General features: G+C 37.8%; 2 protein-coding genes and 1 long non-coding RNA gene across 12 annotated transcripts; 1 reads left to right on the forward strand and 2 right to left on the reverse strand.

Moving 5' to 3' along the window:
* Positions 1–23,509: 23,509 nt before the first annotated feature.
* Positions 23,510–28,132, reverse strand: LOC127472215 (uncharacterized). Its single transcript, XM_051790107.1, has 2 exons — positions 27,693–28,132; positions 23,510–24,028 (listed from the first exon to the last, which is right to left on the reverse strand). Exons 1-2 carry the CDS (start codon positions 27,960–27,962, stop codon positions 23,663–23,665), a joined length of 636 nt encoding a protein of 211 aa, XP_051646067.1. The 5' UTR covers positions 27,963–28,132; the 3' UTR covers positions 23,510–23,662.
* A 30,553-nt stretch (positions 28,133–58,685) lies between these two features.
* GABRG1 (gamma-aminobutyric acid type A receptor subunit gamma1) lies at positions 58,686–121,447 on the reverse strand. Of its 10 annotated transcripts, XM_051790048.1 has the most exons (11): positions 96,770–96,879; positions 95,823–95,895; positions 94,450–94,517; positions 88,487–88,565; positions 87,666–87,841; positions 80,969–81,189; positions 78,108–78,190; positions 76,735–76,872; positions 76,463–76,615; positions 73,167–73,378; positions 58,686–68,251 (listed from the first exon to the last, which is right to left on the reverse strand). In XM_051790048.1, exons 5-11 carry the CDS (start codon positions 87,675–87,677, stop codon positions 67,973–67,975), a joined length of 1,098 nt encoding a protein of 365 aa, XP_051646008.1. In that variant the 5' UTR covers positions 87,678–87,841; positions 88,487–88,565; positions 94,450–94,517; positions 95,823–95,895; positions 96,770–96,879; the 3' UTR covers positions 58,686–67,972. The 10 variants fall into 10 exon arrangements, 9 of the variants coding, with proteins under 9 accessions (XP_051646008.1, XP_051646007.1, XP_051646004.1 ...); XM_051790047.1 differs by lacking the exon at positions 96,770–96,879 and having other exon boundaries at positions 95,823–96,442; XR_007904901.1 differs by lacking the exons at positions 87,666–87,841; positions 88,487–88,565; positions 95,823–95,895; positions 96,770–96,879 and adding exons at positions 68,827–68,943; positions 102,279–102,427; positions 121,219–121,447 and having other exon boundaries at positions 68,152–68,251.
* Positions 121,448–127,014: 5,567 nt separating this feature from the next.
* Positions 127,015–138,840, forward strand: LOC127472237 (uncharacterized). The gene is made up of 3 exons (XR_007904930.1): positions 127,015–127,101; positions 136,621–136,699; positions 138,762–138,840. It is a non-coding gene; the product is annotated as an uncharacterized LOC127472237 (long non-coding RNA).
* Positions 138,841–143,699: the final 4,859 nt, after the last annotated feature.

Below are 143,699 nucleotides of genomic sequence, written 5' to 3' on the forward strand. Positions count from 1 at the left end.
TTCCTTTTTTCCTCTAAAATTTCAAACTTGCCATACAGTTAACATAATTAATATGGAATAATTCAATGAGTCAACGAAAAAAAACATAAAAACCAAATAAAAAACAAAACAAGGTATTTAATGATCTGAGCCCATGAGACTGACCTATAACTCTAAGATTGCTTAAAGTTCTGACATACCAAAGGTCACGAGTTGTCAGGCATATTGAATAATACAATACATCTATAACTATGGAGACTCATTCCTTGGGAGACTTTCCAAGGCTGTAGAAAAAGATTGCATATCAAATAAAAATATACCACCACTTTTAATCTTCAAATAACTCAATTAGATAATTCAAAGACAGTTTTGTCCTTGCCTCCAATAATGTAGAAATGTGAAACAGAAAACAGATACTTTAGACTAAGAGGAAAAAAATCAGCCCCCCCCGAAACAATCCACTAGCCACACTGTTTCCCTTCTTCTAGAGAGGATGAGGGAGATAAGAAAAAAATGCTATGAGACAGATGTTAGTTATGGAGATAAATACACCACTGGAAAATTTTCAAATTCTTGAAATGATGTAAAGAACCCATATAGAACAGATTCTCAGTCTTCTGGGAAAAGTAAATGAGCTTTAGAAAATTTTGACATTTTTTTAGTTTTTTCAGTGAATCATTGTCTAGCTTCCGTAGGACATATGGCAACACTGTCCATGAATCTCATTACTATGTTATTGAGCCTGTTAAAAAAAAAATTAAATTGCCTTGGTTCTGCCCTGGATGTCAGAATTCTGAGACAGTACTGGAGAAGATTCTATCTTGCACAACTAAAATCATTTAACAAAATATACTGCTACTGGCAGTTATGGTCTTGTGCAGAGCAATTCCCCATGTAGCAAATATAGTATGATGATCATCTGACACTTTCAGTGTCAAGCATAGGGTCAAATAGCACTAGTAACTGTTGAGCCACAATACAGCTTTTAATCAAAAAGAAGTATTGATGGTAATAGTGATTTGTGGAGAAATCTCTTCCCTTCTCTTATTTGTTAAGAAAAGAGTTACTTTAGGAACATGCCATTCTCCACCAGAAACTACCACTGTGCTTAGCTGGAAGCTTTTTCTTACAAAACTTTTCAAAAATTTCTTTCTAATTAAGTTAGGGATATGAAAATACTAATGAAGATATTAAAAAAATAAATAAATAAAAGGTGAAATTAAACAAACCTGAGAAGTATGTATATGGATAAAATTACCTGAAAATTTGTTACACTACTGAGATACTCAAATTTCTGCTAGCTCTGGGCTTGCCTACCTGCACAAAAGACAGCTGAACATGGAAATCATCCATTTATGTGTTTGTACCTGTATCAGACTGTAGACTGTACACAAATCTTCATTATCTGCTTCACACTTGCTCCCACTGTGATGCTTTCTTCCTGTTGAAACCGAGCCTCTTGTATGGACTGCTAAATAGAATTTGGAGCAGAGATTCAACCTGACCTTCGTTCATCTGAGGGAAGGGCCTTAATCAATAAAAAATGCCATTGATTTATTCATCTTCAGTATTTCCCCTGAGAAGTATTTGTGCATGGCAAGTTAACTATACAGCCTCATCTGAAATATCGCTCTTCGTACTTGAAATTAAGGATTGCTGACTGCTTATGAATCAACAACCCCAGAAATGCCATGTTCTCTGTATAGCTTTTAATCCAGTACAAATGCTTATTGAATCTGACATCTTCGATGGAAAAATGGTAATTTTAGTGAGACTTTCACCAAAAACTAGGCCTGTTGCATGCATCTCAAGCCTTTTCTTCTATAACTTAGTGGGCTGTCGCAGAGTCCAGAAAAGTCAAAGTGTTAATAGTATCTCAGTTTCTCATTGTTATGGGACATAAGATCAGATTTTTTTCTCTTTACATTTGCAAATATCTCTTTTTAGTTGTGTATCTTGAAACAGCACTTAGCCTATTGGTGGAGAAAACAATTTCAAATTATTAAGAAATTAATTTCCTATGATTATTACTGTCTTAAGACATAAAGTATTAAAAATATTTCCAACACACACTAGTCCAAGACTATAAGTAATTATTAAAAGTGTATTACTATAAATAATAATATTACTTCTTATTAATGGTTGATTACTTTAAAAATAGCGACATAGTCATTGTATTAAGCAAAGTTGTGTTAAAAATAAATGGCTTGAAATTTGGCAAAATGTCATTAGTTGCAAATGAGGTGAGCAAGCTGTTTTATCCACAAATCAATGCCAAAGGAGAATGACTTTGCTTCTAGCTAATTGTGAAACTAATGATCTGCTTAAGACAGCAAAGTACATTGTATATAAGTTAAAATTTTCTCTTGAAAACTGAATCTTCTGTTACACCATAACTTTTCTCAGTCATCAGAAGACTTTCAAAATTCCAGAAAATATTTCATTTCTGCTAGCACTGAATGAATCATCAGTCAGGCTAGCACTTTGTAATTAAAGAACATTAAAATGCTTTCCAGGTATTAGAAATTACTTTGAACATCAAGTGAGTCTAAGTAAAATTTTGTAAATTTTTTTAAAGGAATGATGAATATGAAGGATGGTAACTTTCAGGTTCTGAAGGCAAGTATTTTTTGTGCCGTAATTTCATAATTCTGATAATCCAATCTTTCTCGGTATGAAATTTATGACAAGAACGCATTCAAAACATGAAAAAAATTACAGCTCAGAAATGAAGAAACATACTGTGGTCATAAATACATCACCTAAAACAAATTGTGATAAAGTGGAAAAAATCAGAAGAGATCTCTTTCATGGGTATATAATAGCTCTCAGATATCTGACTTGCTATCTCAATCTAAGGAAACAAAATCACTTTAATCAAATTCAGCCACAATCTTTGACAAAAAAAAAAAAAACAAAACAAAAAACCTCCTTTAATCTGGAGCATGATTAGTACAAACTTGGAAAGTAGGGACTATTTTCTTTGTCTTTATGTATTAAAAAAATAAATCAGACTAGCAGGATGGAAGCACACTTGTGTTTGATAGAGGTGGAATGGCTCTTATCAAACTGTTGGCATCATTAACCTAGCACCTACGTGAGTTTTTGCTGCCAGGGTAAGACAAAAGAGACATAGGAAGAGATAGAGTAAGAAAGGGATGGTTATGAGATGCCACTGGGGGAAGAGGAAAACTTGAGAATTCCTGAAAACACAAACTCTTCCAAACAAATTCTTTTGTCTGTTGTGAATGCTTCACCTTTTTCAAGTATGAAGCTTATCATTCAGTGGTTCAACTAAAATGTTAGTGCTGCACAGCATTGTGAGAACACTTCAGATGATTAGGAAAGGTGCATCTGGCAGCTGTTGAGAAATATTCATTAAAAGTGAGGCAGAAAAGCACAACCCAAAAGTATTCCACTGCATTTAAAGTATATTCATCATTTAACTGAATTAACTGAACAATTATTACATATGAACTGTGCAGGTAAAACAAAGAATGCTGGCATCATAAATAGTGGTAGAGAAAAGTACAAAGGACAGGGCAATATTCCCGTAGTGATAAACAGGGTTCAGTCATGCTGAATGCAGTTTTCTCAGATGCAGACAAAACTACACATAAACAGTATGAAATTATGAGTATGTGCTGAAAAAATGTCAAAAGCATATGCTTTTAACACATCATTAAATGCTTTTGAAAGAAGAAATATAACTGGGATTACTGAGCAACAACAGCGAAGTGATTTTCACTTCTCCTTATGTAATGAAAAGACCAACACAAGCATAATGAGTAGCAATAGGGGTTCACACTACACAAAAACAGTACTGAGAAATCACAAAGGGTGCAGAAAAGTATTCAAAGGCTAGAGAAAATGACATCCTGAGGGAGACATAAAGAATTCAATCACTACAGTTTATGCAAAAGAAAGTAATGACAGTGGTTTCACAATGTCCTAGAGAGAAAATCTCTGTTAAGGCAATTGTTGAGCTATAAGAGAAAAGACAGGCACAACCCAATTTCTGGAGGCTAAAACCAGAAAAATTCATTATGAAAACACACACATAATACTGATTAATGAGTGGGAAAACAATTATCAGAGGAAGTGATAGATTTTTTTTTTTTATCTTTTGTTTTTTTCCTTTTAAGACTGACTTTCTAGAAGTTAAATGGTAGCCAAATCAGTTAATGGGCACAGGAAAGGGACAGTCAGAAATCAACTGCATAACTATTTCCTGATCCTTCCAGATTTAAGCATTTTAAGTGCCTTATTGCATCTCAGATTGGGGGGATTAGCAGAGCATGCTTAGAGGGTATTCACTAGATCTTTGAGAGAGTGTGATAGGGGGGTTAATTTGTGCCAAGAATAGACAAAGAGTCTTTCTTCCATTCGTATGTCAAATGTCATCAAGCTGTAATGCTCTTGTGTCTGACAAGAAGATCAGATCCACTTTGAAAATAATGACAGTTTGGGGAAAATTGTTCTGCTTAGAGTGGTGACCACTGCTTTAGATGCAGAAGTCTCCACATGACTTGACAATAGAGGGAGAAGCCCATTTCTTACTGACCTGTACTTTACATCATTGCAACAAAAGCCAAAGTTGTACCTGCATACCTGTGCTGTAGAGTTAGCCCAGACTGGAATATCCTTTAGTTTGTACAAAGGCATGGAACGCACAAATTATAGGAAGTGTATATTCTTCTGAGTAATGTGTCTATCTGACATGACCCATCTCCAGATTCTTGTCCCTCAGGATATCTAGCATACAAGCAGCTAGAGGATATTTAAGGAAAACAGTTGCTTTAATTATGAAAGCCTTTTCCTTCATCCATCTTAGCAAAGCAGTTTTAATATGCTGTCAAGTGCTTGTTAAGTGCCTCTCAATGTCAAATGACCACAGATATTTGTTGTTACAACCTCTAATCACATAGCTGCAGTTTTTTCATACAGATTGAAGATAACGAAGTTGTGTCTCTGTTGCTCTCCATGTGGTTTATCAAACTGATAATTGTCATCCATCTTGGGCTTACTTAGGATATAAGAAATTCTGGGTCTGTTTCTCAAGCTAAGCTTCAATTGAGAACAGATGTGTGAATAGTGGTTTTGCCACCATTTTTCTTCATATTATCTGTAAACATAGCTGCAGCCATTTATTCTGTCAGAAAGAACAGAATACATAAAGGTCTCAAAAACATTTTGTTTACTGATCATGCTACTGATTGTACACTATAGCACTATATGGAAGGACATTTTCAAAGGAAGAAAAAAGAAACTTTCATAGCAGAATTAGTGATAGAAGGCATCTACCCTTGTGTTGGACTTCATGGGATGGAAACATTGATTGTTGACAAGCATTATAACAGTACCTAACACAAGATGTTAAAAAAGAAGCATTTTAACCGTTTCTACATATTTTATAACTGATTTAATTGACTATGCAATTTGAGACATGAATGACATTTTAGCCGACAAAGTTCACGATAAATTCAGCTCCTGGCAATGCAATTATCCCCTGTAATTCCTCCCTCTGTATGATTCCAAGCAGCAAGATTTCTGTTTTTACAGATGAAATAGGTAACTGTCTCTTGAAATAGGTAACTTGTCTATGATACCTATGTTTCTTTCTATCTGTTTATTTCTGTCTGTTACAACCCACCCCTGAAGGTGCAGGTAACTCAGGTTCTTGTTAATAGATCCTTTAGGGTGGATTAGTGTGAAATGACACTGAATGATCAGTGTTTGTGATATGTGTATATATATATATGTGTGTGTGTGTAGGGTTTATTTTAGAAGAATTTGGTTGCAATAGGAAGCAGGTATGTAGCCATTTTTGTTATTATCTATAGGAATATAACAATAAACAGCATAAAAATAACACTTAAAAATGTATAAGGAAAAGAAAGAAAGAGAAAGAACAGATAAGAATAGAAAGATGTTACCACCCATGGATCCAGTAATGAGACTTGATAGTTGCAATTTTGATGTCCATTTGTTGAAGTGATGGTCACAGTCTTGATCCACCAGGGGCAAGGGAAGCCCACGAATCACAAGTTCAATGGGTTAATATTTTTTTTGGTCCAAGTGGCAACACCCAGATTCCTCTCTTGGAGGGGGAGTTTTACGCTGTGTGTTGTAACACAGTGGATCTGTCTCAACACTGTGGGTCATGTGCAGTCCTTTGGTGGAAGGCCCCAGAAATGAGTCCGGGGGCACTTTGGGAGTCTTTGGTAGTTTATGACACCTGCTAAGACATGTCAGTTGCCTCTCACATCAGTGTAATTGAGCCAATTTTACCCCATCAGAAGGGATGAATACCTTCAGGCCTACGTGTGAATGTCCCAATATCTCCCCCAGGGAGGATTTTTAAAAGTGAGCCAGTTATACTTTATCAGAAGGGATGAATAATGTGAACATCTGGATACCTTCCCTGCAAATGGGCAGTTTTGTCATGATAAAAAGCACTGTCCCACCTTCCAGGATCTGCTTCCTATCGGCCTCTTCCTTCTCTGACCCTTATCTCCTCGACCACTTGCTAAACAAAAGCTGATTTGTGTGGTTGTCCTCTGGTGCTCAGGTCCTCTTGCCTGGGCTGTTACCTTGCACATCATCAGCAAAGTACCCATTGCTTTTGAAAATGTCTGATTGTTTGAGCCTTTAACCATTAACATTTCAATCTCTCACATGGAAAAGTAATGATTGAACTTGGTATAGTAAGAGTGGAACACTCCTTCCAGTACTGAAGAGTGTATATAGTAAACATACACTGAAGTGACTATATTTTACAAACAATCCAAAGAGGAAAGGTGAAAGTTGCATATTACCTGCCAGAGTTTTTCAACAAAACAACATGCGAAATGTCTGCCATAATCAGTGAAAAATATGTTAACTTGAATTTCAACAGAGAGTTTTAAATCAAAATTTGCATTTTTGGAAGAAAATTAAGCATAGGTTTGTAAATGCTTGTCTGCATGGAACAGTTAGTGTAACATAATTACACCACAGCAATTTCTTCGTGCTAACTCCATGCCTTGAATACGTCACTGTGAGGAGGGACCCTGTGCTGAGTCCCACTATTTAAAGTTATCTCCTTTCTTTAAGTTTAGAGGAGCTTTGTGAGGTTAACCTCGCTAGGTTAAAGCTAGCCTTTGTGAGTTCAGTCCACAAGTGCTTGAGTGATGTAATTTAGTAGCTGAGGAGAAAGAAAGTGGTGCTATAAATTATTTCCCACCTTTTCTGCGGATTAACTGGTCTGTGGACACAAACTGTAAGTCATCTGGGTATCTTTGAAATTTATACTCACATTTTTATCTTCACAGAACAACCACTTCCTTGTCATAATCAGACAAAACAATCAAAGTCTTGACCATGGTAGAGGAAGCAGCAGTTACTCAAAATCAATATGTAGAAATACTCAAAGGTAGAAAATCTCCATTGGAGCAGATTACTGTCTAAGAAACCCCTGCAGGTTTCTGGTTGATCTCTAGTCCTAGCCACAGGGTAGTTATCAGAAAAAGACACCTGTAGTTCATGACAAGTATATACACAGTATTTTGTCAGACATTTTTAATGGTTGACTGAACTTAATGTGGAACTTGTACTAAGAAAGAAGGACTGGCTGTGGATGTGAAGGTTTGAAAGGTCACGGAGAACTGCAGAGATGCCTAAGAACTGGAGGAAAGCCAATGTCACTCCAGACTTCAAAAAGGGCAGAAAGGAGGACCCAGGGAACTATAAGCCAGTCCACCTCATCTCAATCCCTGGAAAGAGGATGGAACAACTCATTCTGGATGTCATTGAGCATGTGGAGGAAAAGAAGGTTAACAGGAGTAGTCAGCGTGAATTCACCAAGGGGAAATCATGTTCGACCTCTTTTATAGCCTGGAATGACTTCCTGGGTAGATGAGAAGAGAGTAGTGAGTGTTTACCACGACTTTAGCAAGGCTTTTTGTGCCGTATCCCATAGACAAGCTTAGGAAGTGCAGGCTGAATGGGTGGACAGTGAGGTGGATTGAGAACTGGCTGAATGGCAGGTCTCAAAGGGTTGCATTCAGCCATGCACTGTCTAGTTGGAGGCCTGTAACTAGTGGTGTACCCCAGGGGTCAGTACTGCCAGGTGAAGATGTCAATTTGGATTTTTTATTCTCCAAATGTGTGCAGAAGGTTTGACAAATTTTGTCAGAACATTTCAAAGTTTGTGCAATGAGTTTTGACTAGAGATCTCCACATCTTATTTGAGTTACTATTTATGTTTAGGAATATTTATTAGAAAGAAAATATATGTGTAATCAGATGGATTAACAAAATCAATAAACTCCAGAATTTCATTCTTAACAGTGTTTTAACATTGCTTTCCAAGCTAAGGAAACTGAATCCAATTCTAATTCATTATATATAAGACTGCTGATCTAAATACAGAATTTTCTTTGAAGAGGGCTGGGATACTTTGAATTACAGAGCTGCTATTCAGGCTAATTTATACATCACAGATTTTTAATGTGATAACTCTTAAGTGTACTAGCCATGTAAGGCTAGTACAAGGTAAATCTTTCCATGAAATCTGTAAAGGGATAAAGGAGAGAGAAGGTAGAAAATATGGTGACCCACCCACCACAGTTGTTTTTGTCAGGTGCTTTAATTCTGTCAAACTTATAGATCGAGGTCTGAGGTTTAGAAAACTTCATAAGCTTAGAGATATCCCTGCTGACTTCTGAATTAACACGTGTAAGATAAAAGCAAATTCAATGCTTAAATCATTACCATAGCAACATTATTAAAGATGCCTATAATGGAAAATGCAGGGGGAGAAGCAAGTTCCCATAAAGCTGCTGTGTCAGCCAGAATGATTGACACGTTATGCACTTTGTCTTTCTCCTTACACGTACCTGCTTTATCCTGGAAGGCATTCTGGATTGCAAGAGAACTGGAAACAAGGTATTACTTGTAATCAGTCCAGAATCCTTAGTAAGAAAAAAGAACAGTGAGATTTTTTCCTTTAAACGCTTTTTTTTTTTTTCATTTGGTGCTGTGCATCTTCAGGAAGGGAGAAGTAGTCATTCAGGCCTTACATAAAATAAATATAAAGTGCTTCCTATTCCCAGAAGTAATAAATGCTCATTCTGAACCAATTTATTGAAGTCAGCCTGAAATTAATAGCTTCCTCTTAATGCCAAAATCTTCATTTCTGAAGTCAACTCCACATCCTCAAGAAGAGATCTTTGTGCTGTAACGAGATGTTGATCTGCATGCTCTTATTTGAAATGACATTGCTACTAAATGTGTCCAAATTTTCAGAATTTCAAATCACATCCAAAGACGAATATTTTACTTGTTGCTTTCAGTTAATGTCCTGGTTTCACCTGGGTTAGAGTTAATTTTGGTACAGGGCTGTGTTTTGGATTGAGTATAAGAATAATGTTGATAACACACTGATCTTTTGGTTAATGTTGATAACACACTGATCTTTTGGTTGTTGCTAAGCAGTGCTTACTTTAAGTCAAGAACATTCCACTTTCCCATGCTCTGCCAGTGAGCAAGTGCACAAGAGGCTGTGAGGAAGCATGGACAGGACAGCTCACCTGAACTGACCAGAGAGATGTTCCATACCACTGAATGCGCAGTACCTAAAGTGGGGAGGATGGCTAGGAACTACTGATCCCTGCTTGGGGATGGACTAGACATTGATCAGTGGATGGTGAGTGACTGTACTGTTCATTGCTTGTCTTCCTTAGATTTTATTTACCTCTTTTTTGTTGTTGTTGTCTCCCTTTTCGTTAAATTTGTTGTTGTTATTTTTATTTTAATTTATTTTATCTCAAGTATTAAGCTGTTCTTATCTCAATCTATGAGTTGTACCTTCTTTCTGATTCTGCTCCCCATCCCACCTGGGAAGTGGAATGTGGTGAGCAGCTGTGTGGTGTTTAGTTGCCAGCTGGGGGTTACACCACAACAGATAAACAGACATAAAACACAGAAGGGTTCTAATCCTTTCTAGGTTTCCATGAATGAGAGACACTAGCAAGGATGAATCGTAGCAGGAAGGGTAATCCTCATCATTAGATAGCAAGAGTCTGTCTAACTGAAATTTGCAGTGAAAAATGAATCATGCCTTATGTTCTGAAATGCTGTGAAGCTTTAAAAGGAAAAAAGCACACTTCTTTCAGCGTACTACCCAGGCTGCTTATGTGACCTAGCAGGCTGTCTCAGGGTCAGAGAGCATTCTGAAAAGAAAATTTGTCTTTTAAACATTCAAAGACTGCATATGGAAGAGGTGGGGGGAAAGTATCACGTGGTTATAGGAAATAGAGATTTTTGGTTCTTCAATAATAATTAATGGACAATTTCCCTCACTGTTCTTTTTTCGGTGATGTCCTAAGCAGATATATCTCAGAAAATGCCATATTTTAGCCTTACACATTTGATTTTAAAGTGCTCCTCATTACTAATAAACCAAAAGAATTGTATGACATTCAGTTCACAGTCCTATAATTTACCTGAAGTACTAAATTATTAATAATTGCTCCTCAACTGTAATTAGGAATTTAGGAGAGCTGTTGGATTAGCATTTCTAGCCTAATGGCCTATTTTTCTCCTTCCTTTCAGAAGTGCAAGTGTCTCTGTAGGTAGATAATGAAGTACATAGTAACTTGGCAACCTAATAGGGATACAGAGGCAATATTTTCACGGCTTCTTTTTTCCTGGTCCTGGAAAGGCACCTGAAGGTCCTCATTGACAGCAAGTTGAATACGAGTCAGCAGTGCCCTGGCAGCCAGGAGGGCCAACTGTGTCCTGGGGGCATCAGGCAAAGCATCACCAGCCAGTCGAGGGAGGGGATTGTCCTGCTCTGCGCTGCACTGGTGAGGCCTCACCTGGAATATTGTGTGCAGTTTTGGGCACCACAATATAGGAAAGATATTAAGCTGTTAGAGAGCATCCAAAGGAGGGCAATGAAGATGGTGAAGGGCCTGGAGGGGAAGCTGTTTGAGGAGTGGCTGAGGTCACTTGATTGTTCAGCCTGGAGAAGAGGAGACTGAGGGAAGACCTCATTGCACTCTACAACTTCCTTGTGAGGGGAAGAGGAGGGACAGGCGTTGATCTCTTCTGTGGTGACCAGTGACAGGACCTAAGGGAACTTCATGAAGCTATGTCACAAGAGGTTTAGGCTGGATATTAGAAAAAGGTTCTACACCTAGAGTGTGGTTGGCCACTGGAACAGGCTCCCCAGGAAAGTGGTCACAGCACCAAGCCGGTCAAAGTTCAAGAAACATTTGGACAACATTCTCAGGCATGTGGTGTGACTCTTGGGGCTGTCCTGTGCAGGGATAAGAGTTGGACTTTTATGATCCTTGTGGGTCCCTTCCAACTCAGAGTATTCTATGACTCTAATATTTTTTATAGTTTTCTAATCCCAAAAAGACTTCTTGCAACAGGATTAACCTCTTTAAATAGAAATGTCTGTCCTGGATCCAAAGGTCCCTGTGCTTAACATTTCTTACCCTCCATGGTGGTCAAGAACAGATGCTGAGGAAAAATACTAGGACAGACCAAGTGGGCAACAATGATTTCCCAGAATACTCTCCCAGCCTCCGATATTTTACAGCTCAAGGACTTACTCCGCGAAAAGTTATATGCTTGAATTTAATAGTCTTTGTGGATTTCATTGATTTGCATAATGGCTTTTTGAACTCACGGAAACTTTTAACAATCACAGTGTGTCATGTTATGGAGCTTCATAGCTCAAATATCTATCACAGATAGATGCAATTCCTTTATTTCCTTTTGCATAAGTCTATCAATAGTTTCATCTGGCTCCTTGCTCTTTTACCAGAAGAAATAGTGAGCTGCATCTTTTCTAAGATATGTACATTTTTAGAGGTTATTACCTTGTTTCCTCCACTATTTCTTTTCTAAGCAAGGAGTCCTAGTTTTCCCATCTATTCATTCTAAAAAAATATTTCATATATTTGATCACGACCTGAACTTCTTCTAGCTTTATCATAGTCTTTTTGAGAAGGGAGGAATGTGGGAGAGGCAGATGTTCAGAACAATGCACATCATGCAAGATACAGGAGTTCTTTGGATCTGAAGAGCAGGATAAAATATTTCACTTAAATTAATACCAAGATTTCACTTCAGATTACCAGCCTAGCGGGTTTTAAATTTCCAACTAATTCCCCTGCCAGCAATGAAATCTAAATTCTGTTTGCTTATTTCAGTAGAGCACTATGGCAATTAAGTCCTCCCACATGCTTCTTCACATATGTAGAGTATATAATCAATACCACTTGGTGTCTTTAGTAATACCTCCCTGAGGTTTGTGCTACCCACTGCTCAGCCAAGAAGAAGGAATAATTGTTACAGATTTTTGCAAGTTAATGGTAGTGGTATAAATGCACTGAAACCAAAAGTGACCTGATAAGATAATTTACATTTAAAGGAAATACTAACTTCTTATAGGGAAAATAAAGCTTTTATTCAGAATCTAAAGGCTTTCAGATTATCTCAGCTTTATTTAATTTTGTCAAGTCTATGTGGCCCCAATTATCAGAAGCATTTTCTGCTTAATTTAACTTGTTTTTGTCACTCAGTTCTATCAGTTTAAAAATGTCAAGTCCTGAACTGGCTTGTTCCTAACAATGAACTGTTTGCTTATACTTTATGAAAAAAAAAAATAAATAAAGGTGATAAAGTATGTTTTCTCTGATGTGTTACCATTCTGTCCCAAATCCTAAGAGGCCAGAAGCCAGACTTTACACACTGACTCACTGCCATTCCTAATGATATGCCAGGTCTACAAATTATTATCTTCCTCAGATCGGTCAGCAGTCACGTATGACAGCTGCCAAGCTCAACAAAATAATCTTTCCTTTCTCTCAAAAATATGTCCAAAATCAAGCCAGATGAGACTATAGCCCAAAACTACTCCTAGTTTTAAGCACAGCTCTTCTAGTATCCTATTGAAATGGTTGCTTTCGATTGTTACCCATGGTGGCAGATAGTGTTCACAGTCAGTCCTATCCTGATGAGGACAGCTCCTGGTGGTTTTGGGGGCATTATTTTCTTCTTGTTTTGTTTGGTTTTTCAATGTGAATATAACAAAAGTTAGAAAAAAATGAATTCTGCTGTTCCATATTCATTGTGTCACAATGCTTTTTAGCTCAGTTTCCCCAATTACAATATAAAAATAGTTTCCCCTGACTGTAAACCCTGTAAACACATAAAAGGATGTGTGGGTCGCCATACAGCCATATAGTTGAAAATGCACTCATGGTAGCATTGAGCGGGATAAGTGGCAACCCTTTTAAGGAACTTAATCTTTATGATGACTTATCCCTACTGTAAAATTAAATATAATGTATTATGTTTTAATATTAATGTTACTTATAATAGTGTGACACACCAAAGGAAGATATTTGAATAAAAACAACTTTGCTATTAGTTTGAATTATTATTTAAAAATACCATTGTACAGAATCATAAAGCTACACAGTGAGACCTTACTGCATAATTTATGTTTTTCAGCCAGATTTAGGTTGTGGACAGAAACAATTAAAAGTCTAAAGAAGAAAAGATGTTTTAAAAAGAAATTCTCTAACTCTGGGCAATCGGTTTCCATTAGGCTCAGTAAGTGAAAGAATCCTCTTTTCACCTTGCAGAGTCCTCCAATCATTGTTACTCAAACCCTGAGGCAGACTCTGATGTATAATTGAAGAAGAGAAGCCACTGGTCAAAAGCATTTCCATGGGAAGAGCATGTTTTCCATCCAAACTATTTTTTTTTCAAGAAAAGATAATTCCATTCAACAAATTCAAGTAACAATAGGAAAATTTTCTTTTATATGACTTTTATTACACCCTTTACTGGTTTTGTCAAAAATTGAAAAATGAGAAAGTTATTTTATTACAGATTTTGTCTAAGATTAACAATTTGATCATTACCCAATGTGTAAATAACACCAAAAGATGAATTAGTGTGCAATTTACCAACCTTAGTTAGCACAAACAAAAACTTTAGAGCTCAGACTTTGACACTCAAATTTAAAAATGAAATTACAGTTTGCAGCTCTGGATGTTTCCCTCCAGAATGAACAAACTAACCAGAATAACTATTTTCTTTCAATCTTATCAGTGCTCTTAGCACATGAGCAACTCTGACACCAACACCTAGGAACAATACCCTGTTCAAGATGTCACTCTTTATACAGCCCAAAATTTTTTTTCAGTGTAGTTACCGACACCAATGTTTTAACTGATAGTCTCTGTTAGGAGCATCATAACAACAAAATTTCTGTGTGGTATTACTTTCCTGTGTGCTAATGTCCAGTCATGCATTTGTGCTATTGGGTAGGAAGTCCTGGAATCCTGAAGGGTACCAGGATCCTTCAGGATCACCAGTATCCTTCCTGTCCCAGGAAGAATTGTCCACTTTTGCATAGGGTTCCCAACAACAATCAAATAATGACAACTTCAGTGGCAATCTCCATTCCAGGTTTCTTCTATAACTTTGCTTTACTCAGTGTAAAGTTGCATCTGAATTCTGTTACACATCAGGTACTCATGAGAGAAATGGGTTCTTGAGGTAAAATAATTACTACTTGTTTTGTTGGTTTTGGCTGGGACAGTTAATTTCCTTCATAGTAGCTGGTATGGGGATGTGTTTCAGATGTGTGATCAAAAGAGTGTTGATAACACACTGATGTTTTAGCTCTTGCAGAGTAGTGCCTGAACGACATCAGGGCTTTTATGCTGCCCCACCACAAGAGTAGTTTGGAGTGCACAAACTGGGAAGAAACACAAGCCGGGGCAGCTGGCCCCAGATGACCAAACCTCACACTGCATGAGCTGTGCTCCACATTTAAATCTGGGGGAAAGGAGCAGTTGGGAGTTATGCTTGCACAAGCAGCTTTTGCTTGTCTATCAGACTGCCTTTATGTCAATCCACAGGTTTTCTCACTTTTACACTTCTCATTCTCTTCCCCGTTGCACTGGGGCAAGCATCTGTGGAGGGCTGAGCTACCCACTGTGGTTAACCTGCAACACCTATTGTGGAAAATTATCAGCTCTGTCCTTCAAGAAGGAAATCTATTTTAAAAGCCAGTTTTTCCAGTCAATTCTGACATTGTGTATAGAGTTGCAGAGACTTTCAAAGTCACCAGTGAAATTCTACAGTCTACTCAGGGGGAAGCGCGTTTCAGGTAATCAGCTCCCTATTCAGAAACAGGTGAAAGAAGATGACTTTGAAGTATTCCCTACAACATTCTTTAGAGAATAAGACCCAAAGATTGTCATTGCTGTAAACTTTTAGAGTTAGGAAAATTATTGGAGGCAAAACAACTCCAGTGTTTTAGATTAGCTCTATAGTCTCCAAATTACAGCAGAACACAGCACCTGCTTTTTCCTAAATGAGAACATAAAAACTGAGAATTTTTTCCAGTCTTTTCAGATAATACATTAAGCTCAAGTTTATTTAAAATACATCAGGAAAAGAAAATGAAGCACAGAAAGATAGTTGGGATAGAAGAGTAGTGTATCTACCAAATCACCCTAGAATAAAGTGAACTAATAGAGTTAAGAAGCCATAAACTCACCTCATTTAGTCCAGAAGAGTCATGTTGGGAGAGAAGACTGGCTGGCTGAATGTTTCATAGATGTGCACGCTGAAGGTTACACCTTTTACCATCTCACCCTCTCAGATTTAGGGAAAGATGTAGAGAAATGGAATAATGATCATAAGTAAGACAAAGTCATAACAGTATGATCAGTAGTGTTGCTGCATTATATAAGTGTTCAATAGCACCTCTAATATCTATTAGAGATTTGCAGATGTCAGAGATTACACAATAAGATTTTTCACCTTTTGCAACTCTTTTGACAGGCAACACATTAGTAAATGAATATTCAGGTAAAACTATTTGTCCATCAATGAGTAAAATTATGTGATATGTCATGAATTGTGCAAAAATGTAGATGTATTATGAGAAAAAGTCCATGAAGTCCTCCTAAAATGCTTTAACTGCCCAAATGGTGACTGCGTAATTGCTGCAAGATAAATTCACCAAGTCATCCTTCAACTATCTAATAGAAGAGATAATGCACTGTACTAGGGGTTAATCTGTCTAACATCCACCTTTCTGTGGCATCTTTAAGCCTTGAGAATAAATGATAAAAGTCAAAGTAAAAAGTTCTCAAAGTAGTTTTTTTATCTAAGAAAACAAACTAAAAAAACTCAATTGCAAATAATAAAAAGAGTAAAGATTAAAAAAAAAAAATTAAAAAAATTTAAAAACACGCCTTTGCTCCATTTTTACATTCTTTGAGAATTAGAAAAAATATTAATCAGAGAAGGATAAGCAGAAAGTCCTCTGTAACAGAATGAGATACATACCTTGTAGGACAACTAAAGTTTACAAGTCCTAACAGCCCTAATAGTGGCTTTGTCCTGGCAAAGCTTGCCATTTAGGCTGGAAATAATCTTACTATTCCCTTTAGAGCTGCATGGATTATTAATATCCTGTCAAAGTATCAAGCCTGAAGGGACAGTGAGGAAAGAGCGTAGTTTTTGCACTGTATATGACTAAGCCAAGTCAGAGCTAAGGTTTTATATTCTGCAATATGAAGAAAAGTCTAAGTCCTATGTTCTGCAAACTGGCAAAGCTCAAAACCTCTCTGAAACTATCTGATCCTAATTAAACATAGATGTGATTAGGAATCTCTTTCTGTGGATCAGATATCGTAAATCAGGTTAAATTTGGATGTGCCTGTTCTAGGAAGTTGGTAAAACAATACCTGCAGTTTTGCCATCTTACCACAGTTTAGCTTTTATTCAATGCTTGCTCTTTTTGTTACTAGTGTTGGTCTTAGACATTATGAATTAGTCCTCTGTTGTCAAAAGTATCAGATCCCATCTAGATTTCAATTATTCTTTCAGTAAATAACTTTTTCTTTCATTAAATTAACCTCCTCAATCTTTTAATCTATCATAATAACAAAAATAATCACTGAGATAGGAAAGCGGTATAACTATCATAAAATTATTATAATGACCCACATCAAGGTCTTTTCAGATTCTTGTGAAAGGGGGTTTTTATGAGATACGTTATATGTTCATGTCTACATGTATTGAACAAATTAGAAGGAAAGCAAAATGAACTCTGAAGTCACTGAAGGAATCACTGACATACTACCAGAGCAAAGTAGATTGCTCTAAGAAAGCGGGTAAACTTTGTTCTTGAAAGAACAGTCATTAAGAACCAGGCTTCATTTTCCTTGGGGCCATTTCCAAGTGTGGCTAACCAACAATTATGATTATTTTTTTTAAAATAATGGGTAACTATTCTATTATTGGAGTAAAATTAAGTTACTTTTTTTTTCCTAAGAGCTTATTATTTTATTATTCATAGGTAGAGAACAGTCCAGAGTGGCTATCTCTGCACACCACATCCTGATGAATGAGCAAGATATTCAGCCACCAGTGTTTAATTTTCTGCTGCTGCAGCAAGTATCAATCAGAAGCAAACCAGGTTAGTATGTCAGACAGCACACTGGAGGAGACTGTATCACCTCTTCCTTATCTTTCAGTGGAACAGAGGTTTTGATCATTCATTGCCAGCACTGACAACAACCTCTCAGTTCTTCAGATTTCCACCCACCTCTCCCCAAAAATACTTTTAAGTTTACACAAGCAATTATGGAGTCAGCATGGGATTCATTTCTTCACATAAAGAGATGTAAGAAGCTGTTACACCTACTATACTGTATACTTCTGAGACAGACATTGTACTGAAGTCTATCCACAGCTGAGAAAGTTTCAAAACAGACATTTTGCTTACCTAAGTAAAGATATCTTACAAAAAAAAAAAAAAAGTCAAAACATCACAAACTAAAGCAAACAAATCACCAACCAAAAAAAAACTAAATAAATTTTGAGGTTTTGCAGCATGCTGAGCGCATAACTGTCATGACACTAATAATGTGCTCAGGGTCATGGTTTAGTGATGGACCAGGCAGTGTGAGGTCAATGGTTGGACTCGATGTTAGAGGTCTTTCCAACCTTAACGATTTTATGATTCTATGATCAAACACGTAATTTTGCTTGACAGTTTCTGGCAAGGAGGAGGAATTGTAAAGGAGGAAATGCAAAATGAGGAAGCTAAAGATAATGAGATAGCAAGACACCTGTCAGCTATCTAAAGGCTGCTGAAACAGATGACAGTGAGTAGTTTAGGGTAGTGTGGGAAAGACATGCAAAACAGTATTTCTCTAGCTACATAAAACTGAGATGGTAAAGTGTTGAGAAGGTAGTCAACACAGGCCTGAGAAGGCTTGATAGATTAGATCAACCATAAATATGAAAGATTGCAATGTGAGATTTCTCATTTAATTTCACCCTGATAGTGAACCAAATCATTAAAACAGTTGGTGTGGACTGATCTTTAATGGGTTTAAGTACTTGTTAAAACTTTTGTATACATGGTCTTCCCTGAATTTCAAAATGTTTCTAGAGGAGCAAAGTAATTCATCTTAATATTAGAAAATGTTTTAAAATTAAAGGGAAACAAAGCATCTATTCCACACTAATTTAATTGCTCAGGAATTTAAATAACCTAGCAATCAATCTAAACTATCATTTTCTCAGGAATTACTGCAAACAAAAAGAACTGGAATAGCATCTTTCCCAGAAATCTGAGAAGATCTTTAATGTTAAAATAAGATTTTTATTCAAGAATCCTTTTGTTTTTCCGGCACATATTTTTCTTTTCACAGAGATTGGAATCTGAAAGCTCATACGGGAGTCTTTTAAATGATGCAAATAGCCTTCAATGATACTTAGAGGGTCAAAAAAAGACAAAAAGCATTTAAAGAAAAAAAAACATTTTTTTTAGATTAAAAGGTATATAAATATTTAGCAGGTCCTGGTAATAGAATGGAAGCAAGATAGTGCCACTCCAGAGCAAACAGTATTGTCCTCCTTGGACCTCTATCTGTCACAAAAAAAATGTAATCAAGCTACAGTGAGAAGAACCTACAGTTAATGTAAGTATATCTCACATGCATTATAGTCTCATAGAATATCCTGAGTTGGAAGAGATACACAAGGATCATCAAAAGCCAGCTCCTGACCCTGAGCAGTATAGCCCCAAGAATCACACCATATGCCTGAGTATATTGTCCAAATGTTTCTGGCAGGTGTGGTACTGAGATTAGCTTCTCTGTTGAGTCTGTTCCAGTGTCCAGCTGGACCAGCTTCACCTTCTGGATGAAGAACCTTTCCTTGATATCTTAACTAAACACCCCAACAGATCTTCACACCACTTCCTCGGGTTCTGTCACCGGTCACCACAGAGAAGAGATCAGTGCCTGCCCCTCCCCTTCCTCTCAGGAGGATGTTGAAGACTGCAATGAGGACAATCACCTCCTTTGACCTGTTGGCGATGCCCCCAGGACATGATTGGCCCTCCTGGCTGCCAGGGCACTAATGATTCATGTTCAACTTGCTGTCAACCAGGACCCCCAGGTCCCTTTCCACAGTGCTGCTCTCCAGCATCTTGTTCCCTAGTTTAGACACACAACTAGGATTGCCTTGTCCCAGTTACAGAATCCTGCACTTGACCTTATTAAACTTCACACAACTGATGAATTTCTAGACTTCTAATTTGTCGAGGGCCTCACTGCCCTTGAAGGAGTCAATAGCTCCTCCCAGTTTAGTATCATTGATAAATTTACTTAGTATACCTGTGGGTCCTGCATCCAACTAATTTATGAGGATGTTGAAGAGCACTGGACCTAAAATGGAGCCCTGCAGAACTGCTCTAATGGCCAGTCATGAGGCTGATGAAACTCCATGAGTTCTTCATTAATTTAAGGGCAATATACATTCTCATGACAAGGTATTTAGGGTGAAAAAGCTGATGAAGTTAGTCTCCAATAAGGAAACATATGTCTTAAAAAAGAAGATGTTCAATTTTATCAGCAAGCCATGTTGTAGTATCTCAGAACTAGGAAGTGCCCAAGAATATGTTAAATGTAAAGGAAGTTCAAGAGCTCAGTTAGTAGAAAAGCTTCCAGCTGATATTTCTGAATTTCCACGTACAGTGTTGCTTACAGAGGGCAAACTCTACTGCATTGAATATATGTCAGACTGTGGCAGTCCTTGGCCATACTTCTGTGTCCCAGGAGTATCTCTTTTATTGTCTGGAACTTCTTTTTTTCAGCTCCAGACTTTGCGTGTGTAGCCCTGGATTCTGAAGAGGGAATTACTCAAAAGACATTTAACAACTGAAATCCCAGCCAGGAAGACAAACACTGCTGAAGCCTCACCTAAATCAGATTCTGTGTACTGAAAGGCTACCTCCTCATCATGAATGTTTGAGTTAATGGGAGGCATTCTTGTATTACCAAACACCATCTTAAAGTTACAGAAATAGCAAACTGTCATTTCCCAAACTGCAGACTACTCCTGAAATTCACAAGGTATTTCAGAATTGGAGCTGGTTGGATGGTAAAACTGCTACATCAAAAGCCCACTGCTCTGAAACTCACCGTGGAATCTTTTATTTTTCATAGGATTCAAAGAAAGAAAATGGATTTCTGGAGGGGAAAAGTCCTACTTTGTATGAGGCAATGAAGTGTAAATTAATCAAGCATGCCTACAAAAATTTCAATTGCACATATATTAGGAAAATAATGACTCCTCCACACAAGTCTATGTGCAAGTAAGCCTCTAATGTAGACATAAATCTCCTGTCATCCATCTCTAGTTCACCACAAACACTGTTTAGTTTTCTCTATTCCAATTCCATTCTACACACAACTAGAATGAAAAATGTAACAGAAGCCCCAATTTATGAAGTTAAAACATTAAATTTGTACCTATTCATTTGATGAGATATTTAGAATTTCAAATTAGCACTCAGTTACTTAACAGGGCATTTGAATGGCAATTTTATATAGGTAAATTGAAAAGCAGGACCATAAAAATGTTGGTATTTCTTCTTCAACTTCATTTCAAGCCTTTGTCTATTTGTGCTTATAAATGTATTGTAACACTGCTTCAGACAATACAGACAAATGCCTCTTCACTGAAGTTAGTGGAATGCGTCCATTTCCCACCAGCTGCAGATCTGGCCCATAATTCACTGATTTGCTGAAATATTCTAAACAATGAAATGAATAAATGAAATTTATATGCTTATGCCTAAAACTAGATTTTGGACATTCGGCAAGACTAGATCTCATGCCAAGCCATCTGCAATTCGCAGGAATTCAGCCCCTGCACATCCCTCTTCCAAAATATAAACTGGACTATTTGCCACTTTGCCTCTTAAACTTGTGGTGGTGCATTCCTCCTACCTTCGAGCCTGTTCTATGATCTCAGCCTTGACTGAATAAGATGATTATTAAACTGCCCTTTACTGTACCAGTTGGGTGATGAAGTATCTCTGACCACACCAGCTGGTCTTACATGATACAGGTGGGAACACTGACTGTAACAGGAACATCAGCTGTCCAACCAAGGTGGAAAACGAAGGATAATTAGCCACGCCCTAGCAGCCTTGCAACATTGCCTGCCTGAATCATAGCCCAAGTGGAACAGCACCATTGTTGCTGGAGTTTTGGAAATTATTTCCAAATGGCTTGGAAACTACAGTAGCTACCAACTTGGATTATGGCCTGGATGGAAACTTACTGAAGCCAGTCATCTTATGACCCTATGAAGAGCAGTCCTAGGTAAGGCCCTTTGAGCTCTCCTGGGAAAGTGGGCTGCACCAGCAACTCCCTATGAATGGGATACCTCTCAGAGCTCTGGACCCTCAAGTTACCATATTCTAAAGATTGTTGCTGACGATGAGGCCTAGGTGGATAAAACGCGCACACACACACACACTCTTAAAGGTGCAACCCAATGGCTGTTGAGAAATGTTGAGGGATTTGGTGTATTTCACTGAACACAAGGGAAAATTTTGATAGGTATCTTTACACACATAGATATAGATGTATACATCATTTTGCCTGTGTGTATGGCAATTTATTATGGTATGAAGGTTATTATGAATATATAATTAAGTCAGTTATAATTGTAGCAAATTCTATTGAATAACTTTATGTTAAATTAATCATTGCTTAAGTGCTGCTAAACCCATTTGCTCCCTTGCATTTTTATCCATATCCTTTGCACCCTTACCCTCTTGCATCACCAGTGTCGCAGGTGGGAGTGGAAAGCTTAGACAAAGTTATAAAAGAAGCTCTCCCATTGAGTCACAAGGTGCAGAAAGGACTCCCCTGCTTTCTAAACTCCCTCTCAGAAAAGGGTCCAGGTGCGTCTGAATCCTATCTGACTCAAATTGTGTCAACAGTTTAAATTTAAGGAATTAGGCGTAATTAAATCACTTTGTCTCACAGGTTTTAATGATGGCAAGTAGGATATATTTATATAAAATAAATTATTTATTATGATAAATGAAAAGACAAGTGAACAGACAAAAGATGTTAATCAGAGTTATTTATTACACAGTGTAAAAGCTAAAAACCTACTAGTAGAGTATAATACAACATTAAGTAGTATAGTGCACTGTATAAAATCAATTCTATTAAAGCAATTGCATCAAAGCTAGCAAAAGAAAAAAATATTAAGTAGAGATACAGAGAGATACCATACGAGATAGCAGGCAGATTTCTCTTTCTCTTGCACCCTGGGGAGTAACCATGAAGAGACATCCCTGCTTCATGGCAGAAGCTCTACACTTCAAGTATGTGGAAGAATCTACCATATGAAAGTCAGATACGGCTTTTATAGTTACAAAGTGATGGACTGGTAGTCATAGTTTTACAGGCCAGTAAGCAGCTTATCTGTGAAATCCCGTGTCAAAAAGCAGGATGTGTGTTTGAAGGTTGGTGAACTAGGCTGGAGCCAGCTGTAGCTCGCCACAGATAACTTGCATGATAGCTTGCATTGTATGCATTCTCTGATTGGATTCTAGGCCTTATTGGGGTAGGCCATCCTGCCAAAACCAGTCTCCATGTAAATCTTTCTAAACTGATTTTAATCTGATTTTCTTATGTATACTTCATCTATGCAGTAAGTAATAGAGTCAGCCTTGCCACTGAACCCTACTGAAGTGCACCTTTAGTTGTGATCCTTAAGTGGTCTAACCACTTATTCACAGCACAGCTTCTCCATAGCTAAATTGGAATGCACAAAAATTAAGCTTGCCTTCAGACACAGCAATAGTTTATCCAAGTAGAAAGTAACGGGTGCATGTTATCTTAATGTTAGAACAGTAAACGTAGGCTTAAAAATAATTGTCAGCTACTTCCCCCAGCAGTGGGAATGTTTGTCCAGGTATCAATTAGTAGAAGAGACTTAAATTTTTTAAAACTAAGAGAAAATCCTTTTTTCCTTCAGTATTTCTACTTCTCAAAAGGAAAAGTAAAAATAAAAATATTTACTTTCCCATAACTTCCTCTTCACTGTAGTTAAAACCATGAATTTGGTTGTCAATTATACAATGTGAGTGTATTACTTTTAAACATAAAAAGCTATAAATAAATTCCATGAGTGTTAAACATAGTGAATTTTTAATGAAGCATGAGAAACACACCAGAAAGCTTAGTTCTTAGGTGACGAAGAAGAGCAGGTTCTTTGCACTGAATGCTGTGGAAGGGCAAGTTGCCAAGCTGATAACAGGGTAGGCTCACTCTCTTTGGCTTCGCTTTTGCTGCCTTCTTGGCTTGGATTTTGCTGCCCTCTTGGTCTTTCTGTTTCTACCGACGTTGATGGATCTCACATAATCTGTCTTCTGGGAAGTGCCACAAAATGTCTCCAGGAGGAACCATAAAATGTCCTGCAAGTTCTGGACAGGGGGTTCATTTTGCTCAGTGTATGTCATTAAGATGCAGTTGTCGTTCACCTTTTCACAAGTCAAAACATAACTTTCCTCATCTGAACTGCTGTCCTCCAGGGCATTAGTTTTCATTTGAACATGCCATGTACTGTGGCTGGGATCCACTTCTGATGAGGTGCCAGGCAAGATCCGCTTTTTTGGAGAGATCTTCAGATACTTTGTAAGTGAAAACAAATGAATTTAAGTTAATTAAGTCTGAGGTCTTAATAAAGAACAGGTTCATCCCAGTATTCTGGTGGTAATGACCCAGGAGAAGAGCACTTACCTGTCCTAGCAAAATTTATTGTCAGTTCTCAAAATATAGTCATGTTTACAGTTCTAATAAAAAGGTAATATTAGCATCCATTTCTAAGAGGGTGGAAAACAGTCTGGTAAGTATTGGTAACAGAAGTTATATTCCCCACCTCAGTTATTTTCACCTAAAAGATGTCAGGTTGATCACTATCTCATGGTTATTCTACCTACTCTAATTAATACTGTGCTAGCATCTGAAAATCCAATCCACAACTGGTTTCTGCCATATCTGGTTTTGCCCATACAAAAAACCATAAAGATCAGAAAGAGCTCTTGCAGTCTCTGCAATTCTCTGGTTAATATTTAGATAGTGTATACCAGCAAAAAAACAAACTATTCCCACTTACATAATAACAAGCTATTTTCCCCTTCTTTCTTTTATCTATAGAGTTCTGTGCAACAGAAACACGGAGAAGTGAGATTACTTTGCAAAGTTACCACCTACTGTTGCAGATTAATTTTCTCCTATTCATTTTCATAATGTACTCAGCAGTTTTAAATGGACCAGAAACAGTATTTCTGTTGTTTGTCTAAGGGACTTATATTACCACTAATGGTTTGAAGAGTGAAAAGATTTAACTTCATCATTATTTTTCACAATGCATTGTTATAGAAAACAGCGGTACCTAAAAATGATATCTGTTCAAAGTTTACACACTGCAAGACCTTTGAGAAAAGACAGCTTTATTATGCACATGGAGTGCAACTACCATCTCTGGAACCAAGTATGAAATAGTGGCTTCCTGCAATAAGTTATGTTCTGTGTTAGTATGTTCTGAATCAGTAGATAGATGCTATAGAGAAAATGAAATAAAAATAAAAATATACATCTATGTTAAATAGACAGAAGCACATTTTACAGGTTTCTCAGTAGAAGAAGAAGCCTAATACTTTCTCATTCTGGTGAAAATTTGGTTTATTGACAGTACTATTAGATAGCTTTGCAATAAATATTTTGTGCTAGGATTTCCTCATTGTGTTTGTTTTGGGTAAAATGCTTTGATATCATTGGAAAGGACACACAAGGATCATTGAGTCCAGTTCTTGGCCCTGCACTGGACCATCCCCAAGAGTCACACCATGTACCTGAGAGTATCATTCAAATGCTTCTTGAACTCTCCTAGGCTTTGTGCTGTGACCACTTCCCCGGGGAGCCTGTTCCAACACCCAACCACACTCTGGGTGAAAAACCTTTCTCTAATATCCAACCTAAACCTTTCCTGACACAACTTCAGGCCATTCCCTCGGGTCCTGTCACTGGTCACTACAGACAAGAGATCAGTGCCTGCCCCTCTTCTTTCCCTCACGAGGAAGTTATAACTACATTGAGGTCTCCCCTCTTCTCCAGAGTGGTCCTCTCTTCTCCAGACCAAGTGACCTAAACCACTCCTCATACAGCTTCCCTTAAAGACCCTGTACCATCTTTATTGCCCTCCTTTGGACACTCTCTAAGAGGTTAATATCTTTCTTACATTGTGGTGCCCAAAACTGCACACAATATTCTAGGGGACCCCACCCCAGTGCAGAGTAGAACAAGACAAACCCCTCCCTCAACTACCTGGTGATGCTTTGCCTGATGCCTCCCAGGACAAGGTTGGCCCTCCTGGCTGCCAGGGCACTGCTGACTCATATTCAACTCGACATCGACCAGGACCCCCAAGTCCCTTTCTGCAACATTGTTTTCCAGCATTTCATTCCCCAGTCTGGAAATGCATCTGGAGTTGCAGAGGCAAAGAAAGCATTAAATGCCTCTGCCTTATCTCTGTCCCTGTTTGTGAGGTGATCATCCTCATTCTGTAATGGGCTGATGATATTTCTATAGGGCTTATTGCCATTAATATGTTTGAAAAACCTCTTTTTACTGTCCCCTACATTTCCGGTCAACTTCAACTCCAGCTGAGCTTTGGCCACATGAATTTTCTCCCTACAGTGACAAGCAGCATCTCTGACTTCTCCCCATGTTACTTGACCTTGCTTCCACTGGGCATACACCTTCCTTTTTTGCCTTATTTCCAAGGGAAAGATCCCTGTTCAGTCAAGCCAGCCTTCTGCTTCATCTGCTTGACTCCTGACTCTTAAGAATTGCCTGCTACTGCGCCCTTAGGAGGTGATATTTAAAAAGTGACCAGCACTGATTGACCCCAGCACCTGCAGTATACATATATGTATGTACACACATGCATATGTATGTGCACATATATATTTGCAGATTTGCATTCTTTCCCTGATCTGTAACTCTGAGCAAGAAGGGTCCAGATTAAAAGATGATATAACCTCTGAAGCCCGGTAGATGAAGTCCAAGTGAATTTATACCAGAAAGAACTGCAGACTTTTAAGTTTTCACTAAACATAAACAGTACCATTTTTTGGTGATAATCATAATGTTGACAATACAAATATCACCACTTTTTTTTTTGGTCAGAAATTAGTAATATATAAAGAATAACTAAAATAAAAGGAATTAAAATAGAGCAGATTTATGGAAGGATTATTAGAAGTGGCAAATAAACATCTATTTTGTAAGTAGTAAAAAAAAAATTAAATTCTAGAGCTGAATAGACTAGCCTGTCATCTAAAAAAGCCGTGTTTCAGGGTATATATACAAATACATGATATATATGTCTAAGTGTACGTATATATACATGTAAAACATACATGAGATTAGCACAGAACATTTTCATCCATTACAAATCCTTTAAACATACAAACCAACTCTACCTTGTCAGTCTTACCTTCATATTCAGAAATTTAAATACAAATTTCACTATTCAAATTATTTTATGTAATGCATTGGCAAGCCCTGAACTCCTTTTTGGAACAGAATTAAGTTGCAGCTTGCAAACAAAATAATATTATAATTTTCAAAATTATTTCCTTTCTGAATTTCACCAAAGGGAGAAATACTGATGAGAAAATCACCCATTTCTATAAAGTTATGCATAGTTTTCAAGTTAACACCATCTCGACACCTGTAAATACCTCAGATCTTCTATTTACAGAGTCATAAAATTAAAAAAAAAAAAAAGAATATTTTGCATCACTAAAATAAAAAACAATAAAAATAGCAAAACAATAGAGAGTAACATGAAAGGACTTTTAAGTGAGAATTCATGTTGCCCATAAGTTTGGGGGTTTTTACCATCCTTTGACATTTTCAGGTTCAAAAAACTATAAAACATATATTACATAACTTAAAATTTATTAATGTCTTTCAAGAGGTATATCTGAAATCTTCCAACTCACTTTCTTCTCAAAGCTGATGAACTATTTGCAAAGGTTTGATCTATAATCAATATATGACATTTTTAAGTACTTCTAGAACTCAGCTTATAAGCATTACAAAAAACTTCCACTCCTTTCAGTAGAGCTATCCCTTTGTTTGTCCTACTTATCAAGATGAATTAAAAGTAGAGTTAAACTCTACTTGAAATTGACCATGGAACAACAACAAAACAAAAATTGATAATTATGATGGTGAAGATGAAATGGTAATAATAACAGTAATAATAAAAATCCTGGTACCCACCACATTGGAATCAGAAACGATCTCCTTGGCCAGCTTGACTAGTAAATCAGCTGTATCAAATTCAGTACCTTCTTGAGTTGCATTTGGGTCGGTGACTACATTATAGATGTAATATTCAGTCTTTCCTGATTTATTGCACTTCCTGACTATCTTTGTTCCCCCACGAGCAGGTCTTGTGTCAAAAAGCAGGACACAGAACACAGCAATCAAGCCAAAAATGAGTATCATTACAGGCAACAGGGCAATCATAGAAGACAGGAAAGTGGTCATGATTGGAAGTGCCCTTATATAGTGACAGGAAAATGATCCCCTTCAGAGAGCTCTGCATATGTGTGCTGGCATTCTGGTGGCAGACGTTTCTTAAGCCACAGGCAGGAGTTTCTGCTTGAGCATGTAGGAAGATCTACTATGTCATAATTGGTGACATAGGGACAGCAAAAAAACCTTGCATATCAACCATGTTCTTGGGAAGTTCCCAGCTCTTACACGTCATAGAATCATAGAACCATAGAATGGCTGGAGCTGGAAGGTATCTTAAAGATATTCTAGTTCCAATCTCTCTGTCATGGCTAAACAGTCCCAGCTCTCTCAGCCTCTCCTCCTAGGTCCCTAATGACATCAGCCATACTACAAAGACATAAACCTTAAAATTTCACACCACACAAAGCAAATGAGCCAGTTTAGCTACCTTATTGCCATTTAGCATAAATTGGAAATATAGCAAATTTAGCTTTCTTTTGAAGAAATGCCGAGTTCATCAAAACGGTATTGTCTCATTTTTAATATATAGTAGTCTTGTTTTAATACAGTCAGTAGAAAACAATAGAAAAAGTATATACTAATATTACCATTTAATCTGTAATACTGCACCAAGACTCCACATAAATATTTATGAAGCTCTTATTTGCTATTTCACAGAGTCACGGAATCACAGAATATGCTGAGTTGGAAGGGATTCACAAGGATCATCGAGTCCAACACCCGGCCCTGCACTGGACCATCTCCAAGAGTCACACCATGTCCCTGAGGGTATCCTCCAACTCCTCTTGAACTCCAACAGGTTTGCTGCTGTGACCACTTCCCTGAGGACTCTGTTCCAGTGGCCAACCACTCTCTGAAAAATCTTTTCCTAATATCCAACCTAAACCTCTCTTGACAGGTTCATGATGCTACCTTGGATTCTGTCACTGGTCACCACAGAGAAGAGATCAGTGCCTGCCCCTCCTCTTCTCCTCACAAGGAAGTTGTAGACTGTCCTTTTCTCCAGGCTGAACAGACCAAGTGACCTCAACCACTCCTTATATGGCTTCCCCTCAAGACCATGCACCATCTTTATTGCCTTCCTTTGGACACTCGAATAGCTTAATATCTTTCTTATATTGTGGTGCCCAAAACTGCACACAATATTCAACGTGAGGCCACACCAGTGCAGAGCAGAGCAGGACAATCCCCTCTCTCGATCAGCTGGCAATGCTTTTCCTGACATGGTTCCCGTCCTGCTTTTCCCCAGGACAAGGTTGGTCTTGCTGGCTGCCAGGGCACTGATGATTCATATTCAACTTGCCATCAGCCAGGACCCCCAGGTCCCTTTCTGCAGGGCTGCTTTCCAGCACCTCATTCCCCAGTCTGGACGTGCATCCAGGGTTGCCCCATCCCAGGGGCAGAATCAGGTACTTTCCCTTGTTAAACTTCATATGGTTGGTGATTACTCAGTCCTCTAATTTGTGAAGGTTTCTCTACAGGGCCTCCCTGCCTTTGAAGGACTCAACAGCTCCTCCTGGTTTTGTGTCATCTGCAAACTTGCTTAGTATCCCCTCCAGTCCTGCATTCAAGTCATTTATGAAGATGTTGAACAGCACAGGGCCTAAAGTGGAGCACTGTAGAACCACATGAATTTTCTCCCTACAGTGGCAAGCAGCATCTCTGACTTCTCCCCATGTTACTTGACCTTGCTTCCACTGGGCATACACCTTCCTTTTTTGCCTTATTTCCAAGAGAAAGATCCCTGTTCAGTCAAGCCAGCCTTCTGCTTCATCTGCTTGACTCCTGACTCTTAAGAATTGCCTGCTACTGCGCCCTTAGGAGGTGATATTTAAAAAGTGACCAGCACTGATGGACCTCAGCACCTGCAAAACCATTTTTCCAGGGGACCTTACTTACTAATTCCCTGAGCAGCCTGGAGTTGGCTCTCCTTATTTCCAGAGTTGAAGTTTTGCTGGCAACAGGCATTTTAAACTCGATCACTCTGTGATTGCTGTGGCCAAGACAGCTGCCAATCTTCACTCACAAGAACCACTCTGTTGACAAGCAGCATATATCTTTGTTGAGAGTATTTTACTAACTAATTTAGCAACAAGAAAACTATATCAGTTTTGTAGATACAATATCATATTCCTTTGGTTGTGTGCTTGAAAACAGTAAACATACCTCATTAATATTCATTTTACTGAGTATACTTGCCAAGAGAGCATCTGTGAAAAAATGAAGTTTAAAACAGTTTTCAGCTAAAGATTTGAGCTTATATATAATTATTTTCATACTCTGAGTATGAAATGTGTAGTCTTGGTTTGGACAGTTTTGTTTGTTTGCTTTTAATTGCCAGCTGATCTTTCTGGGTACAGACAAGGACTCTTGAGGCACCATAGTAAATGGGACTGGCACTGACTCAAGCACGCTGAGCCCAAGGTTTGTATTCAATTTAGAAAGACCTAGCTCTTTTCAAGAAATCAGAAGACTCATTTTGAGAACTTCTGCATTCAAAATCCCACATCTAAAAACCAGCTTTTGGCATATGCCTGAGGCTTTAAGAGGGCATGCTACTTTGCCTAGCACAAAGTAGAAAATTCAAGACTCATGTTTTTAGGGGGCATTCTAGCAGTAGAAGAAAAGAGTCAAAATCAACCTTAGAAACATATAGGTCTTATCTGTAGAAGACCTTTAACAGTTTTATGACATCCTGAGAGTCCAGATGCCTAAGCATAATGTAAAGAGTATAGAAACTTGACAGAAAACAAACCCTCTTGCTCTCCAGCTGGTTCCCAGAGATCAGAAGGGCTGGGTGCAGGTACCTAATTAGAAATAATGCAGCACTGTATACTCTAGTCACATTTAATAAGATCTCAGATGCACAAATAGTGTAGATTACACTCTAAGTCTGGTCTCGTTCACAAATAGCACAGTTCACTGTTTAAACACAATAAGTCTGGTTGAGTTCAATAGGAACTTCCACAAACATAGATTCACAAACTGTGCGGTTCACTGTAGCAACAGATTATAGATTCTTTTAGATAGCCAGTGGTAAAAAGTTCACTAGATCTGCAAAATATAAGTCTATAGTGCTATGTACAAGTGTTCCCGGGTATACTAAGGAGCAGTTTATTTTATATCTTTGGCAGTTACCCAATAAATTCACATTTTCTAGGGAAAAACTGAACCTTTAATTTTATTGGGTTTTCTTTGCCTTCTCATAAAGTTATAAAAGGATTAGGAGAAGGTTTTTTTCTGGTAAATTAACACCCACATATCCCAGTTTTACAGAGCATCATTAACCAGATCTCACCAGAACACAGTAAAAACTGAAACAAAGTGCATCTATACTAGCATTTTAGAAAATCTGAGGACTGCACTTTTGAATTAAACCTCATGCTTACCACCACCTGCTGCACTTTTGTTGGCACTGTGGAGTGTCCTAGAAGTGCCCTCACTATGTTTCTTCTGTATAAAACTAAACTGGAAAATAGAGTTCAAGTGTATATCAGACAAGAGTTATTTTTCATCACCTCCAAGATGATTATAACATGGCTGACAGGTCCTCAGGGCCAACTGTTTCTCTGTGCAGACCACTTCTATTAACCTGCACTACGTGCTAGTGGAGACATAGCCTTTTCTCCTATATGTATTAGTTTATCCTCAGGTGAAATCTTTTATCTGCATAATTCCCTTGAACTGAACCGGCACCTATTCCACCTGATCCTAAGAACTACAGCTGCTATTAAAGCACTTGCCAGAGCCAAGAAAAAGTGTATCTGATACTATGGTAGCTTGTAAAAAATCTGTATACAAAGTTTCCACTGGCATGGATGCTTGGCTAGATGGTTTTTGCAACTGTTTGTATGTTTTAATAGTTATAAATTTAGGTAAAGATGCATAAAAAATATTTGCAAGTTGAATTCCTGTCTTCTGCTTGTAGGTACAAACCTATTCTCTTCCGCTACAGCATTTCTTTTACAGTGTTCTAGACAATACATAATCATAGTCTAACAAAATTCAAATACTGCATCTACCATGATTAAATTAATTATTGCAATCAGCTTGTGTGATTTGCCTTTCTGGGGACAGCTACTTTCTAGCAAATCAGTTAGGTAATATTACCATGCCTTGTTTTTCCCTTCTTAATGACTAGGAAAAGACAGTATATGTTTTTACATTGAGTAACTCCTGTCATGATCGTTTGTGAGAAAAATATTCTACCTTGGAAGTAAAAACTACGCTATATTTGTGAAGATTAGCTCTAACACAAAGAATCTGAATGAAACACTTTAATCTTAGGTTTGAAATTCCCACTGTAGAGGTTCATAAGGGAAAGGTTGTTTTGTATTCACAGGCCTCAGATCTTTCAATAAGAGAAGAACATTTCTCAAGTATTATGAAGAAAAAGTTGCATTTGCCTTTATAAAGAGGTATTGCTTTATGTGTGATTTCTATTCTTTTCAAGACAACATCACTTAAAGACATCTTGTGAATGCATAATATTTAAATATATATATCCATAGATTTGTAAAGGGAGAGGATAAGGATGAAAAAGTGGTTTATATTTTATATGTAATGACAATCCATGTTCTTACTACAATAACCTGAACAATACAGTTTGGTGTCTCCGCAGGTACCAAACAGCAAGAATTCAGAAATTCTTGGTTTCTCCCTATAGAAGGATAAAAAGAAGTCCAATTTATTATTTGCAAGTGTCTCTCTTTTATAAGCCTCAAAGTGAGGGCAGCAGAAAATAATTCCTCCATGGCCCATTTTCGTGCTGCATAAAAAATGAATCCCACTTCTGTTTCCCTTTTAAAAAAATAACATGCTTCAAACAATTACTACACTGCTCAAAAGTCAAGTATGTCTAAACACAACTGTGACTTTGATACTCTGGAATACGGATGCCCACTCCTTAGAAGTTCAAATCTGTTTACTCCCAGCTTCAGATTTCTGTAGATTTTCAATGGCCAGGTGTCGTAGTTTAGGAATTCTCCAATTTAGTACTACCACCAAAACCTCATTGCAACTCTCTTCCCCTTCCCTTCCTGTTGGCAAAGACCATGGGTTGAGATAAGAACAATTTGTTGGAAATAGCAATGAGATAAGAAAACAAACAGTAATAGCAACAATATTAATAACCGAAGGTACAAGACAAAGAAATTATTTACATGGAAAGGCTGTGACCATAAACATATACCAATCATCTCTCTGCTGCCACATTTTCTCCAACAGACGGAGCACCCTTCTCCTCAAAAGGAAGAGAGATTACCTTTCCCCTGCCCCTTGAAATGACATGAGATGGTATTGAATAACATCAGGATCCTGGCCATGACTCCTCCTGGCTAGTGTAAAAATTAATCCTGTCCTGACTGAAACTAGGATACCAGGACATCACTCCAGTTCTTTTCCTTACTTTGTGATCCAAACAACGTCATAGAAATAACCCCAGAGAAATGCTATTCAAAACCTCATGATAAAAGACAATTAACATAGTCTTGAGTCAGCTTCTCAATAGTAAGAAACATACAAAAGGTTAGAACATCTTCTCCATACCTGTGTTGTCCCAGAAATGACCATAATTTACTCATTGCAGAATATTCTACTTGTCTTAATGAGATGCCACTTTATTCCTGAAAAGGCCATGAAAAAGGATGTTGAAATGTCATCCCTCATAAACTCCAGGCAGTGAAACGGAAATGGAGTATGAGTTTTAAGAAAGTCACTTTTCCTGATTATTATTATATCTATCTCCATTTAAATGACTTGTGTGTTGGAAAATTATTGTTACTATACTAAATGTGTCATGTTCTTTCCACAAACCACATAATGTAGTTCAATATAATAAAATAGTTTAAATCTACCTAGTTTAATTGTCCCTGCTTGTATTACATAACTGTTGGTGTGTAATCAATGAGATATGCTCACTTAACAAAGGCGAATTATTTCACTTGAGGTTCTTCTGGACTTATCAAGCTGAACTACACCTTTAGCTTTATGACCTGTATTTAAAGGTGCAATATTTAAGTCTAAAACAGTAAGAACTTTTTAAAAATGGCTCTTTACCCTTAATAAAATGCATAAAAATAAAAATTTGTCTCAATTTATCACTTACAGCACTTAACGACAAGAATCTGGATTAGCCTTCCTTCACAAATGCCATCTGCTTCTATAGTGCATTATACAGAAAGTCAGTTTCACTTGCACAGGGTCCCTTCTGACCTTTTCATAGTGTAGTGGTTTGGACCTTGTTTTCCCCCAGAGGCTAAGAAAAAGTGGTAGACCCCAAGGGGTGGAAACCCCTGGAAGTTTTGTCCAATGGGCGCTTCTGCAAAATGTAAACATTCCACAAGCTGACCGGAAGAGAAGAGTTGTAGTTTGGTGGTTGTTGTAGGAGTGGTGGCCATGTTGTAGAGCCATGAGGAAAGGGGCTCGGAGCCCCTTGGGCCTCTGGGGCCCCACAGCCCATGGCTGGGGGGGGCACCGCACAGACTTGGAACAGTGTTAGACTGGGCTAAGTGTTTGTGGTTAAGCTCGGAGATGTTTTCTCCACCCTGGGCAGCGGCCAGAGTATCAGCAGCCGGCACTGACCGGAGAAATGGTGGCACAGAGCCAGAAGAGATAAGACGAAGCAGCAAAGGCATTACAGCCAAGCAGGAGGGAACTCCTGGAAAGAGAGAGAGAAAGAGAGAGAGAGAGAGAGAGAGAGAGAGAGAGAGAGACGGCAGCAGAGCTACAGAGTTTTGGGGGTAAGAACTGAACCAGAACCCCCCCAAACTCCTTTGAGACCCCTCTTGGAGAGGAGGGACATGGACTCCTATTAAGGAGAGGAGTTTTAGACATGCAGCACTGGAGAGAGAGGAGCTGAGAAGCTCAGAGCGTCCTGGGAAGCTGGACCAGGACAGAGCAGAATGCAGAGGGGGTGACCTTGGCTCCCCCCTCACACTGCTGCCAAGGTGGCAGCCTGAGGCAGAGCACAGGAGCTCTGTAAAGGGGAATTTGAGTCCCCTGGAGACACCAGACCATCACGAAGACCCCCTGCATCTCATGATATGACCGTGGTGGAACGACCTTTGTCTGGGGTGACGTAGTCCATGGAGGAAGACCCCTTTGTCTGCGTCAAGGGGTCGAGGGAGCTTGGATACCTCCCTCGTGAGTGCTGGCAGAAATCCAGCTATCAGCTGCTGCACGCATGTGAAGAGGGCAGATGACTGCTGCTGTAGAAGATACTTCTGCTTAGAGACTGGAAGGGATCTGTCCTTTTTTCCCTCCTGGACTTTTATTTGGAGGGAAGAAGAGATCTGATCCATTGTAAATACTATATGTCACGGTAGAGATAGTTGTGATCGTATGTATAATATGTTATAGTATTTATTTGTACAGTCATTGTAATATATTCCCTTTCCTCCATTTGGAGTCTGGTGTGTTTTTGTCTGGAAAAACCCATCGCACATTAGGTTGAGATGGGGAAGGGGGCTAGGACTAGGGAATTAGGATTTTGGGTTATCTCAAACCATGACACATAGATACAAGACCAACCATATTTACGCTTATATTTATCATAATTTTTGATGTAACTGAATGAAAATTGCCAATAGCTTTTTTATCAGTCAAGTCACAATATTAACAACAATAAAACATGATATTCCTAAATCAAGGGGAAACCCAGGAGAACTACAAGAAACTCGAAAAAAGTGAGATTATGCTGCACGACCTACAAGTACTTTAAAATTCCATTTACTACCTACAAACTACTTTAGACACACCTTTTCTCTTTGAATTTATGGCATAGAGAGTGACTTAATGCAAACTGAGTCACAGACTAATGTTTCAGACACCTCCCAAAACTTACATAGGTCTTGGCATGACCCTGACTATGTGGCTGCTAGTAAGTTAACTTCAATCAGGTTAATATTTATAGAGAAAACTTTAATTAGGCATTTCTTGCAATGGGCACCATGTAATTGTCATGACTATATGCTTCTGACAGATAAAACCTCCATTCTGAATTGTTGATCTGAACACTTTCAGACTCTCTTCAGTACTAGCTGTGTAGTTCAAGACTCAGCAATTCAGTCCATCTCACAACAACCAGTGAAGAATGAATTGGATATTGCCCCCACTTTGGGAGAAACCCTCAAGGTCATACAGTTCCTTAAAATGATCATCTCACTTCATGAGGATCAACACAGCCAAGTCAGATATGGCAATGCACTTTCTGAGCCCTTTCTAATAAAGAATGGTGTGAAACAAGGTTGCATTCTTGCTCCAACCATTTTCACAGTCTTTTTCAGCATGATGCTCCAAAGGGCCACAGCAGACCTCGATCGGGACGGTATCTACATTCAATATCGTACTGATTGAAGCCTATTCAACCTAAGGTGACTGAAGGCCCACACCAAGATCTTAAACCATCTTGTCCAGGAGCTGCTTTATGCTGATGACGCCGTCCTTGTGGCCCACACAGAAGCAACTTTGCAGCGTTAAACATCCTGCTTTGTAGACGCTGTTGAGCTCTTTGGGTTGGAAATCAGCTTAAAGAAGACAGAATTTCTCCATCAACCTGCACCTCAGGAAGTCTTCCATCATCCCCATATCACCACTGGCCAATCAAAGCTCAAATCAGTCCAGCAGTTTAATTACCTAGGCAGCCTCATCTCCTTGGATGGTAAGATTGACGGAGAGATAGACAACAGGTTAGCAAAGGCATATAGTGCTTTTGGAAAACTTCACAAAAGAGTATGGTGTAATAAACACTTGAAGAAAAGTACCAAGATCAGTGTTTACAGAGCCATAGTGCTGTCTACTCTTTTATATGGTTCCAAATCATGGGTCGTCTAGTACCGCCACCTGTACCTCTTAGAGCGCTTCCATCAACGCTGTCTCTGCACAATCCTAAACATCCACTGGTCAGATTATGTGACCAATACATCTGTTCTAGAACAAGCAGCAGTCACAAGTATTGAGGCCATGTTGCTGAGAACACAGTTGCGTTGGGCAGGGCATGTCTCAAGGATGAAGGAGCACCGCCTCCCTAAGATCTTGCTTTATGGTGAACTTGCCACCGGCTGCCGCAAGAGAGGAGCCCTGAAGAGAAGATACAAGGACTCCCTGAAACAACATTTCAGCCTTGACCATATTGATCACCATAACTGGTCTACTCTGGCCTCCAATTGGGAGGCCTGGAGACACACCATCTATAACGCTGCTGCTTCCTTTGAGAATGTACGCAGGATCACTCTCGAGGAGAAAAGACAATGCAGAAAGAACCGTGCCTTGCAGAATATACCACCTAAGAAGTCTTTCTGCTGTGCCTTTTGCAATCGGACATGCCTATCTCATATTGACCTTATTAGCCACCAGCTTGCTTGTAACAAATGTGGGTAGCGCCCTTCCCAAATCTTCATTCACAAAGCCTAGCCATGATGATGATGATGACCTTCTGCCGAGCAGCCTAATTATTCATAAATAAACATTGCAACACTGCTGAGGGTAAGAGATGAATACTGTGTTTTATTGGTACCAAGGCTTATCGACTCAAATAGATCATGATGATAACATTTGTTTCAATGAACTGGGGCTGCCAAGGCAAAGTAGAGGACCATTTGTGTCATAAAGCTATAGTCCCAACAATTTAGATAATCAGAACAGACTAACGTAAGATGACACAAAATGCCTTGACTGCAATGATTCATTTGCAATTTCGCAAACAGAAATACATACACAGTTGCGTAGGTATAATTGGAGTTGGTTAGTTAACTTTTTTGCAGAATAATTACAATTACACATGCAGTTGTGACTTGCTACTATGTCGTAAGGGAAGACTACTACAGTTATTGCCTAACTGACTATATGTTTATAGTGTCATCTGACAGATGGAAATTGAAAGTCGAATAAACTTCTCACTCCACAGATGTACTTTTGCTCCAAATGAAGAACTACATAGAATCATAGAATCTATGTTTAATAAAGTAATTTTTTAATCAATTATTAAAGACACTTCTCTTTGTTTCATATTATATATAAGTACATATGTGCAGAGGCATTTATGAAGCTATCTCTGTATAACTATTTATAATTATGAAATTGAAGATGTGTGTGAGTGTACCATACAAGCACACATTCCCATACTCTTAAAAACAGAGGGGTTTAAATGCTGAGAGCTTGTAAATCTTGGGATATGAACTTTCTATAATAAAAACAGCAGTTACAATCTCTAAAACTCAGTAGAATTACAACTGATATCCTCTCAGTATGACATGATTGCTCTAACAAAGGCCATAGGGCAACTATAGTGGCAAACATGGAATTCTAGACAAAAAAATGCTACAAATTATAGATATTAGGAAAATTTTAATGAAAATTACACACAAATAATCAACAGGTGTGTACAGGGTCTAACAATAAGCAAGTTTGGGCATATCTATCAATTATAGACACTTTAACTTGGTTGGTTTCTAGCAAACTATCACGATTAACAAGAAATATATTTAAAATCTTTATTACATTTAAAACAGGGGAAAAAAAAGATGAATCATGTATAACTTTTACCATTATCTCTTCAGAACTTTTTCCTCTTGTTTTTAGGGATATTTTTGTGGACAACACTGAAGAAAGTAATAATCACTCTCGTTCAAGGAAAAATCTTGTTCAAACTCAACATCAGTGTATCCCGATGAGCAAGAAATCAAGCAAATGGAGCAGGAGACTTGCATGGATGAACGACGAGCTTCTAGAAAATCTAAAATGAAAGAAAGAAAATCATGGAATATGGAAAAAGGGACAGGCCATGATGGTATGGCAGGATGGGCCAATGTGTGGATGTTATCTACCTTGACTTCAGCAAGGCTTTTGACACTGTCTCTCCTAACATCCTCATAAGCAAGCTCAGAAAATGTGGGCTAGATGAACGGAGAGTGAGGTGGGTCAAGAACTGGCTGAATGGCAGAGCTCAGAGGGTTGTGATCAATGGAGTACAATCCAGTTGGTTGCCTATAGTCCTTGATGTTCCCCAGAGATCAATACTGGGTCCAGTCTTATTCAGTTTGTTTATCAACAACATGGATGAAGGGATAGAATGCACCCTCAGCAAGTTTGTTGATGATATGAAATTGGGGGGAGTGGCTGATAGGCTGCAGAATTGGGCCAAGAGAAACCTAATGAAGTTCATCAAAGGCAAGGGTCCTGCACCTGGGAAGGAATAACCCCAAGTACCAATACAGTTTGGGGTTTGACCTACTAGAGAGCAGTTCTGTACAGAAGGATCTGGGAGTCTTGGTGAATGATAAGCGTGCTCTTGCAGCCCAGAGGGATGTGCACATGGATGTGCATTGGGAAGAGTGTGTCCAGCAAGTCGAGGGAGGTGGTCCTGCCCCCCAGCCATAGTGAAGCCACATCTGGAGTATTGTGTTCAATTCTTGTCTACACAGTTCAAGAAAGACAAGAAGCTATGGGAGAGGGTCCAGCAGAGGGCACAAAGATGGTTAGGGGTCTGGAGCATCTCTTATGAAGAGAGACTGTGGGTGCAGGGCCTGTTTAGTCTAGAGAAGAGAAGAGTGAGAGGGGATCTCATCAATACCTACAAATATCTCAAAGGCAGGTGTCGAGAGGATGGTGCCAGATTCTTTTTGGTGATGCCCAGTGACAGGACAAGGAGCAGTGGCTGTAAACTAAAACACAAGAATTTTCACCTCAACATGAGGAAGAACTTTTTTACATTGAGGGTGGCAGAGCACTGGAACAGGCGGCCCAGTGAGGTCATGGATTCTCCTTCTCTGGACAAATTCAAAACCCAAATGGACCCGTTCCTTGTAACCAGCTCTAGGAGAACCTGCCTTGGCAGAGTAGTTGGACCAGATGATTTCCAGAGGTCTCACCCAACCCTAATGATTCAGCGATTCTGTTATTCTGTGTAGTTAGTGGTTTAAAGAATTATGAGAGTATATTTTCATATTTTCCTGAAGATAAAAAAAAAAAAAAAAGACAAAAATATTCAAGACGGGAGAGAAAAGAACAGCAGAGACAGAAAACATAGTGTCTCTTTCTGGTGTACAGACTAGCTAATAACAACTCTGTAGGATAATGAGATATCAGATATTTTGTATGTTCTTATGCCTTTCAGAGGACTTAACAAAATGCATTATTTTCATTAATCTTTAACTGCAGACAAAAATTTCTTGCTATTTTTATTTCTAGCTTCTGAAAAAGTAGTTTCTATCTTTTTTTCATAGCTTGATCACTTTTCTAAACTTCAAATAATTGCTTCTTCTGATTTTATGAAATTCCAAGTTTCTTTTCAGTGACTTTTCAGAAAGTAATGTATTTGCAAAGATTATGCACACGAAAATGGTGATTTTTAAGTAATCTTGACAGACCTGCAAACCAAATGATGTTTGCCTATTTCCAACTTTGTTTTGATCACAAAACTCACCTGGATCTAAAGATATGTATGGCATCTGCAACTGTCTATTTCCTCCACAAAGAGCCTTCCTTTACCATTTCCTTTCTGTTCTATCACCTCTGAGAAGAGTCCATCTAATTGCAAATAGACTAGATTTGATATTGGCCTTTTTGCCTGACAAAATGTTTTGTCAATAGATGAGAAATACAGGAAGTCTTGTGGAAAAATAGTCTAGGTCTTCTGTTTCTGAGAATATTCATTTCAGTGCTCTGCACTAGAATTTTGTAAGCAGACCGGACTTCAGACACAGCTTATTGTTGCAGTCCAACCAGTAGCATGTATAAACAGCATGTATAAACAGCTGAGTGTTGCTTTCCTGATAAGAACAAGGAGAACTGAGCATTACTCTAGTATTTGCTGAGGGAAGGCTTAGTACTGATGAAGAATCCAAGCAGAAAAAAAACTAGGGCATGAATTCACAACAAATCCAAACTCACCTGGGTTCAGCTTTAGCCAGTTGTTGTTCATCCATGAGTTGACCTTTTATGTGCTCTAGGCCATTTTGCTAGCAGGTGTGGAGTCACACATGATGCAGGATAAGATGTGCCACCCAGCCTGTGCAATCTGCTCATCTCAGCTAGTGTCTGTATATAAATTTTGAAAAGGAACAGAGAAAACCAACACCAATTTCACATCTGGGAGGCTACACAATGGAAGTACAGTACCTGGTCACTGTACTTCCTATGCAGAACCTGAACAATATACCTTTTTCCCCCTCCACCCCAAGCCACAGCACTTTCTTTATGCAATACATCATGGGTAATAGTACTCTGAAATGATACCGAAGATTAAAATTTAGTTAATAAAAGCTATCAGTGCAGAAGTAAGCAAACAAAAGGAAAAGAACTGATTGTGCAGAAAGCACAACCGTGTGACTTGAATTTTAAAAAATTTTACTTTTATTAATTATATTAGCTTTTGGACTTTCCCCACCACTATCTCAAAACATCAACATGTACACTGTAAAATAGCAGTTTGCAGTGTTCATAATCATTTTGAAAAGTTCCTAATATTTTTTTGTTCAACACATTAAATCATCTTGAACATTCAAAGGGATGGAGCACCTCTCCTATGAAGTCAGGCTGAGATACCTGAGGTTGTTCAGATGGAGAAGAGAAGGTTCCAGGGAGAGCTCACTACAGACTGCCAGTGCTTAAAGGGGGCTTAAGAAAAAGAGGGACAGTGACTTTTACATGGGTAGATAATGATAGGACAACAGATTTAAACTAAAAGATAAGAGATTTAGATTAGATGTTGGGAAGAATTTATTTTCTCAGAGGTAAAATATCTTTTTTCATTAATATTGTTGCTGTTACTGTTTGTTTTCTTATCTTATTACTGTTTTCAGCAAACTGTTCTTATTTCAACCTATGATATTTACCTTTTGCACCTCCAACTGTAGTGAGGGAGGAAGCAGTGCATGGTTTTAGCAGGACTACTAAATTGCAGAATACCATTCCTAAACCACGACACATTCTATGATCACTGTTGAATTCAAGTTGCTGCCTGCCGATGCCTGTTGTGGTGACAAGCCTGTCCTGAAGACTCATCAGGGTAACCTCTATCTCTCTGTTCTCAACATTTTCTTATTTACACCTATCACAACAGTTTGCCAGTGCAGCTGGGGAGCTTCTTCCACCAAAGGGTCCACTTTCTAAAATGCTATTAATAACACCTAAGGAGAGCTTTCAGTTTCACTGTTCTTGCAGTAATATGGATAGAGATTTAAAAGCATCCTACCTACAGGTATTTCTGAAGAAAGTGATTTTACTCTACTGCTCACTCAGCTGCCCAGTAACCACTACTTGTGGAACACACATAAAGTGACAGGTACAAAGCTGTGCTGCTCTGTTTCTGCTGATCATCTTGCTAAGCATCTGAATTCTGCAGTAGAATAAGATTGGGCAGCAGAATAAGAGCTGATTCAATTTTACAGTGTGAGTACCATAGCATAATCGTTGCCACATACCCAATGCATTTTACTCATTCTGAGCAGCGCTGAAAAGCTTTTTTTTTTCTTAGTGCCAAGATGTTAAATCATGTAATTTCAACTATGATGAATTATTAGAGTTTATTACTAAGTCTACCACTTGCTCTTTGCAAATGCTATGGAGAAAAAAAATAAAGTACTGAACTCAGAAACATTTGCAGACAAAGCATTTGCCTTTCTAAAAAGTAAAGGCTCTGTTCTTGTTTTAAAGTAAATTTAGAACACACATTTTTATGGTAGATAGTAAAAATCACAAATTCTTCTTACAGTTTTATTTCTTTCTTCTACAGCTGCCAACGAAGCATACAAAATTTTACAGAATTTCTTGTTCTTTCTTTCCCTCTCCCTCTTGCCACTTCATTACATGTATGCAAACTACAGGGGACAGGTATTAAATAGGTACTAATATAAAGGCACTTACCAAAGAGAACTCAAAGCTATAGTGTAGAAAGTCCTATACCTCTCTGATGAAGACATTGCAAATAGAAGTGCTGATAGTCACAGGAAGGAATGACAAATCACATTATTCACTACAGGACAGAGTCAGCTGGCCAAATTCCCAATCAGCTTTGAACAGTCCTGTCCCCCATCATCAGATTCAGTGAAGAGATGATATTTACTGCCCACATACTGCATTTAATACTATCTGTGGTCAAAGTGTTGATCATTTTACCAGAGGTCTGAAATACTGACTCTATTGGTGAAAAAATGCTTTCACGTGTGACACAAAATTTGCATAAAGCTTGAGTTTCTTTGCAGGAAACACTGGTCTAGTAAACAGAAAAAGGAAAAAAACCACAACCCCCCCATGCCCCACCTTGAATGCACAGTAGTCTACTTCCTTTAATATGAACTTTAATAGTTTTAAATTTAAAACTTTTCTCTATTTTTTTCAAATTTTCTAATTAATAGGGTGTTTTTCAAGTTTTTATTAGCACTTTACCACTGACTATTCCTACTATGAACTGTTCACAATAATTTCTCAGAATATGTGAAATCAAAGTCCGAGTTTTAACTACAGTTTCTTCTTTAATGTTAATTAATTATTTTCTACTGTCATTTGCCAAATAAACATCTTTTTTTCTCTTTCAGTCAGGTTTTAGTTTGAGTTAACGTCTAAGAAGGCATTTTTTGTATTTGCATCACTGTTAAACATCCCTATTTTCCATTCTTTTTCATGGCACCTAGTTGACATAAGAGGAAATTTACTGCTTTAAGACCACTGGGAGTATTATATCATTGTCATTCTAGCATTTATCACCTTCTGATCATTATTTTTAATCACTGAAAACAAGCAAGAACACAGAAATATGCATTTAAATGGCATCTCATCTTTTTTCTATCAGTTGCCTTTATCCGTATGCTGGTATATAGACAACTATAAAAAAAGTCTCTGTGGAAGCAATTGGTTTTTGCAGCTCAGTTGCAACAAAGCTGTTTCTGCATAATCAGAGAGAAAGAGTAGTTTTGCCCTTCTAAACTCTTACAGGCAAAGGGAATTTACAGTTGAGGGGAATTAAATACAGTTTTTCTTATCTCAGTCAGAAACTCTCTTCTAAACTGTCTGACTGAGCTTCACCATTCCAACAAGTTTCAGGTAACTATACTCAAAATGAAAGATCGGTTATGGCAGCTGCAGTTTGAAGATTTGCTTTGCAGTCCCAAGTCTACAATCAAGTGGGTACTATGGGGAGCAGCAGAGATAACTGAAAAGCAAACATGTCAAGAACAGACTAGGTTTCAAGACCAATATGCTGACCTGGGTCAAGGCACTTTAAATGGGCTGAAGAGAACACTTTTTTCACTGCTTTTCAGTCCTTCCTTTATTCTTGCTATCTTTAATCCCTAGGACTCTCAAATCAATCTAAATTAAACCTTTTGAAAAGTAAATACAGTTTTAGGACTTTCCAGTATCATCAAGTCTTCCCTGACACTCCTTTCCTAAGTAGGAGTGGCCAGTATTATCTGATGGCACTTCATAAACAGGTCAGTGCAACAGAACCAGAGATGAAAAAAAAGAGTCACCTTTCTTCTATGATGAAATACTATGGTCCTCTGACATCCTGGTTTTCAAAAATATATCTGGGAACAAAATTGGTGGAGCTACATACATATGTCATCAGTCTAAAAATAGATTTTGTACTGAGAGAAATTAAGTCTTGGTGATTTCAGACAGCTTCAAGATTAAGATACAATTTGAGGTCGCAATTTTGGATTTCAGCACTAAATGCATGAATCCTACTTTAGCAATCTTAATCCTTTGCAATGTCTGGTCCCTGACCCTATAAGCCTTGCCAAGACCTGGCAAAGTTGTGCCAGTGAGAGACTGTCCTTTTTGCCACCTTTCTAATCAAAAGAGTAAATAATTTTTGTTAAAGAAACTCTGTCTTAGTCTGCCAGACAAATAGTCAGCAGAATGCAAATGGAGATGGAGACAGAAAATAAATGTGTCTGGGGAAGAAAAAGGAGACATAAGAGAGAAACAGAAAAGTAGGGATTCATATTAATATTGGAATCCTATGTTGCTAAGTTCAGCTGTAGAAATAACACTCAGACTTACTGTGATCAGGTCATTTGAATGAGGCTGACGAAGACTTATTGGTCATATGATGATCAGAGATGCTGATAGTAGCAGCTAGAAAGGCAAAACTCACTACCTTCAGCTCACCCATCTCTGTAGCATTGTCAGCTAAAGGTATACAAGAAGTAGAAAGCCTAATATTTATTCCTCAGTTTATCACAAGTCTGAATATATGTAGGTTTAGTTCTTGCTTATCTGACATAATGCTAAATACAGAGCTCTAAATGGGCAGATTTAGTCCATCTTTAAACTGTTGCTGAATATTAACATTTGTCTATTGAGCTAAGCTGGATCTTTGTTTCCTAGGACAGCTCACCAAACTTACACATGTTTCTGAGCATCGAAGTATGTTTTTACCACTGAGTACCATAGGCTGCTACACAGCACTGCATTTGAGTCCCTACAGCTCATGCCAAAGCTTCTTAAATATTTTTCCGAGAGTAAACACAGGGGCAGATAAAAAAAAGGAGACCTGCTCATTATAAAGCCAGCTGGAATATGGCAAGCTTCCCTAGAAAGAAAGGAAAAAGGCATTGGAGGAAAAAATAAAGATTTTCACCTTCTATTAGATTGTTGAGATTAATGAAAAGTAGAATAAGAAAGTCTGGCTAGAGATCAACTGGGAGTTCAGTGGATAGCATTTTTGAGTTTGATCTGATTTACAGTTGAGAAAAAGGTATAGCAAACTACAAAAAAAAATGGTACTGGTTTGAGACCTTTTTTTATAACTGCAGTTGTAGGGGGGGTCTAGGAAATAACCATTTTGCATGCATGCAAAAAGCTCTCAGGCAGATTTAATCAACTTGAGCACCTCAGGAAGTAGCTCTGGGCCCTGGTTGAGTTGATGAGACCACTTATCTTTCTGAAATGGTGTATTTCAGTCTTTATAGACCAAAATCCATTCAAACCTCCTGCAGCAGCTGTGCTAAACCTCAAGGGCTTTTTCTTTGCCATTTAGAGTTTCTAAGTTGTCTACTCTACCTACATAGTTTAGCATTCCTCTAGATCATAATGCTGCTTAATGTAATACAATGTGATGCAAATGTCAGCTGGAATCACTGCTAAAAACAAATGACACTTTTTGGGGCAACCTAGGAATTCGAAAGGGTAAATAAATATTCTGCTGTCAGCATGTCTCTGCATCAGGCTGATCAACAGTCTGGCCTTTCCCCACTGGTGTACTCTGAACAGCAACAATTTTGCATGTACATTTTAATAATACTAGCAAACATTATCGAGGGGGCTAGGACTTTGAAATGGTAAATATTCGGCCTCATGAAAGACATTATCCTTGGATAAAACAAGAGGAGTACCATGCATCTACAGGGACAAATGAAAACAATGTGGTCTGAAAAACTATTTAGGTGATATAAATCATATTCTTCTTGACAAAGGAAAATTTAGTTAGATACTGGGCTCCATTGCAATGTTTGGTTAGAAGTAGCTTTACATTAATGTCTCTTTTTAACATTACTCAACCAGTTAGAATGATCTAATAGTATGAAAAACATATATAAATTGGACGCAGGAATGTAGATTACTGACTGTCAGAAATTACCTCTAAACTCTGAGGTTTACTTGCAGAATTTGTAATTCATCACTGATTTAAATAAATGGTTTAAATCACCAGGACTCAGTGAAGATGAGCTATATTGTGATTAACAACTATGTTTTTAGGCTGGAACTTTCATTTATTGAGATGAATGACTGAATTTTAACCTCCTGTTATAAGGAATGTATGGTTTCTACATGCATCCTTGGATCCCAGAGGACTTCAAAACAGAGAATGGTCTTTTCAGTAGTCATGACTCTTTCATAGTATAAAATAAAATGTGTCAAAACCCTTTCACAAAGTTTACCTCTCAAAGTAATTTTCAAGCATGGCTAAGAATCTGTGAAAGATTGCCCGCTGGCAAGAGCACACGGTTCAATAGACCCATCACAGGACACAGCTGAACCCATAAGACAAGCTGGTGGCATCTCTGTGAAAACGTATTTTCAAAAGGGCAAAGGAGGGTACAAAAGAGTGAGACACAGCAGTGGTAACACCAAGACCAGAAGAGAAGAAGGTGCTCTGTGATGAAGCAGATACTCCTGAAGAACTGCAGCTCTTGGAGAGGGCAGAGGACAAATGCGAGGAGGAAAGAGAAGCGGAGAGGAACCACTGTGTCCTGATGTAAACACCCACTCCCTACCCTCCTGCACCACCTGATGGGGTGGTAAAGGACTCTGGAGCGATGGAGTGACGTTGAGCCTGGGAAAAGGGAAACGAAAGACGTTGGTTTGATGTTTGGCATTGTGTTTCCTCCTACCCAAATTAGTAATTCAATATTTATTCTAATTTGCAATAAGTTAATTTTCCCCAGGTCTAGTCTGTTTCACTTGTGATGGTAACTGGAAAGGGATCTTCACCCATGAGGTTTTTCACCCCTTTTCTTCCAATTTTCTCTCCCCTCCACTGGCTGAGGAGGAGACAGTGGCCAAGACTAACTCAGCACAAACACAAATATTTTTTCCAGAGGCAGTAGAAACAGAGGTGAGCATTTTACCTGTCATCAAAGAATAATCAGATATTTCAGCACAACAAAAGAAAAACATTTCAAAGGGGCTTACTAGCATTTCCACTATACAGGTAAAAGAAATATCATGTCAGGAAGACTGTTCTGCAGATCAAAATCAAAGTCTGGCCATGCTGCAGTGACAAGAGCCAATGTTTTCCAAAACTATATCCTCACAGCTTGATTCACTTGTGTAAATGTTACAATGCCTAAATTTCTGTGTTTTGTTTTGTTTCTTTGCTTCAGTCTCATAAAAACTCCTGACATAAATATGGGAGCAATCTGCTAATATCAGATGTCTCCATAATAAGATTGAAGCAACTATCTTAAGTTCCAGTTTCTAGATTTACAGCATGTTCTTCTTTCTACCTCAGAAAGTGCAAGATTGTTATTCTAGTACAGCCCAAAGAAAAGCTAGTACACTTATCAAATTCCCTCTGGATGGCACTCTGGTTTAGAAACTTCTTTTGCTGACCAGAGGGTAATTCAGTAAAAGTGTGACTCAGCCATCCTGTCTACTAAGTAAAGGCAGTTCCAAATAGCTGTAACCTACTTGACAAACAGGTCATCTATTTTGGAATAAAAAAAAATAATTATTAAGAAGGAATTTTCAGTAGCATTTCTTATACTATCTTTCCAAAGAGAAGCCTCAAAACCAGTTGAGATTCTTTCCCTTCAGGTCTCTGTTTAATGAACTTCTTTACTTTCCCAAAGGCTTAAACAATCAGAAAAAATCTTTAATATGATCAAGACTCAAACCAGCTTGGTAATATCCAGCAGGACTGTACATGAAATTAGTCAAACCCCACAGTTTCAATTGCAAAGGAAGGCTTCCTTAATAATTTGATTCAATTTCCATATTTTCATTTGTCAGTTTACTTTGTGAACTGCAGAATTAAAAAAAAAAATCATCAAGAGCCTACAAAGCAATTCCATTTAAGTTCAAAGTGAACTGTAAGGTCCAAAACAGTTCTCCCTGACTCCATTATTCCTCATCTTCTGTTCAAGCCACAGTTTTAACTCAGCCGATGGTTTCATTCAGGTCACGCAGAATGGTTTTTGCTTTCTAATTAATTCTACAGATGTTCCTGCACCAGACTTAGGGTAAATCAGTGTCTGGAAGTGCAGTAATTCTGGATGAGCTTAGTTCTTGATGGAGGCACAAGGCATTTCTGAGCAGCCAACAGTATATATCCTCCAAGGCTTTGCTGTTTGGAGGCAAGACATGGAGGACAGTATTGTCAGTATTTAAAGCTGATTCAACTAAATCCCTTCCAACTTATACTTGTTGTAACTTCTACAATATGATCCACGAAGACGGATCCCTTGGCTCTCAATTTTTGAAAACATTTGTGAAAAACTCTGTTGAGAAACCCATATTTCATGTAGAAATGTCACTAAAGACATTAACACAACTTTTATCATTTATCTACACAGCAGTAGGAGTTGTCAGGCTTTAAGAACTTCCTAGTAAGGAGAAATCCCTGATAAATCTTTGATTTGTCCATTTCACATCTACCTCAGCCCTAAAAGAGGTATAAGAAGATACACACACAGAGCAATGCAGGAATAGTTGTATTTCTAGGCCAAACACCATTACTTACTCCAGCCAGCAGCTCTGCCTCAAGAAGGAATTATTAGCAAAGACAAATCACTTACGCAGTTACTCATGACAGAAGCTACTAAAAATTGAAACAATTAATCACAGAATCATGGAATCATTAAGGTTAGGAAAGACCTACAAGATCATCAGGCCCAACCTTTGATCAAACACCACGATGTCAACGAAACTATAGCACTAAGTACCACATCCATTCATTCCTTGAACACTTCCAGGGATGGTACCTCCACCATTTCCCTGGGCAGCCCGTTTGAATGCCTAACCACTCTTTCAGTGAAGAAATTCTTCCTGATGTCCAATCTGAACCTTCCCTTATGCAGCTTGAAGCCATTTCTTCTTGTTCTGTCATCTGCCTCCTAAAAGAGACCTCACTACAGCCTCCTTTCAGGTAGTTGTGAAGAGTGATAAGATCCCCTCTGAGATGCAGAATGCCCTGTCAAAAATATGTTGTATGTTGAGAAGAAGAGGTTTCTGGACTATGGGCAGAATGATGTGATAACCTCTTCCATATAATGAAGTAAGTTTATAGGTTACTACAAGTCATCAAAAAATGAAGGGCATTCAGTCCGGTTTAAAAATAACAATTTCATATTCATAGTAAGTTGGTATTGAATCATTGACAAGCAAAGTTAAAGTTAAAATACTGAAATTATGGCTCTGAACAAGAAAATTTTTCCTACAGAACAGGATGAAAAATGGTTTAAAGAAAGGCAGCTGTAAGAGACACAAACCAGCAAGTTGGAACTCCATGTAGACTCCTGACAGTTGTTTCTTTCATTTCAGTAGCATTCAAAACTAAAAATTAAAGAGCATATGGTTACTAACAAGATTGCTAACAAGCTTTGGACATTCTATAAGAAAACCTACTGTTGAGGAATACATTCAGTGCAGGTAGCTTAGTGTGCAGCTGTAGTGCCAGCTGCAGGATGAGCTCTGGGTGGTGAAAGGCCATGAATTGCCAATCCTCTGCACATAAAAGGGCACTGGGACCTGTGGTGCTGAGCAGACCAGATGAATGGACACTGAGAGACACGGCAGGAGCTGAGGACTCAACTGGAAGACCACAGACTTTCACACACATAGATTTTGAGGGTATAAAAGCCCAGGGATTCCTTTGCTCAGGGTTACTCCTTGGGGACACCAGCTAGAGCTGTTCCTGTGTTACTGTGACATGAATAAATTGCTTTAAGGATCAGGAGGTCTGAGATTCTGCTATAGGACACCTGGGGTCGAACTGGTAAGGAAACCTTGTCTGACTGTGTGAGTGTGGTATGTGTAGGAAGTCCAGTGGGGCACTCAAGCTGCCTGCTGCAGCAGGACTCTCATTCTTAGCAGTTAAAGTCTCTGATGGTGCAATTGTGACTGCTACAGTGTCTCCTGAATGGTCAGACAGAGAAGTTTCCTTAACACTTACTAGAGTCAAAGTATTGTCTTTTTTCCTTGAGGTTGACCACAGATATGAATATAGTATTTACAAAATCACAGAATCATAGATTCATAGAATCATTAAGGTTGGAAAAGACCTTTAAGATCAAGTCCAACCCTCAATCCAACATCACCACCATGTTCACCATTAAACCATGTCCTCAAGTGCCACATCTACATGTCTTTTAAATACCCCCGGGAATGGTGACTCAATCTCTTCCCTAGACAGCTTGTTCCAATGTTTAACAAACCGCTCCATGAAGAAATTTTTCCTAATATCCTATCTAAACCTCCCCTGGTGCAACTTGAGGCCATTTCCTCTTGTCATCTCACTTGGTACTTGTGAGAAGAGACCAACCTTGTTACAACATCCTTTCAGGTAGTCACAGAGAGTGATAAGATTCCCTCTGAGCCTTCTTTTCTCCAGACTAAACAACCCCAGCTCTCTCACCCGCTTCTCAAAAGACTTGTGCTCCAACCCCTTCATCAGCTCTGCTGCCTCTCTCTGGACATGTTCCAGTACCTCAATGTCTTTTTGGTACTGAGGGACCCAGAAGTGAACACAGAATTTGAGTTGCTGCCTCACCAGTGCCAAGTACAGGAGAAGAATGACTTCCCTAATCCTGCTGCCCACACTATTCCTGATACGGGCCAGGATGCCATTGGCCTTCTTGGCCACCTGGGCATGCTGCTGGCACATGTTCAGCCCAGCTGTCGACCAGCACCCACAGGTCCTTTTCCACCAGGCAGTTTTCCAGCTACTCTGCCCCCAGCCTGTAGCACTGTATGAGGTTGTTGTAAACCAAGTGCAGGACCAGGCACTTGGCCTTCTTGAATCTCATGCAATTGGCCTCAGTCCATCAATCCAGCCCATCCAGATCCCTCTGTAGAGCCCTGGTGAACACCACTGGTGACCCACCACCAACAGGATTTGACTTCATTCACACAGCTCTGGGTGGTGCATCTTTTGGGGATGCCCTGAAAGGTATAATGTCTTCCACTGACATTTAAAGTTTCATTTGTCTCCTGTGCTGCTTGGATCCTTCTGCTTTCTATTGCTTCTTCTTTCTGGGGAAATGCCCCTATAGAAGGAAACTGTGAAGATGTTATTCTTGGAAAGCTTTATCTGTGCAGAAAAATGAAGCAAGGAGGAACCCTCAGCTTCAATTTCCCAGTAAAAGTGTCTCCAGGTAAAACATTGCCTTCATACAACCTTTCCCAAGGGGAAAATGGCTATTAGAATGGATTACCACACAGACAACTGTAATTTCCCTGCTGGATTATAAATCATGAACTAGTCGTTTATTTTCAGCCTAAATTATCAACTAATTATTATTTCTTAGGCAAGCAATAATTCCTTTCACGAGGAAAAGCCTTCAAAGGGAATATTTTTAATTGAGAGCGCAAAAAGTTTAGAAATACAAAGCAAATCTCAGCTTGGTGCAAGCTTTCTCCCTTCTCTATGCAGGCCAGAGCCTCAAGGGTTTGGAAAGGCCTTGAACACAGAGATTTTCATTTACTCTTCTGCTGCAATACATTTAAAATGTACAGTTGCAAACTTGTCTAATTCGTATTTTGTGGACAGCACTCTGAAAGTGAAATGGTGGCAGGCAAGATAAAATGGAAAGACAGAGAAACAGCAGTGCTAGTAAAACTGAGGGAAACTCATGAGTGAAAACACAACTTGCCCTGGAGAAAGGTAAAATATTTGATTTTAAGTTCGCAGATACCATGGGCCAGGAGATATTCTGTGGAATTAATTCTGCAAATGAAATTGCTTTGGTATTTTTCACAAAGCAAGAAGAATGTAGATATTTTCCCAGATATTCATTTATAGTTCCATTCTAAAATACTGCACCAACTAGCCCTGAAAAGAAGCCAATTTGGACTGTGTGATTGGTGTGGGAGAGGAAAGATAATAGTCTCCTTCCTCCCTGTGAGCCACTAGCCTCTAAGCAGACAGCACCACTGCCTTTCTCACAGAAGGCAGGAGACTGGAGCAATAATGGGAAGTCTGCCTGTTGGGTGTTAAAGTTTCCTGTTTCCCGGCTGTGTCAAGCAGAAATGTTAGAAAGACTCACATTAAGTAGAGCAGTTATCACTGTGGCTGTGTATGCAACATGGGGCAGATGTTCCTGCAGTACACCAGCAGCCTTGGGCTGGATCTCTGGAGGGCTGCCAGGTTGATGGTCCACCTAAGCCTCCTGCCCACAAAAATCACTGGATGAGCAGCAGAGTTTATTTGGGTCCTGTCCGAGTCTCCCTTGCCTGTCTGATCACAGAACTGGATGCAACCACACTCAGCTCTGGGAATGAAGTAGTAGAATAGGTGTACCAAGAAATCATGACACTCAGGAAAGTACATCTCAGCAGAGCATGGCATAACCAGCTTCATGATGCCATGGAGTCCTGAGGAGTCCACATCACTTCCTCTAACCCCTCCAAAATTTACTTCTAACTCATCTGTCCTTCATCGTTATGCTTTGTGAAGCAAGGATCAAAGGAAATTATGCAGCTGCCTTTTTAGTTTGTTACAAAACAAGAATTCCAGGATTTTAATTTGATTTTAATGGTAGGCCATAATTTCTTGGGCCAGTCCTACCTGTTTGTCTATCTTTGAACTTTATTCGTGTGCCTGAAATGTTGAGCTGTTTATCTACCTGGCTGATAACTCAAAATACCATGCAAGCAACACTGTATATGTTGATAAGGTTTTTTGAGTATTACTTCAGCTGTTGCACTGAGTTTCCCCAAGGGGAAAGTGGTGGTAGGGAATGGCAGAGGGGACAAAAAATAACAAAATTGTGTAATGTAAGTGAGATATGGGAAGCAATGGTATCACCAAATGCTAGACCCTACTGGCATAATGGACTGAAAGTAAGAAAAACATTTACAAAGTCAAAATAAAAACCAATGGAGGAAAACGCCGACTAAAAATAATGTGAAAACATTGCAAGCTTTTGCTAAATTTTAACTAAGAATCAGAAATTGAATTGTAGAAGGCGCCCCTCATCTTTCAGATGTTGCATTTTAGCCATATAGGTTATTGTACAATAGTGGACCGGCATTCACTTGCACTTCTTTTAAACTCATTAATTATTTATGCCTTCTAGTTGTTTAACTAGATAGCTGTTAACATTGATAGTTGTTCAGAAAAAGGGAACTGTTTCAATTGACAATCTGTGCTAGTTCAATACAGTGGTATAAAATATCATTCTCTAAACAGTGCTTGTAACAGAATAAACATGTCTCTAGTCTCTAGTGCAGAGTTCATGGGAAAATATGCATTCAATACTAGGAAACCTATCTTCTAATCTAAAGAAGGTAGCTAAGGATATTTCTGTTGTATGTTCCCTTTGGCAAAGTGGCTCCTGTCCTCTTTCCTAAGGCTAATGCTACTGGCCCCGTGCTAACAGAGATATTAAGAGGTTTGCTCCTGGAGAGGAGCAAACTTAAATGCTTCGGGACATAAAGGCCACAGAGTTGTCACGGAGGTACGTGAAAACAACCTTACTCAGAGAACAAACTCAAATTCACAATTACAGCCAATGCTCAAAACTAACAAAGAAGGGGAGGTCACCAATGGCAACACTCCAATGTAATTTAACTGGTTGGAGGTTCGGTGTACCCTCTCACTCCAAGGGGCACAGAGGATTGGATTGCTTCACCAAATGGCCGAAGCATGACTCAGGACATCCAATAGAGAACAGTCACTTGCCTGGGGCAGTGGGTCGGGAAAAGTCTCCAGGGGTGCCCAGGGTCACCCTTCCGTCACAGGGATGCTCCTCTGAGAGACATCACAGAACATGGGCTTGCAGTGGGGCCCATGGGCAGGTCAGGGCTCATGACCATACATGGGAATGGTCCAATTTCTACTTATCTTCACAACATCCATTTGCAAGTTCCCAATTCCTGCCTTTGTTACAGGGCATTCTGTCCAACAGCGATGGCACCAGTCATGGCTGCCTGCACACTTCTGGCCCTGCTGCCCAGTTATTGACCACTAATCCTCAGCAGTCTGTAGGACATGTCAGCTTTGATGTATCACTTCCCTTAATGTGTTTTTTGGAATGCATTGACGATAACACACACACATTTATCTTCATTGTTGCTGCTGGGAAATGTGAAGGTTGTCTGTAACAAGATTTTCCCATTTAGTTCAATAATTATGTTAGGGTTTTAAAGCACTCTGGGTTATCGTAAGGCAGCAACAAATCTCTAACCTAACAAATGCTACATGAATGAAGGCATTTTAACAAATAATATTTCAAAGCCCTTTTGCACATTGCTGTAGAAATTTCATATACAGGGAATCAAACTCAATTCTCAGTAAAGATGACTCTGTTGTTAAGTCACAAATATACATACTCAGTGCAACTGACTGCATGGAACAAGTAGTAACTTCTGATGAGAGCAGTGCTGGACACTGACTGACAGTCTGAACGATGACTGTGATCTCACTACGACTTCACTATATGATGAGAAGGTTGTAATTCCAAATCCAGTACTTCTTTGGTGCAAAACACTGGTGGTAATACGTACAGTTCTTAGTTATAAAATAATTTTGGTCACTGAGCTGCAAATCAGTTCTACCAATTGCAGAGGAGCAATACTGCCTTACACTGAGACTCTGGTCCTGTCAACTTTTAAATAAAATTAGATCAGCAGTCCTACTACACAGATTAAACTTTGCTATTAACTTCATTTATTCTCTGACTGACATTTTTTTCCTCACTCATTCAGACCTTAGGCAGTGCTGAGCTGTACTCGTGACTACAACTTAATTTACTGCAACTATGAAGGTCTTAGAGTCTTCCAATACTGCCTGTAGGACAAACTACAAATAAAACTGGCATTAAGATAGCATGCTTTGTTATCAGCAATAGACCTAAAACAGTCAATAGATAAGCAGGATAAAATTGCTATTGTGTATTATCATTAATAACAGCAAAAAGATATCACAGTTCCTAGTTTCACACCTCTTTCCGTAGAGAATTCAGATTTAGAATGTACTTGCCAGATAGCTCTGCTCCTTTTTTACTTCCTGAGGTGAAGCCTGATTGCTGAGTTATGAGGATCTGCCTTCATTAGTGACTATTTTATTTACCTTTTAATATTTCCATAAAAAATACTTGTATTAGTAGGGAAGTTCCAAGCACAGAACTATCACCTGTCCTTAATTAACCAGTATAGTTCTGACTAAAGAGATGCATATATTTCCTTCTCAGAATTGAAGGTCAAAACCATCATTTGCTTCAGTTTGTTGACAGGTCCTTCTTTACAAGAAAAGCTGAGTGCTTTGCCTTCATCAATTCAGTGTTAATTTTAACAGCTTCATGAGTAGCATCATTAACATCTTATGGATAGAAACTGAGGCATAGAGAAACAACTTATTTCAAATAAAACAGATAATATTTGAGTCATGCAGATTCAGCGTCAGTAGAGGAAAAGGAGAATTTAAAAGGAAAAGGAGAACTTAAATTCCAAGTCTTAAGATTTCAATCAGCATCAGTTTTAAGTTAGGGCTTCTTGTAGTGGTCTCTATGATAAATAACAGTTAGGAGCAGGGAAATAAGGTCATTGTTGAGGCATCAGTGTCCTATTTTTTTACCTATTGTTGGTAGGAAGCTTAGTGAACTATTTGAATTTTTGCCAGATTACCCATCTAAATGTATCATAGGGAAAATTACTTGAGGAACCCAACCAGCTTTGAAGGCTCTGTTGCTGAGAGCCCATTGACCTTAACAGCAGGACCATGTAACAAACCACCCAAATAAAAATAATTCTCAAGGATGTTTGGTCCTTTTTGTTTCAAGACATCCTTAAGAGAGTGTTAAGAAAGACCTACTGCTTATTTACCATTTCTTATCAGATGATAAAAAAATGATGATGACAAAAGTCTCTGAGGGCTTCTTCAGACAGCAGCAGGCTGATCTACTGCATCATAAGACTTCTGGTGGTGTGTGTGGAGGAAACATCTCGTTTCTTACATCAACATCACTTTCACAGTAATCATTTCTCATCTTCCACAATTCTTGTCTGTGAATGTATGAATTAACCCAGCACTACGTAGAAAGTAAGAAAACAAAGTTTCAGAAACAGGTAAAAAGATGGACAGTACAGTGAAAGGCTAGGAAACGTAGTGATTTATAATGCAAGCAAAAGAAGCAAAAAACAGATTTACTGAGGAAAGTTATGAGAAGCTGGTAACCAATGCTTGAAACAAGGAGAAGGGATAAAGAAATCTGAGGTGGTGTTTCTCACAGGAAGGAATACATGAGAAAACATAAGAGCAGCACTGGAGCTGACACAATCCCCCAGGGACTGGCAACTGATCAGGAAAATTTTCAGTTGCCAGTATGTACCTGACATTAGCTAGTTCGGATCTGAAAGCTGTTACCATATACTGGCTGCTCACTGGTCTCTGTGATATGACTTAGTGTTCATAGTCCCCTTCCCAACAGAAGTGAGAGCATCACCAACATCACCCTTACCAAGGGAAGCTCTGTTGGCAGTCTCAGGGCACATTGACTGGATTATTCCTTCACATGAAACCTTAGGGCAGAGGGAGTGCAGGGACAGCTTTACCTTCTAGTTTGAAAAGCAGCAGTTGCTTCTTTTGTCTAGGATTTTTTAGTATCCACAGGTTTCATTTGCACACTTTGAGGTCATAGTACATATTTTAGAAGAGCTCTTCAATTTCTACTACAGATATTAGTATCAAATAATAGAATTTAATATTACTAAGAAATACGATTACTTTTTTTTACTAATTCTTACAAAGTAGTAAGTAATATTAGATATTAATAGAATAAAGTAGTTGAGAACTCTTAAAAATTTACTCCCCTATTCTGGTTCTGCACTGACAGTCATTTTAGTCAGCAAGGCTTGTGCCACCCCAAGTCTTAGCAGTCTCAGTTTTGTAGAAAATAATATACTCTGGTATATCTGATCCATGAGAAATGAATTCATTTTAGCTCCTTGCAGGCATGTATTGCTGAAATTCACCCTATTGACAATAATGATGAAAAATGTTTTCCTTAAAAATATAGATGACAGATTTTACTTTGCAGTCTGCATATAAAGGCTTTCCTTAATTCCTACATTCATCAACTACTTTACTACTGTGGAAGCTAGAGGTTTGATTCTTTTGACCTAAAAAGCCATTCTGAACATTATGCACTCAGAGGTTTGGTGTTATGAAATACCCGAGTTCTTTTTACTGTTCATACAATGAACAGGACATAAACAGTTTAAAAAAAAAAAAACAACATAAATAGATTCTATTATACCTTAAGTAATCTTAATAATTTAAGTAACAGCTGGCAAGACAATACTGGAGGTAGTTACCAGGGAAAAAGAATATACAATGCTAAAGGGAATGTAGGTATTGCTGGGATCCCTAACTTTAATCTGAAAAGGACGTTTAAAAGTGTAGAAATCTGTTGCATTTTCCAGAGCTATCAGAGACTTAAAACATCTTTGACCCCTTTCCCAGGGTTTTTGTGTTAACTGTATCCCTCCTTCATCACCTTTCCACACTCAGTGGAATTTAATTCATTTAGAATAAATCAAAAACATTTTGTGGGACTGCCTACATGAGGAAGGTGACGCTTACAGGCAGATCCTCCAGCAGGACAGTAAGGCCAAAGAATAGAATGTATTTGAGGAAACTAATGAGGAGTGATTTCCCCCCAGATATTTGCTTTCAGTAGAAGCTCTGCTCCTTTACCTGTGGCACATGTTACAACTTTTTCTAAAATGACAAGACAAAGAAGAGGGAGCCACACATGATGGCCATGAGGCATTCTGGAAGTGGAAAGAGAGTGGGATTAGCCAAGCACTAGAGTTGACAGGAGTGAAAGGGTTATGTGGGAGAGCAGGTCCACCTCTCCTGGCAGTAACAAGCAGGACATCTTCTATTAGCTATAAAACTGGTCCCAACCAAAATGGCTGATAAAAGTGGGATTTTAGCTCCAGAGCTTTATTTCTATGACATGAATAATGTTCTATTTACATTATTATCAAAGGAAGGAAAGAGGAGGGGAAAGAAGGGGGGAAGGAAGAGAATGAAAGCAAATAAAGACGTTGTTCTCTATCAAAGCAGTGTATGAAACTATTTTCCCCAGAATGACCATTATCATCACGGTCTTAAAGAGAACAGAATGTATGGCATGTAGAAAATAAATAACAAAATAAAGTAAGTAACCAGGTACTATTTATTTTTTCAGTGTAACTAATCAACTTCACAGCAGATACAGTAAAAACAATGTATTACAACTGCTTTACAAAGTTCAGTGTTGAAACTCTCTTGATTCTTATCAGTTTAAGAGACATCAGAGCACAAACATCTAAACTGTTCGTTTGGCACAGAACACATATTATTCAATGATGAGTTTTTAATTTATTTTTATTTTTTAAGACTATGGCTTTCAGATTTTTACATTTAGAAGATTACAAATTACATCTCAGAAACATCTGTATGAACCATGCACCAGGGTGCAAGCCCATTTCCATTCAACGCACAAGGACTAGTGCAACATTTACATGAAAATTCAATAGACATCAACATTCACATTAGAGTAATGAACTCTAAAACCTATCCATCAAACCACTGCGAGTCTTCTCCTGGCAAGAGATTTCTGAAATTTTGGTTTTTTTCTAGAAATCCTTATAATCCGGCTCTCTCCCATAATCTTACTTCAGAAATTCTGTTTCCAAAGCCTTGTGCAACTAAGCCCCTTCTGATAATGAGTGCCACGAGCACTTCCTTTTTGACTCTCTTAATATTATTTCTGTTATCAGTCTCAAAGCCTCATTTTACCTCTACTAAAATCACCTTTTAGCAGTTGATGGACTATTCTACATGAGTTATACTGCTGAAAAGAAAACAAAACAAAACCCAAACAACTACAGGGTGAAATCCCTCCATTTGTTTTACATCTCCCCAGCTCTCAAGAAACTTAAGAAAATAAATTGAAAAATCCCACAAAAGGCTGCGAATTTCTAGCCTTGAACCATATTTGAACTTTCTGCACTATTCTTTAGCAATCTAGTTTATTTAAAACCTTATCAGTGATCCCTAGTTACTCAATTTTGGAGTGCTCTAAACTGAAAGCTCAAGGGATAATTTTTAGAAAGGGTTAAACATTTGAAAAGTAGGTCTTTTTCATTCATGTCTTAAACTGCACAAAAGAAAATGAGGCATCCAAAACCTAAGAGTATACTAAGAAATGTTAAACTCTGAGTCAATCTTTTACCATGGTACCAACAGAGTTCTGAAAATATAAAGCAGAATCCACCTACTCTGCAAATGCAATCACAGCAACTTCCTCAGAACTAAAGAAATTTGCTTCTACCAATATATAGGTATATATATATATATATATAATTCAACTGAGGATATTTTTACTCACCTTTAGTGATAACAATGTCTATCTCAACCACAGCATTTGTATTCTTTCTTCTTCAGTAAAAAGGAGTTAAATTAAAAATGAATCTACAAGACCCATCAAATGGAGCCATAATTATTTCAGGCTTCTGAATCACTTCTACATTCTTACTGTGCAAATTTAAATGGTTTTTTTAGGACCATTGTGGTCACATTTAGAACACAATTTTTATGGGGGGTGGAAGTTTGTTAAAATGACAATCAGAAGCTGATGTATATATAAAGTTTTCATATCTTGCTTTCCAGTCTACATATGGATATATATACGTATGTCATTGTCATTGCCATTATAATTTCTATCACACTCACAAAGTCTTATATATATAGGATTTAGCCAAGAACATCATCTGTTTATCACCTCTGAAGTCTTCTGGTTCAGCCATGCTTATTAATATTGTTGTCAAATATAAAAATGTTGATATCAGTGTTTCACTCTAACCAAGTACACAGATACTGTCAAAACTGAGAAGCAGGTAACAATCAATTTGATACCTAAAAATGCTTTAGTTTTGGTACTGTACACAAAAGATTGTATTTTAGGAGAGGCTGAAGAAGCCATGGCTTAATCACATTAAAATCCTGTGAGGATACCTTGCTGTTTCTAGGTAATTGAATATAATAATGGATGGCTACATTCCAAGGCTATTGGAAAAGTACCAAATAACTGAGTAGAACTGTAAATATCAGCACACTTAAAATAATAATATTAGCCCAGTTGAGGAGGTTTCTGGAAGGAAAACTGAAATGGAAGAATAAATTTGCATTAATATCATGTATTTTATATATAAACCTTAGAAGCTGCACAGGGAGTTACAAGACTTATCTTAATGTTCTGTATTTCTTGCGGTAAGTTATCCACAAGGGCATTAATAAATAACTTCAAAAGGAACACTGATGCATAATATTGCAACATTGTCCACTGGTGCCAAAACACTGTCAAATTAAATGCATTGCATGAATGTTCACTTAGGCAGTTAAAAATACCAGCATTTTTTAAAATACTGAATGAAAAAAAAAAATGTACTAGTAAGGGGCAAAGTCTGAGTCACCGAAACACTGTGTGAACTGTAGATACCAAGACAGAGATTTGCATTAGGAGTGTATTTGAATACTGGAAATTCAATATAATAAACACTGAGAGACATAACAAATCAACGAGTGTTATTTTTGAAGGATATTTCTCTAAATTCTGGGTTTAGACCATGAATTTTAATTGTTTATAAAATGTCAATGAAGGGGAATACAAACTATAGCAGCATTATTTGTTTAATTGAAATGGTAATTAAAAATAAATATTAGATTTTTCAGTATAAGAATCACCATGAGGTTGCCAGATTCTGATTCCTCATTTTCATTTAAGGAAGTATTTATATTCTATAGCAACTGAAACTGTATTTAAAGGTAAAAAGACGTAACCTTTCATGTTCAGACAAAAAGTCTAAGCATTCACAGTGGAGAAGAGTGAGAAATATAAAGGATACTGTGAAGATGCAAAAATCATTAAAGCTTTTTTTTAATGACTAAAGCATGAACATAGATCGTATACTAATACTGGGCCTATGAATATACAAATGTCTACATTTATCTGTCTTGGAAAATCTGAGCCCTAGGGCAAGTACCTTCATTGTTACTACTCCTATGTCATCAGGAGGCAGAGGGACTAACATGACTTTGCCTGTTTAAAATTACCATCATCTATTTTCTATGTATTTCACAAGTCAAAAGACTCCTATATACCATCTTCCTAAGAAGGAAAAACAATTCAAGGGGAAATATATACCTGAAGTGAAATAATGACTCATCCTCATTTCCTACCCACAGTGCCAGTTTTGGGGTTTGTTTAGAAATATTTAATTGGCAAAAGTAATTTATCTTCTGTTCAGGCAGTACTGGTCATTGTTGTTAACAGAATTTAGCCTTCTGAAGTCTAAATGACGAAGGAATCCCAATGCCACCCTACAGCGCCTTTTCAGCAGGATCAACTGAAAATCACTTTTCCAATGTTTGGCAGCAAGACATCTCCTACCTGCAATGCCTGGACAAGGAAACTTCAAGAAGAAACCTTTCTTTTTGAATTCAGCAAGGCTCAAACCCTTATGGTAAAGATCATTCTGTGAAGCCAGAAACACATAAAAGAATTGCTTCCAACCTGAAACATTTTTGAGTCTCAGGTAGGCATGCAGCGATGTATGGAAAAGTAGCTCCTACAAAGAATTACAAAAGAGAAGCCTTATTACTGCAAGTAGAGTTTCATCCCTCTCGATTCTGTCAGATAGTGGGACTCAGCCTCTGTTGTCAGTAGCAAAATTGTCCTCATTTACACATGCCACACGCCTACTCTTCTGAACCTCTTTTTTCTTGACTAAGAAAAGGAACTGAGAAAGAACAAGGTAGAACAGTTTACAGGTCGTCTTTCATCCCTGTAGCTCTCCTCACACAGCTCAAGTGATGTTGATGTACCATAAGCAAAATCTGCAGGCAAAGCACGTTTTGTCAGTGGGAAGGGGAATGAGAATTTTACATATCATTTTTCCCCCTTAAAATACCATGAAGCTTTTACAGTTTTTTTAGAAACAATATATTGCTAGTGAACAAGACCCATCTGTGGTAAAAAGGGTTATATCACTTTTAGCCACTCTCCTGCCTCCTAAGATTTCCTCTAAAGCCTTTGTTAGTTCTCTGGCTTTCCCAGTGAGATTTACCAGTAAGTAAAATCAAAAGTTTATTATTTACTGACTTTTCACTAGCATTGTAACAGATCCAAAAGGCAGCTCAAGAACCACAATACTGAGCCCTATGACATGATTTAGAGACCTTGCCCAGGAGTGCAACCAAAACTCTTCTCCTATACTCTACATGGGGAATACCTCAGAGCTTCATAGCAGGACAATCATCTCAATGAATCTGTTCCTGTGCAAAGACAAACATTAAGGACAGGGATGCTTTTCCATCATTCTGGAAATAACAGCACAGATCCATCTTCTGAAGGGAAGCACATACCCTGTTTCAAATTATAGTCTCTCAGGCAGAAATCACCCTTTTAACCAGAAACTGTTACCAATCTCCCTGGGGTACACCAGCTATCCTAGTTCATGCCTGGCATGATCATAATCCACCTTACCCACTCTCTGATTCAATGACTGAAAGCAGTCTGAGACAAGTTTCCATTCCCAAATTTTGTTAGCCCTCAAAGGGACTTACAGCAGTGTAGACACCTGGGTACTAGGCCTTTCCGAGAATTAGTACTCCTTAATTTTAAAAACAGTTTATCATTAATAAAAAAAGGAGGAAAAAAGATGATCTTTTGCTGATCTAACATGATCTCTGTTTTTCTGTCTGACGTTATGATCACTCAAGACAATTTTTTATTGCTCATTCAGTCTGTAATTAATGTATAGGAAATGCACAGTACTATCTTTTTTTTTAATATTAAAAGTACTTAATTATGTCGCAGGGAAATCAAGAGCATTATCACAAATTCCACTGAGAAATCTATTAACTAAATATAACTTACTCAGTTCCATGCAACTTGATTCTGGGATCACTGCCACCATCAATCTTTACCTCATCCCATCTTTTCCTTTCTTCCTCACCAGTTTTCAGAGCAGATTTTCAGCTGAATGAAATATGCCTATCATAAGAAGGCATCCTTTTGCCTTTAGCTGCAAGCTCCCATCACCTGTCTTGGAGCAAAATTTCGTCATAGTCTTGCAGTTTCAGTCAGATGATCCCACCAATCTGGCTGAAACACTAACTTACTAAGATGATTTTTCAGGTTTTGATTCATCTGGTAACACAGCATTAGAACTACTGTTTCTGATAGAAATGAATCAGAAGCCAGAGATCACTTTCGTCAATTTGAACCACTTGGGTAGCAAATCCACGGCATGAACCAATGCAAAGGCCTTTTCTACAGCCTGGAGACTATTTTACCTCTCTGTCTAAGTCAGTCTCTCCCCCCTGTCAGCAAATTCATTTGGGCATGTGGACATCACTGAGCTTTTTCAGGAATGAAAGCACAGTAATTATTTCTAATTCCTGGCTTTTTGTTTTTCAGCTGAGGAATTCTACATTAGTATCTATTATAATGACTAAAAGATACAGTATTGGTTCACAAACATAAAAGATCATATCTAATGTATAACTGAAACTACGATCAATTTTTAAAAATAATTACATTAACAATCAATTTTTTAAAAAATTTATTTGCCCTAGTTCTCAGCTATTTGGAACAGTAAACTGAAATGATGACCAATACAATTGAGAAAACATGTTTTACTTTAGGCAAATAGATATTTAAATCCAGACTCCTCCTGTTGGGTTTTCAATTGTAAGGTTAAAGGTGTTCACAAATTACAAAGCACACTTCATATATCAATTTTAAACAACTGTTTTTACTATCATACCAGATAAACAACAGAAAATTATAAAAACCATGTTGGAGGTGATTCTCCTTCAAAGTCTTACACAATCCCATATCTCTGAATGTCAGAAAACTGGATAAGGTTAAAGTCTTTGAAGCATATCAACATGTGAATATAAAATGCGTTACCCAGAGCTCATGCTTTGGTTGCACTGCCACTACATAAAACAGATTCACTCAGACACAAAAGACATGCACTGAAGATCAGTGAGGTACAATCATAGACAGAACCTTACCAAAAAATAACACATTGATCTGTACTCACTACTTAAACAGACAAGTGGTAAACACTAATACAGAAATATCAAGGAAAAATCTCTTTTTTGAAAAATACATTTCAAGAAATGCCTAAGATAGGTGCAGTATAAAACAGCTTCCCCAGAATTTTTCGCCTCTCTACCTTTATGGCAATTTCTCCTCTTAAGTCCCCCTCTTTCAGTGAGAAAATCTCTTACTGAAAAAGGCTCTGGTTCACATCCTTAGTGTTCAATTATTTAAGCTACTGAACACTCATTATTGAAATTAGTGCAAATTAAGCATGTGTTAATGGCCTCAATTCACGATAGCATCACTATTTATGACAGTACATAAGCACTCACTTTTCTGAATTCTGGTCTAATAACAGTACTGGTTAGGACTAGGTTTAAGCATGTGCTTCTGCAATGATGGTCAGAATAATATGACTCCAAAATACTATGATCCCAGCTAACATTAAACAAACTTTTATCTGCGTAAGTTTGAAAAATGATTGCAGCATCTAGGTCCAAGTAATTATACTGTCTGATCCTTGTAATTTTTTTGAGTATTACTTAGATTTCTGGGAATCAAGTGCTTACATGCAGATTAGAAAGAAAACACATAGGACTAAAATAACACATTTATTACATGCCAGGTTACAGTTCACTACATTCCGTTTCTATTTGCACTCACAGTACTATGGGAAACTAAAATTATTTCATCAGAAACAAATGAAGTACACAGAAAAGTTTGTCAACAGACAGAAGCAAGTGTATCCATAAGCCAAACAGCCATAACATTCAATAGGTTTAATACTCCATTACATTGTTTCATAGAAATTAGAGATGAAAGGCTTCTTATCCATCCCTTGCCAATTCTGGATGTTTTCTGTTCTCCAATTCAGTCACTGGAGGCTGATTGGCAACTGACAACCACATGAATAGAAAAAGCTAACTAGATGTGCCAGAGGAGAGCAGGCTGTGAAATTTGTATTTCCTCTAGTGAAGTGCCAAGTTCTTTCAAGTTTCTTTTGTTTAAAGGTGAATTAATGAAACTCAGGGGCTCACAAAATCTATATCTTGTATTGTGTAGCAAGCTGACTACTTTTCAAGTACACATCCAACGTGCTACTGACGCCACCTTCATACCTCCTACAGAAGAATGTGTTTAATGTGCTGTCAAAAAGCATCAAATTACATTATGGAATTAAAACTGACATGTTTCCATTGGACTGAACATTTTCTGAAAGTGAGACTCTAAAAACCAATAAATTACAGCAAATCAGAGCTGATAATCATGCCACATTGCTATGCTTAGTCTACCAGTCAGAAGTTGGTACTTGGAAAGGTCACACAACAAACAATGTCAGCCATCCTTGAGAGTGGGCCTTCAGATTCTCTCAACCACTCCTATATTTCATCAGCTAAATACTGAAATAAATTTTTCATTAAAATTGGATCTTCTTTCATACTTCTTTTCAATATGACTGCACAGTCTTGCATTTTCTATTACACTTTGGGGTCGAACACAACAGTAGCATTTCCTCTGAAATGCGTATTGCATATCATATCTTATTATGCCTGGTACAAACTAGAATATAAATATACATTAATCTTTTCTGAGAAATTCAGAGGAGGGAGCACATTTAACAGAAATATTGGGAGTGGGCTTTTCATGTAACATTTTCTATTCTTAGCTATTAATCATGTCTTTATCTTTAGTACTGAAAATCCTTACCTACAGCCAAATGCTAATCCCATTAATCCTCTTTAAAGATCTGTAAGGTCTTCGGTGTAATGCTGACTTTTAGTTAATGCATATCTTCATTTTACAGTGATTTTTGCAAGCTCACTTGAGACTGGTTTCTTTTCGAGAATGGAGGAAAGACTGCACTTTTCCATAATGAAGACAATGGATTTAGAAATAGAAATGAGATACCAAATGCTGCCAGTCAGCAACAGTCAACACAGAGAAGGCAGTCCAGAAAGGCTACTACTGAAGAATTGCTACCAAAGTGATGAAAAGCTCTGACCACAGAAAGGATGAAGAACTGGTCCTATGATTTTTTGGGGGGATGCATCAATGGAGAAGGATCTACAATGAATAAGGATATTTTAACTCCCTCTCCATAACATGACTTATCCATTAGAAACAAACTAATACCAAGAAGGTAATTACCCAGCAATCCATACCACAGGCTCAGTAAATTAATACCACTTGGCTTTGGCTCAGTGAGCAGCATATGCAGTAACAAACAGAATCATACTATATGCACAGTGGAGCAGATCACACACTACACTCTCAAGACTGGAGATTTAACACAGTGGCTTTGAGTACAGTGACTACAACGCTGTTACAGGTTTTCCAAACTCTGATGATACAAATTCTGCCAAGAGTAGAGGTACGCATTTTTCTCTGGCGCTGAGTATGAATCAGACAAATGAGAGGATGTGAAGAGTGTTGTGTTTAATGCTCAGAATCTCAGCCAACACCAGTCTGTTTTCCATTAAATCAGCAAGCAATGGCAGCTGGGTAAGAATTTTTGAAAGTTGTAGCCCTCTTGGACAACTTCTGGGAACTCACAACAGTGAAGAAACAGGAGATTAAGCACAGACATAAACGTAATCTAAGGCTGAAAGCCAAAAGCCTCTATCAACAGTCAGGATAAGACAAGCTCAGAATTACCCTTGGGTGTTTTGATATATCCATTTCTTGCTGCTCTAACATTTGCATTCTGTATAAATCTGAATTGATTAATTATGACTTAATCACGCTTTTTAAAATACTGCAGATTGAAAAGGGAAATGTTACATTTCAACTTTTTAAAATCAGGGATTAATAAAATCATCACCTTATGGATGAAATGGATGAGACTAACTAATCCCACTTTATTAAGGCTTTCTTTGTAAAGGTGTAAGAGATGCTACAAAAATCCTTCTACATTATCGTTAAGGATTAAAACTGAAAGCTTATGTAGAACTGTCCAGTTAAATAACATAGCCTCTTGACTCCGCATTTTCTTATAGCTGGAAAAAACTGTGTGTATGTGTGTTAAGGAAAGATAAATCTTATTTTTAAATTTTCTCTTCAAAATACCACTATCAGTTCTATAGTTGATCACAAGAGGGAGACTACATCATCATATTTCCTCTCATTGTTTCGAATTTTTAAAGCATTACAATTTAAGTAATTTTGGACCAACTGTAATCTTTGATTGCTCAGTTAAAAGTATTAATGACTATTCAATTAGAATTTTTTTTCTGAGTTTGTCAAATCTGAAATTTATAGATAAAGATAGCCAATCCAATAAACAAGATTGAATAATGCAAAGGCAGTAGGAAAGAATATTCGAGAATAGGAGTCAATTTTTGCAATACGGATGTGTATTCTTCCTTCTCGCCAAGATCCTGTGCGGCAGTCTTCAAAACAACAAAAGAAGCTAGCACAGTCTTTTCCTTCAAGGCACTCATATCCATAATCATCATCACGTTCAGGGAGATGATTAATGTTATTAATTGGAATTAGTGTTGATCCAGGTCGAACAGCAATTGCAGGTGGTTTCTTAAGGAAAAAAAAAAAAGAAAAATACAGTTTTGTGCATTTTTATCCTCATATTAAATAATTCCATAGGCTTTCCACAGCATCATAATCATGTTCAGTACAATATACAGAAATTCTAATATACAGAAATTCTAGTATTAAAGAAAACAGCAAATTATGAACTGCTGTATATAATTAGCTCATGAAGGCAAAAGATCATGAATGATTTTCACCTACCACAGTGAAAACTGGGTTGTGCTGTAATTTGGGAATAGTAGATAATTAGTTACATAGACAGAGTTAGTTGATCCCATCTATACAACACAGACAAACATTTTTAAGTCAGTCACTGCTTGACAATTGGGTCACACGTCCACAAGCTATCTATAATCATCGCTACCAAAGGAATGATGGTTCTCCTATCATTTGGAACGTTTGGAATGAGACTGGATATGTTTCTGGAAACTACATTTTCAAAAACAGAAAAAAGCTAATGAGATAGGCACAGCACCAGTGGTGAAGTTTAACAGACTGAAACACATAAGGCTATGTCATCTAATCCTCTGATGTTACATCCTTAAACAATATTCCCCTACCTTTATAATCCAAGACACAAGTCCTTAAGAGAATGTCACTCAAGTCACTGAAACTGATTAGTTCAGCTCTTAATTCTTACTTTCATTTTTCTGTGGGCACAACAACCCTCTTGCAATCTGACAAAAACAGTGTAATAGATGTTAATAATTCTCATAGAAAAAAATCTGAGTGCCTTATTACCAAGTACATACAGTGTTTGCTATTCCCTTTCTTGTGACTTTTGCCTTTCCATCTTCCTTTTACATCCACTAACACAATCCTCCTTTCCTTCTTTTATTATTTTGTTTCTACACAGTCCTTTACTTATCATCTGTGTTTTCCTGAATGTTTCAGAAGACATTCTCTTTCTCTATCCTTTTCTTTCCTCTTTCTAAATCTCTTGGCCTTTTCAAGCTACTCCATAATCCTCTTCCTTTCAACTTTCCTCCCCCTTTCCCTGCCCCATCTTTGGTATGTCTTCTAAAATCTTCAGACCAAAGAGAGGGGTTACAATAACATTACACTTACCCTGTCTTTCTCTTTTCTACCATCTTCATATTTTGTCATGTAAGGAATAAATACAGCAGGAAAGGATGCAGTGATAAGATCTAACTGGGTATTTAAGTGTAAAGAATAAGTTCTCTTAACCAATTACACGATAGGCAATGCAAATCTATGAAAAAATATGAAAAGTGGGAAGCCACATAATTTAGCTTCTTGATACACTTCATATCTACTGTCCCACTTCATGAGAATTGCTTTGGAAAGTACACAGATCTTTATACATTGTTAAGGAGGCATTCTATTACTGCATGGGCATTTTACCCAGCATCCCAAGGGATGATGGTAATGCAGTGCAGTATCCACCACGTTTTCAAACAGCATTATTTAATAAGTGTCTTTACCAGAGAAAATTTCACACAGACTGCTGCTTCAATACTTATTAGACATGATGACCTAGGGAGATAATTATCATCCTAAAGGACCTCATTATTCTTTTCAGTTATGATAAAATACTGACAATACTAACAAACAGGAGTTACATACTTCTATCCTAATTTTAGGTATTGCAAACAGGGTTTACTTTTATAAAACATAAAAAGTAAGTTGAATTTTTTTTTACTGAAAAAAATTATTATTCTATTGAAGACAAATAGGGAAAGATGCTTATTTCTGATTCACACCTACTCTGGCATTACAAGAATTTTTTGACTGTTTGTTCTGCCCATGTAAGATTCATGGCATGAGTTGTTTCTGCAGCTGGGGTAAAACAGGAATCCCCAACTCAGAAACACCATGGGAGAAGGAAAAAATTACAGTACTGCTTTTCATTGCTCATGTCACCTGCACAGACTGAAGGTGGCTACTGAATTACAGGTTTGAAGAGGTAGCTTGAGATTGACAGACATGGTCATGTTATAGGCTTAACTACCTAGAGGAAATATATAAAATGCATGTAAGGAAGAGGCAATGTGAGTGAAAAGAAGAAAAAAGACCTCACAAGAAAATGACTCTATATCTATTGGCAGAGACTTAAAAAAAAAAACAGCAAAACACCCACAGTATGTAGATACAGTAATACATGCTGATTTTTTATGTACATGCCTCCTGACATTGTAGATAAAACATCATGTATCATGGTAAGAATTTATAATCCATTCTGATAGGATCAAACCACAATTATTCTGCAATAACACTAATACATGTACAAAAGAAAGCTATTGTCTGTGGAGATCAGCTAAGGTGATGCATTCACTTCAGCTGAAATGATGATCAGAACAAGATCCACAACTAATTAAGTTTAATCTTTCCTGCCCAAGCTCATTATCTTTACTAATGTGAATTTGCATAAGCCAATTCACACTACCTTTCTTGAATGATGCCAACACATATGTTCTAAGATAAAACTGCTGTAATCATTTGTAAAATCTCACCATTTTTTTCACAAGATCATTTATTGTGCCTTATTGGCATTAGTTCCTATAATAATAGGCTATTATTGCATTCTGCAGTAGAAATAGAAGATCTACACAAGGCAAGTTTTCCAAGCAAAAAACACCTGTAAATGAGAACTTTTCAAAAGAAATTAAATGGACTTTTTAAATTAAATTGTTTCTTTGACTTACAAACCCAAAACTACAAGAGAAAAAGAATTAATAGAAGTCTTTGACAAAAGTAAAGGGGGATGAAATAAGTAAAGGATTTGTAATTGTATGACTTCTCATTAACTAATCAGACGGGCTTCTTTATTTGTTTTATTTGGAACAAGAAATTTTATGGTTTTTTATAAAACATCACCAAAACCCCCCTATTTACCAAATTAGAATCCTTGCATCTAAGTATATTAACTTTAATTCTTTCTTTTTTTAGCGTAATTTCTGTATCTAGTATGGTCTCATAGCCATAACATGCTGGAACATGTTTAAAGTATTCTGTGTGAAAAGATTTTTTTTCAAATACTTAGAAATAAAAATCATGCTTTAAGAACCCAGTAAACCACAACTAAACAATATTTTGAGCATTATATTGCTAATTTTAGTCCTAGTTCAAATTCCAGCTATTAATTCAATAAATTTCATAGTTTCTATCTCATCATAATTCTACATTTTAAATTTTCATATGCACTGGAAATATCAAAGCACTTGGCAGATTACTGCACTAATGGTTGATGTGTGAACAGATTCTGGAAAGTGTCATTACTCCATTCAAATGAGTGCACTTGCAAATTACTTCAAAGTCTTTTGATTTGTCAGCAGCTGATCTTTAATATCTCCCTGATTTGGGTAAACCAATACTTCCTCCCATCTTCCTCTTCTCTGTGTTGTGCATGCTGAAAGTAGACCTATTCAGCATTGTGTTCACTGAGTGTTGTTGAGACCTCATGGCAACAGCAACCTGAAACTGAATCTGCTGTGCTAACGCTGGGAAGCCCCCACATTCTTCAGCCTCTGTTACCTTTTACCATCATTGCTCAGCTGTGGCCCTTGCCAAAGCCTCTGTTCTGCCCCTTCCATTGTGCTCACATTTGTTTGTACCACTAACAGGAAGGAGGTTTGAGGTTTCCATTTTCCTGTTCTCTTGTCTGTGCTGGATTCCCTGAGGATCACAGCAATGTCTGAACAAGGCAGCACAGGGCAATACTAACCCTTCACCAGTAGCCTTGTCCTAAAAACACAGCTAATCCACTTTGATCAGCTCACCATATGAAAACTAAGGGCTCTCATTTCCCTGGCATTAAGCCCTAGCAGCCCCTCAGTGCATCCATAAGAGTTTCCCACAACAGTGCTTTTCAGAATGGGTGCACCAGTTCTTCCTGACAGGAGTTGCAGAATGGATATAGCATAATAGGAGTTTTGTATTTCTATATCCGGGTTTCTGCAATTTCATATCAATTTCTGTTTCATCTTACACAGGTGGTATTCAGCCTTCATCCAGAAAAGACAACTAGCATTATGATTCATCTATGCTCCTGCTTGCTTTGATGGAAATGATCTGGAAGGGGGATTTACAACATTGTCCTTGTTCTTATTCTCTCTGTAAAATGACTACAATCAATCCTCAGATAATAAGACTAATGTTCAAATGGATAAGCTATGTAATGGACTTGTCTCCATGCTTTCTTAGTTTAAAGACTACCTTTAAATATCTGTACTAGCTCCTGTCAAGAGATTCTTTGGAAATTCCACTATCCTTACTGCAGAAACAGAAAGCCTCTTAAAACTGAATAATGCTTGATCCTGAGACATGTGGGGATTTACACCATATGAACATCAACGTGTAAAAGCAGAAAGTTCATTTAACCAGGAAGAAACATGGAAGCAAATTTTTAAAAGAGTTAAGGTAGAATTTCTCTAGTGGAAGGAAGCCAGAATACTGACCAATAATAAGCATTTTTTCCTTTGCAAACCTTTCTAAGACCCAAGTTAGGTGATGCAGATCCAAAGAAATCCTCACACCTTCAGTCCATTTACATTATCTTTACTGCTACAGTCTTTTCTCTGGTTCATTGCCAGGTGCTGTTTTTAGAAGCTCTGTGCCCAGACAGAACCATCTCCCTGGGCACAAGCCCCATGGGCAGCCCTAGAAGCAACAAGGGCATGGAGTATTATATCAAACCACTCTCCATCTTAGGTTGATGTGTTCTCATTCACATAAGAGTGAAATGTTTTAAAACTCTTGCTCATTAGTAGTATTTACAGAAAATAAGTACAAACCCCCAACTGTAAAAAAATTACAAAATAAATATTAGTGTTAATTATCTTTGAACTTTAGCTTTTCTACTCAAGAACCAGTCTCTCCAAAATGAATGCTGCAACAAGAAGTATTCTGCATTTCTTTTTTTTTTTTCAACTAAACTTACTGATGGCTTAGATTTTGCCTTCTTTTGTTTTCCTTTGTCCCCTTTTCTATTGCTGGTAAAGTAATGCAAGGTGCCATATTCCATCAAGGCAGCAAACACAAAAATGAAACAAACTGAGACAAAAAGGTCCATTGCTGTCACATAGGAAACCTTTGGGAGTGACTTTCTGGCAATTGTACTCAGTGTTGTCATGGTCAGCACCGTTGTGATGCCTGTTTGAGAAAGAAAGAGAGAAAAAAAAGCAGGAAGAGGAAATGTATAAGTAATCCAATCATAGTGTAAGAAAAAAAATCATTAAATTAGCCCTTAATTCATTGATGAGGCATATAGGAACTGAGCCACGGCAGGGTTCATCACTGATTACACCCACATGAAACGATACTATTGCAAGAAGCCATCCCTATGGATCCAACAGCCACCATGGGATCATAGAGAAGGCAGCACATTTCACCTTCCCTTTAAATCCCTTCTATTTTTGACATACACTGAATAAACAGTGATATTGAGAAAGTTTGTGCAATTTTATAAATCTGTCATAAAATGTACATATAAAACAAATACAATAGAAAAACAGGTACAAATAAGCACATATTTTACAAACACAAGAAAGAACTCTAGCTTTTGAAAGATTAAAAGGTAAAAAAGGATGCATTCAGAAAAAAGGTGCATTAATTTTTAATGATTTCAAACTACTGGTAAACATAAGAAAAATGAAAAATGTTTTCAATTTGCTTCTGACATGTAGTAGATAAAATTAGATGATCTTCATGGCCTTTCTGGTATCATACTCTAAGTTAATAGATATGTTTTCAATACTCTGTCTTAAGTAATAGAAAATGTTTTCCTTCATTCACTTACATACAAGTTAATTAAAAGAACCAGCTAGCTTTAATAACAATATGTTCAAAATCTTGACTATGCCACTCTTCACTGGTTTAGCATTTATAAGGTGTTAACACTGTCTTCTTATATTTGTTTTTTCAGGCAAATGCAAAGCCTTTTTCATAATAGTCCAAAATTAGGATGTGACCTTTCCTTTGGAGAGCAATACTTGAACACACAAATTTGTTATTTAAATGCACAGGTTAATTAAAAAATAATGCATTACACCAGTCTATGGCTGTCTACGGCTTATAAATCAAAGCACGGAATCAGTGGTCGCTGTGGTCGCTACTCCTGCAGCAGGAAGGCAGTAGTGATTTTGCAACAGATTTCCCAGTGAAATTACATGCCTAAAAGGGCAAATAGATAACCACAGAGTTCTTCAAAAGTGCTTCACTCCCACTAGATACTTTGGAAATCAATTAGGTATTTCTCTATGTGTTTAAATACCTAAATACCTTTAATCATCCCAAATCCTTAGCTTTGGGAAACCACAATCTGCCAGGATCTTTCAACATATATGGAAGAAAAAGGTCCAAGCCTTTTCACTGTGCCAGACCCCAGCACAGCATCCAGGGGAAAAGTCACACCCACCATGCCCTATTACCAACTTCTCTTCAGAGAAGACTAAAAGAGATGTGGATTTTCCCAGTCCACTCTGCTATGTGAAAAGCATATATGGGGGCTGTCACAGAGAGCAAACCTTCAATAGCACAACAGATCTTGCTTAGTTTTGCCTTTCTTGTCTTAATTTCTCAGTCTTTTTCTATAAAATTGTGTCTATTTGACAAGTACTCTTTTTCTCCTTCACCAGAACATTTGCACGTGAGAAAAGTCATCCTACAATCTGTCAAACTTTTGCATGTTCACACAGAAGGAGCTCAGAGTTACCTGCAGGGAGCTGTAAATAAGACATTGCAAACGTTTGTAGTTCATCTCAAGTAGATGAAGGTTAGTACTGCTGAAGTGAGAGCTTGAAAACTTCAGCTAAACCGTGATATCAAAGGCAAATTTTCTAGGTTCATGGCATATAAAAAGTACTCTGTAAAAAGAACAAACTGGATACAGAACTAGCAGGATACCAGTACAACAGTTTTTCCTGTTATACGTAGTGTCTTCTAGCTAGTCAGAACCCACAGTGATGTCCAATGATTAGTTAGTCAAAGAAATCTGATAAGAGATTTCTACATCAAGGTCTAAAACTACCAAAAGTTAGTTTCACTTATTTATTTAAAACTTTGGGGTCTCTTCACTATACTTTGCAGCACTTCTGAATAACAAAGTTAGGATCCAAGACCTAGATTTTCTCCCCTCACCTTTTCATTAGGCTACTGAGCCATGCTCATTTCTGCTTACTTTCTTTCTTGACTCATTAATCTTGCAGGCTTGCAGGTGATCCATTTTCAGTGGGAAAGGCAGGGAGTTAAAGCCTGGACTCACCTTTCTGGTAGTAAATGATCCTATAAGGTGTGAATTGTGTGTTCACAATGCTAAATGAATAATGATATAATGCATAATAATGATGAAAAATTAACTCACATCTCTCACTTCCTAAGATACACTCTCAGCTCTTGATCTTTCTCCCAAAATAGGACTTACTGCTGTCACCAGTTTTACTATAAGCATCTGTCACTTCTAAACTCAAAGTTGCTAATGTACATCCTGTGCACTCCATGCACCATGTCTATCGTGCTTTATGTGGGGACTAAAGCTTTTCTCTAAGGCTGCACAGGAATCCTAAACGGTCAAACTCAGGAGGCTGACACCATGCTAAGCAGGTCAGCCAAGATGACAGGAACACAGAAGTGTCTCTACACTGGAATTTGCAACACACTTCAGTACTGTCTGTAGTAAAAGCAGGACAGTGAGTCAGTTTTTATGTGTTATAGGCTTAACTGCAAGTCTAGTTGCAAATTTTCTGTCCTATCCTGGACTTGAAAGAATAACTGAATCCTTTCTATTATTAAACCATCATCAACAAAAACAACACAAAAACACCAACAAAAAATAAAGAAAAACCACCAAAACCATATCTTCACAATTTACACTCCTGTAGTAATGACATCATTTGTTCCATGATGCTAAGTGAAGTCATACTTGTCAGACTAATAATTGCCACATTGCAGTCCCTGGAGGTGACAAAAAGAACATGAAGGAGAAAAAAAGTATTTATGTGAACAACAGCAGATCCACAGGGCTTGGATAAGGATTTTCCTTCTTCAACATTCCCTCCTTAAGCCCTGCTCTGCAGCCATAGTAGGATTCTTCTACTCCCAACCTTGCAGTTCAAGAAAAAGAGTGACCAACAGTCACAATCTGAAGGGGAATAAGCTGTGGTTGATTTACTCCATGCTGCAGATTTGTATTTTTGGGGAGTACCAGACCCTTCAAGGTTGAAAAAAAGACATTCTTACCCAGAGAAGTCCTTGCAGGAACTGCATCCTTATTGATCCAAAATGACACCCATGAAAGAACAACTGTGAGTATACAAGGAATGTATGTCTGAATAGTAAAATATCCCATACGTCTGCTGAGATCAAAGAAGATTGTCATAATAATATAATCACCTAAAAATGAAAAATAAAAAATATTTACATTATATTTAATATGGTTTTCAGTTGTATCTTGGTCTGCTGGTCTTGTTCTATACAGATCTGGCACAAAACAAAACAACACTTTGCCTTACCAGACAAGGTATGAGAAATTTCAGTTGTATTTCGTAACCCTACAAATGCAAACTGATACAATCTCCAGTATTTTGGATCTGCCACTTCCACAGAGGTTTTCTTCCATTTGTATTCAATTTCATTTCTGGGATATCCATCTGGAACAAAACAAAACAAATCAAACATTCAGCCACAGAATGTACCCAAGCATGTTTTGTGATATCTGAAGTTACTTATAAACTAAACCAGGGCTACACGTAAAGTGATTAGAGACAAAGACAATCTGTAGTCCACCTGATACACTTAAAATTTAACAACAAAATATCTGGCCTCAGTTTTAAACCTAGCTAAATGTATGATAGATAAATAACTATGTAAATACAAATATTTTGGAAATATCTACATGATATTCTTGAACTCCGATATGAAAACTTGGCTCAGAATCATCGTTATAAATTAATACACAAATGCAATTTACATTACCATTAAATGATCAGAAAGAGCTTAAAAGGACTGACACTTTTAGTATATAATTTGACAAAATTCCTACTGATGGCTCAGGTAAGACCTCCAGAAAAGAAGTTGTAGCAAGGTGGAGGTCAGCCCCTTCTCACAGGCAACTAGTGTAGAACAAGAGGAAGTGGCCTCAAGCTGCATCAGGGGAGGTTAGGGTTGGGTATCAGGAAGAATTTCTTCACTGAGAAGGTAGTTAAGCACTGGAACAGGTTGCTCAGGGAGGTAGTAGAATCACAATTCCTGGAGGCGTTCAAGAAACTACTGGATGTGGCACTTAGTGCTGTGGTGTAGTTGACATGGTGGTGTTTGGTCAAAGGTTGGACTTGATGATCCTGGAGGTCTTATCCAACCTTAGGGATTCTATGATTTTAATAGCACAATTCCCTTGGGAATTTTTTTAAAATATAGTTTATATCAAATAAATGGAGCCTGAAAGTTATGTTTCTTGCTCACATAAAATAAGTCTCACTGAAAGGAGAAGGACTTTTTATACTAATTAAGCATTTACAGGAGCAGGTTGAAGAAGAGAGATCTTATTTTTCCTTTTAAGTATACCACATGGAAGTAATTCAACATTATCAAATCTTGCAGGTAAAAAAAATAAAGTTCTTCCAGTGCGATGCTTTTCCATTAACTGGAATGGGCATTGCATCAGACTCCTAAGCAATACGACTATTTTTAAAGTTGCACAAAGTGCTTGTGATTCAACTCCTTCATTCTTGCATTAAATAATGCAATAAATCTAACCAAAACATGAATGGATCAGTTCTTTCCTTCATTGCAAGGCTTTAAAAAGTAAATATTTGCTCTCCTGATGCCAGAATTTAAGGAAATTTAAAGCCTGAATGTAAAGAGAAAAAAGTGTTTTACCACCTACAGCTTGAAAACTCCAGAGGACAGGAGTGTTCATCCATAGGAAAATTATGAAGCTGAAGATAACATTCAGCATTAATTGTCAGCCTAGTTAGAGAAGGAAGGAGTAAAAAAAGAAAAAAGGTTATATTCAAGCATTCAGACACTTCAGACTACATAGTAAAGAACATGAACAGAAATAAATTTTGCCAATTAATGGATGTTATGAATAGCTTACTGTGTATCAACAAAAACACATCCAGCATCATCACCAAAGAACAAAATAACAAGAACTATTGTCACATGCAACCTAAGGATCTGTGTTGTTTCAACTGGTATTTCAAGCCATTTCAAAATTTTCAGTTGATTTGGGGGCAGCTCTCTGCTCTACCAGCAATAGGGGATAAAAAGGAGGGTCTGAAGACAGCAGAAGGATGGGAGTTTATGATAGCAAATAAAGTTTCTGTAGAATGCATTTGTGGAGTCCAATTGTATTTGGCATCATTGTATCTGGTGGCTACACATAAGAGAAAAAAAGGTGGGGACACTCTTGAGCTTGCTCTATACTCATGGAAGCAGCTCTGGCGAAGATAGTAGTATAGACAGGAAAGAGCAGACTTGATTGTTCAACTCATTTAATGTCTAACGCATTCATTCACAACTTATAAAGATTTTAGAGGTGGTTTAGGACTCATGATTGTGTCAACTGAATCACTTGCTGCTTTTGAAAATACTATCACAGATTTCTGCAGGACTTCCAAACAATCAGTGCAAAACCCAGCTCCGCTACCTTTCACTAGGAAGCTAAAGTAAGGTACTAGACTCCAAACTGACTGCTTTGCATTTAAAATACCTCCTTCTTTGTTGGTAAGACTATGTAGAAATTCAGAATATCTTCTAAAATGAACTTTAAAAATTAACATAATGCTTATATATTAGATAAGAAGGGATGGGAAAAGGAAGATTCTGTGACATGCTGCCAGAAATCTTTGAAAGTCTCTGAACAAAGTATTTATTCTGCAGAAAGTGCCACTAGGACCTGACCAAAAGAGATTTATAGGGGAAAGTGTATTTCTTAGCATACACTGGGCGGGGGGAGAGAAGAAAAACTGTCCCTTACATTTCTACGCAAAATACTTGCATTGCTCCGAAGATGCTTTTCAAATTTTCCAACTATGATATATGCATTTATTGCCTTTGTTTTCCATTTTCAACCTTTGGATAGTCAAACACTCAAACAAAAAGAAAACAAGCCCAGCCCCCTATTAAAAGCAACAAAACTAATATGGAATCATTGATGTGTGCAATGGACAGACCAAGGGCTACCCTCAGAGGAGATTCAGTAAGGCTGATTAACAGATTGACCACGTCTGCTCTCTGAATTACCAATGAGGAAAAAAAGGGGAACCCACAAACCTGGAGCACTGTCAGATCATGTTAAAGTTCCTTCAATAAGCAACATATGAACCTCTCAGTGTTGTTCTGCCTTAGGCAAAATTCAGGACATATCCTCACCTATACAGATGTTTGCATGTTGCAGTGCTGGGTGAAAACCTGTTCATCTGTTTTGTCACAAGCTCATTGTGCTTTATAGCTCATACTCTAACACAGTGATTCTATCCTATTGCTCTGTGAGGGCTCGCAGGACTTTATTGCTTGCATTTATTTATTGCTTTGTGTTACTTTGAACCTCTTTAGAAGAAATTGTACATTGAAACTGAATAGACAATGGAAGGATAAAGTCCAAGTATGACTCTACAAATGCCAGCTAGAAAAAGGTAAAAAACATAGCATGTCAACAGAAGAGGCTCTCTAGAGACTTTTATAAACATCAGCTTAATAAACCATTTAAAAAGTGCCCTTCAGAGATGTCTGTATGCCTCCAAATGAATCATACCACAAAAAAAATTCATTGAAGAGAATCCTTTTAAAACATTCTAATTCTTCTTACATCTGATAGAGAAGAGTTTTATAAATTGTTCATACAACACAACTAGCCTGCATATGAACACAGCACAAATGATTGAGAAGAAAGTAATTAAATGGTGCCACTCTTTATTTAAATAAATAAATAAATAAATAAACTCTTAAGAGCAGAATCATATTTATGGCATCCTCTGAATGGACTATTTCTTGATCAGCTCCTGACTTACTGCAAGATTTTTTAGGCATATTTAAAAAATTAGACCGAGAGATGACCCTAAAATGCTTTCTATAGGCTACAGCCTTTCAAGTACTGTTTGAAAAGTGACTCAAAGATCAGTAAAGGTAGCTAGATGGTAAGCTTAAAACCAACCAGCACAGGCATCTCCCATTTGCCAAGAAGAATTATCACAAACTTGTTTGCTTATGCCTAATTTGGATGAACAGATCTGTTGATTTTAATAGCTTGGAAGGGTAAAAATGTTGAGAATCATATGCAGGATTGGGGCCTTAGCTTTAATTGAACTTCTTATGATTTTTATTATCCAAAGCATTTAAATTTTACTTACAGGATATAATTTGGTGGAAATCAGATAACAAACTATTTAAAACAGAAAGTCTGCAAAACAATTTATGATTTATGCACAATATATTAGTGACAGACCACCATAGTGCTATATGTTATATAATATCTTTTTCAAAATCCTGCCTGTACTTGAGTGAGATCAAAATTTGCTATCTCCTTCAATTGTCTTTACCCAATTATCCAGGTAATATAAATAAATACTATAAATGTCATGTTTTTCATGATCAAATAATTCTTTTTTTCTCCTATAGTTAACTCCTTGTGAATTTCGGTCCAAAACAAAAGAGATGCCAGGAATTTGATTCATATTCATTATTTTCATAATCCTGGTCATAACATGTTGTTGGTTTTTTTCTACCCAGACAATAAAAACCCACCTTAGAGTGTATAATACTCTTCCATCACTCCAGATTCGAAGCAAACGATTTGGAGTTGTAATCCAGTGAGCATCAGATTTCCTTGAGTTCCTGAAGAAAGTGTCTGGAATCCAAATTTTTCCAACCATATTGCTATTAAGCATAAGCACCTTCATTGAGCTGTTAAATTTTAGACGACTGTCATACCAAGTCTGGGCAAAAATTATATCTATAGTGTATTCCTAAAAACAGAGAAACAACCATATCTATGTATACATTTACCAAAGTCTGCAAGCCAACTATTTATATTTCATATATAAATCTGAAGCCAGTTTCTCTATTCTCTTTTGTATTATCATTTGCACACAGCAGGCTGTAAAACCAGACTGAGAAACTGCAGGTTGACAAAAGATGCACACAGCCTTCTGTCCCTACCTCCTCTCCCCTGACACACATTGGTTTCTTAAGGAAGAAGATCCGTGACAGGAGGTTACTGTAATGTGAAGGTTCCCGCACAATGCAATCACCTCCCGGGGCCCTGGACAGAAATTTAAGGGCAACCTTGCTACTTCAGGGCTAGACTATATTTGTTAAGACAGCGATTCTACATCTCTGGAGAAGCAAACCAAACGAGCTTTCTATATTTTCCCCCCAAAATTTACAACATGTAATTTAAGATCTTTCAAGAATTCGTGAATATGTGGGAAGTAAACATCACAGTTTGCAGAACTATCTTCTACCATCTGCCTCGTATATCTACTAACATACACATAAAAGTAAATATAATCATAATCAGGAAGGAAATTTCCCTAAAGAAATTCCACTTTATTTATTAAAGACTCAAGAAAACTCCTTTTTATCAGAAAACTAAATTCCTCAGCTGACTTATGGCCAGAAAAGAAAGGTAATAAATAAATTAATTAATTAATTAAAGGAAACCCCATAGCCTTTTAATAAAATAATTCTTGACACAGTAAAACTTGAGATAAACATTACAGATGCAAAAAAATATTTTTTTTTCAAAGAATCCAGCCAGTTGCTTCTGCACTTCAAACACAGAGGCAAAGCAGCAGCTCTCTGTTGTATTTGTCTCAGCTCTAGACCATGACTCTAATCTTAAGGGCAACAGTCTCTCAACTTGATGGTAGATGTGACCTTTCCTGCACAGTTGCCCCATGAGGTCTTCAATGAGCAACTGGGCAGCTCCCCTGCAGGGAAAAAGAGCTGGAGACCAAACTTAGAGACTTGGTGTTGGTTGTTCACCTCTCAGTTACGGGATGAGTGGACAGGGGAGTGGGAGGAAGAGACAGTGTTCACACTTTTGCTTGAGCCAAAAGAGTCACTACCAGTTTACTTGGTCAATAAAAATGCATAGTGCAGTCAGACAATTCTGTTTTTAAATAAAAGCAGAATGCTTTATTAGTTGGAGTGGGGTTTTATGTCCATTTTACTTTTAAATAATCACAGCAGCCAACTGTACGAGTTACAGACTCCTTACTAATTTCCAAAACTGATACCACCCATGTCCCAGGAAAGTTTGTGAAATTCGGCAGCTAGTCTTTGAGAAGTGCAAAGGTAGATATTCCAGGACTACCTTAGTCTCTCTTAATTTCCTGCCTTTTCAGATGGGAGAATAACAGGTATACACTAGAGGGAGGCTTGCTCTCGCTCTGTGATGTGCGGCAGATGAATTACCACCTGTGCTGTGGTAACTGAGTGAGTTTCAAAGGTTATGAATAACTAGTGTATGAGGCAAAAAGTGAAGAGACAGAGAGGATGAAAGTACTAATCAAAAATGCTTTTTAGAGGTGACTTCACTCTCCAACTCTGCATATTTCTTGACAGTCACTGCCATCAGGAGAAGATTCTGTGGGTCAAAACAAGTTCTTGATTTTTTTTTCCCTATTTCTGTAAACAGCATTCAAGACACCTGTGAAAACCCTGGACCTGCTCAACCTTAAAATTCAGCTTTCTGTGCTCATCTGTAGTGGTTACAATGGGAAAGAAAACTTGCCTTGCTGTAGTACAAAGGAGAGCCCAAGGCAGTGCACCAGAGAAGTGTTTTAATGGGCTTAAATGGAACAGAATGAAAAAAGATTTATGTGTTGCCTTTACAATGCAAATAGGAGAAACAAAAGAAGTCAATGAGTGAAATCAACAGACACAACCAAATGTATGAAAAGTGAAGACTGAGTTTGAAGGTGCTACTCTAAGCAGCCTCTTCACAGTAGCAGAGCCTTGTTTGAGAAAAAGAAAATTATCAAAGTGTCATTATAGTCAAATCTGCCCAGAGCAAGAAAACACAGGTTGTTATAGAATACCAACCATTCTAATAAATTCAGATAGAAAAGGAAGAGAGCTAACAGATTATTTTGAACACATAAAACACAGGAATAGCATCAGCAGACCCAGATGCTTTTATTCTTTTACCTTTCAATATTAAATGTGCAAGTTTTTATCCTATTAAATCCAAAACACAGCACTGCACTAGCTACTAAGAAAAAAATTAACTCTATTCCAGTCGAAACCAGAATGCCATGTACTAGAGGAGTTGTTTAGAAAACTTTTGGAAAAAAAATGAAACAACAACAAACTTTTACTCTTCTTGATACAACTGTTCAAAAATAATCTAATATCCAATAGTTTAATATCATAAGATTAGTTACTACTTGTTTCCAAGTGTCTTGCTGAATGTATACAAAATGTCCAAGTCCGAGCCTCTTGCGACATATCTGAAGAGAGTTGTCCTCAATTCACAAGTTCACACTTCTGCAACGAGACATCTCCTTCTCCCTCTGGAGTCAGACATAATCCTATCACTCATCCTATCTGAAAGATGTGGACGTGCAGCCTCACGGTGGGTGGCAGCAGCAGTTGACCCCACTCTTCAGCAGGGACCCAGAAACAGTGCTCTCTGATTTCTCCCAAGAACATTTATTTCACTTTTAACATCTGCCTTGGTGGACTATACTATCTACTTCTTCAGCATATCTGTTTGGCCCGTGCCTCCCTGAAACTTCTCTGTCTTTGAGGGTCCATAATATATCCTGAGGTGGTATATATTCTTCACACAATGCATCTCACACGAGATCACCTTTTTAACCCATTACATCTATACTATTTTTCACTCAAGGGAGCTTTAGCATCCTGTCCAAGTACATACAAGTACTCATACTGTAGAGGGGCAAGACACGAAAATGGGACTCATGTTTATTAGCCTCTTTTCCAAACACATTTCCCCCTGCAGGAGAGGCCCCCAAGTAGTTACCAAGCACAGGCAAAGACATAAAGGATGATCAAACTAAGAGTCTGGTAGCACGTCACTGTGACAGTAGAGAGTATAATAACCTGAAAGGGAAACTAGGCTAGAAGAATTATTAAGAAAGATAGATTCTTTCTGAAAATCCACTTTTGAAATGGGCCTGATATTTTCAAATTTTATGGATTCATACACTGAATTCCCTTAAATTTGAGTCTCCTGAGAAATTTTTCATATTTCTTTATAAAAAGGGGAAATCTGGTTCCCTAAAATTTATTGAAAATTACATAGAAAAATCTCAATACTGTCTTTTCTGGGAGTACTTTGTTTCTAAAATGAGATTAATAAAAGGCCTATCTTTTTTATAAAAACTGTATAAGCAATCACAAAAACAATCAGATTTATACAATATTCTTTCATTTCAACAAATCTTTCTAACTACTTTGTTTTCCTCGTTTTCTTACAAAATTTAAAATTAACAGTCTTATTACTACTTCTATTAGTCTTTCATAAAACTCACCATTTAACGCCACTATGTCACCATAAAAATTGGTTTACTATTCTCTCTTTCAAATTAAACTAATGACAAAGTAGCCATGCAGAAAAAATGGAATCAGTCTATGGCTCTATTAGTTACAGCCATAGCAAAACGCATCCTTCTTCATATTCAGCCTCACAGGGTTCAAGAACAATGGCTAATGTTTGCCATTTGATTAGTATGCTGAAAACCTTTTTTGCACAGCTGGCATAAAGTGCCCACCTGTCTAATTATTTACAGATAACTGCAATCCTCCTCCATCTCTTTCCTCTATAAAAGATCATAACAAACTCCAAAGGCTGGGAACAGTGTGACTAATCAGAGATTACCATTAAAGAAAGGGCCAGGCAGTGAACAAACTGTGACTATTGACAAACAGGTTCATAGTCTGAGTGAAAGTCATTTAATAAATAAAAGCAATTACTTCAAATAAAGTAGGAGCAGCTGCTGTAGGGGAATAAATAGAATCCTTGACATGTTTCATTGTCATGCACAGTCCAATTACAGTCAGACTTGAACAGGTCAGTGGATTATTTTACTTTTTTTACTGGAAAGCTGTGAAAGAAAAGAAGGCAAATACCATCTAACACGATTTTTTTATCAGTACAAACCGCATCACACAAATTCCAACATAATATCTATAAGGATGGGAAAAATCTAACAATGCAGGAAAAAAATTTCTTGGATATTTTGCCTGACAGTCCCACAACTGATTTGATATTCCACAATAAAAAACTATGGAGAAGTCAAGTAACAAGTAGCTAAATTGTTGGCTGGATTATGTTAACTGTGTCACATTTTGTTTGAGAACAGGAAAAGGTAGCCTAGTTTTGTGGTGCTAAACACACAAAGAAAGAAGAGTCCAAAACCAAACTCACAACTGAAAAGTTGTGTTGCAAACCACAGACCTTCAATACAGTTCATTACCAGTGAATTTTGATGAAAAATTAATAAATACATACCTCTGTCATTTCATCTTTTCTCAGAAATCCACCCACCTTTTCTTCCAGATTCAAAATTTTAGATGAAGGACACCTCCAGTTTTCTGTAATGCCACATGCTAATTCAGGAATCTGTTTCATATGGAGCCCCTCGACACAGTTCAATTACCAAATGTGACATGACTTCACTTTAGTCAATTATTTTATTACTCTGTTCAGTATTCTAATTTCTTAAACTGGTATTCAATGCCAATGAGGCAGAGAATTTTTAAGAAAAAAAAAATGAAGAAAGGGAAACTAAAGAAAGAATTCTACCAACCCATATGTTTCAACAATAGGAGGTGCAATTTAATATCAAAGCCACAGTTTAGTATGCTGATTAAGAGATTTTAACAACAAAGAAATTCATAGACAGAACTGGTAACCACATGCTAGGAGAAGGACCAAATAAAGCACCAAGCATTAGCCAACTTATCTTCATCTTACCAGTGTGCTGCCAATAAATACTTGCAACCTTTACCTTTTCCCCTCACCCAAACATCCCTGGACATCAATAAGGGGTTTCTAAGTAATTTATTAAAATACTTAATCTATCTTTGATATATAACTACTCTTAAAAAATTTACAAAATGTGGCTACTCTTGCTAGTGGGTTACTTTAAAGAGATTTTTGATCTGCTTCAGGGTCAACAATGCTTTCAGAACTTGATCCCCACAGCTGAGACCAAAGCAAAAGTAAAATTTCTTGGTTTGGTAAACCATTTTAGTTTGCTCACTAGAGCAATCTGAACTTAGTGATCTTAGGGCAAGATTTAATAGATCTAACAGATCTAACAAATCACAATGATTCTGACATGTAACTGTAAGATTGCATTAATGATATTGCAGCCACAGAAGAGGTGAGGGCTGCAGGAAATGCAGTGAACAGAAGTGCACAACATCTGCTTCCAGAGTCTTTTAATCAGTCAGATTGTCATGACTGTGCAGATAATCACACTGGAGGATGCCATGAGAACATATGCGCAGGGTAAGTGGAAATATGGAAAATCATATCTACAGAAGGTGAGTGAGTACAGCAAGACTTAAATAGTCATGATACAGAAAAAAAATCTACCACTCTTCACATCATAATTTGGCATCTGTTCTTATCTAGTCCTTATTTTGAATATGCAAAGTGACAGATGCAAACAATATGAATAAAAGGCAAGATTAACTTAACTGCTTTGAGGATTAGAAACTATAATTAAAATCTTTCCAATAATGAAAAGAGTAGCTAGAAAAGTAACTAAAGCACTTCAGAAAAATCTACCCTTTTATTTCATCAGCTTAGCTTTTGGCCATTTGAAGAAAGCATAAGGAGAGGAAGTAGATAAGTTATATACATAATCTATATACATTCTCATGGTAAAAATTATACAAAAAAGTTTTTGTTTGCTTTTCACTTGAAAATTTAATTTTTCAGGCACTGCTTCTCATAATCAAACATTAAACTACAGAAAGAACCAGAGAAGAGAACTCAGAACAAAACAAAGCAAAAACCCACAAAAAACCCACATATATACATACATATATATATATTAAAAACCCAGGAGTGAATACTGGTATAGATTAAGGGTTTGGCTTTGAGGTTGTTAATAGTGATTTACCAGCTCCATTAACTGTACTTTCAAAATTCAACAGCTACATCTAACTTCCTGTAATTAGAGAGACTCAAATAGTTAAAATTGGACTCACAAGCAACTTTAACAACAAAGCTGTACATTACTGTTATTCAAAAAGGCAAAATCTCCATCAGCACTTACTATATGCTGGTGAATGACAAACTTCAAAACATTCCAAGAAAAAGTGTTTTAAATTTGCATTCTCCAGAGTGGTCAAAATAAGCATCTAGATGTATAAGACTTGATGAAATTTAAAATCATGCAACAACAGAATAAAATGAAGGCCAAGATCAACAGGCAGTGAAGTTGCATTCACTTACTAGAGAAAGCATATTTCATTTCTTAATAGCTCTTTTGTCGGTGCTGTCACCCCTATGACCAATGAAGTAAGACAACACTTTTTCCAGGGGTAGATCTGCTTCCTTGGTAAAGAGCTTGAAGGTGCTGCTGCAGGAAAAGGCATCCAGATTGCTCCTCTATCAATAAAATGAAATTCCTATAATACACATTGTGAGATGAAAAATCCTGCTGTAGCTACCTGGCTTTTAACAGAGAATGAGATTTTGTAGTGTCACCACAGATCCTGGCACCAGCCCTTGTAGGGGCCAGTGAATCACAGCATATTTCCTCTGGTGCACAGCAGCTCAGGCAGCCATGAAAGCCTCTGTGGTAAGAGCCATTGCCAAAGTCAGCCTCTATTGCAATAAGCTGTTACAATTGCAACAATCCAAGCACGTTCCCTGCTTTTTTCCCCAAAACCCAATTCAAATCTAGGTCAGCAAAATTATTTCCACAATTGGAACACAGCACGACATATTTCCCTATAGACAGATAAGGAATTAATAACAAAGAACGGGTGTGTCATGTTCTTCAAAATATTCTTCTAGTTGACAGAGAAATAAGAGGTACAAGATAAAGAACTAAATGCAGTTTGTCTCAGCTGCAGACACAAAGGAGACAACACAGCAGAAGACAGTAAGTATTTGGAGAGGATATAGGAAGTAACAATAAACTGTACAACAGAACAGCCAAGTAGTCTGTGCAGTTCTGGGGTGAAAAGGAGGAGTTGGGTGCTGTTTGGATTAGCATTAGCACTAGTCAATATCTGTGCCTTCTCAGTGAAGTGCTATGTGATACATACCTTAACATCACTCTTGGTTTAGATCATCACAACTGAACTGTGCAGGCACTCAATACTCCTTATACAGGACACATAACCTCTGCAAGGAGTAAGGAGGTTTGAATTTAACATAAAAGACAAGATTTGGAAAGTCAACAGGGGCATAATTACAGATAGTGATTTTGGCACAACACAAGCTTAAGTCTTTGTGATATTTTGTAACCTTCACAGAAAGAAAAAAAAAAAAGGGGGATGAAAAAAAAAGAAAAGTAAGTTTAAACAGACACATAATGGGAAACAATTAAATGGCTTTGCAGACATTTATGGAAAGTTTCTTTCAAGCATGAAGGGCAGCTTGGGAGAAACTGGTATGAAAAGATGAAAGTATGGGAGCAGAAACTAGAGAGATCTGAGATACTAAATGCCCTCTTGAGAAAAAAAATAAAAATAAAAATGGTTAGAGCTTTGAAGTGCCTTGAAAATGAAAGGGAACTGTTTATGTGTGAGACATAGTGAAAGAGGAGACAAAGGAAGAACTTGAGCAAGATGTAACCCAGGAGAAACAGTGGCATTTTTTTTTTCTGTAGAACACCTTTAGATGGTATAAGCAGAGCCATGAGGCAACTGGAAAGGTTACAGAAATACATCAGCCTAACAATGGAAGTCTGAACAAAAGTTTCCATGTGATGGATTAAAAAATAAATATAAAACCCTTTTGCATTCAGAATTTGCAAGACTAAAACTGAGACTCTACTCCTAGTTCTAAGATCCATCACATCATAGAAAATTTTTAATTTCAGTCCTCAATGACATAGATTAGTGATTAGTGTAGTTGTTGTTATTATTATGACTATTACTATTATTACTACATAGTACTACTATAATGATGATGATTATTATTACTACAACCATGTCAACTGTGGCTTAAGTGGTACAGCGGTGCCATATGAAACCAGTATTTCCTAAACCATGAACTACCTAACATAAGACTTAAGAATCAACCATAGCACAAAAAGACTGCAGCCTTACATAATAGCATTGCTATTATCTGGCACACAGAAATGAGGCCATATTTCATAGCAAAGAGCACAGATTTTCCTGGTGACTCGTGTGTAACCTTCACTACCTGTCCTGATGTCATATCTAATATGGGACAATGGTAAACTGCAGCTGAAAACAGGAAAAGTACTGAATACTCTTTAAAGTGGGGGCTGAAAAGATGTTTATTCTCTGCTTTGGTTTCAGAAGAATACTGCAAAATTTGTCAGTCATACAATGACTGCCCTTTCCCTCACCTCTCGCCATTCCCTTCAAAATATTCACATAAATTGGGAGCAACACAGGAACTGCTGTGCTGAGGCAGTAGGAGCAGAATACAACCAATACTTGGTCAGAATATTTGGCCAGGTCTCCTGAAACTGAACAGGACAAGCTTGGAGCTATCTTGCAATAGTGGTAACCAAACTGCAAGTACCAGATTAATCAATTACAGTTAATTTTTTTCAGAAAAAAAAAAAAAGAGAACATTCATGAAATTGTATTTGTGATGTACTACTCAGTTTCTAGAGCTGTTAACATAAGAAACGTTAACAGAAATATGGGATTTGATATATTCCATAACAAAAAACCCAACGCTCTAACCCACTGAAGGACAATTCACTCAGCTGCTGTAAATGAACAGAGTCCATCAATCTCAAACACTCATCTGAGTAAGCCAATTAACCGTGATCACTTGTGGTGTTGATCGGCATCAAAATTATTGGAATCTACATTTCCTAATTAAAATAAAAGAGTAAGTTGGGAAAAAATATTCTAACTTATTCCAAAGAAGATACTGTACAATAAGAAACAGGTAATATTCAAAGACTCATTGGTACTTTGTCCTGTGATAAGTAGAGTAAGTGCAGTGACACACCTGGCCACAAAATATCCTCCACAAGTGCAATAATGTTGAGCAATCTGTACTAGGATACTGATATTTGAATACTTTCAAAAAATAAAAACAAAAAATCTGCTGCTAGTGAGTGCAACTGAGAATGAAATGAAATTTAGAAGCCAAAGGATACTTAAAATTCCCCATCAGCACATTCTACATGAAGCCATAAATGGTACAATATGACAGGAAAAATTGTATCCTAGCAGTGTCCAGGCCATGCAGTCTGCACACCAAAGTAGCACATTGTGTGTTCTGTATCTGATTTGCTCAGCGGTTTAGCTCTCTTGTGAAAAAAAAAGAGTGATGGGCTTCAAAGTATGCCTTCAGCTTGTGATCACAGCCCTCAATGGATAATAAGCAAAGATCATGTGATAAAAGCTAAAGGATCCACAGAAGAGACAGAAATGTTGGAAAATAACAAGGAAACTGAATTACTCTAGTGAGGTGCAGTCCTAGAAATCAATCCTGGAATTTTCAGTCTGCACCTTCTAATAGTGGATTCCATTAATAAATACAAAAAATGAATAGAGAGCAGCATCTGCATCCACAGCAAGGGAAATAAAAAATAGTAGCCCTCAAACACACTAAAATGGCAATGATAGCAGAATGTTTCAAATTGTTAAATTGTGACTAACACTTTTAAAAAGCAAAGGAATTTTAAAATATTATTTTTTTTCTGCAAACCTACATATATATGTATACACTTACACACAGGCAGATATAGACAGTTGGGTAGAGCATTTTCTTTTGGCTAGTTTCTAGTCTAACTATCAGTTACAATGTCTATGCATCTCTATAGAAATTATCTACCTCTTTCTATTTACTAAATGAAACTTGAATAAACAGACATCAAAGACGGGGGAAGTATAAACTTTTCTCTTTGCTCCTCATTTTTGACACAATGATGCAATACTGCTTCTGACTTAAGGAACTGCTCCTGCATTCCTTCTCAAAAAATTTCTCTCATTTGGGGTAGCAGTCTTTTATTGTCGTAAGAGTTTTGATCAAATGGAAATTACAATAATGGGTATTCCCTTAGTTAAAGGAAGGTAAAAATGTCTTGGAGGGGTACCATGCCTCTCCCAGCCACCTGAATAGCACACTTTAGTGGTCTTGTCAAACCACAAAAGCTGTGGTGCTGGCATGGTTCTTCTCTGGACCCCCTGGGGCATTAGTACCACAAAACTGCATATTTATGAATACATACAGTTTGGGGATGAATAGAGGACAGGGAAAGCTAATGAGGCCAACAGGCACCATGGATCAACACTCATTTTTACATTGGGACCATATATCAGACTCTGATACTTGTACAGCAAACAGTGGTTGCTTTTCATTTGGCTCTAGTTTGAAAGAAGAAAGGTAGTAAAAGCCTAGTGCTTTTAAATTAGGTGTTCAACATAAAGTAAAAACAGGCTCTAAATAACCATTGCATATCTAAACTCTGTTAAGAATTTCCTATACCACTGCAGTGCCACTGAGGATCAAGACTTTGGCCATAAAAATACACTTAGCTGTATTTTACATGATTGTTGCATAACGCATAGCTGTAAAAGGTCAGCTCTAAAAGACAGATTTAGTTAGTATTGGAAGCCTAAAAACTCCACTGATATAGACATTTGTTAAAAAGGTTTCATGCAGGTTGCAGATGCCCAAAGAGATCAAGAGCTGTAGAAAAACATCTCTTAAGAATGGGGTGAATATAACATAGAATGTTGTGTATATCTTTGCTTAACAGTAAAAGCCAAAATACAACAGCCTTCAGAAACAAATTCTAATGAATATCATACATACATCCAAGAGGAAAACAGACTGAATTCATAAATAAATGTTTCCTCTCATAATATGTGTCCTCTGAGGCTTTCAGACAAACATACTCCCTTGATATGCTGTTTAGCATCATTTTCAGAAAAAAAAAAGCTCTCTACATCATGCTGTATTGTATCCTAACTTAACAGTTAAAGGACATCATTTGCCAGAGTGAATTAAGGTATCTGACAAATGAATAATCCAAAGGGGAACAACAGATAATGTGTTCTCACATTAAGTGATCACAATGGTTAACAATCTCAAAAAATATTGATTCCAGGAAAAGTGCCTTCTTAATGAAACCAACAGCTCACATAAAGATACTTTAGAGAGTCAAATTTCTTATTATTTATTTTGATGAAAATGTTGTTTCCCAGAATAAAACATCTCATTTTTTGAAACCTTAATCAAAATCTTTGTATATATATGTGTTATTTATTTTTACAAATGTTTGATTTTTGTACTGATATTAGATGCTCATACAAGCCAAGTTCCTGCGGTCCAAGCCCAGTGAAAGCAATTGCCCTTTTATGAAGGAAATGGTGGAAAAGGCTGTAATCTAAATTGCTGAGTAGTTCTCTGTCCATTTTTAAAAAAACACAGAGCAGTTTTTAAATTTGTACATCTGAACCATAGCTGGAAGACTTCACAGGGGCTGCAGAGACAAGAAAAGGGTACGGGAGATGGGATAGGACTACCCTGCAAAGCCAGCCTCATGCTGGCTCTTTAAAACTGGAAAACTGAAAAACTGAAGCTGTAAGCATTTTTCATGTTCAGTTCCACAGGCTGAAGGACTTACATTGGTTACTGGAAAAAGAAGCCTCTACCACTTGCTATATCCTCCTTACAGCCTGTCCTCACATTTTGCTCCCATGATAAGTTCCTTCAGAAAAGAATTGGACAGAGAGAAACAAAAGAGAAAGACTGAAGTAGGTAGACAGACAAAAACAAAGACATCACTTATACTGGACATGAAAATTGGAATATTTCCCCCACCCATCACTCTTCTGCTCTGTTATGCATTTCATTATGTACAGTCCTGGCCTGAGACATGGACTTCCCTGCCACAGCCCCAGGTAATGGCAACTGTAAGCTTATTAGACCATTACACTGGAATGAATATCCTTTGCCACAGATCTGCATAATCTACTTTTGGCATCTCTATCCACAGTATCTAAGTACCACTGGTATTTCCTGCCTGGCTTCCTATCTATTCCCCACCCATGCATGATGATATAGGTCTAAATCACAAGATCCGTAATAATAATTGAGAATTACAGTGCTCTAACCAAATACTCAGAAGATCCCTGCACTGTCATACTCCAGCCTCTGAATAAAACGCTTGTCTGCCATGCAAATTCAATACTGTCAGCAATTCTGTAGGGAGAAGGTAAAGGAAAAAGGCAGGAGAGGAGTGAGCTCAAATGCACCTGACAGTGAATCCCTGTCTTAGTCCTGGGCAGCAGTCCACAGGAAAAGTCATGCCAAAAGGCCTCTCTAAAGCCTCCAACACCACCATTTCATACAATGTACAATCTAAGTGATTTACTATCGCACACTCAACCTCCTTAGAAGTGCTGTTACTTCAGTGTTGCTACTAAATACATAGATCAGATCTCAACAGGTCTACCAGAAACTAGATGGGATTCATTGCTTAACTTCTGAAGAAACCAGCCATGTACACATACCCACCCACCACACACACACACACACCACACACATACCCACCACACTCACACACACAAAGAGAAGAGGACGCAGAAGATTAAATGGGAAAAGGACAACAAAACAGTTAATTTCAAATTTTTCTTTCTATGAATTTGAAAAAAAATCCCAAACAACAAATCACTGCAGTGAAAATAGTTTTATTCACAGCTGCTGTGTCAACCATTATTTTTCTTAAGTTCCAAAGAGTAGCTCCCTGAAATTATACCGGCCCAGAGACAATCCAGGTATACACAAACATAGTGGAAATATTCAGCACAAATTAAAACAAGGATCTCACACATCATACTCTGTGGGGCCTCATTTTTTTAAAAGAAGAAATACATTTTTAAAATTACAACTATTTCACATAGAGAGGTGAAACATGTTTCAGTAATAACCACAATCATATCCAACTGCATAAGAATACACAGTAAGGAATAAAGAATCTTATTTGAATGAGATTAAAATTATTTCATAATATTAACCCATAGCAACATTCAGGTGATGTTTTCTATCAATAATCAGAACTTACCATATTGATTGGGTCAACTGGGCCGATGCTGTTTACATAGACATCTGTTTCAATTACCGTAGTTCTCACTAAACAAAACAGTAACCATAATAATAATATATTTAATTAACTCTGTGCATTGTTAGTGTAATGTAATCTATTTGACTAAATCAACAACATATCTGTATTCTTTTATTAGCTTCAGAATAATTAAATTTTTGCTCTGTTAGTACTTTAGAGGATCATATATGACTTGGCTCCCTTATTTCATATGAAATGTTAAAATTATCAACTTCAATTTTTTAGTTCATAATGCAATACCCACATATGCTTTGTGAACAAATGTAAGATAGATACAATAGGTAAAGGAAGGAAAAACAAACAAATGAAACCTCCCAAAAACTGTCTTCCAACTTAAAAATTTATGAATAAACAGAAAAAAAAATGTTTGGAAAATTTGTTCATACAATAAACCATGAGATCTGGGAGCAAATGTGTTTATCATCTGTAAGGAATCAATATGAAATGCTTTCTATCAATTCCTACTGAGAACATGTAACAGAAATAAAATATCTTTTCACCACAGATTTCTTCAATTCATGAAGCTATATCACTTTATATATAAGGGTATTACTTTATGCCCTTTCATCAGCATGGTTAATACACCGTTTCAAGTACCAAATTTAAAGCCCCTCAAGTGACAGTCATTTAAAAGTTAAACATTACCAAACTTATTTTGCTTTAAAAAGACTCTCACTGCGCATATAAAGAAAAAGAGAACTTTTAAAAATATATTCTCTTACAGAATATACTCTTATTTTGTGCATTTACAGAAGGACACAAAGTCTAAGTGATTTCCATGAAAGGCACATCTGAAGTACAGGAGGCACTTATAATTCAGTTTTTTCCTCCTAACTGGTTTATACAGAAAAAAGGTTCAAACACAAGAGGTGAGAATGCATTTTAACTTCATCAGTTTACCAGGCATTTTTTTCTAGCTTCTACTGGAGAGCCAGAATGTTGACACAAAAGGATATATGTCCTACTACCCAATAGAAAGGAGAGGGTTAATAATAGAGCTCTGTTGGTCCTTTCACGATTTGACACAATAAAATGAAGCATCCTGTTCATCTGCAGATGAAAAAAGGGGAAGATACAAACAAAAAGGCATTTTGATTTCATAGAAGAGGGACCCTAGGTCATCAGATTTAATTTCTTTATACTGCAACCATTAGAGATCGCCCAAGTGCTCAATAACAAACCTAAAATGTTAAGCAAGAAGGTTTTTTAAATCTCTAAAAACTTGAACAGACACACAGAAAGAAAGAAGGTATCATTGACATCTTTGCCAGTTAGAATGACAGGTAAGACACTTCCTAAATATCTTAAGATACCTTTTATCTGCCAAGATCACTTGAGAGGAAATTCCTCCCGATTCCAAATCCAGTTACTGGTGTAAACCTAAGCCTGACAGAAAGACAAACCAGTGAGGTTGCACAAAGGATTTTTTATGACCACACAGCATAAAGTCACTTGATCACCATCCTGTCCCCAGCATGCTTCACAGAAAGTTTAAAAAGATTCTGGAAACAAATTTATTTCCTGGGGGAAAAACTAAGTACTTCCTGAGATGACCCCTGTGGGTCCCTTCCAATTCAGAATATTCTGTGATTGAGCTGCAAATGTTTTTAGTTTCTGCAGAGCTCATAAAGGAAGGGGGAAAACACAAGAACTCATATGCACAAGTTGAAATATCAGAGTAAAAAGTTTATAATGTGTGTGTGTATATCACAGAATCACAGAATATGCCAAGTTGGAAGTGACCCACAACGATCATCAAGTCCAACCATTAGCCCTGCACTGGACCATCCCCAAGAGTATCACCGTGTGCCTGAGAGTATTGTCCCAAGACATCTTGAACTCTTTCAGGTTTGGTGCTGTGACCACTTCCCTGGGGAGACTGTTCCAGCTCTGGGTGAAGAGCCTTTTCCTAATATCCAACCTAAACCTCCCCTGACACAACTTCAGGCCATTCCCTCGGGTTCTGTCACTGGTCAGCACAAAGAAGAGATCAGAGCCTTCCTCTCCTCTTCCCCTCACCAGCAAGCTGTAGACTGCAATGAGGTGTCCCCTCATACGTACTATGTAATCTATTTAACATACGCCACACCTCACAAACAGATAATTTTTTTTCTTTCATTTTACCACCCTTTAATTTAACTGCTGTTGTTTACATAACAGCAGCCCCACTGCCAGACCAGAAAACAAGGAGATGGATCAAAGGGTGTTTTGACTCATTGCTCAAGCAATGCTGAATAATTTACTATGCAGAATCTCTCACCTTGAAATCCAACCCATAGGTTTCTTCCCCTTCCACCTCCTTTTTTTCCCCCGCTCAATTCTCATATCTCTGGTTATTCTGAAGGAGTTGAATACCCTGTAGATGCAGCCTCTCCCTTTCCAACAGACTTGGTGTCATCTACCAACTTTACTACAAAAATGAATTGCTGAAGTCATTCGAAATACCATTATTCTTGATCAAGACTTTCCTATGAGGTCCCATTATAGGGAGCCCAACCACTGATATTCCTTATTAACAACTAAATTTTGAGATCTGTCAGTGAGCCAGTTTTTAATGGGGGCTATGTCAATTTTATGAAATTCCAGCTTGCAGCAAGCAGTACTTCATCTGCCACAAGGGCTTTCCTGTAATGAGTGAGAGTTCGTTTTTCCTTTTCCATACTGCTCTGAGTGAGATTATTAGTGGTATTAAGAGCCAGTGAAGAGTTTGAAAATCTGCCTCTGTTGAAATTATTTTAATTTACCAAAATAAACCAGCGAAAGGAATACAATTCAAGAAAACTGAAATAATCTGTTTTGTTACATTAGTTCTTCTGTATGGTACAGAGCAAAGTACTTCTGAATTACAAGAACTAATTCATTCTTCTTGTGTTCTTGAACCAGAAGTGATAATGCAAATGACAAATGCTGGAGGAAAATATGTTCTCAATAATAATTTAACATCCATATAATTACTATTGTTCATTTCCTCTCCACAAAGAGCTAACAATGAAAGATGGTTTGAGAAGATTTTTCTACTATGAATGCTTCTTATTTTACTTTAAAAATTTTATATCAGCCCTGAAAACAGTACAAGTAGGAAGAAGGTGATATAACACATCCTATATGAAGTGCAAAACAGCACTGTAAACTTACAGAACCTTCTAAGCAAGGGGAGAAAGGGCTTGCAGACTCTAAAGATTTACACAGAGACAGTATGACCCAGGCTAGAGTAAAGGAAGAAGGTGAGAGGACAACAGATTGAATATTCAAGAGGGAGGGAGAGAGAGAGAAAGAAGAGCACCAAGAAGCAGTTGTCCACAAGGGATAGTTCACCAGCTCCTAACATAGCTGAAGCACATAGGAAACCTCTTTGGTAAGCCCAATCTAGAGAGACCTACCCACTTTCTGATTTCCTGCTTTGACACCTTTTTTTCACTAGACTAAACTTCTGGTTTTAAAAATGTTGAGCTATATTTATTTCTGATTAGAGAAATCTTAGTGATAAAAATCTACCCCTATTATTGACAAATCATTTTAGTAATTGGCCTTGCCACCCAAAGGGCCTCTTTTATAGCCTGTATTTTGCCAGGCCCAATTTTTAGCTCTTGATATTTGAAATATCTCTGCCTGCCACACTTAAAAGCTCTCCTTATCATCTATTCTCAGTCTGTAAACACCCATCTCCTGACAGAAATTATTATCATCAATGAAAAAGTGCAGAAAATTGCACTTTTTATTGCTTAATACTGCTCCATTTTCATTACTCCAATCTATTAATTCAATTCATTAACAAATAGCATGTTAGTCCATCTAAATTCACTAACCAGTTCCCATAGTTTACCACAATTCCTTCTTTTTCTAAGGAAAGTCTAAGACATATCACTTTTTTTTTAAATTAATACTTATCATACTATTTAATTTTAACTAAGACCATTTTTGATAATTTCATCCAGGTTTATTTTCTTTGAGCATGTTTTCTAAAACTCCTAATAATCACCTAAAGAAGCATCCCCTCTAGGTGATAAAGCAGTTAGTCAGCAAATAAATTAGGTGACTATCACATTCAGAAATAACAGAGGCCTTAAATTTGTAATAGCTTTTAATGGAATAATACAATTCTCACAACCAGCTATCTAGGATTACTACTCTTATGGTTATTTATATTGAAAATTCAGCCTCAAGTGTCTACAGCAGGCTTCCAGCTGCATCTTTGAAGAATTTTTCAAAGTGATTTTGATGAAAGCAGAGCCCTGTCCTCCACACTTTTTTACCTTTTCATGCAAAAGAAACCCATCTTTAGCAAATACTCCTATCCCACCACTTTTATTATTTCCATCATTTTCTATGCAGTGCACACATCCAGTACCTTCAAATTTCACTGAATATGCTCTTCTACATCTTTCTCTTCTATTTTGATTTTCTTCAGTTCTTGGAAAATATTCTTCAACTAAAAACACATATCTCTCTATCTTTACTTGGTATTTTCCTACTTGATCAAGTTTATTAGTTTTCTGCCTATATCATACTTTCATCAATGCTACACTAAGATCACTGCTTCAGTAGAATATCCTACTACTCTTATTTTTTTTCAAAATTAGTGCTTCCATTAGTCTCTTGAAAGTCCAATTTTTGTCCATGTATTCTTTATATCCCAGAGAACAGGACTTTCCACATTAGTGCACTGAGATGCAATTTCTTACCCAGGTCCTGCTTACAGGGCAGCAACAACCATCCAGATTTCTCTAGGCATCCAATTTCTATATGTCCATGAGCAATTACCCTGACCATTCTTGAAAATTCTATCAATGATGACTTGCCTCAAACTGTTGATTGAAACACTCCACATAAGTTGTAGATATGTGATGATTATTTCCTATTTTTAATTAAATTTCCAGATTGATCAGTTGTGTTTCACCCATACACACATCACTGCTGGAAAAAATGCTCTGTGCATTGATAGGATAATATTAATATATCAGTACCTCTAAGATGTGGGAGGTGGAACAATGTGCGGCTAGAATTTAAAAAGGAAAGTTCAAAAATAATAGCTACTTTGATGCAGAACTGATGTTTAAACAGTGTGGCTATAAAATCTGGCAACCAAAAGGTAATGTTACAATGAGAATAGTACTGCTTTATTAATAAATCAACGTACCAAGGTTGCATTCATAATTAAACATTATTTCTACCACGGATAGGTGACTTCATCTGGTATCTATTATTACTTCATACTGAGCAGACGGTACTTCAATACTAGACCTTCCATGCTAGAACCTTTATGCTCCAAGCATCTTAAAGCATACTACATAAATTGAGTTAGAGACAAGTAAGATTAATAAACATAGTAAAGGGTAGTAGTTAAGAAACCACTACAACTCAAGGACATTTGAATGAGGCAAACAGAAAATGACAGTTTTCTCCTCTTAAATTTCAGTATTGTCTCCAAAGTTTTGATTTTCATTTGGCTTTCCTTCAGCATGGCACTCGACTAACTTCATGCTTAACAATGAAACCCTTATCTCACTCTGAGATGCTGAAATTCTGTGTCAACATCAGGAAGCACACAAAATTCTGCTCTGAGATTCAAACCCAAAAAGTCCAAGTTCAAAACAAAAAAATGTTGTTATTGTAAATGGGCTTTGTAATTCAATCATAAGAACATTCAGTGGGATATTATTGCTTTGAAAGATAATGAGAATTCCAGTTCAATAACCTTGTTGTACAAGTACTGACATACACTCTGAAGATATTGAATCTGACACCAGATTTTATCCACATCTTTGAAGGAGACTAAGATGAACAAATTATAGCCTGGTTTTGTTTTTCTGTCTGCTACATATCTGCTGCAGTTCTCAAACAACTGGGCAGAATGCAATACCTTCATCTGAAGTCAGAAATTTCACCTAATGTTATCCAAAATTTCTGTTTTGTGGCAGAAGTCTGCAACTTACCCTCCATCCAGAAGAGAATCAATCTTAACCTTTGTTCTCCTGAAAACAGAGTGAATACTCCCAAATGTCTCCTCATCACTCTGGCTGATTCTGCATGAACTTTATGTTTTAGTATAGTGGGTGGAGGCAGGCCCCAGATAGCAAAGGTCAGATTGGTATAGAAGTATTGAGAAGACAAAGGGAATATTTATGTGAGAGAAGATAGAACTTTCTTCTTTTAGGACCTGGTATTTTGAATCCAAAAAGCTGTACACTGAGTTACTCACAAAAAGGCAGGATTCTTGTCCTATCAAGACTCAGTACATAACCAGAAAAGTAAAGGTAAGCATTATATCAAAATTCTTCCATACCCATCTAGGAATCACAGAATATTCTGAGTTGGAAGGGACCCACAACAATCATCAAGTCCAACTCTTGAGTGAGTGGCCCATACAGGGATAAAACCCACACTGGTGTTATCAGCACCATGCTCCAACCCACTGAGGTAATCTCAGTGTATCTAAATCCATTTGAAATGTCAGAATAAACTCCTCTTCCTTTGTATCCTCTCCATTTACTTTTAAGTTTTATGGAAAGCACAGAGAAAAAGAATTCTCTTTCCTTTCAACCCCACCTACCAGCTAATCATTAGAAGGAATCATGGCTTATTCCCTCATAATCATTTTGTTTCTTGCATCAAACAGGGAAAAAAGATCCAACAGTAATTCTATACATCTGTCTCACACTGAGAATTTAAGGAAAAACATCCTGGAAGACCTCCCTTGTTGTCTAAATGTTTATAGTAATTCAATTAAATGAACATGAAGAAAAAGACAAACTTTATGAGGTTTACATGTGATTATATTATGACAGGGAGAGAAAATTGCTTTTCAACATCTTCAGGATAACAGTCAACAATAAAACAGAACTAAGAAATTGGGAAAGAAAACAATTTGTCAGAAGCTTTCCAAAGAAAATGCATAGTTTGAGATGACGTCTCTTCTCTGACATGAATGAAACAAGCAGTTGCATTGTTTATCACATAAGCATCTCACAGACTTTGGTAGGGAATGTCAGGTATGTAACAAACAATTACGTCCTCTACCTCTCCCTTCACAGTTTAGGAAACAAACTCAAGGAAAATATATTGCTTTTCTTATTTGATCCAGCATGCATACTGTAGACAAGAGCTGCCAAGCTTTCATGTTTTATATGTTTTCAAAACAAGATTCTTCTAAATATTTAAACTTAATAGTTATATGTAAATTGATGGTTTGACTATTGAAAGACAAAATTACCTTCCTACAAGCTGCAAAGTTTGATCTATAGCAATGCAATCTTCCTTCCTATATTCCTCTAGAAAAGATAAGGTCATAACTTATATTTTTAGATTCTTATGAAGTTTTTAAAAATCTGAGCTAAGGGAAGAAGAGAACTGGGTTGAGTTATATTTTTCTACAGTAAGAGTAAAATCTCTAGGAATAATTCTTAATATACTCCTACGGATTCAAGATCAATTTTTTAAATAACCATAGAGCTGATTTATATCTACATTTCTTTCTGTCAGAAGATATTTGTTAAACAAAGCAAATTGTAAATGCCTTTCAATGATCTATTGTAGATTGCTCACTGTCCCCCAAAATATTTTCAATAAGAAAAAAAGATGGTAAATAGAACATAAAATCTACTCTTACCTAGAACATTAATTTTATCAGTTTCAGAAAACCATTGCATTTAATTGCTGGTTGCTATCTTGAGTTTTAGAAATTGCAACAAGTGGATTTTTGCCATCTTTGACAAAACGCACACTATCTGTATTCACGTTTTCTGTTACACTCAATCATTTTATGAGCTTACCCCCAATATCTGGCCGAAGCTTATTGTCATATCCTTGAAGTAAGGAGTCCAGTATATGAGTTACATCTCCACCATGAATCTTTGGTGCAAGGACCCATGTTTTATTCACCATTAGATCTTCATCATCTTCATCATCTGCTTTATCAGCTCTATGTTGAGTGAATAAAAAAAAAAAGAAAAACAAGATTAGGGAAAACAACAAGAAACAGTGAAACTGAATACACAAGAGGTGAAGAAGAAAGAAATAAAATATTGAACACTATTTAGAGTACTTTATAAAATTCCAAATGCGTTCTGGTGCCAACAGAAAAAGGTAGGCCCTTATTTAAAATACCAACATTTTGTTTTATGGTGGTAGAGAGTCTAAGCCAATAAACATGTTAATAGAGGCATTAACATATCACCCATACAGAAAAACTCAAGCCATGATTCAAACCCATAAAAGCAACAGTAGGCATCATCTTACTCTTAGCCTTTTCCTGTTTTAAAACACAAAGTGTAATTCCAAAGCTTTTCCCTACATGTACTTTTCAAGTCATGGTAAGTATTTCCAAGAGACGCTTAATCATAATAGATCTCGGTGTCAAGAGCATTAAGAGAATCTCTTTCCTAGTAGTCTCTCTTCTAACTATGATATAAAAAAGTACGACTTGTATAATTATTCAACTCCATTCACATTTTAAGAAAGCAAACAAACATTACATCCATGTGCTTTGACTAAACATTAGCAGAAGCTGTAGTCATGTGTCAACTACATATCTGCATGTATATATGGTACAGTTAACTGAAAGGAATGGTACACCATTTTAAGACCATTTGTTAGCTACCAATTTTATCAAGAGGAAACAAATGTATAAGGAAAACATACATTCATTTATCACCTATCTTTTAATTAGATAAGCAGCAATATATTGCTAATTACTAAGTCATTAAAAAAGAATTGCAATACCTAGGTTACATCTGAAAATTCACTCAGATATCATCAAAAGGTCAAAGAATGCCTGGAAGTAGTTTTCTTTCCATTTCAATCAAATGAGTATGTACTTCAGTATTCCTCCAGTGCTAAAAACTGCAATCTGTATTACTCATCTACTTTATTTCAAGGAACTGCTATGGGCTAGAGGTCAAGCAAAGTGCATCAGATTGATAGCAGTAACTCTGACAGTCGCACAACCTATCTTCACAAATGGGCACTGGCTAGCAATTGCAGAACATATGCAACCCCTATGAATCAGATCCAATGCTAACATAAGTACAATATTCCAGTAAAAGGAAGAAATTAAATTACTATCCTTGTGCCAATTTCTATTGTACACCAAAACTAAAAATGTAACTACTTTATTATAGAAAGGAATTTAAGGGGCTTCTAAGTTACATAGACATATTCTGCCCTCAAAACTAAGGCTGGTATTTTTCAGTAAATTTCCTACAGGAAAGAAAACCTCTAGTATGTTCCATGTGAAAAACAGACAGAAAAAGTCAGTAAAGGACAGAGAAAGAGTAGGCAAGCCTGGTTTCTACTGCAGTCCTTTGTGGGAATGCTTCAAACTGGTCTGTAACCGCAAGGCCTTGCATCAGCTCTTGGATAACACTAGCAAGTCTCACTGAAAATTACAGCTATCATGGCTGTGCAAACTGCTTGGTGGTTTTGGCATGCCTGTTTAATTTAAGAAGTGCGACAGAAACTTCAAGTCAACAGTGCCCCAACTCAACAGGTTCCCAGAGGATGAACTGTTTTGATATCCGGGCTTTCATACCTAGCTTGCTGCAAACAAGTTGAAAGAGTCTGTTAAAGCTGAAAGTAATATGACAGCTTCCCTGTAACAGTCTGAAAAGCACTTTCATACTTTTAAATTGAAATGTACTATAAAATACTTAATCTTTACTGCACTACATAGACATTACAGAAATGTCAGATATTAAATATTTAACATTTCCCATTAGCAGGATCCCACTAATGGGAGCACTAAAAGAAGTAGGAAGCTAAGGTTTGTAAATGTACACTTTTTTTCCCTCAAAGCTACCTATTGCCATCTCTTTCATGTTTTGTTACCACACAGCTTTTTTTAATGTATCTATTTATGGTCTACTTGCAATTTTTTGGCATCTAATTACTATACAAATTGGATTACAGTTGCTCAGAGTAGAGAGGCAATCCCGGCCTTTTCCCAGGGGCATTAAGATGATGAGGAGTAAAAGTTAATTTATAAGTAGCTCTCTACATACCCACTGCAAAACTGACCTTTTTCTTCTTCCTCTTTTTGTCCTCCATCCCATAAACAGCAGAAAGTACAGTGAAAAAACCAGAGCTCTGTACAGATCCAGGGCACCTGACTCACTGGATCAGCCCAGTTATTCGCAGAGAATTTGAAGTGATTGTGACACTATTTTGTCCTGATTTAATGTTCTTTACACAATGTTATTAAGAATAGCAGAGATTTAGCCAAAATGAAAAGTACAAATCATGTCATTACTAAGAAAAGCCAATAGGAGTTACATCCACAACACCTCCACTCACAGTTCCTTGAACATCTTGACCTTTTGAAGAGTTCTTAATTTTATTTATAGATTCCCAGGACAACTCAAGTGGGAAAAGGATCATGAGATGTGTCTTTAGTCCAGACTCCTACTCAAAGCAGGGCTGGCTCTGAGGTCAGAGTAATTCGCTCATGGCTTGATCAGGTTGGGTTTTGCAGACCTCCAAGGATAGAAGCTGCACAATCTCTCTCAGCAACCTAATCTCCACTTATCTCTTTTCCACAATTTACTATATTTGAATAAATTTTAAAATTGACAAGAAAAGAAATGTAAATACAAATCCATTTCAAATTTTCACTTTCTGTCTTGCTTGATTGGAGGCCCTCTGGTCCTCCTCCAGTTTTAAAACTCTGAACAGCAAATAGGTATACAGCAACAGCTTAGAAAGCTATTAATGCAATTCCAGAGGGAGAGGGAAAAATTCCATCCCAGCATGTCATGGTTTGAGATAGTCCCCAAAATCCAATTCCCTAGCTCCATTCCCCCCCACATCTCAACCTAATGTGAGATGGGTTTTTCCAGACAAAACACACCAGACTCAAAGTGGGGGAAAGGGAATATATTACAATGACTGTACAAATAAATACCATATCACATTATACACATGATCACAAACTATCTCTACCATGACATATGTATTTACAGTGGATCAGATCTCTTCTCCCCTCCAAATAAAAGTCCAGGAGGGAAAGGACAGATCCCTTCCAGTCCTTAAGCAGCAGCATCTTCTGAGGCAGCAGTCTGTCTGTCTTCTCCACATGCAGCAGCTGATAGCTGGATTTCTGCCAGCACTCACGAGGGAGGTATTCAAGCCTCTCTCGGCCCCATCGCCTCCAACCGAGGGGTCTTCCGTGGGCTTCGTAACCCCAGACAAGGTCGTATCACCACGGTCATATCACGAAGACACAGGGGGGTCTTCGTGACGGTCTGGTATCTCCAGGAGACTCAGCTCCTTGCAGGGCCTCTGTGCCCTGTCTCTCAGGCTGCCACCGTGGCAGCAGTGCAAGGGGGGGAGCCAAGGTCAACTCCCCCCGCATTCCTCTGGCCGTCCCGGTCCAGCTCCAGGACGTCTTTTGAGCTTCTTAGCTCCTCTCTCTCCGGTACTGCTGTACTCCAAGGCTCCTCTAAAATAGGAGTCCATCTACTCCTCCTTTCTCGGAGGTCTCAAAGGAGTTTTGGGGGCTGGTACAGTCTTACCCCCAGAACTCTGTCTCTCAGGCTGCTGGCTCTCTTTTTCCCGGTTCTCCTTCCAGGAGTCCTTTCTCTGGTGCTGCATGTTGGTTCTGCTGCTCCTTCAGTTCAGGTGTTATCTCTCCTGGCTCTCTGCCACCGTTTCTCTGGTCAGTGCCGGCTGCTGCTCTGCGCCCATGGAGAAAACATCTCCCGGCATAACTACAGGCACCCAGCCCAGCTTTATGCTGTTCCAGGTCCCTGCAGCCCCCCAGCCAGGGGCTGGGAGGGCCCAGAGGGCCCAAGGGGCTCAGAGTCCCTTCCTCGTGGCTCTACAACATGGCCACCTCTCCTCAACAACCAAACTACAACTCATCTTTTCCGGTGAGCTTGTGATATGTTTACATTTTTGCAGGAGCGCCCATTGGACAGAACTCCAAAACTTCCAGGGGTTTCCACCCCTTGGGGTCTACCACTTTTCTAGCCTCTGGGGGAAAACAAGGTTCAAACCATGACACAGCATCTGAGAGTTTTTCTAGACACTAATAAATAAATCCATTTAAGAAGACACTTTTATTAGAAGCAACCTTATTTACTTAGTGTCTGACAAGTTTTGGCTTGAAATGTGCATTTCCGACTATTTACATGGAACTATGTGATTTTATCTAGAAAATATTGTACACTGAAAAAAGTGCCACCCACTAGAAAAGAAATACAGTAGACTTCCATACTAATACACAAGGCTAACAAGAGCTTGTAACTCACTAATCCATTAGATAAACCAGCAAAGAGACCATCACAGATCAGATGATAATATAACCAAATGCGGAGGAACTGGATTACTGCTGTTCTACATGGTAGAACAGCTATTCTCACTATGTCTATTTCTATCCTACTGGGTTTTTCATCTTTGACTCCTAAGCCATAGCCACCAGTGTGCAACAACAGGACTGTGGTAAGAAGGAACAATGCAGGCTGGAAAAAGGAAGTGACCCAATCACAGAGAAAGTCTTCTGTATGCCCTCCAGGGAAGCAAAGCACACCACCCGTCAATTTGAATTCTCAGTCCAGGTGTTCTGGGGGGAGTTGCACAAAGTTCCCCAAAAAGACCACCTAGTGACATGAAGGCAACAGGACATTCCAGTAATGTCCAGAATTACCAGTCTTTGTCATGCTAAAGAGATTTGAATTAGTCTGTTTCAAAGATAGAAGTCCCTTGTACACAGTGAGCAGCTCAGTTGAGATGGTGTTACCAGCATCTAATCAAGCTTGCTTGACCATGTTCTTTAAAGAAACGTTCACTTTGGAAGACAAGAGGATTCAAAACTGTTACTCTTTTACCAAGTTACTGTGTATCTCCAGCTCTTTCTCCAGGGTTTGGAATGGGATAGAAGGAAAGACAGAAGGCAGCAAACTTCATTTCAAAGCAGAAAAGAAAATGTAAAATTGAGGTATACCATTCAATTATTTAGCAGCAGTTAACTTTGGCTGAGCACCTTTTTACTTCTTTGCCATTAAAATAAATCCAACAAACCTATGAAGATTAATGTCAATTAACTCAATTCTCACTGTAATAGTAGCGCTTTCCCCTCTCTCTCACAACCTCAGGAAGAAAGGCAAACTTAATTAAAGAGGAATTCTTTTCCTTTCCAAGTTCATCTAAAGGTTATTTCACTATACACAGAAGATAATGCTTGATCTTTTCTCCATTTACTATAAAATATATTTTTTCCAACAAAGTTCAGACAGTAGCTCTTTTTCAGAATGTCTGGAGAGACTGGGACTTAGAACAAAAATACAACATCAAACGTTAAAACGTTCCTGTTCATGGCACAGCACTACTTTACATCTATTACTGCAGGTGCTAATCCTGAATTTAATGATTTTATAAATAAGAAAGAGACCTCACCTCTTAAGATGCTTGTTGGCGTAACACTTCAGCTAGTCTCATAAACTCAACAGTAAACTGCATGTACACAGTTAACAGTAATTAGGCAAAAAGTGCCCCAATTATGCTCTCTGTCCTTCAACTAATTGGAGACATTACCATGACTAATAAATCCCTGAGCACAAGTGACTAATGACTAAATAAGTCTTTTCAACATCAGGCAACATGCTCATCTTCAGACATTAATGTCATAGGTCTTTGTTCTCCTTTAAATATGAGAAAAACCAATCAGATGAGCTTTGAGTTGCAATTAACATCTGTCAAGTTATGTAATGAATTGGGAAAAAAATTGATACAGTAAAAGTGTTCCTACTGCTATTTACATCATGCATGTCTAAGTATTACACACAGAAGTACACATATAGGATAAGTGGGAGTATTTAAACATGGCTAAGCACCAATTTAGTTGCGCATTCCTAGGCTCCTGTTCCCATCAAACACACACAAGGTATCCAGTCCTCCAAGCTGAGTTGATTTACAGGGAGCCCGTAGACTTCTAGAGCAGCAGAGACTTGGCAAGGAATATGAGGTATCTCCACTGATGCTTCATGTCTGCACACAAGCAACTCAATCAAGCCCTTGGTACCCGTGAGGTTCAGACAACCTGCACAGTGGCCTTGTCTATTTGGAGATAAAAAAATCCTTCTGTACAAGGAATATTCTGATAATCATTTAATAAATAAATAAGAAGAAAAGTCAATGTTTCAGATAATTTCTATGCTACAAGATGTGGAAGGAATATACCTTTTTCCTAGTCACCTTATGTACGTTAATGAAAACAGTAAGACTAGTTGTGTTACTTCATTTAGCTGAGGGTCTTCAGTTGCTTCAGGAGTTTTACCAATACAGGGGTAGGGCAAAGTGATACTTAGCTAGATGATGAAACATACCTTAAGACAGCTATTATTCACTGGCTGTGCTTCTCAGTATATTATATAGATGTCCTTTGTCTAAGTATAATACAATTTAACTTTTATTTTCCATTACTTAATAAACAAACAAGCAATTTCTCTCAACTTTCAGAGAAAATGGTAAGGTTTCTTAAAGTGTAAACATGGGAGATTACGTTGTTAGCAACAGTACTGCTTCAGAGGTTTGTCAAAATAGCACATTTAAACCAGACAGGGCTTCCTAATAAGTCAGTCACGACAGAGAAGTTTCCCAGTGAAGTGTTCCAACAAATCAGACATCTAAGCAGGCACTAGCTTACTGTAAAACACCAAACATTATATGTCTGTATGTGGTAAAGAAGTATATTTCACAGCCCCATCAATAAGGGGTCAGAGGTTGTCTGACCTAGCCAAATTCCACACATGAAAGAAGACCTAAAGCTAAAAAGCTAAACATGGTCACTGACACCCCAATGTCCAGAGTCAGACGTTTGTAGAGAGGCTGCTGATGACTAATTCAGAAGGTAGAAATGTAAGTACTTAGGCATGTGTCATGTGAACAACCAAGGCATGGGAACAAGTGTAGATGAAAATTTGAACTCTAGAAGGATGATAAGTTTAAGAAGTGCCTGAAACAGGGGAAACTTCCTTTAATAGAGAACAAAATGCAACTTCACCATGGTAGAAATGAGTAATTACTCTCACGTCAGCAATTTAAATTACACATTTGCATATTTTCTTGGATCTTCCTAAGATAAAACAAGGGCCTCAGATAGACTCGTAATATCCTTAGAAGCTGAGAAAGGATTGGGACTCCTGTACATACACAAATATTACTTCTTTTCAGTAGCAACAATAGACAGGACTGCATAGTCATGACTGCTGGAACAGAGCACAATTACATTTTTCTACAGAAGATTTTCTTGAAAGCTCACTATCACTGCTAGCTGTCAGTAGTGCATGGTTTAAACATCTGTCAAGATTTATCTTTCAAACTTCATGGCTGACTTCATACTCATCAGTCCTATTAACCTTCTGTGGAAACAAATTCTCTTTTGCATTTCATCATCAGCATCTTCACTCATATGCTTTATGTGTCACAGAAAATTTCTGGGAAAATAAACATAACTGCAAGCAAAGAAATACAGCTACTGAAAATATATCTCCAAAAAGCATTACTTGTTCTTCCTAATCCTGTGGGATATAGAGTCACTGATGTTGTGTTCCTTCATCTTCATCCTTCCAAAACTAGTTTAGACATTCTCTTGACAAAAATCTCTTTTCCCTCATCCATTCCATCTCAGATTGCTTTCATCAATCTATTTCCCACTCCTTCTGCCTTGCCAGATTTTGGCATATTCTTTTGAGTGTCAAATTGTATTTCACTCTCCCATTGAAGTATGTTTCACTTATTCCCTACGTCTTTTTTTCCAGTACACCTACTACATACTGTTAGGTTGATTCTTCTGAATACACATAGTGCCTTGTGCTCTTCATCTTCTCTAAAGTCATATATGTTTGGCTATTTATAATTTCTTGCCCTGTTTCCTCTTTCCTTTCTTCTTTCTGAGTTTTTACTGAAGGGATGAATATGGACCTTAATTATCAGGGAAAAGTGCAGAAAAAATATTAGACATTCGTACACAGAAAGAAACATTAGAACTTTAGATTAGAAGTATAAACTATGTAAGGAAGTTTACTTAGTATTAAATAACTAAAGCTCTGTCGTAAAAAAATGAACAAGCATAGCACTAACAGAATAAAGACATGTAACCCTGCTGTTCCTTCCCTGAAACAAAAAGTTTTGCCTATGTATTTGAGTGTTTAGACTATAAAACTTGTGATATCTTAATACATATCACAAGCATCAGATGATCAAGATCTTTTGAGTCATTACAGCTTTGAAGCATATCCCTGAAAGATATGAAACATTTTCTCACATGTAATAACTTCAGTAGAATTAATTTTAGTCCTAGCAAGACCTTCACTTAAAAGAATTATCATGTCTTATAAAATCTTCAACATCTCTGTGATACTAATATAGTAAAAACATCCAAAATTACTGAACAATGCAACTAGTCTTAACTCTAAACACTTAATAAAGGTACAATCTGCAAAAAATATTTATTGAAATGTGAATTTTTAACATTAAGAACAACAGATATTATTAAAGATATCTTCCAGAAGAACAATTTTGTTCTGAGATCCACACAAATTGTTCTTCTCCAAGTCAATTTTCATATAATGCTGCATACTATTTGAAATTACACTAGTCAGATATTACTAATTCAAATGGTTTTTACAGATCACAAAAAAATACCATAAGGACTCAAAGCATCACAGATATTCTTTATCCATCAGTCTTCTCATCTAATACAAAGTTTATTTTTTCTCTTTGAAAGTTCATCCAAATATTGACAAGGTCAGACCAGTATAACTGCTGCCTCTACTCTTATCAACTTGCAGTCCAGAAATCAATTGACAATTTTTCTCACATCTCTCTATCCAAGTACAGGGTAATTCTCTGCATCAGTTTGGAGCTGTTGCATTCTCAAACATATTCAGCTTGAATAGTATAGCAATGTTACTTTGACCGTCTTAATTAAAAGAACTCTTTACCTCCATATGTGATCATATAAAATATTCTTCCCAGTTTTGTAGACCTGAAGGAGAGACCTGTTTCTACAACCTTTGTGCTATACAACAGAGAGTATGAAATTCGCACAAGTAAGGTAGTAAACAATGCTAAAAAAAGAAACAAGGGGGAAAAAACCCACAAAATAAATTTAAAAAACAACTCTAAGATGATTCCTTTGTTTTCTACAGAAATTATTAATCTCCATATACAATTTAGAAGGGATCTTGGAAAGTTTACTGCTAGTCAAAGGAGGGCCACTGAATTCAGACCAGGATGCTTACAGCCTAATCCAGCTTAGTCTTTGAAAATTCCATGGACAGACATCCCAAAACCTCACTGGACAGCTTGTTCCACTGTTTAATTATTCTCCCAGTGAATTTTTTTGTTTATACTCAGTTGGGAATTACAAGTTGCTGTTGTAATTCATCACCATTGTTTCTCATACTCTTACCATGCACTACTAGGAAGTGCCTACCTCTGTTTTCTTGATCATCTCTCCATAACTGCTGGGGGCTGATGTTGGGTTCCCACAGAGCCATCTCTTCTCCAGTCAGATCAGCCTTCTCCCCATGGGCAGGTGCTCCTGATTGACCAGCTCAGTAGCCCTCTAGTGAGCTCCCTCCAGCTTAAACCCAAAGCTGGATGCAGTATCTCAATGCGGTTTCACAAGTGTTGACCAGAGGGAGACAATCACTTCTCTTAACCTCCTGAATGGGCATCTGGTTCTACAGCCCAGGAAGCTGCTGGGCCTCTTTTGCTGCCAAGGTTCCATGCTCTCCATTAGGAACTTGAGATCCTTTTGGAAGAGCTACTCCCCAACTAGCTAGCTCCAGTCCTGTTGATGGGGACTTGCCACCCAGGTGCAGGACTTTAGCACTTTACCTTTAGTAATCTTATAATGTTCCCATCAATCCATTACCCAGTCTCTCCTCCTCCTCTTAAACAGCAGCCCTGGCTACAAACGTAAGCTTGGTAAAAAAAACAATCTTTCAACATAGAAAAAAATAAATTGTTTTCAGGAAACATTATGCTAATACCTTTATTCCTGATGTTCTGAGCAGTTCTTGTTCCAACCCAGACAAATGAGGAAATACAATACACTTCTCACTTCTCTTTTCTTGCACCGATTATTCCATGTTCTGATTACAAACGTGCAGAACATGATGTATGATTTGTTTTCACTGAATCACAGAACCATTTAGATTGGAAAAGACCTCTGGGATCACTGAGTCCAACCTTTGACAGATCACCACCTTGTTAACTAGACCACAACACTAAATGCCACATCCAGTCGTCTCTTGAACACCTCCAGGGATGGCAATTCCATCACCTCCCTAGGAAGCCCATTTCAATGCCTGAAAACCCTTTCAGTGAAGAAGTTCTTTCTGATATCCGGTCTGAACCTGCCCTGGTGCAGCTTGAGACCATTTCTTCTTGTCCTATCTCTAGCTGCCTTGGAGAAGAGACTGACCCCCACCTTTATAACCTTTATAACCTCCTTTTAGGTAATTGTAGAGAGCAATAAGATCGCCCCTGAGCATCCTTTTCTCCAGACTAAACAACCCCAACACCCTCAGCCACTCCTTTTAAGACTTACTCTCTGGATTCTTCACAGCTCCATTGCCCTTCTCTGGATTCAGTCCAGCACCTCCATGTCTTTGTTGTACTGAGGGGCCCAGAACTGGACACAGCACTCAAGCTGTGGCCTTACTAGTGCCAAGTACAGGGGGATATTCACTGCCCTGCTCCTGCTGGCAACGCTATTTCTGATACAAGCAAGGATGCCTTTGGCCTTCTTAGCCACCTGGGCACACTGTTGGCTCATGTTCAGCTGTCCATTAACCAGCACCCCCAGGTCCTTTTCACTAGCCACGCTGTCCCCAGCCTGCAGCACTGCCTGGGGTTGTCATGACCCAGCACTTGGCCTTGTTGAACCTCATACCATTGGCCTTGGCCCATAGGTACAGCCTTTCCCTCTGCAGAGCCTTCACAACCTCCAGCAGATCAACACTCCCCCTCATTTTGGCTCACAACAGCTGATTATATTATTGACCGTAACACCTATACTTATAGAGTAAGTACACCTCTTCCTTTTTTTCTGAGAAAATCAGAAATAAAATTTCTTAAAGCAGCCCTTTGCCTAAGGAAGTACTTGAAAGTACCCATTATTTTCAGTAAGTAGGATCTTCCTTTTCTCTATTCCAAACATTTTTAATGTTAGCTGAAAATTTAGTAGGGGCCCTTATGCCAAATATATTTTAATCGTAGAGATCAAGAGCTTTTTGTTACTGTAGAATTTGTAGACAAATATATATTCATCTTCCTCTACAAAATGTCTTCTAAGTAAAGCCTTCCATCTATTGCATGCAACAAAAATACAACCTATTAGGAAGATAAAGCAGGCTTTAGCATAACCTGTACTACCTTGACTGAAACTGAAGTCTAAGACTGCTAAAATTCTTAGGGAGATTTATTTCAGCTGGATTTGAATGAAACCTGTAAATGTAAGCTGGTAAGTCTTATTTTTTTGGTTGGTAAGTTTTATCTTCTTTTGGGGTTTTGGCCACACTATGTAATCAAATCATTAAAATGTAAATGGACATAGTCCATTGTTTATCGAGACCAACTACCAGGGGATGAATGAAGACTTGGAGAACAGAAGAGAATAACCATAGAAAATTATAAAGCCCAAGTAGATATAACTGAAGAGGGACAAACAATACTAAATAAAGGTCAAAATACCACCAAATTGCTGAGGAAGGACATGGTGATTAAAAGGCATCACCTCTCTGGATATGTGAAACATGTACTAACCACAGCAGTATCAGATCTCCTGGGAGCTTCAGACTACAATCTTCACACAACAGACACACATAAATCCACGTGCCACATAGCAGCACACCATCCGTGAGGCTGCAGATCTCTATCTACACTTGACTGATGAAAGGTTAATTGTCATCAAGTTCAAAATGAACTGATACACTGTTGATGGGCTAAGTGCCTTGATCCAAGAAACGCTTTCCATAGTGAAACTAGCCTTAAAACAAATGTATGATAAATGAATGCTGAGAACCATAACCTCAATAAAAAGCAGTTAGCCTAATTAAATGCCATCCAACAGTCATTATAACATTCACCAAATTGCAAAGTCAACTTTGTTAGATTCTACTTAAAATATCACCAGCATCTCAATGAATATATCAAATGAGCTCTCCTTTATAAGGCATTTTCAGTCATTTAAGCTGATGATATTTCAACATATCCATGTGAACATTGTTCTAACACAATTCACTGCATATTTTCTGCAAAATCTTCAGGTAACAAGAAATCTACTACAGCGCTTCACAAAAACAAGCTTATATGAAATAGTTCCAACTTCTGATACACATGTGAGCAGGTACCAGCCTCCTCTCACAGGAGGCATAGAAATGTGTTTGGACTGAAGTAACAACAGAACCAAAGACTTGCATTGAATTGTGCACCATAATTGTGTCATATAAGTAAATATGGCTTGAAATCACAGAAAAAAACATGCAACTACAATAACTAGGCAACATGTCCCTATGAGAAACACAGTGAATGGCTTCTACCGAAATTTTAGTGTAACTATTATCAGACAATTATGGACTAATCCAAAGGCCAATTAAGTTAATGACTAATTGTTCAAAAAGGTGAATATACTGTGTAAGGACTAATGGAAATATCTAAACAATGCAATAAAAAGCTTGCTGTGTCTCTCTCTCTCTCTAAACAAAATTATGTCTTCTCTGATGTAATTTATTGTGTACTAAACATAAAACATATGTATTATACTTTTTGTTAGATGGTGACTAAAATTTATGGTTAGCAGAGTTGTCCTTTGCCAGGCATAACCTGCAGTTGGATGGCCCTCATTGGCAAAGCAAGAACCTAAGGTGCAGGTCCATAGCTCACCTGCACCAGGTCAGATAGAATCCAGTACATATTCAATGTCTGTATGGTCGTGAGATGAAGTACTGTTCTTTTTAGAGAAAAAAATGAGGGCACTTTATTTTTAAAAACATCTGCATAATTTATTCTGTCATATAAACACGGCATTGGACAATGAAAAATAAAATTGTCGTGACTTATAGTGAAAGTTAACCACCTAAATGAACACTTAATGCTACAACTTTTTCCTAATATAAATTCCATCTGGTTGAACTTTATTCTGAAAGATAAATTGGACAATAATATTATATTAATAACAATAAGAATTCGTCATGATACACTGTCTTAAACAAGAAGAAAACCATATTAAATGAAAGGACTAACAATCTATTTGAAACCTCAAATAATTTAATCCAAAGGGCATATATCTCATGTTACCTCAGATTTTTCCTATTCACTATGTCTGTCTTCCTGAAAACAAATAAAAATGATCGTACATAAATTCGGAAATGCAGAATTAGCCATTCACACCTTACCAGAGATTAATGCAGTGACACAGAAGAGGATTTGAGGATCAAGGTAGAAAGCAAAGAGAACACCTGAGCCATACTGAAGCTAATCCTGAGACAGAGTATTTGAGCAGTATGAAGTAGCAGTAGTGAACCAATATTCTGTGTGTATCTGCCATTAATAAGGCTAATAATTATATAATCTACCCATTTTTAAGTATGCTTTTCAAAGAAAAATGGAAAGGGTTTACCAAATGGTTAAGGAAATAATTCAAAATTTTCTGAAGAAATGTAAGTAGCTCAGTTTACTTATCTGAGAGGAAAATGTAAGCAGCCATCAAGTTGCCTCTTGAACTGCATATACCAGGTATAAACTTCAAATAGTTGTTCGAAGAACAGTAGTTAATTTGACTGTAGTATGGGTAAATCCAATTCAGTGGAAATTTCCATTCTGCATAGAGTGTCTCCAGTTGTGACATATTTGTGTAGAACTTTCATTTTGGATTAGATCATTCATCCTGCAACAACTGCTAGGCATTTAACTGCACTGCAGCTTCCCATCTCCAAGAGGTGAGGAGGTTTCTACAACACATTATCAAAGACTAGGCTGGAAAAAGAAAGGCACCAGGATGTTTTCTGACCAAAATGCTAATTCCTTTAAGAATTTTCAGGATTCACTTGCACTGCTCTGAGTTCTTGTCAAGGCAAAACTAGACAGAGGCATGCAGGATGAGCTTTCATGACTGGTTTCCCTGTTGAAGAGCAGATGGATGCAGATTATGCTCATGAAGAGCAGCTGCAGCCGTTGGTCTGCACCCTGATGCTACCCTGTAGAACCAGAAGTGTCAACTGAGACCTGGATTTCCCCACAAAGAGATGGACAAGGGATCCAGCGGCTGAGCCAACTGTAGCAGGTGGCACTGGGAAAAAAGCTCAAGCTTTTTTTGCGAGCAGAAGAAAGCAAGAGATCCACTGGCTGGAAGCCAGAGAAACCTCAGTCTAGAAATACTGTACAATACTTCACTGGATTCCTCCTCATGCTGTCTTTATGCAGGGGCTTAGAACAGTTATACTGAAGGAGCAAACCTGATACAGAAGCCAGGGAAAATTCTCCAGTTTTGTTTATTCTCATATAAGACTGGATTGTCTTAACAGATCCTATTGACTGGAACATCTACCAATTAAAGTATATTTTAGAAACTATTTCCATCTTTGCCATATCACTGAGATTTCCCTCTTCTTTGAAATAAGTTCTGTACTGATGAACCACTGATGATCTTTCTAGTCTCTCTAGTTACCTCTATTAGTTCAGTGTTGGTGAATGATTTACCGTTTTAAGCTTAGATATATAGAATCAAGTTTTTACATAGGCCTGTAGGCCACTGAACTCACCACACTATTTTTAGTCTTATTAAAAATGTTTGCATGTGTGAAAATGCAAAATCAGGACTCATGTGTCATCTCCAGATTAATTCAATTGCATCTAAATTACTCTGTACAAATTATTACCATTCAGAGAAAATGTTAAGAAATAAAAGTTAGTGTCATTGTCATCCACAATCCTTTGAAAGGTTCCTGACAGTTTATTACAGTCATTTATAATTAGCAGTTGTCTCTGATCCGCTTTACCAAATAAGTAATAGCATTATTTTGCTCAAGTACACGATCAATTTAGTATGCCATGCAAGAAAGGGTTATGCAGGTAATTAAAAATGTGTTAGTACTCTTCTCTCATAAATGGTACAACAATGGGCCTTGAGATGCTTACCTTTGGTTTTCTGTGAGTACGACATACATGACATTTTTAGTTTATATATATGATAGCCTAAACCAAAGCAACTCACTTTCAATCAATGAATATGCCTAGTCCGTATAAGTGGTCTCACTTACTGGTCATAGAAACTAGGTGTTCTATTTGACCAAGACTATTGCAATTCCTCTGCAGCTTCAAAGAAAAAACACATATTACCCCAATTCCCTTGTAATCAACTCTGTAGACAGACTTACATATTCAGAAAAAAAAGTTGAACAAGGTCAACAAGTGCTCACCTGTAGCCTTTTCTGTCCAGCTCAGAAAGGCTTGAATAGGTAGCAAAGGTGTTCTTTGTAGCATTAGGCATATTTAACAAAAAGAAAGTTAAAAGTAATTGAAAATGTGGCTCAGTTTGCTAACAGCTTTTTTTTTTTAATGGAATGACATAGTTGGAAGGTTTCCTTGAAACCTTGAAAGAAGATTATGTGCAAAGAATTTCTCAATATTTCTCAATATTTATGTCTCTTTAAACTTTATACTAACAAAATAAATTATTAACAAACTTTTAATAAAATAAACTATATTTTAAACCACTGGGGCTGCTTAATAACAAGTTCTTCACTGTCACATCATGAGCAAAGCACATAAAAGTGAGGATAATAATGAATAAACATCACAGACATTCAAATGAAATGGTAAATCACTATTATCAAGCACTAAGAAACCAATGTTGTTATGACAAGTTTAACTCTGATCCAGGAATTTATGTGAGAAGAAAATGTAGGCTGTATTGTATATTTTCCTAATAGATACTTTGAAATAGAAAAGAAAATATTAGTTGACATTTGTACCTTCTGACAGTGCTGACAGTTGCGTTTCAGCAGAGCATTTGTAATTTCTTTTAGAACATCAGATCACAAAACTAAAGGGAAGATATGGCCAAAATAAAGTTAAGGTTACAATATACTGTTAGGCATGCTGACCAGCACATACTATTTAAAACAGTATAAATTAGAAGAAATGTTACTGTTATGCTGCACCTGTATGGTTGGAACTAAAGAAATAATTATACTGTCAGCTCTTATGCTCTGCCTATGAATTATCTGTTTATTTGAGTTCAACAAGAATAATGGTTTTGCCGAACATTTAGAAGTGCAGTGACTGCTGGGTAACTACTCTTTCCCTTATAGAAAGGCTCACAGACCAATTTCTGCTACAGAAGAGATGTCTGCTATTGACAAAAATAGTCCTTCAAAATAATAACTCATGAAGTTACAGCAAGTGCATTGGCCTTTCTGGTCTGTTTGTGCTACAGGTGAAGAACTGGGCATAAGCAATTGTTTTACAGAGTTCCCTTTGGTGAGGGAAATTTGGTGTAATGTTACACTATAGCTTTTGGGGCAGCACCGTAAAATCATAAACTCTTGGTTGAGCTCAAGTTCCAGTGTCCTTGCTTAGGCTTTAGCTCCATTCATAACAGCTGAAATAACTTTACTCACACTCAGCACAAAGAACTTTGTGTATAAACGCGTACTAAAATCACTGCAATTTGCAATCTTTTAAAAGTATGTGTTGAAAAGGTGGGCTGGCTCCTGCAAGATGTTTTTAGAAAAACAGTCAGAACTGGTGCAACCTGGTCTATTCTTGAGAAAAGCATTACTACTGTAATAGTTTTAGTTTGAACTTCAAGGAAAGTCTTGGGCTGAAACTACAGAGAGGCATTCAAAGAAGCAGAAAAATAGTATTTCCATCCTACTTTGTGGCAGACTGTTAAAGGGCACCAGAGGTCTCTGCAAACATCCTGAGTTGACACGCATTACACACCAGAGAATAATGATCTGCAAAACATATCCATTTGTTGTCACTTAAAACAAAAAAAGAGGGGGGGAAGATAAATCTTTCAAACACCATTTTTCCATGTAGCCTCTGAATGAAAAGCAAGGCTGAAAATAGTTGATTAAAATACATGGATATTTATACCAAAGGTTCAATTTTATTTGAGATGTCCTGTAATACAGAATAAAATAATGCATGTAAGTTATCTTTTCCTCACTGAAGAGTTCTTATCAACTTATTTATAAATACTAATGTTACCTCTTTTTCTCACTGAAGACTTCTTATCAACTTATGTATAAATACTAATGTTAATGAGATGCATACAGACATAACCTAGTCCTGTAATCCAAACCACACTTTGACAAACAAAGAAAAATAATTTTTTTTAGCTAGTCCTCCTCCTTTGTAACTAAGTCATTGAACTGATAAATTAGCATGCATATTCTTTTCTCTGAAACCACTTGATAATTTCTTTCATACCTGAGGTACACTATGATCATTAAGAAACATCTTGAAGATGCACAGCTGCACTGGTATAATTTTCATCAGTGCCTTTGAAAAATATTTCCATAATATACCAAGATTTTAAGATACAGATAAATAAAGCACAATAAGTGGTGGTTTTAACTAGGATAACACAACAGCCTTCTGAGGATGAGAGATGTCATGAGATCAACATACAGACTGATAAATCATCATTCAGTGTGGAGAAGTGGTCTAGAGTCTGATAGACTTTAAAAAATGTTTAATGGATATTTTTCCCTTTTTTTTCTTTTTTTTTTTTTCCCTCCAGCCTTTACACTACACATTTCTATATCCTCTTAGAATGATAATTTGGTCTATCGTTAAAAAGAAAAAAACACTGGCCAACAGTCAAATACCCTTTCAGTGCTGCTTTGTGATTTTTATGAGAGTGTAACCTGTGGAATGGTTCCCATTAGTTCTGAATGATTAATGGAGTTGAATGATCAGATTCCTTTTCGTTAACTTGTTATGGGTACTAATAAGACATGTACATAGCTGTACCAAACTGTTGTTTCTTCAGAGCCCTTCAGCTCAATATTCTAACTCCCTTAAAATGTACGTTTCCAAGTTCTGGGACTTGAGCAGCTGCCCTTGCCCCATCCCACGCGTGAGCCCGATCGCACTCCCGAGAGGTGCAGAGGCAAGAGGCGGTGCCGTGCGGGATGTCCCGCTGCGCGGCCAGCACACCGAGAAGGTGCCCTCGCCGGGAGCAGTGTCCCCGCACCCCCCGCGGAAGGCGCGGGCAGCGCCGCGGTCCCTCGCGGGGCGCGCTCCCGCCCCATGTCCCCGCATCCCCGGCGGGCACGGGATGGCACCGCTGCACGGAGCTCGCTGCGCTCCAGGCGGGGGGCTCCCCCCGCCCGCTGCCCCGGGCCGCCCCCGGCACGGCACGGCACGGCCCCGCCGCCCTCCCCGGCATGGCGGGGACGCGCTTTTCCCAGCACAGAGCCGAGCCTGGACTCACCAGCCAGCCCAGCGAACAAGTGAGATGCGGCTGAACTTTTACTTTGCCGGTGCCGGCTCCCCCCGCAGCCGCCCGTGGGAGCCACAGCGGCAGCATCGGCACCTTTTGCGTTGAAGTTTGGCGGCGCAGCACACGCCGCCTCCCCTGCCTTTGCCCCCGCCGCCAGCCCGCCCGACGTCCCCCGAGCTCAGCCCAGGGGGCGAAGCGCCGGTAGCCGAGCACCGGCGGGAGGCAGGTGCGGGGCTTCCCACCGTACTCACCCGCTCCCCAGCCGCACGGTCAGCAGCAGCAGCAGCAATCGGGCCCCGCGGCGACGGCTCCAGCGGGGCGTGGGGCCCCCCCATGCATCCATGAGCGTGAAGGAGCTATCCCTTCCCCGGGTTTTCTCCGGAGAGGCTGAGGAACGGCGACCCTGCTAATCCCACCACCCCCCGGCACACGGCAGGCAGAGGGAGGGGACGGGAAGGGTGAAACACCCAAACAGGTAGAAACCCACTCTCCAAGGACCGAGCAACTCGCCCAATAGGCTCATCAGGTTGCTCCATAAATTATCCTAAAAACTGCTGGGCGAATCAATCCCTAGCAGAGGTGGAGCCTCCTTTACTAGAAGGGAAACATGCTTGGGAGAAAGGGTGGCATTGATTTGGTATTTTCTCCGAAGAGGGAAATGAAATAGACCATATATACATATATATATATATATGCATATATGTATATATGCATATATAAATATGCAGAATATATAGAATGATAAATATATGTTTAAAGCTATATATATATATATATATTTAAATTTTTTCTATTTTTAAAGCTACTCCGAGAGCGGCTCTGAGAGTCAGCCCCTCGGCCCTGCCAAGCGGAGACCCGCAGCGGGGAGCAGAAACACCGGGGGATGTGCACGGACACCCGCGGAGACTGCACGGCCCCGCGTCCGGCACGACCGCGATTTTGGGGAGGGCGGTCCCAGCCATGGGGAAGGGAACATCCGCCAGCCTCTCGTTCGTCCCCGGGAGAAGGGGCACACCCCTCCAGCCGCGGTGCCTGTAGCCATGCTGAAGGCAGGCGGCGTGATGGGCGCGCAAGGGCAGCCGCGGGAATTGCGCGCTCCCACGGCGCGATGGGCGCAGGCTCGGCGGCTGCAGACGGCTCTGCGTGGCCGCGGAGCGCCCGGCGGGGACGAGCCGCGGGGTGGGCGATGCGCGGTGCTGAGCTGTGACATGCGCTAGAGCGTGCAAAACGCGTGGTTTTGGGGTTTTTTTCCCTTCTGTTTTCCTCCTTCCTCATCCTCGGTTGCTCCCTCTTTCTGCCTCTCTCAGGAGACGTACGCGGCAAAGTAGCCAAACACACCCCGTCAGCTACCACTCTACCGAACACCGCAGGGAAAGCACCGCGGTGGCGGAGGCGACAGGAGGTTCCACGCTCGCAGCCTCTGCCTCGGCCGTGGGGACGGGCGGTCACGTCCCGATGGCACCAGAGCTTAGATAGCGCGTTATGTCTTCTCTCGTCTTCAGGGTCGGATGGTCCCTGAATCTCTCCCCAGCCCAAATTCCCGGCCCCTGAGATGCCCCTGCTCAGAGCTCTCTATAGGGCGCTTCTGGAGTAATCTGCACAACATGTTCTCAGCGCAAAGCGCAAACCGTTTTATAGCCATCATCATCATCATACTCCTTCGAGTCAAGTTGTCACTGCACAGAAATGTAAATAACCCCCCATCCGGTAGTTATGCCGATGAAAGGCAGTGTTTTGTCTTTACACATCATCATCTGGTTATTATTTTATATGTACAGCTTACAGCTGCCTTAATGGTTAAAGAAACTCACCACGCTTCAGAGAGCTGCAGTACATTAAGTGAAAATTCAACGACTTGAAAATTAATAGCCAGTCCTGTGGGTATTGGCAGACAGTAAAGGCACATATTATTGTATGACCTGAGGTCTCTTTACTGGTGGATTAACACAGCAGGCAGCATCCTAGCATGATGGCAGAGGCATGAGCTCAGAGGAAAGCATATGCATTTATTACAGAGTAAGTGCAAAAGCAGCTCCTCTGCTGCAGGTGGTGGCACTAGCTCCAAGAAGCAGGATTACTGTCCCCCTCAGCAAGACCATAAGCACAGCCTGTCCTCAAGTCCCTTTCTCTCTGGGAAGTCCTTCTGCCCTGAAAGTAGCCATGACTCTAAGGTTTATTATGGACTGATCTGTCAAATTGACCGCATTTTGCAAAATATGCAATGAGTGTTTCTATGTCTTTGCATCTGATGTTTATGGAATCATTAAAACTCTACCAGTCTATAAAATTTCATCCTGTCACTAAAAGATATTATGCAATTAAAGTGACTACTGAGAAAATTTGACATAAGAAGTTTAAGTGTACTTACAGGATTCCAAGGCATCTTCTTTCTACATGAGGAGTTTGGAGCATCTATTTAGAAACTTAATGTCACTCCTGTGTAGATACAGCAGCTTGCTACCAGTGAAAGAGATGGGAGATTATGGCTAAAACAATACATAGCATGAATAGTGAGAAAATGAAAGTTTTCATTTGATTTCTGGGTTTAGAATGCTAAGACACATAAAAATACTATTAAAATAAAATTAAAATGAAAACAGCACCAATGAGATTTCTCAAATGATACAAGACTAAGGATGACATCAGGACAAGCCATTTTCAGATAGTCCCAAATCTGAATTTTCCTTGTACTTTAATGTAAAGAATAGAAATCCATCCCTTTCAAAATTAGAAGAAATTATTCCTTGAGTAAGTAAAATACTAGATGGAAAATAGGTATAGAAGTTTTGAAAAGCAAACAGGGAACAAAAAATAATAAAAAATCTTTAACTACCAGAAGAAAACTTGAGGGAAAAGAAGTCAACTCAATCAACTCAGATTGTCTGTATTCCTAAGAAAAATAAAAGAAGTAATAAATAAAAACTGCAAAATGGAAAAGAATATCAAAGAAAAGCTGGGAAAATTACCTAGTTGGGTGTCTAGAAGAAGGAGATGCTCATACATGGTAACACACTGAAGGACAGCAAGTTAGTTATTAAGGCCTGCTGATATTTCTCAGCTGCTTGCTGAGTACAGTATTGGTACAGCTAACCTAAAAACAGTATATAAATTCTCAGTTAAAAACACCTTCTGCTGCTGAGAGTAATAAGGCTGTTTTAAAAAAGAAAAAAAAAAAGGCTAGAGGTGAAGAAAGGAGTCAATAGTATCATTTCGAACCTGCTAGACATCACTTCAGAAACAGCAAAGTGACCAAGGTTAAGCAAAACTGTAGAATTCAAATCACTATAATTACTAACTTTGGTTTCTCCTAAGGAAAACCACTGTTTCTTCTTCATTCGTGTTTAATGAGTATATGAATAGAAGAACAGGGCTTCATAATTCACTGTCTTTCAAAACCATTTTAAGTCTATCAGTTATTTGTTAAAAGAGCTGCATAGTTCTGGGGTGAATAGGAAAGTAATGCCATCTTTCAAAAACTGCTTGAGACTACTGTCAGAGTAATTAACTTTCCATGTTAAAAACATGAATCTTGAGTTCTTATGAATCTGCTCTTGAGCTTATCTCATTTAACTGATTCCTTACTGAAGTAATGGTTTCAAAGAGAAGAAATAGAAGAAATTTACAGATAAAAGTTTCAGTTTGGTTAAGTCTATAGAAAAAAGTAGTGAATATTGATTAATTCATCACAATGTAGAATATCAGTTATAAAATAGGAAGTGATGGCATGCTGAAAAATGGAAAAAAAAATAATCCAAAGCTTGAATTTGGTAAAGATTTTAAGTATTTAGATGTAAAATCACATCTTAACTTTCAGCTCTGCTGCTACCTCATAGTGGAAGATACAGAGAAAACATATATACACTTAAAAAGTTTCTTTAGAACTGTAGAGCCACACCCATACAAACACCAAAAGAGCCCTAGTTTGAGCAACTCAGCGTCTAAATTCTGCCCAAGATCATCAGAAATCTTTCTAACCTCCAGGTTTGAGGAGTGCAAGACAACAGGATTAATTCCATGTAAAAGACCTCTAAAACCCCACCAGGGTGTATCACCTGTTCCCTAACTTCTTAAAAGTGTAATTATTGACTTGGATTCCATAGAAATACACCTAACCCTCAGGCACTGTAAAAGAAGCAAAGGCGTTTAGCACAAGTTCTTGATTTCCAGTCTGGAAGCCACCCCTTCAACCTCAAGGTACCTGCAATTTGTAATTCATCTAAAAGGATATGCGAAAAAATTTTCATACTTAAAGCTGAAGTCCAGATAGAAGGAAGAGGAAAAAATCCCCCACATTAATATATAAATAGCTAATATCACTGTATTTTTCACCTGGGAGCCTCCACACTTAGTATCAAAGAGCATTTTGATTCTTCAAAATTTAATTGTTCAAGATCACTGAGGAACCTAAAACCACTCATATGTAATTTTCCGTAGCTGACATCCTACATTTACTCTATTTCTCTCGAATATAGCTACTTCCTTGACAGGGATATATGAGACTTGATGTAGGATTTGTGTGCCTGCCTACCATTTTGAGCGCGTAAGAGCTTTGAAAACCTGGCCTTATTGGATGGTCCATCTTCATTCACTGTGCTTGAGGGAATTTGATGGCTCTCACGTAGTTCTTTAGGGAGCCCTTACCTTGCTGAGGGCAAAGTTATCCAGTGTGTGGAGAGAGAGGGAAGAAGAAATTATTATAGTGTTCTGTCCTCCACCAAAAAAAGCATATAGAACAGCAAGAACTCAAGGACCATTTCAGTCACATCTTCAAAAGGGTAGATTTACATAACAATATTTTGGTGAAATTGCAAATATAGACCTTAACTGTGCATTCACAAAGCAATTTACCTCACCCCCTAGATTTATAGAATCATAGAATAGTTTGGGTTGGAAGGGACCACTAAATGTCATCTAGTCCATTTCCCCTCCCATGGGCAAGAACATCTTCAAAAAGTATGCACATGTCATTTATGCATTGGAGTAAGCACAAACATAAATGCAGAGTCACATGCATGGTATTTAAAACCTGCAGCCCAAACGAAAACAGTTCCATTCTTCTTAGGGCAATTCAGAAAAAGTGGTTTTAAATATGCATAATTATGCTTAATCCTATGTGAATGTTTACTCTGATAAAATTCAAGAAAACAATATTAAACAGCATAGTAACCTACTGTCACAATAGATGTAAAAAACATCTCAAGAAGAAAGAAAATTAATGCAAACACTTTGGCACTGGCCTTTTAGAATGGGCCTTTAAATTTGAGGATGGTGGATATCCAAGGAGGAGAACAGAAAGATGCAGAAATATAACTTCAGTGAAGCTTTTATATTGTGATTAAACCCACAAAATAATTGCTTTCAGTGAAACAGTCAACATCTTAATAGAAAATAAATTATGAAACTCTCACTTCCCATAACTAAATATCATTTTAATTAAGATTTCATCTATGATACATTGATTTAACTGCTCACTCACGTTACTCATTAAAATGATTACTAACAGTACAGTTTTAGCTGAACTTAAAAATTAAGCGAGAGAAGTAATCTCAAGACAATGGATGAAGAAAGAAGACTGCACCCCTCTTTGCATCCAGGGGAAGGGGGATTGTTATAGCATATAAGATGATATTCCTTTACATTTAGCATGTTACCCTTCCTCTCCACTTAAGCTATGATGAAACAAAAAACAAATTGAAGTGTAGACAGATCTATGGTAAGTAGGCTGAAGTGCTTAGGTACAGAAAGATAATTTCAAATCACAAACATTCCCTTGGCTTATTACTATTGTCATTGCCTTTCACTAGACCTTCAAATATTTTCAACATGAGCCAGAAAAAAGCAAATTTTGATCTTTCCTGTATTACTGGGCATAAATCCACAGTCCCTAACTCTTTTTCTCCCTAACAGCACAAGTTTATCTTTGCCTCTCCCTCACCTGTCAGACAATTTCCCAGAAAAGAGAGTCCAGGACCCTGGATTTCTCAGGAGTCTGGATTTTCCTCTGTGAAGTCACATCTTTGAAGGCAGTGGCCTTTCGTGGCGAATATGGTGACCAGCAAGGAGTACTTCCCGGTGTGAGGCATGAGTGTGCTGCAGACAAGGCAAAGAGTCTTACAAGGGACTGGGGCACCAAGGTGCACTCTAGTTCATTTAGGAAGTTAAGTCTAGCTTGGATTACCCCAATGCCATGGGAAGGAGGTGAACACCATTCAAACTCTTTTCCAGTCTGTGCTCTATTTCCCCTGTCAAGGAAGTGACACAGTTCAACCCAGTGTACCTCAGTGGCACAAATGTACAAAGAGTACATGGTATACATTGGCACTTCAGTTCAAATGAGGAACTTCAACTCAAAAGTGAGCCTTGGAGTACATGAAGATGATTGCAGCATCTTTCTGGATGTGCTTTCCAGGACAGTTGGAACATATTGTGCTCCAGCACTAATGGTCTTCAGTCTATGGAACTAGATCAGTACTAGTCTAAAGTAAATTCCCTCCAAACCACACTTACTGTGGGTGCTGGGTTCTCAGTACCAACCGATTGTCTCTGAAGACCTGCTTCCATTTCACCGCAGTATTTGTCAATGTAGCCAAAGCCACAGTGATTATTTAGAGAACTAGGACCTTGACATGAATTATGGCAAAATGGCCTGCCAATGTATGTGTTCCCATACTTTGAAATCATATAGCAAAGAAATCTTTTCCTTTTGCTGATTCCTTTTGTCTTCAGGTAGGATGAAAATTCCCTTCAAATGGCAAGAGTAAGAATCACTTCACAGGTTATAGGATACTCTCAGGAGAATACTATTTGATTATGTGTCTGGTCTTATCTTGTTAGAGGCTACCAGGGCAGCCGTTCTACTTGACTATTGTGAGCACTTACAGTTCCAGTCAGATCAGGAGGACAAAGACATGTGAAAAAGAAAAATAATGGGGCAGGCAAATGTGGTCTATACTTTTTCCAGTTTCAGAAAGATTCAGTTGATACTTGGCTCAGCCTTTGCTGAAAGTTGAAAGTGGCCTTTCAGTACACCGTGTCCTAACCAGTCCTCCTTAGAATATAAAAAGTTTTTTAATCTGCAAAGCACAAGAGATAAAAAGGTCTCATCATAAGACTGGTTTGTCTGAAAATTGAAAAATGTTTTCTCCAGAACGCCAATTTAAACTACTGGTAGCAGAATCCCATAGCAAATCTAAAGGAAAGGTGATATAATGCTGTCCAGAATATTAACACTCTCTCTCCAATATATTATGTTACTTGCTGAACTTCCATAATTGTTATTACTTGACCTCTAGACCTCTCAATTGTAACAAAAGCTTCAGATATTTAGAGATTGCTTTTTGGTATATTAGATTGTATTTTGCTGCCTTTTATAGAGGGCATATATTCTCTGAAGTTGCACTAAATTTGTCCCTTACTTTTGCATCTCCATCTTTCTTCTTAAGGTTCCTTTTCCATCTTCCAATTATTGGTTACTATACAGTACTTTAAGAAACAAATGTTTAATTCCCATATTGAATACATTACCATCATCAGTATCTCCTGTGCTTTCTAGAGAAATAAGCAGAGATCTGGCTGAGCTTCAAATTAGGTTAATTGTTATTGTATATTCACTACATAATCAAATAGAACTGTCCTGCAATATAGCTTGGTGTAAACCCAGCAGTCAGGTCGATAGATTTATTTGGAATGGTAGGAATACGTCAAAATACTTCATGTAAAACCAGCGTTGCTTCCAGGTTTAATTATTGAGAGAAAAAGGAAAAAAAACCTATCTTCCTAAGTAGTCTGCTATGACAGGTCCTCACTAGATTGTGCAAAGAATATGCTGTTAATTGCCAAAAATCATTTGTTGATGACATCAAACTTTTCAACATTTACCAACACTGAGATAGCATGGAGGTTAAAGAATACAGGCATATTCCACTGTGCCATAATGCAGAGGTCTGCCAACATTTTAAAGATGTACTTTGTGGTATGTTTTCAAAACTATTTCATTGCATCATCAATATGAAAGGGCTTTGATTTCTTTTTTTTAAACATAGAAGAGAAATAAAAAAGAATATTTTTCTCTCTCAAACAATACCAGAAAGTAGGACTAGAGGACCCTTAGTCTTAGATCTGTTGCTCCTAGACAAACTATTTTTTCTGTAGTTGTCTTTAATCACCAACTTGGATATTCTAACATTTGCATATGATGAAAATTCATCATTCTAGCATGAAAAAAAAATGTTGCTGTGTGGAGATAATTCTGGTGAATAACATAGAAATCAACTATTTTTGAAAGTGGAAGAATTATGGTTTATCATGTGCTCTCAGGAAGGCCATTACCAGTTATGATTATCAATATCAATTCACCCTTTTGATTGGAGACTGATGAAACAGCTGCTTTGGTTTGTATCATTGTTAATTATTATTCTTAAGAATGATCCTTCTATGTAGTAATTCAACCATTCTTTTGAAAGTATCTCCTAAAATAATACCACTGACAAGACTGGTGATACTCATGTTATCTTCTGCTTCAACTGTGTTGCAAACGATACTCTGTATGTCAGTCTTTGATTTCCCTAATAGCTGTTAAAAGCATTGCATGTTTTTGTGAAGCTTCACCTCAGTTTCCACACTGTATTAACCATGAAAAACAGATTCTTTATTTAGTCTTGAAAAAAATCATTATAATTTAATCTGATTTAATAAAATAAAATGTAATTTAATTTTCTAATCTATTTTGTTTCATATCTCATTTACTTGAAAATATTTCTACTAAACTACTAATCCTTGTATGCCATTTAATACTCATTAGCTCCTAGCAAAACACTGTCCACCCAGAGGCTCACCTTTCATTTTTAGGAAGTGTCTCAAAGGTTACTACATGTTAATAGCTGCCAGTCTCAGTGTGCCGCAGGCTTATGGCAGGTGTTGAGTAGAAGTTGCCATTCATGCAGAATTTTTCAGTGTCCCGTAGCTGAGGAATTTCCACCATCTATGTTCCACAGCTCTTTATCATAGCGTGTAGTTTTGGGCCCCATGGTATAAAAGAGACAAGCTATTAGAGAGCATCCAGAGGGCAACGAGGATGGTGGAGGGACTGGCTGCCAGCTTTTCCTGGCAAATGCTGTGGGAGACAGTATCAAAGGCTTTGTTGAAGTATAGGTCGACAACACCCACAGCCTTTTCCTCATCCACTGGGTGGATCACCTGGTCATAAAAAGAGATAAGGTTGGTCAAGCAGGACCTGCCTTTTCTAAACTCATGCTGGCTGAGCCTGATACCCTGGCTGTCACGTACATACCATGTGATCGCACTCAAGATGATCTGTTCCATAACCTTCCCTGGCACCATGATCAGACTGACAGACCTGTAGTTCCCTATATCCTTCCTTTGACCCTTGTAGATTGGCGTCACCCTGGCTAACCTCTAGTTATGTGGGACCTCTCTGGTTAGCCAGGACTGACAAAAAATGTTGGAGAGTGGCCTGGCAAGCTTTTCCACCAGTGCCCTCGGTACCCTCAGGTGAATCCCATCCAGCCCCATAGACTTGTGGGTGTCTGGGTGGCACACCAGGTCACTAACTACTTCCTCCTGGATTGCACGGGGTCTATTCTTCTCTTTTTCCCTGAGGGGGAAGGCATTAAGTAACGCAGTCTGTCCTCATCCTTGGTGAAAATGTTCCACCCTACATCCAATAGAGGATGGAGATTTTCCTTGGCCCTCCTTTTGTTGTTAATGTATTTATAAAAACACTTTTTATTATCTTTCACAGCAGTAGCCAGATTGAGTTCTAGCTGAGCTTTTGCCATTCTAATTTTCTCTCTACATGACCTAACAACATCCTTGTACTCTTCCTGAGTTACTTGCCCCCTCTTCTGAAGGTCATAAACTCTATTTCTTTTTTCCTGAATTCAAGTGAAAGCTCTCTGTTCAGCCAGGCCAGTTTTATTCCCCAGCAGCTTGTCTTTTGTCACATGGGAATGGCCTTCTCCTGTGCCTTTAAGATTTCCTTCTGAAAGTATGTTAAGCCTTCCTGGACCCGTTTGTTGTTAAGGACTGTTTCCAAAGGGACTCTCTGAATCAGTGTCCTCAACAGGCCAGTGACTGCCCTCTGGAAGTCCAAGGCAGAGGTTTTGTTGACCTGCTCCCTTACTTCACCAAGAATTGAGAAGTCTATCATTTTTTGGTCATTCTGCCCAAGACAGCCTCCGACCACCACATCTCCCACCAGCCCTTCTCTGTAAACAGCAGGTCTAGCAGGGTACCTCCCCTGGTAAGCTTGTTTACTAGCTGTGTCAGGAAGTTATCTTCCACACACTCCAGGAACCTCCTAGGCTGCCTCCTCTCCTCTATGTTGAGTTTCCAGAAGACATCCAGCAAGTCGAAGTCTCCCACAAGAACACAGGCTAGCCACCATGAAACATCAGCCAGCAGCTCATAGAATACTTCACCTGCCTCTTCATCCTACCTGGGTGGTTTATAATGGACTCCCACCAGGACACCTGCCTTGTTGGCTGTCTCCTGAGTCTTTCCCATAAACACTCAAGTCTGTCATCACCATAATTCTGCCCTAGACAACTAAGACATTCCCTAACATATAGGGTACCCCACTGCCTCGCCTTCCTTTCCTGTCCCTTCTGAAGAGGATGTTGCCATGCATTGCAGCACTCCACCATGTTTCCAGCATGGCAACTACCTCCTATATTTCCTGCTGCCAGTGGCTTCCAGCTCCTCCTGTTTGTTACCCATATTGTGTTCATTGGTGCAGACGCACTTCAGCTGCATGTTGATCAGATGTGTTCTCCTGTTCCTAAGCTTCTAGTCATAGATCAATATGCCCAATTAACTGTACCTATCACTTCTGAAGGTGAGTAGGCTTTTCCCACTTTCATCACATGCATGCCTGTGACTACTTTTCCTCTTCTCTGGAAGCAACTCAAAAAATCACCTTAATAGCTACAAGTACAACCATAGTAACAGAGAGTGTGTTAACCTCTGAATGTTTTTCACCATATCAGATAGACAAACTAAACCAAAATATTAAACCTTTTCTGTGACATCTTAGGTCTATGTGACGAAGTCGTTTCCAAGTTGGGTCAGAAGGCTTTCTGTCCTCACCATAAAGTGCCTGTTTAGTTCTTTGTTTTCACTGGGCTGGGTGCTTCTTCACCCATAGCAAGATATCTTTCCTCTTTCTTATCAGAAACAAGTATCTGTAGATAGACAGTAGATCACAGCCTCTCTACAGCAGAGATAGGTGTGCACAAGCTAAGTAGAGTAGTTATGTCTCCTTCTGCTGTTTCCAGTTTTAGTCCTTTATCCTTGGCTACAGAGGAATTTATAGCCCTCATCCCTCTAAAGAATTGTGACTTTCCAATAGCTTCTAGTCTTATTTTAAATTTCATGGAAGCCTGGAATCTTACATTGCATGTAGATTCTCCATCCTTATCCCCATATAGCTTTACCACCCAGGATAGCAGAAACACATCTGTTCTGTCAATTTTTGTCTTTTCTGAGAGAAAAAAAATTTGGGATAGTGTATTAGAGCATGTGAAATAGCTGGAGAAAGCATACAAGCTTTCAAGTACATGATGTCTTCACCAAGTCTGAAAAAACTGTGAAAAATTCCAAGCAAAGCAGAGATCAAGTGCAGTTGCTTTGGATTTACCATAGTTGTGTTTGTCAAATAGACAAGTTGAAAGCAAAGAGCACTTAGCACTTGTTCAACAAAAGAACTACAGGAGGTAGGAGATGAGGTAGATTGGTTTAATGATCCATTTGCAATGTGGTCCTAAATCAGAATTTTACATTTAAGTAGCTCACTGAGTATTTGGTTTCTTGACTAAGAACTGATGGTTGGTGCCTGAAAGTCTAAAGAAGGGTTGATGTTTTTGATCAGATTTCTCAAAGTACCAGGGAGTGTACCACATTTTCCGACACTACTTTTCCATCAAATACTATAAGTCTTAGTGCCTTTTAATGCCTTTAAATCTTTCAATAAATCTTTTTCAACTCCTTACCACATTTATTCAAATACTCTTTTCTAAAATCAGCTCAAGCTCTTCTATACTGAAGACCTTCCACTAATACAGCTGTTAGAAGTTTGTTTCCCAGTTCTCCCTCTTCTCTGTAACAAGTTTTACTCCTTCCCAGAATTTTTCCTTGTAACTGGCATGTTTTATTTTTAAAAGTCTTTCTTCTAATGGAATCAGTCCACAGTTTTCAGTAAGAAACTCCAAATAATTTTTCAAATATGTAATTGTCAAAATATCTGATCTTGAATGGGAAAGGACTTGATAATAGGCATATTGGATTGCCCTCATTCTGTGTTACTAACCTGCTTAAGGTGGTGTAAATACCTCTGAAAAACATAAATGGATTTTAAACAATTGTTAAGTTTATGACCAGAATTCAATCACTTTTATAATAGCAATAAGCTGAAATCAATGAGTTAGGAATAGCATCCCAGAACTACCTAGCAATGAATTTTGCATATGCAATGCACTCAAACAGAATTACTCCACGGTTAATCCTACACAGCTTTTGACAATGTGCAAAGTGCACTAAGGGTTTGAGTTCAACTGTTCAAATCTGCTCTTAGCTCTAAAAACTACTAACTCATACTGACATGTTAAAAACATTCTATAAACTTTTTAAAATAGCTACTCCATTTCTAGTGACCAAAATTCCTTCTCTGGTAAGCCACTTTCAATAACAGTGATACTGCCATAACTAATAGGTATTAACAGCGAGTTGTTACCAAAATATATCAGTATTCAAATAGACGTTCTTGTAGAGCATTCTTTTTTTTGTGGCATGAACCCTTGAATTACCCTTGAATGGGACTGTATGCTTGACTGGATTGTACTAATGTTAATTACTTTATTGTGAAAGAACAGTTCCAAGGCATTTGAAGGAAAACAGGGGTCTCCAAAAATTCAAGTACATGATTCAGAATTGGCTTTGAAAGAATGGACAAGAACAGGATGGCATCAGAAGCCTTAAGGCCATAGACCAGGGTAGTACTGGATACAGCAATGACAAAGACAGCAAAAGTCAAGTATCCAACACATGAAAAATACACTATATATACTAAAAGCCAGTGCTAATATGGAATTTGCAAACCATTGAAGAAAGAGTAAATAATTTTGTTAGTAAACACATAAAAATAACACCAAGTGAAACCAGAAATGAGAAGGAAGAAGTCCTACTGTAACCACCATTTTCCTGTCAGTGAAGCACCTGGGATCTTGGATCCATGGTACAACTCTGCTCCCCTATTATATTCTGCTTAAGGAACAGTAACACTATTTATCTACTGACCCAGAATAATAAAGATGAGTGTAAAAGAAACAGGGATAGATACTAGGAAATCTGTGTTCAATAACTGTATTATAAATGAAAAATTGCTGTGATTCGGTCATTTCAACTGTATGAGTTAGCATCCTTGTAACTAAATTAGTAATAGAACTTTGATTAAATTTCACCTTAATTGGACTAACAATAAAATCCTGAGTTTGTATAAGGTGTGTTTCTTTAGCCCACATGCACTGCACAGTGCATTTGCTTTGGCATCTTACCCTTGATTGTAATTTGGATGTACTGCTCTTTAAAGTTATCAGGCATCGTTTATTCTTTTGCCTCTTAACACATACAACTAATGTATTGATAGACAAATTAACAGGATAGCTTTTCTTTTAATGAAAAGCTGTGCATATATGAGGGCCTAGTGAGTAGGTGTGTTTCATCACCTTTGATGCTGCAGCAATCAAAACGAGAATAGTGGCAATTTGGTGAAAAGACTGCCATGGCTGCCCACAAGCCCCTGATGCTCTGGAAACAGGGGATAGCAGGGCTAAGAGCACACTCCTTCATAGCAAGGGAGGTCCACAAGCCTTCACAGCATTAGCTAGCTGCAGTCGCTGAGTGGTGCTTCCTAAATCACACGAGAAAGAAACCCTTTGTTATACAGAAAGAGGTTACCCGTACCTTCAGTTCACTCATGCAGACACCATTTGACCTCCTGTTCATCTCTGAAATGCCTGAATGTTCCACTTGCTGCAAATGCAGATGAACAGGTAATCTCATCTTGATGCAAGCCTGGCTGCAGTGTTTGTCTTGTCCACTCACAGTTCCTCTTCCTGTGCTCCTGTAAAACACCTGAGATCAAACTCTTCCCTTTACATAGAAAGTCCAACTTCCTCCTGTCTTCAGAAGGCTTATGTCTAAAATCACAACATTTCTGAAACATGAGGAAATCACACCAAATAAATTTTTTTGTATCTTTGATATTTATTTGTGTATAATTATAATTTTTCACTAGTAGAGGCATTTTGGGGAAAACAAGTGTTTATAAATTAGTGATAAGTGCTCGTGAAATGAGGTGCTGGAATTCTGGATAAAAATCATGGCCAGTCAGACCAAGACATGGTTACTAAAGAACAACAATCAATTTATGTACTACAGCACATTTTTTATAATGTATCTTTACATATTGCAGCCCCTTAAATCATAAACCCCTCAAAAGTCCTTTCCAGGTGTCTTTTTACCTCCTTGATATGTCTGATTTTTTCACCAAAGTTTTAAATAATCCACAGTCAAACATAAATCAATAATCTTTAAGGAGAATATCTTCAGGAAATCTTCCTTTAAAGGAGTAATACGGTAGCTTGTCATTAAATATAGCAAATTATTAATGTGTTTGCTTGTTCCTTTACCTATTCTGAATTGTCTAAACATAATTTTTAATTCTTTTTTCCCTGTATCTACTTTGTAGACATTCTTTCCACTTCAAAATACCTGTCTTAGTCATAAAGCATAAAAGAGCTATAAAAGCTGACTTTAAGTGGTGTCCTTAAATCCCTTAGGGACCATCCAGCATTCAGCAGATTAAAGTAGTAGTTTTTCAATGACATCTAAGTGTGAAAACTCAGTTTAAAAAGACCTGTTGGATACTATGGTAGACAAACAAGTCTTTTAAAAGACAGCTCTTGCAGAACACAAGTCACTACCTGGGTATTAATATATGTCTCAAGTCTTTCTTCGTATGTTAAATGGAAGTGTCTGGGATAAAAAAAGTCTGCTTATGCTACTTCATAATTTACACTACACAGTGCTGAACTTGGCTAATGCTTTGTCATCTCCCAACTGTACCTGTTGCTGTGTGAAGGCCTTTCTAATGGAAAATAAATCATTCCCCCTTAAAATTCATTGCAAAATTACCAGCTGAGCTTTAAACACAGCATCTGTAATATGCTGTGGTGACCGGATATTGTGCAGCAGCTCTAACATTTCAACAAAACTATTAACTGTTTACAGATAATGAGTTATAAATGTTCTTTTGCTATTAAACATAAAATGCTCATGCCGATGAAAACACAATTATAATCCAAGAAAGTGGTGTAGGTAAACTTACTAGTAATAAAAATCTGTAGGAAACCTGAGGAATTATATTCTGTGACACAATATCCCAATAACTACTCTTCCATGGCTGCAATGCAATCAGCAGTGCTTTGTCTGTGGGCAGGCTCCTAGAAGGCTTAAAGTGTTGGAGAGAAGAGCCTCATGGGTTAGCAAAAGCCTCATAAACTTCAGAATCAAACTTAAGAAGTGATACCTGAGGAAATGAGACTTTGAAGTTGACCTTTCTTTGTTATTATTTCTAGAGAAAGAAATGATGGGACTGTTTCACTCTTCCTGCTCAGGCAAAAAGAAGAAAAGAGATGGGTTCTTTGTGCATGCAAAGTAAGTGAGAAGAATTCTTGTGAGGCAAGTTAAAGGAAAAGCAAAATAAACTTATTTTTCATGCCATCGAGACTAACTGAAAGGGGAAGGGAAATGCTGAAGGAAAGGAAATTGTAAAAGTCTGAACTGTATTTTTTCAAGAGCTACAATGTAATCTGCTTTAAGAGAGCTGCTGAAGATCAGTCCAACATGCAAGAATATGCTCTCACTCAACATTTCAGTAATAATTTGAGACACCATGCAAGTTGGAAGGGGTAGAACATATCTTAAATAAACTTTACTTGAATATCCTTTATCAAAATATTGTGAATTTATTGAGCCAGGAAGCTCCTTTAGGGCTATTTAACACCTGTTAAAATTTCTAGTTGTCTCCCACATTATTCCAATACTTAAACAATCGCAGTTGCTTCTAAATTGAAAAATACAGCAAACTACATGCCAAAATACACTAGAAAAAGTGATTGCTTATATCTGAGACATGTAGAGGGAATTTTATTCTGAAAGGCACTTCGAAGGCACCTGACTATCTTACTGACACTACAAATTTACTTGATCATTTTTACTATAGAATACTAACATGGGATTTGCTGGGAATTAATAAGGGTTTGAATCATCTCTAGGCCCTTTCTGGGCAAGTTTTGGTTTCTGCATAAAAAAAGAATCTAATTATATGGATTCTCTATTTGATTTAACTACACGTTACCTTTTATGTCTTGGTAAGTTATCCCACTGTCTCCAGATAACTCCCTGTAATTCTCCCCCATGGTCTTTTGGAATAACTTTTGTTGCTGCTATTTCATCTTACTCGAGCAAAAGGATGGGACACACAGACCTGTATCCTGTCCTGTGCAGTCTTAAGAGAGTTTGCGAAGGAAAAAGAAGATATGGCAAACACCCTGGATGCTCAGGTACCACAGGAACAGTGGTGGTCCCCTGCCCGCCCTTGCTGCCCTGCAGGAGCAGGGGGCTTGCTGTGCTGCTTGCACCCACCTGCAGCTCCAAAAGCCCCTAATTTATCCCCTTCCTGAGCCAATGGCTAAGCCAGCCTAAGGGAACCAGGGAGAATTTCTCAGATGATTCAGAAAAGCTAAGGAAAGGATTATGGCTTTACATATATTATAAATGCTTACGCCTTCATACCTTCAAACTGTCTGCAAAGGGTATTATGTAGTTGAGGTTTGCCTGTTATTGACTTCTCTCCAGTGCATGCAGAAGTTTCTGTAAACAAAAATGTTTCTTCCTCAGAATTCTGTGCCTCAGAAATAAGAGGTACATTGAATCTAATCTCCTCAGGTTTGAGGAGAGATAGGAGACTCAGAAATGCTTGTTAGCTCTCACACTTTATAGAAAGAAATATGTTGTTATGTATTGAAGCTAAGGAAAAATTCATTTCTCTAAGCTAAGAAGGAATTCACCAGAACAAAACATAACAGGAAAGCAACCAAAATCAAAATCAAATAAAAAACAACTCCCAAAACCTTAAACAAACAAACAAACAAACCCCCAACTCTTAAACAAATGGAATTTAAACAAATCAATTTTGAAAAAGCTTGAAACTGTAAAAAATTGGAAAAGATCTGGAAAAGCCAGACACTAAGGAAAAATTTTTTTCAACTAATCTATGGAAAAATTCACTAGGATGAAATGTGTTAGGACAAAACCTAAAGCAAACAAAAAGATCTTAACCAAATGGAATTTAAACAAACTGGTTTTAGTAAAAGCTATTTCTCAATTGATCAGCAAGTTTTCTTTGAGAAAGTTCAAGTTCAATAGTTCTCTGTTCATCTGACTTTCTGCTATGAGAAAAAAAGCACAAAACTGAAATATTTTTCTTTTGATCCAACCCTCCTTGCCTTGTACATGCATTACAAAGAGCTGAAACACAATAACAACTGCCTTTATCCTGAACAAGTCACCTTGAGAGGTACAATCTAACCCTGAATTTATTTATGGTGACTATGAAACATGACTATGAAAGGGAAATATAGTACTGAAGAATGAATATGAAATACATTTTAGTTGAAGTAGTTCATTATTACATAACCTCTCCTTTGTTATGTAGCCTCTTGAAACCTGATAGAAGACTACAAGAACAAAAGGGAGGCACTTTAAGTAGAGGAAGATTTTCTAAAAGTCAACTGCAAGAAGAGCTCCCTGTCAAGTATGAAGTCTAATCCACTACAGCCACCTCTTCAAAAATCTCTGTGGCATGGCTTTCAAATAAAAAGTACATCTAAGTATTAATCTTCTGGGGAAGAAAAAGGTATAGAAGAGCAACTCGCAAAACAGAGACATGTTTTTTCATTAATTTTAAAGAATCTGCACTTCTCCTTCTTCATGCAGCCCTGTGTCAGACCGAAACATGCCCAGGTGAGAGCTAGACCTCTGCAGCATCAGCTGCACGGAGGGAGAAATTAAATCAAGGGTCCATTTATTCAGAGGTTTCATGAGGATGTGAGTTGCTGTAGGAAATAGCAATAACTTTTCCTAAATACATGTATACTTACTATAAATTATTGACAAATAATACATGTACTGATATTCACATTCTGCTGCATTGTGTGTGAGATAACTTCGAGTTACTCCCTAATTATCTAACTAATGGCAACTACCTAGACTGAATTTCTGGTTTGCAAAGAGGGAAACAGTCCAAGAAATTAAAATATATACCTGTGTCCCAGGTAAAATTTACAAAAATCCAAGTGCCTGTTAAATATTTTTATGCTTTAAAGAGTCGCATGAACAGGTAGGATAGAAAACTTATACAGGTTTTCTTTTTTATTATTTTTCTAAATATCAAAGATGATTACTTTAAAAATAATCCTTATAGAATCAGTGATCTCTCTCAGTGATCTCTCTCATCGAAGACTTTTCTCACTTTGTCCACAGGTGCTTCCTATGAATGAGAAACTTGGTTTTCATGCTTGTGTATACGTGGTTTGTGCAATCTCCATTTTTAACCCTAATTTAATATTTTACTGAAATTATCATGTTTCTGGCTTGGCAGGAAACATGTCTGTTGTGCTTTTTGATGAACTGCTTTTTAATACAGATGTATCAATAAATCATGTTCCTTTATGTAGTCAGATTTTCTGAAATGATAAAAGAAAATTATGAGCATCAGTTCTTTAAAGGTATGTCAGGCTATAAGGCAGTTTGGATCAGAAACAAAAAAATTTTCTAAGATTTTTTCCTTAAAATGCATTCCAAATATTTAAACATACAAATAATATACCAACTTTCTAAGCAATTTTTTTGTAATTTGCTATGAAAATAGTGTGAGTCATTATCCTGAAGTATTCTTGGATTATTTCTCTCCTTCGAATTACTTCCCAGTTAAAGTAATTATTTTCTTAGATGCTTTGCATATTTTCATTTTCTTTGATTCTGTATGGTACTGTGCCTTAAAACATATGTGGTTTCCATAGCTTTTTGCTCTTTCAATTAAACTTTTTTTTTGGGGGGAGGTAGAGGAAGGGAATTCACTGAGATATCATTTCAAACAAACACCCAGGTTATTTTATGGCCTAAGCATTGCTTTCCATTTTAATAGCTTTTATGCAAAATGGAAAAATATAAGCAATAATGGTCCTTGAATGTTGGATAATGCCTTCAAGCTTAACTGTCAGCATTGTTCCTGGATTAGGTAGATTGAAAACAATTCTTGGCATAAGTCCTATGAAAAAATTCATTGTCTTTCCTGCAGTAAGGCCACTCTATGGACTACTGCAATGGGAAAACAGAGCAATGGCCTCACTCTCGCTGCATGCCATCCTTCTTCCTTTGGGGCTGCAGTTAAGCTTATGAATGAGCTGGTCAGATAGCAGAGGGACAACCATGGACCTTCCATTCCTGCACCTGCACCATGAGAGGGTGATCGTCAGAACTCTATGTAGAGAAGACCTGCCCTCACAGCCCACCTGGGCAAGAAAGTGCTTTGCGAGGAGCTCCATTATTTTAAATGGAATTACCTGGGGAGAGTAACCACCATATGGGCAAGAGAGCAAATCAGACCTGAAATGAGTACCAAAGGGGTTTGCCTCAACAGAATCCTGTTCTGTGTTTGCGTCACTACAAGTTTCACTCAAATGTGAGCGTAGCTCCTGCCTTCCCCTGGGGAGTGTTCTGGCCACTGCTGCCAGTGTGAAATTGACAGGGAGCCTCTGAAATTCACCAGGCTGGGAATATGGCCCACACCGGCCTCCTTCAGCTGTAATCCGGGAGGGCTTGCTCTGCAATTCAAGCAGAGCTCTGAGCTAGTAAGGCACAAGTTGAAGGTCTAGTACCTTCAGTAATGGTTGATTTGATCTTTTTCCTGAATGAAATTTAACATGTAGACAATTACAAATGGGAACATCGCATAGATTAAAAATTCAAGTGTTCGCCAGGTCAAAATTGCCTACTTGACCACTCCAGCCTTCTTGGTTGTTTGCAGCATAATGCTGTAATTAATTCCAAAATCAAATGCTATGATTTTCCTCAGGGAATAGACCAGAAGCAGACTTGTATCATCTGAATGGTAATTCCTTCTAATACAGGTATATAATTCTGATATGCAGTGACCTATTACCCCACTGAAAAAATCTTCAGAGACTGTAATCAGTAAACGAACTTGCAAATCAAACCATTAGTCATTGTGAATATTATATCTATCATCTATTAATTAGAGATTCAAAACTTATAAGATTGCTTTGCCATTGATCAAGATAAGTTCTGATGGAGACATGAATACTCTGAATGGTAGTATTCAATCTATGATTGCATCTCATAGCACAATGAAAAAATTAATCATTACTGAAAAATGTAATTGAATGCAAGGCTATAATAGTCAATTGATACTTGAGCAGGTGTAAGGGATTCAGGAATAATAACTACTGTGAGAAATGAAATACCAACATACATAAAAAAATAAATGTCAGAAGTAATTCTTGTATGTAGAAAGGGAATAGTTTAATCACTTTTATTAAAAAAAAATCAGTCAATAAATCCAGGTAGAAACTCTAAACAGAAAAGAACAAGATCTGCAATGGGAGCTAGTGAGGGAACTCAAGCTGAGATATACTTCTTGTCATAACCCAAATACACTGCTGTATCACTCATAGCAGATTCTCATTTAATTGTGGTTATTCCTTTAGCTTTGATGATCACTATTTCATCAATAGTGAAATAATTAAAACAATATGCATATGTGCATCATGCTCAAAGGTCTTGAAAGTTTTGCCATTATTATAACTTAGCAACAAAGCAACCACACTTTGGACATAAATACTTAGGCTTTAGCAACCAGTGTGATGTGTGAGTAGTGAAAAAGGCAATAATTTCAAGTGGTCAGCTCTTTATGGCATTGTGATTAGCTCAGAACAAATAGAAATAATCTGTTTATCATTAATTCTCTACAAAACTGAATGGACAATTTGAAAATTTTCATTGTGAAAATGGAGGATGGGTAGCAGGCAAAACATTGATTCAGTGGCAGGATCTTAATGTTAAAAGGACTATTTCATGTAGTTGTAGACTCATAGACATAAGACATCAAAGTATAATAAGAGGTCCAATCATGCAATAGAGAAGAAACAACTAAAGACATGAAACATGGGAAAAGCCTTTTCACACATTGGCTTTTCTGTGCTAGACCAACACCAAAACAAGATGTAGCAAAATGAGGTGTAGCTTCAATTCTAGCCTGTGTCCTACCGCAGGAAACAGTCCTTATTAGAGGGCAGAGTTTTTATCATTAATAAGAGCTATAGCTTTACAACTTTGCAAGGTACTTTTAAATATCCATCCTTGCCTTACAACCTGCAAAACTTAGTTCTGTTTGATTCATAATAGTGCAGCACTGCATAAATCTCAGTTTGCTCTTATTTTATGATTTCCTCTTTCCCATATCCAAATAACTATAGTTAAAAATAAGTATTTGAAGCCTAGCAGAGGAAACAAACCCTCTTCCTTGCTCAAATTATTTAAATTGTCTTATTTGGAGTATCAATTAAATGATTAACTGATTTTTCCACAACACTCTAAAATGACACTTCTCAGAAGTGATCTGTTGAGTCAGATTGTCTGCAGATTCAGGGAGTGCTGTATCTTTTGATATTGGGCATAATTCAGAGTCTTTCTTTGTAACTAAGGAATAGAAACTGTTGCTCAAAGGCAAAATGAGATATCAGCATACAAGGTAAGAAACAGGGTAATAGTGATTGGCTGTCTACTGTGCTGACTGTTGTGGGAATGCAAGACATACAGCTAATTTTTCTTAGTCTCCTTAATATAGGAAAAAAGTACCTGTAGAATTAATAAAAATCCTAGCAACCCAAACAGTAAGGTTTTCCTACATGCTGGTAATGCTGGAAAAGTTACACTCCTTCATGCTGCACTTTTACATGTAATGTCCCACACATAAATTGCCCCCAGAGTTCAATGGATCTGCTGACAAAGGGAAGTTACTCCTCCCTCTAGATGGATATGGGCTATGGAGTTTAGACAGCCAACTCTGCTTTTCTGGCTGACTGATCAAGTAGGCTATGGGAGCATGCCACTGAATATGAAGAGAATTCAGTTAATAAGGAAAGTTGTGACAGGCAGGAAAGATGCCTCCTGTGAAAAATATCATAAAAGTTTGACATTTACAAAAAGTTTAAATTACAAACGAAAGTATATGCTAGTAAGAAGTTGGAGGACAAACTTGGGATCCAAAAGTAGCTTCAAAATGAATCAGGCCAGGATTTCATCCAGGGATTTGAACATCAACAGACCAGGCAAAGCTTAAAGATGCAAGTTCACAACTATGCTAAGCTCTTCCCTCACCTCTGGATATTCGTTCCCATTCCTTCCATTTGGCTAGCACTTGCTTTCTGTGTCAGCTCAACTGTTCAAATTCTGGAGCTTATACAGCTATAAGTAAGTAAGTAAATAAATAAATAGGTCAGCATTTAGCATCACTAGTAGTGTTTCAACATTTTATACTATTATATTTACCAAAGTAGGAAAGTTCCTTTCT

Source organism: Manacus candei, unplaced genomic scaffold (assembly GCF_025592945.1).
Source record: "Manacus candei isolate 608988 ecotype Guabito, Panama unplaced genomic scaffold, ASM2559294v1 h1tg000028l, whole genome shotgun sequence".
Taxonomy (NCBI): Eukaryota; Metazoa; Chordata; class Aves; order Passeriformes; family Pipridae; genus Manacus; species Manacus candei.

What these genes read in the sequence shown, in the direction of transcription:
- LOC127472215 (XM_051790107.1), bottom strand. Translation starts at nt 27,962, where the DNA reads ATGACCACTTTCCTGTCTTCTATGATTGCCCTGTTGCCTGTAATGATA. An exon ending in TCGTTTCTGATTCCAATGTG is followed by an intron (nt 24,029 to 27,692) that starts GTGGGTACCAGG and finishes TCACTTACAAAG; the next exon opens with TATCTGAAGATCTCTCCAAA.
- GABRG1 (XM_051790044.1), bottom strand. Translation starts at nt 121,310, where the DNA reads ATGGATGCATGGGGGGGCCCCACGCCCCGCTGGAGCCGTCGCCGCGGG. An exon ending in ACCGTGCGGCTGGGGAGCGG is followed by an intron (nt 102,428 to 121,218) that starts GTGAGTACGGTG and finishes CACTCAACATAG; the next exon opens with AGCTGATAAAGCAGATGATG. An exon ending in CAGTTGACCCAATCAATATG is followed by an intron (nt 81,190 to 94,449) that starts GTAAGTTCTGAT and finishes CTCTGTTTTTAG; the next exon opens with GAATACACTATAGATATAAT.